The sequence below is a fragment of the Mesocricetus auratus genome, unplaced genomic scaffold, assembly GCF_017639785.1.
Source record: "Mesocricetus auratus isolate SY011 unplaced genomic scaffold, BCM_Maur_2.0 Super-Scaffold_100691, whole genome shotgun sequence".
NCBI lineage: Eukaryota > Metazoa > Chordata > Mammalia > Rodentia > Cricetidae > Mesocricetus > Mesocricetus auratus.
This window is the reverse complement of record NW_024429267.1, coordinates 30,463,068-30,607,246: the sequence shown is the minus strand read 5'-3', so window position 1 is coordinate 30,607,246 and position 144,179 is coordinate 30,463,068. Positions and strand designations below refer to the sequence as shown.

At 36.6% G+C, this 144,179-nt stretch overlaps 1 long non-coding RNA gene across 2 annotated transcripts; it reads right to left on the bottom strand.

The window, feature by feature from the left end:
• Nucleotides 1–26,771: 26,771 nt before the first annotated feature.
• Nucleotides 26,772–115,661, bottom strand: LOC121137569. Of its 2 annotated transcripts, XR_005874858.1 has the most exons (5): nucleotides 115,572–115,661; nucleotides 59,610–59,668; nucleotides 58,700–58,815; nucleotides 56,482–56,534; nucleotides 26,772–27,290 (listed from the first exon to the last, which is right to left on the bottom strand). It is a non-coding gene; the product is annotated as an uncharacterized LOC121137569 (long non-coding RNA). The 2 variants fall into 2 exon arrangements; XR_005874859.1 differs by lacking the exon at nucleotides 59,610–59,668.
• Between the last annotated feature and the right edge of the window lie 28,518 nt (nucleotides 115,662–144,179).

Sequence of the window (144,179 nt, the reverse complement as noted above, 5' to 3'; positions counted from 1 at the left end):
TAACACAGAATAAACATTACCAATCCAAAGTTCCAAAGTGAGGTAAGGGAGTATAGTGAGGAAATGAGGAAATATTAGAACAAAGCAAGCCTGAAAAGAGAAGCATTTAATAGTTTGATTTGTTCAAAAGAACTAAATCACATGTTTAAGATGCAAAATGTCCCCGAGACATTCCTACTGCATATGAAAACACAGTTAATCATATAAAGTATGAACAGATCTGTGGTAGCTGGGTTGGGAACATCTCAGAATTGTGTATGACCTGGAAAAAATCATTTAGTGGAGAAAAGAATAACTATTCTAAATATGCTTTAGGGGATACCAGCCATACTGTTTAAAGAAATTTCAACTTGTGTCCTTCTCTCTGCCTCCAAATTACAAACTACAGTTAGAAAATGATCCATAAAGAAGGGGGAAGGTTCTTAAAGGTAAACGGCACAAAAATCTTACAAAACCCCTAAAAATATTCATCAGAATGGGAAATAGTATTCTGAGAACAGGAAAACAAAGGAAACACTGATTCTTGTATGTTTTTTAAGTATTATAAAGCAAATTAAAAGGCAAAATGGCAAGTAGAATGTACAGGATGGTATATTAAATAAGTGCATATACAGAACATTTTAGAAATGAACAAAAAGTTTATACGTGCCACAGCAAGTGATAAGACCGGAGTGAGAAAAGCAAGAAGACTAGAAGCAATTCATTATTAAAAAATTGTACGTGTGTTTTAATTATCAGAAAATACATTTGAGCATGATAAAAAACAGTCTATGTTTGAGACTATGAAAGTATAAATGCTTACTCTTTCCCCAAGCTGTGAAGAATACACCCATGTCTCTCCAGCACAAATGCTGCCACAGGCATCATGCCTACAGGAAATGATTTTCCCAGATGTGAAAAATGTGATTGGTTGAATTTGAATGAAAATGGAATCAGTTTATATAATGTTTTTCCTAATTCTTCATGAGTAGGTAGATAAGTAGATAGATAATAGAGGGATATGTAGAGAGATGATTGTAGACAGATGATGGGTAGAGACTAGAATAAAATACACATAAATGTTAGTACTATTTCTTGATTATGATTGATTTTATATTTACTTCTAAGTATTGCAATTTACTTCATATTTTTCTAGACTTACAATCAATAAGAATTTGTTCATATTGTTATTTTCAATAAAAATACACCATTTTTTCACTTGCCTCTTTTTGCCTCTGTATTCCAAAAGAATGCTATAAAGCCCACCAATCCTGAATACGAAAACCTGGAGAAAATGCCTGATAGGAAAAGAGTTGGCTTTCTTTTCATAGACTGCACTCAGATCCCAGTTCCTGCTACTTATCTTGAATTCATTACTGTTAGAATTTGTGATATGACTTTAGAATGAGACCCCAGATACTTCAAGAATATGGCACATATTCTTATCTCAGATGAACCTAGTTTCCCCCATCTCCTTGTCATAGTCTAATCATTTCAGGAGCGAGACAGATCATCTTAAGACTTGGAGGCAGTATTCACTCTTCTCATTCATGCTCCACCCCATCATTGCCATCCTTTTCCTCTAAGCGTTTTTGCCCCCTTGGTATTTATCACAGTAATCTTTAGAGTATAGTTATACTTTGCACTGTTGTCAGAATATTCTCCCTAGAATATACTGTGATTCCTGTGGTTTTTATTTCTTTTATCCATTATTATCAACAGTATGCAGAATGGAATTGGTCTATTGTAAGGACTCAGTACAAGTTTGTTGGTGAAGTCAAAGTTTTAGCCACAGCTTCCAGCAAAGGGCCTAGTACACATAGTAGGTACTCAATAAATGATTTCAATCAAAAACTGCACTTTCTACAAAATGTTTCCTCTTCTCAGCTAACGGCTTGCTTTTTGCTTCTCCCTCACCTCCCCCTCATTGCTAAATTTGGTCTGTATGAGAAGATACATGATGCTCTACATTATATCACATCAGATCTTACGTACCTCATTTTAAGCAGAGAAGCTAAAATTGAGGTTAGACAAGTAATTTCTTTTACTTTTTAGCACTGAAGGAGAGAAAACTGGCAAAGGTATTTTGTTTCAGCATGGATTCTTAAACCCTGTGTCCTCTATTTTCATTCACAGAACAAATAATGTGAAACGTTTTCTCAGTAACTTATTTCCAAAGAGATAACATTGTCTCTACCAAGATACCATGTTTAATTAGAAAAACTGGGTGACACATGAGAATAGGAAAGTTAAAAGCTGATTTTCTAGTTAAGAAAAGGCATCTTATTAGGAAGAAAAGATCTATCCAGTTGTTTCTTAAGTCATTGTATTAATCACAGTAACCCAGAAACCGTGTTAATTCATATACTCATGTGTTTTCATTTTTAAGTTTTACTTTTTGCATTATATTTTTCTAGACTTATGATGAACATATTATAGTGGTGATTAATGAGAATTACAACCACAATGATATAAACAGAATGTTTAAATGGAAATGGGAATTTCCTAACACACTAGACCCTTGACCAGTAGTGGCCCAGACTCATGAAATGTATCTCATTCATCTTTCCAAATCTTAACTCTTGGTCACATTCTACAGGTAACCTTAACACATCAGTCATGTTTTCAATCATTTCTAAAGAATTTTGGGCTTAAAGTTTAGAGAGGTAGAAAACTGCACCTTATTTCCATTTAGTGGAGATAGACAGCTATCCTAAAAGCCAGCTAGCTAAGATGAACATCTTGACTATTATTGAGAATTCACTAAGAGATATTCCATAAGCATGTCAAGGGCAGAGCATCCTGACATACCCACAGTTATAGCATAGTTTCCCATTCTTAGTGCTTCTATTTGATAATAGGCTGCACCATGATCAAGTATAGAAGAAAATAACATTAGGAGGACAGCATGACAAGGAGGCTGACCTCTTTGAACTTGAGAAAATTCTCCAAACTCTTTGGGTTTATTGTTCTTTATAGAACAGAAAGGACAAGTTTTAAAATAGTTACATCTTGTCATATTATCCTGGCCAAGATTCACTGAAAAATATGTTGTCATTACTTGAAACAGACTATTGGGTGAAAAGAGTCTGCTGCCGAGTTGCATTTTTCCTGCCAAATAACAGAAAAACTCAACAGACTGTTTATCTTATGCTGTAGTATAATTGTGTAATTAATGTCAAATTGCATAAAACTGTTTCAACAATTCTCCTAATACACCATTACAGAAGGAAGAAGTTTAAAAAAATAATTAAAATACACACATGGAGTGAACTCCTAATTTAGCAGAGTCTGTATCAATAAATGTCTACTTACCTGTCAGCTATCCTCAGAAAGGCCATGTAGCATATTATTAAATCTAAAAGGGCTGTCTTCAAAATTTTTCATCCTTAATGTAAAACATGTAAAACTAGCCACTTCTGTGGGTTTGCCACAGGCAAACAATGTGACCTATTAGCACCAAAATGGGAATAAAAAGCATCACCTCCAAGACAATAGAAACAAAACATGGAGGAGATCCAGTACCCGCCGATGGATGGCAATGTGGGGCAACACGAAGAATGTCTCGGGTGGTTTTAATAAAAAGGGCAAACATCTTCAATTCAGGTTCCTCCCATGAATTCCTTTAATCATTAACATTCAAGTGATTGTTGAATATCCAAGAACATGCTTTTTGATCTAATTAAAGTATCACTGTGTACTATGTTTTGTTTTCTTATTCTAAAAAGAAAAAGTAAAAATAACCCATTATCAGTGTTCCTCTCTGAAACAACTGTCACAATATTGACAGATAAATGGATGAAAATCACCCAGTCTAAATTGAGAGCCATTGTTTCATATGAAGAGATGAAATTTTGTCTTAAATTTAATCTAATAAATGAAAATATGAAAAAGTATTGTGTTGGGGAAGTCCTGTTATTTGCCTGTGCATTTGTCAATAAAGTACTGTCTGGCCAATAGGGAATCTAGATAGGAGGGACTAGGAGTCCAGGAGGATTGTGGGGAGGAGAAAGACAAGAGTTCAAGATGTAACGCCATGGGTAGGATCCCGGAACTATTCTCCGGTAAGAGGAATACTTAGATTAACAATTATGGGGTAATTACTTAAAGCAGAGCTAGCCAGTAAGAGACAAGCAAGGCCAACAGCTTCATAATTAATATAGCCTCCTGTGTGTTTATTTGGGACTGATGTGGATCTAAAACCAGGTGGGCGGAAAGGCTTCTCTCAAAGAAAAAGCTTCTCATAACAAAATGGTGTCAGGAGTGGGATCATTATTTCCACGCAAAATAACAAAAGCTTTAAAGGAATTTTAGAAACAGAAGAACAGAGAGAAGCACAGATTTTGGTAGCAGCATTTTCTCAGGTGTGCTCTGTTTTGCTATCGACCTGCCAAGATTCACATGGCTTGCTTACCGGAGTATTCCTGACTCCGCATTAAAAAAAAAAACCAACAAGGTTGTTTTAAGAGACTCTGCTAACGATTTATAGGAGTGTACGTACAGCTGGAAGTGGCAGCTTTTTCTGGATGTCAGCATGGACTGAGGCGGTAAGCTGGAGTCACGCTTAGCCCGCCATCTTGAAACGGCAGTTTAAAACAGCCACGGTTTTACAGATAAGACACGTGGCCAGAAAAACATAAAGATTTACAGTAAAGTCAGACTTAAATGAAGAAAAACTTCTAAAGGTTTACAGTGTGTTTAAAACTATACGTGAGATTAAGAGAGAAAATAAAACAGCAAAGTGGTATATAAATACAAAAGCCGGCGTTGTGGTGGCACACGCCGGTAGGATTGCTCCAGAGGCAGAGGCAAGCAGGTTTCCAAAGAAACCCTGTCTCAGAGAAAAATAAATAAAAGTAAAATAAATAAAGTAATAATAAATAAATAAATAAGCCACGTAAAGATGGAAAATACACAGAGAGTCTGGATACTGTACGCTATTATATTTTTCAGTTTTTTGCTTGCTCAGGAAGGAACTGCTACTAAAGTACACTTGCTTATAAATGCTGCTAAATTAATCCAACTTCTATCTTTTGAAAATACCTTGACTTCAAAATTTAAGCACAAGGATATGTTACTCGGAAAAGGAGTTTTTACTTATGTTTCTACAGAAAATGAAAAGCTGAGAATTCCTTCCATGTTTCTGTGGTTTCACGAACCAAGACCCCCGGAAGCAGTGGACCAGGTGTTTCAACGACTGAGACAGCTAAGATGATACAGCCTTACAGACCCTGAAAATACGGACTTATAGAGGTTTCTGAGTTTTGTAATGATCCCCATGGTATAAACAGCGCCCCCTTCCAGCAGGAAGCAGTTTGGAATGAACGACGTCCCAATTCCCATCTTGTTTATAAATCTTTATTTTCATTTAAATGGGATTGTTTATAATTGGTTAATGATCACAACCAATCTCTTTTAATGGTAAAAAGGGGAATTATGGTATGGGTATTGTTTTTCATTTATTGATACAAATTCAAGGTCAATTTTTTGATGTGTATGCTTCTTCTCTTGATTAAGTATTGTGCTTATACAGATCTTTTGAAACCTAATGCATGATTGAATGCAGACTATAGATAGTTACTTATACTGGAATTTATAGTTAGGTAAGTTAGGTTTTCTAGATATACAGAAAAATATTTGAGATGGACAGTCTTCAAACCTCTCAAAGACCTTCAGAACATGGCATTTAAAATGGTTTAGGGTTTTTCTTGACAATGAGGAATGTCTGCTCCTGGCAGCACCAATTACATCTGAGAGGAAGATGGGCATCGAAGAAACTCCTTATAAAGCTTGCTTTCAACATGGCAAGATTAGCCATTTGGGCAAGAAACTGCTCTTGCCTAGATTGTTTGACTGTTGTTGTATAATCTGGACATGCAGAACCCACAGAAAAGTGACTGCTGAACTCAGTCTTACAGGGTTCCTACTTGATGAAGACTCTACAAGACTTTCTACAGGACAAAAAAAAAATGACTGACAGACTGCCAACGCAGATGGACAGTTTGAAATTTCCTGCTTTGCTGAGAAGTGTTCCAGACACATTGTGGCCTATGGGCTGAAGATGGATGCCCCAACGCTACAGAGGAACTTCGGGTGACTGTCCAGGTAGTAAGATATCTCTGTCAATCCTAGTGTTTATATATTATCCTTCTGTGGTCTTAGATGGCGTTGAAGACAGATAGTTATAATTATAGTTTTCCTTAGTTATGATAAAAGATAAGCTACATATAAGACTTTAGACTCACAAGGATGGGATGGATGATATTTTCTTTAAATCTTGCTAAAATATTGTAACTGTATTCTTACTTGATAACTGTTCTGTTGTATATAATTTGACTATGTTAAAGTTAAGACCTTTCTTTTTGTTTAAACAGAAAAGAGGAGATGTTGGGGAAGTCCTGTTATTTGCCTGTGCATTTGTCAATAATGTACTGTCTGGCCAATAGGGAATCTAGATAGGAGGGACTAGGAGTCCAGGAGGATTGTGGGGAGGAGAAAGACAAGAGTTCAAGATGTAATGCCATGGGTAGGATCCCGGAACTATTCTCCGGTAAGAGAAATACTTAGATTAACAATTATGGGGTAATTACTTAAAGCAGAGCTAGCCAGTAAGAGACAAGCAAGGCCAACAGCTTCATAATTAATATAGCCTCCTGTGTGTTTATTTGGGACTGATGTGGATCTAGAACCAGGTGGGCAGAAAGGCTTCTCTCAAAGAAAAAGCTTCTCATAACAGTATTGGAAAACTAAAGTGAAATCCTTGCCCCTATGGTAAATATCCATTTTATTTCATGTAAACATCATGAAATTTTAGTCCTTGGTTTTTCCATCTTTGAGGTAAAATAGATAATCTGGATTCTCCATATTTAAAAATGAGTTGGGCTTTAGAGTAGTCTTCTTTTAAAGGTGCCATCATCCATTTTTCTAGTCTTCACATGTTAAACAGAATGGTAAACCACATTAACAAGGGAACACAACTTATTAACAGCTAGATTAACACCATGAAGGATGGACATGGAATTTTAATTATATGCAATCAATGAAACATTGAAGTTAGTAAACCTCAAGTTAGCATCTAGGCAGAGTGGATGTTATACTTTTAGCATACATAAACCGATGTCTCTCGTTCAAATTAAACCCTGTGGCAAAGCCAATATTTCTGCCAAAATTTACCAATTTTTGTCTTAACACATCATGTGGAAATCTTAGTTAATTCATGAAATATGAAATTTTATTTTTAAATTTTTCATATTTTAATGTACATTTACAGGAATTCCAGTCTTTCAGCTACTTCTGTGAGAACACAAGATAAAAAGATGCATTATATCAAATAATTTAATTTTACATTGTAAAATGGTTCTCAATTTTACAATGTTTTTATATGTCTTCCTGGAGACCGTTAAATTGAGTAACCTAAATCATGTATACAGAGCAGCATCCATTACATGGGAGTAAAATTATTATTGTAGAGTCTTCCAGCTCTTAAAATTGTAACACCTTGTTCATTCTTTCTCCTTTTATCATCATTTGCTTATGTATTTTCCATTACTTCTGAAGCAAAAGGGGAGAAAGTAAGAGTTTCGTTTTTAAGGAGTTTAGAAACAGAAGCAAAGCAAAAATCATTTAAATAAACTTCAGTCAATATAGTGATAAAATAAGGTGAAAGAGAGCAGAAATATGCTGCCCCAGGAGTGCAGAATGGATGTTGCTGGGCCAGGTATTTGGACATTCCAGGAACTGAAAAAAATTAAGAGAGGGTTATACATGGACAAAGCTATCAGAATATTACACCTGTGAACCAAAACTCAGAAACACTGTAATTTCCAGTATTTCATCTCTGTAACTATGAATAGTATGTGACTATTTCCCATCAATAAGGTATTCACAAAAGATATGTGTTAATTCTGAGCCATGTCTTGCCCTTCCTTACCCTCTTGGCAACTGAACACCAAAAAAGTCAATGACCCAGGAAATTCCTGAGCCATGAGATGAGAAGTAGCTAAGTTCCTGGGGCACTTAGGTGGTCTGACAACCAGAATCCTTCTCTGGGGTCCTACTTAAATGAAATATGCATATCTGCTTTGTTTGAATCATTAAACACTTGGCCTAGTTAACCAACTGAGGAGTATGTAATGGGGTAGTGAGTTGTAGACCAGAATTATATCTTTCTCTAAAGCGTAATAAGAACCACTGAAGGACTTTGTACTAAGGCCAATATCATGACCATAGAACAAGTTATTTTCAGTTATCACCATCTTGCATAAAGGAACAAGTAATACTCTGGATAATGTAGGTGATATTTCTTAAATGCCTACTCTAATTATGTAAGAACTAATACATGTCTGCTTTACTCAAATCATTTTTGTAAATGCCAATGAACACTGATGCTGATAATAAATGTCTACAGAAAAAAAGAATAATAGAGCACTTTTTCCAAATTTTTTATTTCATAGAAAAGGAAAGCTAAAGAAATCAGTTCCTTAGCCAATGTCCTGCAATTCTAACAACAAAGTGTGATACCAGGGATCATGTCCAGGTCTGTTGATCGCAATCCAAGTTAAATTCCTTCAGTCTCAGTGCTGGAAACAAATTATGTTGCTCAAAGGAAATGAATTATAAGGATCAGCTAACGAAAATGTCTGGTTTTACATCTAAAACCAGTGAGCTATTAAACTATGCAAAGGTACCAAAAGACAGTAGAAATGTAAATATATAAGTAAAATGAGCAACTCTGAAAAAATAGTACATAATGACACTAACTCTGTTTCCTTCTGGAAAAGATAAAGCCATGGAGGGGAAAAGATCTGTTACTACTCAGACATAGAGTAGAAAGCAGTAGCTGGAAAGGGAAAAACTTTTAGGACAGATAGGCTATTTTCTATGATGCTATAACGTTGGATATATTTGTTCCCAACATAGAGAATGCACAGAACCACAAATAAACTTGAACTGAATTGGTCACTCTAAGGGATAATTCCGTGCTCTTGGGCTATCATCAATGAAAACAGTGATATTGGTGAAGGAAGAGGCTGTTTATATGTACCTGTGGACCAGATGTGGAAAATACCTTTCCCATCTTAATTTTGCCATGGACTTAAAAACTGTAAAAATAATTAAGCTTATTTTTAAAACTATATCTTTGTTAATAGCATTTTGTTTATGTTATTGGAAATATTTAAGACTATAGAATTCTTGTTTTTAAAATTATTTTTCTGAGACTTTAATAATGTTTTCTGATCATGTTTTATTTCTGTCCCCAATTCCTTCAATATTTATCTCTACTCCCTGACCACCAGCAAAGGATAGAAAGTGAGAGACTCTGGAATGCTCACCCCTGAGTAGAACAAGAATCTGATATGAGCACCCTTCTATGCTAAGGCCAAGTTGAATGCATTGGAAAACTGCATTTGTTGTTAGTGGGAAACTAGGAATTAATAGAAACCATATAAAAACTAGACAGCAGAATAGTTGTACTTATCTCTGTTTTCTTAATCCTATAAACATAAAACATAATTCAATAGCTATTTTATACAATTAATCTCTCTCTGATATGTTAATCAGTCATTGTTTTATATGGTTATAATGCATACATATTTTCAAAATAAACTTTAAACATTGAGCAACACAGTCTTTGAGCATAGATGATGTATCAAGAAGGAATACTGCATAACTCTTCAAACTGGGAAATCTTTTATAAATGAATACCTGATATACCAGGAATAGCAAATGAACATCAATAATGTGTATGGTAGCTAAGTTTCAGATAACAACAGCAAGTCAAGTAAGTGTATGGGTATAGTAACTGAGGAAAGATATAAACCATCTAATATAAAGATAACTTTGTGTAAGAAACAAAATATCTATGCCTCACTTTATCATATTTAAAGACATGAACAGAACTTTCACAGCAGTTTACTTGAGAGTTAGGTATTCCTCACCCAGGAATTCTTACAGAATCCAGCAATATGTCTGAAACGGAGTAGACAGATAAAGAACGATGGTTGAGCCCATCATGGTGGCAGTGCCTATCATCCTATCACTCAGGGAGCTGACACAGGAGGATTGTCTGGATTAGAAGCTAAACAACACATCACGAATCTATCTTAAGTCAACCAAATAAACAATATAGCATGATGACCAAATTACCATGATTACTATTTAACATCTCATTATTATTATTCATATCATTGCTACAGCAATAATTCTACAAGTCAGAGGTTCTGAGCATGGCATCTACCAATATATATTTTCGGAACAGTTCTATCGGTGAATGACAATATGAATATTTAACTGTAGATTCGCTACTCAAAGAAATATTTTCTAACTCTCCATTATTTATTATATAGAAGAACTAAAACCTTTTATTTTAGCAGAACTAAACTGTTTGACATTATGTTACACAATAATAATTACAAATTACTTGCTTATTTCATAAGAAAAAAATATTTGCAACATCTGCTTTCTGGTATTTGAGCACCTTTTGTTAAGACTGTGTAAAAGTTCTTTTCATTTTCTAACAATGAATGAAAGATAGCTAACTAAAGAAGGAAATGCTTCGAGCATATGATTTCATGGTGGCCCCAGAGAGCACTAGACTGACTGTGCAGGATAATCTGTAAAAAAAAAAAAAAGCAGAGGGGGTGGGTTGCTGGTGAAAGGAGCCAAGGGACTATAGGGCCATGTGAATCCATGTGGAAAAATGATCAGTGCTGGAGAAGGTTAAATTTTCTGTCCCTGAAGTCTTGCTGTTGTGGCTACAGCCCAAGAAAGTTAATGAAAGAAAGGGGTCCTGACAACTCCCGCTGCTTCCACAGGAGCTCACCACCTCATTACTGGCCAGATTCTTACAACCCAGAGAATAGAATACTTCTGCCAAGAAAAAGAGTAGGAGTTGGAATGAGAGTCATCCAAGCAAAGCATTGCTGATACTGGGTGAGGATCAAAGTGATATCAAACAAAGAGAACTGGACATGAAATAGCTGAGCCAAGAACTATGACCATAGACTAGACAACTTTCCAAAGCTGGGCTGGAGAGATGGAAAGGACAGTTAAAGCCCACAGTCGTCTCTGACATACAGGAAAAAGTAAATGAAGTGACACCATCTGCTCAATTTCCCAGAAGAGAATGTTTCGACGCCTCATGGTTAGCAAGGCAAACATTTCCAAATGCATTACTCTAATTACCAATGATTAGAAATGGTCCCTAGAAGTGAAAACCTAACTCACAGCAAGCCTGATTAACAAGCATTTTCTGCACATCCCACGTCATTTTGAGCTGACTTTGGAAGCACTGGCTAGAGACAGTTGGGGAGGTTTTCAAATGAGTATCTAAAGATAATAGGCTGCTAGACTTTTCCTCTCTGCTTCTCTAAGCACACAAAGCCATGATGTGTTTCTTCCTGAAACAAAACAGACAATCTCAAAAGTCCTTTGAGAACTAGCAAATACAGTTTGTGTGACTTCAGCTTCATTTGCATGTGTTTATGCCAAAGTGAGGGGATACAGGTCAACAGTAATTAAACATTAACTTTTAATTTATTATAGTAATTGTCATAGAGTTTCAGACTTACACACACACACACCCACACATACACACATATTAATCTGCTTCAGGACTAAGTCACCATGATGCCTAATTGAATACTAAGAGAAGTACAACAACCTAAACTACCATAGCATATACAGGTAGTAGGAAAGAATTCAGGAAGCTGTCCAGGAATATTAAACTCTCAGTAATTACAACCAGTGAAAATATAATTACATTATAACAGGGTAAATGCACAACAAAAATCCTTATATGTGAGAATCAGTATATTCCTAAAAATGCTTTTAATAGCACTAACCAAATGGGGGAGAAATACTAGTCATAGCACGGACAAGTATAATATGCACCATTCTCACATACAGTATTCTGTAACCTGGCAAACTATATAGCTCATGAAGTGTGACTTAAAGTCCAAAACCTACTATAATAGATAAGTTTTACTAGAATGAAGACATTCATTTACATTTTGTCTACAGTTTCATTCATATGTTAGCATAACAGACTCAGAGCTGAATAACAAAACAGAAATCATATAGTTCTAAACACTAATTATTTAACATATTTATCTTTCACAAAAATTGCCAAAGTCAAGGCTAGTGAGGTGACTGAGCCAGTAAAAGCACTTGCCATGAAAGCCAGACCGTCTGGTTTCAATCCCAGAACCCACATATAGGGGGATGTGAGAACTGACTCTATGAGGTGGTTTTGGGATGTTCATATGCATGCAATGACCATTCTACTTACATATCATATGAACATCAACAATAAGGTATAATAATAATAATAACAACAACAACAATAATAGCCAATCTTACTCTCCAGGAAAAAAAGAACTGTAACTCCAAACAACAACTTGAATAAATTCAAAAGCAAAATGTCCAGTCAAAGCAGTGTTCACTTGTTTGACTTCATTCATGTGAAGTTCAAAATCAGGCAGAATTAATGTATGGTAGTAGACACTAGTTTGTTAATTTTTTTCCAGATGACCTATATATCAGAGAAAGTGTAACACTGAAATTGCCTACTATTAGTAGGTTGCTATTAATCTGTGTCTTTAAATACACCTGAGTTTGGTGCATATATGTTTAAGATAGTAATGGCCTGTTGGTCAACAGTCTCCTTAATTAGGATGAACTGTCCTTCTGTAGCTTGCCAATTTAGTTCTTACTTGAAATCTATTTTATTTTTTATAAATTTTATTTAAATTAGAAACAATCTTATTTTATGTATCAATCCTAGTTCCATCTCTCTCTCCCATCCTCCCATGCCCTCTATTATCCCCCCATCCTACCCCCTATCCACTCCCCAGGGAAGGTGAGGCCTTTCATGAGCCTAGGCCCTCCCCTTTGTATATAGGCTAAGAGAGCATCTCTCCATGGGAAATGGGCTCCAGAAGTCAATTTGTGCACTAGGGATACATCCTGGTTTCACTGCCAGAGGCCCCATAGACTGCCAAGTGCTCCTAGCTGACACCCATGTTCAAGGAGCCTAGTATGGTCCTATGTTGGTTCCACAGGTGTCAGACTGGGATCCATGAGCTCCCACTTGCTCAGTTCAGCTGTTTCTATGGGTTTTCCCAGTGTGGTCTTGACCCCTTTGTTCATCACTCCTCTCTCTCTGAAACTGGATTCCTGGGGTTTGACTCACTACTTGGCTATGGATCTCTGCTTCTGCTTCCATCAGCTACTGTATGAAGGCTCTAGGATGGCATTTAAGGTAATCATCATTTTCATTATATGGGAAGGGCATTTAAGGTAGCCTCTTCACTATTGCTTAGGTTCCTAGTTGAGGTCATCCTTGTGAATGTACAATTTCCTAGTGCCAGATTTCTCTTTAAAACTATAGTGACTCCCTCTATTGATGTGTGTCTTTTCTTGCTCTCTTCTATATCTCTCTCCACACAATCTTCCTGATCCCTCATGTTCTCCTCCCCCTCCTCTTATCCGCTTCTCTTTCTCCTGCATTCCACCTCTCCCCCCATGTATCCTTGAAGGAACTGACACAATAAACCACCTCCTGAAAGTAACACCAGTAGCACAGACACTGAGATCAACAACTAATAAATGGGACCTCCTGAAACTGAGATGCTTCTGTAAGGCAAAAGACATAGTCAACAAGATAAAATGGAAGCCCACAGAATGGGAAAAGATATTCACCAACCCCACATGATAGAGGGCTGATTTCCACAATATACAAAGAACTCAAGAAGCTAGTCACCAAAACATCAAATAATTCAATTAAAAAGTGTAATACAGAACTAACCAGAGAATTCTCATTAGAGGAATCTAAAATGGCTGAAAGACACTTAAGAAAGTGCTCAAATTTCTTAGCTATCAGGGAAATGCAAATCCAAACAACTCTGAGATACCATCTTACACCACTCAGAATGGGTAAAGTCAAAAACACCAATGACAGTTTATGCTAGAGAGGATGTAGAGAAAAAAGAACACTGCTCCATTGCTGGTAGGAGTGCAAACTTGTACAGTCACTTTGGAAATCAGTATGGCAGTTTCTCCAGAAGATGGGAACCAGTCTACCTCAAGATCTAGCAATTCTACTCTTAGGCATATACCCAAAGGATGTGCATTCATACAACAAGGACATCTGTTCATAGCAGCATTCTTTGTAACAGTCAGAACCTGGAAGCAACCTAGATGCCTCTCAACTGAAGACTGGATAGAGAAAATGTGGTACATTTATATAATGGAGTACTACTCAGCAGAAAAAGAAAAACAAAGGAATCTTGAAATTCCCAGACAAATGGATGGATCTAGAAGAAACCATCCTAGGGGAGGTAACCCAGTCACAGAAAAACAAACATGGTATGTACTCACTAATATATGGATTCTAGACATACTGAAAAGGATTACCAGCCTACAATCCATACCTCAAGAGAAGCTAGGAAACAAGGAGGACTATAAGAGAGACATGTGGTCCCCCAGTGATTCAGGAAGGGACATGAGCCCCTGAACAAATGGGAAGTTTTGGGGGAGGAAGAAGGGAGGTAGGAGAAAAAGAAGAGAAGAGGAAGGGGGAGAACATGAGGTATCAGGAAGATTGAGTGGGTGAAGAACAGAGAAGAGCAAGAAAAGAGACATCAATAGAAGGCGCCACTATAGGTTTAAAGAGAAATCTTTCACTTCAACCAGTAGCTGATGGAAGCAGAAGCAGAGATCCACAGCCAAGCCCTGAGCCAAAATCTTGGAATCCAGTTTCACAGAGGGAGGAGTGATGAACAAAGGGGTCAAGTCCACACGGGTGGAAAACGCACAGAAAAGCCAGACCTGAGCAAGTGGGAACTCATGGGCCCCAATCTGACAGCTGGGAAACCAAAATACAACCAAATCAGGACCCCTAAACATGGATGTCAGTCAGGAGTACTGGGCAGTTTATGGGGCCTCTGGCAGTGGAGCCAGGATGTATCCCTAGTGCATGAACGATCATTGGGAGCTAATTTCCCGTGGAGGGATACTTTCTTAGCCTAGATACACAGGGGAGGGCCTAGGCCCTTCCCTAAATTACTTGACTGATGTTAATGAACCCTCATGGAAGAAGACCTCATGCTCCCTAGGGAGTGGATGAGGATGGGATGGGGAGAATCATTGCGGGGTATGGGAGGATGGGAGAGGGAAATGGGATTTATATTTGAAATAAGATTGTTTCTAATTTAAATATAAATATATATATATATATAAAGCAAGCAAAGAAACAAACAAAGTAGTGTCAAGAAAATTGGCTGTACATGAATGAAAACTCAAAAGCAAACATGGCTGCATAAACAAGACCTAAAGAAGGACAACATCAATACACAAACTAATGGGGATGATGAAAGTGGGGTGATGGTGGGTAAGCTCAAGGGGCCTTAACCCTATACACAGTAATGGAAGCAACTAAGGAATTCCTATAGAGGAAACAGTACTCTACAGGAAAGAGCTCAGTGGTTATCCAATACCAAATGGTCAGCCCTGAAAACATATATGTACAAATAACTTTGTACAGATTGGTCAGTTGAACAGGTTGTCTGTATATATATATATGTGTGTGTGTGTGTGTGTGTGTGTGTGTGTGTGTGTGTAGTTCATGTATAATCACATATGAACAATCTAAAAATGAATTTGAAATTGATTATGGGGTTGTTTGGAGGGAGTAAAGGGGAGAAATAATATAATTTCATAAAAATTTAAAGAAGAAAACAAAATATATATTAAAATTTATTTTAAAATAACAAAATGTAGACATCAAAATGAATAGCTTCTGTATTTTTAAAATATGTGACATGAACTAGAAACATCTGGAAAATAGTAATCATTTAGAGAAATAAAGAATTTTGGAAATCATTATTTTAAATGTTCTTTCCTCTTTATCATTGAAATGTGGGTATTAAAAATGAAGAAATATTGATCCTACCAATCCAAGAGCATGAGAGATCTTTCCATTTTCTGGTATCCTCTTTGATTTCTTTCTTTAAAGACACAAAGTTCTTGATATACAGGTCTTTCACTTCCTTGGTTAACATTATCCCCAGATATTTGATGCTGTTTTTGGCTATTGTAAAGGGTGATGTTTCTCTGATTTCTTTCTCAGTCACTTCATCATCTGTATATAATAGGGCCACTGATTTTTTTGAGTTTACCTTGTATCCTGCCACATTGCTGAAGGTGTTTATCAGCTCTAGGAGTAACCTTGTGGAGTTTTTCGGGTCACTTATGTAAACTATCATATCATCTGCAAATAGTGAAAGTTTGACTTCTTTTCCTATTTGTATCCCTTTTATCTCCTTTTGTTGTCTTATTGCTGTAGCTAGAACTTCAAGTACAATATTGAAGAGATATGGAGAGAGTGGACAGCCTTGTCTTGTTCCTGATTTTAGAGGAATTGCTTTGAGTTTCTCTCCATTTAGTTTGATGTTAGCTGTTGGTTTACTGTATATTGCTTTTATTATATTCAGGTACGTTCCTGTTATCCCTGATCTCTCTAGTACCTTTATCATGAAGGAGTGCTGGATTTTGTCAAAGGCTTTTTCAGCATCTAGTGAGATGATCATGTGGTTTTTCTTTCGCAAATTGGCAAAGAATGGGCTGGCAAAACCAGCAGAGACAGCTGATCTGAACAGGGGAGAGCTCTTGGACCCCAGAGCGACAGTGGGGAGGCCAGAATGGGACTGATCTGGACCCCCCAAATGTGAGTGTCAGCGAGAAGGCCTGGGCAACCTATGGGGCCCTGAGCTGTGGATCAGTGTCTATCCCTGGAATACAAACAGTCATCGTGTGCCTATAGTACAAAGAGGGATGCTCTCTCAGCCTGGACTCTTAGGGGAGTGCCTGGACCCTACCCAGAGTGAAATGACAGACTCTAGATATCCCCTATGTGGAAGGATTTGGCAATAGAGTGGGAGGGTGGGGGGAAAGGGGAGTGCGGGAGGAGGGGAGGGAGAGGGAACTGGGATTGACATGTAAAACAAGCTATTTAAAATTAAAATAAAAAATGATAAAAAATGAAGAAATATCACATAAATGTAATGGGTAATAAATCAAATGATAAATGACTCTTTCCTTAATTCCATTGTTGAAAATGTTGTCAGTTATAGATGTGACTCTGATAGGACAAATTTAATGGTTTTTGGGTTATTTTTATTTTTTAATGTATTTTATTTTTAAATGTATTGACTATGACGGGAAACTTTATATAAAAATTTTTTGAATAGAAAGAATATTTCCCACCCTTGAAATTATATGAGTTCTAAAAAATACGTATTTTCACATTAGGTAGTATAGATTAGTCAATGGATAAATACAGAAATGGCTGCCCAGTTTGGAAGAAAGAGTGGCCAAACTTTTGGTTAGAAGAATTCAGACAGAAAGAATGTCCCAAGTACTTCTTTGACATGACCTGACACGTCAAATAATTCAAAGCATCTGTATGTGACAATATATAAATGCTACATGAATTACAAATTTTATACATTAGCCAAATCGCTTAATATTAACACCACTTACTTACTTTTTCAACTACAATTATGCATGTTAGAGAACACAACCTAATGAATAAACTACCAATTACTTTTTAGGTGGTAGTTATCTCCCATGAAGCTGGAATGGAAATGAAGTGTAGAAAATACTTGTAGGTAGACAAGGGTGTTTCTTGCTTCTTGTTTTTATTTTTTAGGAAACACCAATATGAATTGGGTTGCTTCCTGTATTTTCAAAAAAAGATAATTTTGTTCTTAGTGATTTCTTCCCTGGCACAACAATCTAGTGATACAGTGTGACAGAATAAGTAAGTCAAACAACCAATCAAACAAACCAACAAAATCTTTAAAATGAGAGCAAGGACATGTCTATATAACTGACCTAGTTGTATACGTGGATTATTTTACATCCTGCAAATATTAGATCAGTTATTAAATAAGAGTATTTATTTCCTTTTAATTTTCTGTAGGCTTTGAAATCAGTAGACATTTCACATGTACACACACACACACACAAAGAAAGAGAGAGCGAACTGTTTGTCAAAAGATTGAAAAACATATGCCTGCCTCTGAAGCCAAACCAATCACCATTTCAATGACTTGAATGAAATATGAATATTTAAAAGATATTAGTTCTGATGAGCATTTAACTGACTAATGAATTGGTTGACTGCATTTTAGACTCTGAAATAATGGAGCATTTGTTTAAAGAGACATTTTTGTATATAGATTTATGTGTGTTTTGTAGCTTGTATATAGATAAGAGAGAACAAGAAGCTTTCCTTATTGCTCAATTGATTAAAATATCCATTATAATTATTTATTTTTACAAAATCCCTTTCTATATATTACATAAAATCCACATAGCCAAGTAGCCAGAAGGAACAGTTATTGAAATGTATTGTTTTTAACTACCTAAACATCTCGAAAGTTCATAGTTTAATATAGTGTAAATGACCTTTGGAAGGATATTTTTTAGAGGTTTCCTTGAAAGGTACTTGATGTCACTCTAACCATCTATACTACTCAGATAGGAGAAATTCAAAACAAAACAAAAACCAAGTCACAGATGGAGTTTTTCATGGAGCACACCAGTCTCATACCTGGTGATGCTTATCTAAAGGATATGTCGTCCCATTTAGTCCTGGCTTCCTAGCATAACCAAGGTGCTTTCTAAGTAAGGATGATGATTTTATATTGTTCATATTCATGGTGACCTCAGTTGTACTTGATAGCAATCATATTATTGGTATTAATGCAACTGAGAGTAAAAAGCTGCAATACGATGTCATTGAAACTTGAAATCAATTGTATCTGGCTCTCTAGTACTGATAAGACTATGTTGGTAGATATATTAAATAATTTTTTGTATCTTTACCATCCTAGGCCAGAAAGAATCATGGATAATGTAAGAAAAGAAACTTAAAGGATTATAAATTCCATCATTATGTACTCATTTTACTAAACTTAAAATAGACTAAAGAATTAATGTATGTATAACAGACTCTATGCAACATAAGGGAGAAGTGTAATAGGTTTAGGGCTCTGTTTCCAAATTCAAGTATAAATGAATTGGACCTGTAAAGTAAGTGCTAGCATCATTCTTACTGTGACTTTGTGTCCCACTAAAGAATGTTTTACAGTGCCGGGCAGTGGTGGCGGACGCCTTTAATCCTAGCACTCAGGAGGCAGAGGCAGGCGGATCTCTGTGAGTTCAAGGCCGGGCTGGACCGATAGCCTCCTAAACAATACAGAGAAACCCTGTCTCGTAAAAACCAAAAAAAAATGTTTTACAGTAACCTCCCACAAGGAGATATTATTGGGAATGCATTATGTAGTTGGGATCTCTAGGCTACCGATCTCCAGAATCGAACTGCTTTTGCTATATAATACGCTTATTTTCCTAGTCTCTTCCTCCTAATCCAGAAAGGATGAACAAGAGGCTTGGATATAATGCCTGTGTTCTAAACTGCATTGTAGATACTGAGTAAGTTAAGTTTGAAAATATCTGCTATGTCTTCTCAGAATGCATTGGAAAAAATCAAATTTTAATAAGACTTAAACTAGGAGATGTATAACAGAGTCTTAAGATCTATGCAAGAATTGTGGTTCCTTTTAAAGAGAAAATGAATTGGTTGTAATACACCAGATATATGAACATAAGGCAAATTACTCTACAGACTGTGAGCAAGTCCTGAGGGAAGGACCTCTCTCACCCTACCCCATATATCAGAGGAATCTGCTGCTCACCTCTGCACTCAGCAGGGACTTGCTCATCTTTCCTCTAGACTTCATCATTTCTCAGAATACCACAGGAAGGAATTATAAAGTCTGGTCATTTATTAGCTGTCCCACATTCTTAGTTGTTGGATGTTTTATCTTGCATGCATAATGTTAATGTTATGTAGTTTAGAAATTTTAAAATGTCAGCTACAAGGTAACTTTACCAGTGCTGATCCAAACAGTAGTTATAATCACAGCTTCTTGGTGTAAAACATTTGATCCAGTCTCAACATCTTACTAACCTTACATTTCACTATTGTTCACTTGATGTGTTCCAAGGAAGGGAATGAAGTAGTAAAAACATACATGCCTTTATCATGGGCTTTAAAACTGACACATAGAGACAGAAAATAAGGAAATGGAAAAGTAGGTATCTGCTGATGACAGAACCTATGACAACACGAAACAGGAGACTGTTCAACACCCAGGGTACTTGGGATGGAAAGAAGGAAGTGTGACTTTATCTACAACTTCCAAATGCCATACCTGAAGTGCAGAGGTGAGCTGTTTTATAATAAGGAGAGCATCATGGGAAAAATTGGCTAAAGTGGTTTCACGATCCAGTGGAGAGCACATAGGGAGAAACCAAATCAGTTCTATGCCTAGTCTAGACAATGGATACAGAGCAAACCTACCAGTGTGAAAACATAGAAGAGCTTAGACACACACACACACACACACACACACACACACACACACACAGAGAGAGAGAGAGAGAGAGAGAGAGAGAGAGAGAGATAAAAGAAGCAAACATAAACACACAATTCAAACCTAGAAACAGGTATCATGTAAGTTTAAATTTATGATCACATATGTTTGAAAATGTAAACACTATCTCTTAGATTGTAAAATATAAAATAGTATTTTAGAGGTATTGGTATTTAAAATATTTGCTCTTTCCATTTCTAACAATATTTCCAAAGATAATATTTTATCATATTTGAATTAACACAAATATTTAAGAAAATTCTACGAGGGGCTGGAGAAAACACTCACTAGTCAAGAGCACTGACTTCTCTTCCAGAGGACCTGGGTTCAATTCCCAGAACTCACATGGTGGCTCACAACCATCTGTAACTCTAGTTCCAGTGTATTAAATGTCCTCTTCTGGCTTCCCTGGACATTAGGTACATATGTGGTACGCCGGCAACATGCATCAAAATGCCTACACACAAAAAGTAACATGAAAAGAAACTTGAAAACTGAAAGAAATTTTTGGAAAAGAATCAGTATCAAATATTCTAGACCCTAAATATTACAGAAGTAAAAACAGTATTGTCATTCCAAAGTTAAATTCATTTGTCTTAGCTCTTTCCCTGTCTTTTGCCAGCTGAATAAAGGAATGGCACTTTTACCAGTATTTGCAGCAACCATATTCTTATACTTTCAAGGAGCCAAGTATGACACTACATGGAAGCATACCAAAGCACCATGATGATAAAATAATTTGGCGAAATAAAAAACTACATTATTTGGGGAGAGCTAGAATAAGAGACAAAAGGTTCTTTTGCTCTGTTTTATGTAAAGGCATGCAAGATTAATAAAATGCCTCCTGGCTTCTGCAAATTAAAATCAAGAGAGCAAATCATTTATACTCAAAAGACAAAGGTAAGTACTTGCTCTAACACAGAAACAAACTCAACCATAAAAACCTTATTTTATCTGTTGTTTTGTATCAGACTGTTATCACCTGTCTTGTTTATGGTCTTACTATATTCTGATTCTGAAGTAAGAGAATGTTTAGCTATAGACAAAGCCCTAGAAAATTTGAAAAGTTTAATTTAAAAAGAAGTTTCCAGACAGGGTGATGTCTTGTAAGCTCGTCTTGGGAGAAAAGGTACTCTTCAGAAGAAGTTTAACCCCCACTGGAGTTCTATCATCACTGGTGGTAAAGCTTACTGGGATTTCTCTGAAGAAACACAGCTGGGACTTGTTCCTAGCAAAATGCAGTATGCTCTTGGAAAGGTGGGGTCCCTCCAATGGTTATTATTTCCTGCCAAAAAGCTCATTTGTATGAGCTTCCCCCCTCCCATGCTCCCCAGCAACTCACCCCTTGGCTTGGCACCATACAGCAGCATCACATGACTTTTTGGACTGACTGACTGAGTTTACTGAACATACAGCCTTGGCAGTGGCAATTATCCTGGCAGTGGCAGAAGCCAGGAAACATATACCAGTAAATGGATCTCAATTTGATCACTGCACACAGAGTTTGCTTGATTTATCCCATACTATACCAAACTTGATGTAGCAGCCAGATTCTGATCTCAGAAGCTACATTCAACAGAAGGACTAACATTGAACTTTGCTTATATTGCCAACATGTATTCTTCTAGGGGATTCCTTTCCTGTTGTGGCATTTTCTGTTACTTTTATTCCCACCTTAGGGATCAGTGGTAAGTGTATAAGATTGTAACTGTTCAATTATCAACAACTATAGAACAATAGGGATGCTTCTCTTACAATCACAAACTCTTTAACAGAACTGTAAATGTAAACTTTCTTAAAAAAATCATCATTCGGCAAGACACTACCAGCGTTTCTTGATCTATTAACATTTCATATAATGATTCTTTTGTGTCCTTGCTTGCCATCCTTTTAAAACAACACTTCATATTATTTATTTAATTGGACTAATATTCTGTATGAAATTTTCTGAGGGCATACTACATACTCTAGAGCTGTAAACTCTTGGCACTATTTTGGCTCCACATATGTTCATTTGTTAAATATTTGTCTCACTCTCCAACTCTGCTGTACTTGTGATCATAGATACCCTGTGGATTTTCACTCCTAAAAGATGGCAAGAATGTTGTTATGAATATTTCTTAATTTATGGAAAATTGTAACTATAATGAATAGTAATTATTCTCAGTGATGATCCTGTTATGAAAAATGATAAAGTAACACTGCAATGACATGATGCCTCAAAGAAAACATGAACAAACCAATAAACCAATTTCCAAGCATTAGAGCAAACTTGCTAAGAGTGAACCAGAAATGGGGAAGGTAAAGATAAGTAACTTGAGAAAGTCATGACATTGCATCCTAACAAGAGAGAGAGAGAGCTGTGAATAAATAATTGTAATATAGTATTCTATTTTGCATTTAAATATCTGTAAAACAATTTTCAATTTGTTCTGGGAATATTTTGCAAAGTTTTACACATCCTGTTTTCTACTTGAGTGAATATTTCTAAGCATTAACCTTACTAAGCACCTACTACATGTCCCAAGTATCCATGGTGTTAACCCTAACACCACAAAGGATACAATTGTCCTTGTAAGTTTTGATTAACCTCCTGTTGTTCTGGCTTTAAATTCTTAAACACAGATTAAAACAAGAAAGTTCATATTGACACCTACCACACGGTTGTGCACTTTTGGATGTCTGCATGTATCTAAAATTCCAATCATTTATAAGACATCATTCAATATGTTTTTACTAAGGTGTTTTATAAGCCTGATTAAAGACAATAGACAGATAACTTTAAAGTCACATTAGATGCTATGAGTGCACCTGATTCAATATGTTGAAAGATCTTAAACCAGTACCAATGCTTATCTGAAGTGGAAGAAATTATATCCATTGCCAACAGTTGACATTTACATCAATAGTTCCTAACATGCCATTAGTAAGGGCCTCTTATATGAATATCAGACTTGCTTGCATGAAACCCAGAATCACACTATAAAGTCCCGTATTCTTTTTTGTTGTTGTTGTTAGTTTGTTTACTTGGTGCGATTATCATTTTGTTTTGTTTTTCTTGAGGTAGATTTCCCTATAGACCTTTGGCTGGCCTGGAATCCACTGTGAAGAACAGACTGGTCTTAAACGAACAGTTTATTTCCTGCTTCTGTCTCCTAAATGCTAGGATGTTGTAATACCCACCCACATGAATACAATCTCCTGTAATAGATTTCTATATCTGTATGATTTTTATGGTTGTACTCTGATATGCATAGGATATGGTATGAAAGAGGTATGAACAGGCACATAACAATGTGCTCTGTGGTGTGAGGATTTGGCAGTAAGAACACACCAGAGGAATATTTCTGATCATAATCCTTTTGAAAATATCTGTATTTCCTTGCACATATTTCTAGTAAAAACATGGGTGTTGATAACTGTTACTAATTTTTCAAAGGAAATGAGAAATATGGAAAAGAGCACCTCGCTCATTTTAGGGAATAATTAAAATTTCATGAACAGACTCTAAGTACATATACACACACTAAGATGCTCCTAGTGAGTCTCAGAGGAAATGAGGAGCAAACTCTTAGAAGCTGGAGGAAAAGGCAAAAAAAAAACCTTAGAGGGCCTATTTCCCAAAGTTAAGGGGAAATAAGGCTGGAAGCCATGAAATCAGACATTCTGCTAATAGGACTAAGAAGCAAAGTGTTGGTGCCTTGGCATAACTTCTCATTATTTATAGTAGGCTCTGTGAGAGGCTATTAAGAAAGAACACAGTTTTGATATAGGTGTCAGACTTTTGACATACAGAACAATAATATAATTAAGATGTTAAATGTGGCAGGGGTTTATAATAATTCATAATTGATGGTCAAAGATTTTGCTTATTCAAGTACTTAGAAAGTATTATGATTTTCAATTTCATGACTATGAGGTGTTGTAGAGATAAAAATTCAAGATATTTATTTCCTATAGAAATGATTAGCAAGGGTAGCCTGGATAGAAAAGATATTAATAGTCAATTGAAACAGATAGTCTCCATGGGTACCAATCTAGGCTCCCTCTCCTCTTAGTCAATCATGACTGAAAAGGTAGACTTGGGCATGAGTTCAGCAACACAGGTTTAGATGTATCAAAGCTTGCCTACTGCAGCCAATTTTACTTTGTCAGGCAATGTACAAAACAAAATTGGAGTATCCACTATGGAACCACTTTCTTGAATGGTCATCCAGAAAACTGAGTCTACTGGATCCCTCCTAGAAGAGGTTCAATAGAGGAGGCAAAGTTTTGTGCTTGCTCAGACATTTGTTCTGGGTGGAAATTTGCTGGAATCTGTCACTTGCTTCTATCAAACTGTGATCCATTAATATACAGACCACTATACTACTGCTCTCTTATTCACATATTACTGATTCATATCAAATAACTTGCTTCACAGAGAGCAAAGTGTAATAGTGGGACCAGTTCAGGACTGTGCTATGACAGGTGGCTTGACATATAACGTTAGTGTAGTCTTGGAAACTTCACTCACAGCAGAGTTTTATGGCCCTGCTGCTTTATTATTTAATATAAAATGCGTCAACAATTGTTAACCTTTTCTCACAATATCTGAGTTTCAAGATATCAATGCAATAAAATGAACTTAATTCAAAGACTGCATCCTCATTTACAGGAAAGGTCAATTTTTCTTGTTATTCCTGGCATAGTTTTATCATATCAGTACTACACATGATTTTCCTTTTACTTTTGTTGTATATGTGTATATTTGAGTATTGTTCATGTAGATGACAGTGGACAACCTTTGGTGATTTTCCTCAGCAGCTGACTACTTTTTTGTTTGTTTGTGACATGGTCTCTCGCTGTTATAAAGTTTGATCTAGGAGTCCACCTGTCTCTGTCTCCCCAATGCTGGAATTACAACTAGATTTTTATGTGATTTCTGGGGTTCAAACTTGGTTTTTCATGCTGGGGAACAAGCACTTTACCATCTGAATTATTTACCCAGCCTCAAATTTACATTGTTTGCATTTGCAGATTAAGCAGGGGTAACTGAGATGCATTAGAGGACATGGATGTAGAATTGAAAAGAAATGGGCAATTACTATGTCTTTGAAGTGATTACTTGACTGATTTACTGTCCCTCTTCTGTCTGTATATGATGTATTAAAAGTTATGTATAAATCAATTGTATCAACAATATGGAAATGAGAACCGCTAAAGATAACATATGATTTATTTCTGCACAAATGGCTCAACATTGTAGTCTAGAGTATGTTATTTTATTGTGACAAAAATATAACTGGTTTAATTTTGTAGTGTTAATAATTTAACAACCAAGACTCAGAGCAGGCATCATTGTTAGTGTCATGAGGTCAGTCAAGTTGGCCCATTTACTTTTTATTCAATGTCAGTTGGCTAAAATTCTACTTTGGTCTTTCATACTTTGTCATGGTGATTAGTATCATTGGTCCAGATAAGACAAAATTATTTCAAACTCTAAATCTACTGTAAATTTTGTGACCTCAGTGGTACATTGGCTTCCTTATCTTAAAAATGGTAATAGAAATCTGTCTCTATCTTGAAGATACTTTTAATCACTTAATACATGAACTATTTACTTCATTTAAAATTTAGTTCACCCAATTAGTTTAATTTATTAGTTCATTTATTTATTAAGCCCTACCAGACATAAGAGTAAAAAATAGATGTTAGCATACATGAATCATTCTTGGAATTATAAGAGATTATTTTTGTTTTTCAGTTACTAAAGAACATGGAACACTGAACAGTAAAGGGGGAGAATATAGATAGCCCTAATATCTGTGCAGGTAACCTGAAGAAAGAAGAAAGGGAGACAATTATGAAGTCTGTCTTGCTTGTAACTAGAGTAAAGGCGGTATTCCTCACATACTTAGAAAGAGGAAGTGTATGTATTTAATTGTCTAATAAGGTGATACTTCAAAAGGCTCCCAAACAAAACAACATCCAGCAGTAGATGTTGTTTTCAATTCTTAAAGCTTTGTCTTCAATGACAGTTGGGTTGATAAAGTGCAAATTATATCTCATGACTTCTTTCCACAGCAGCACTTTGAGAAGACTGGAAACACAAACCCTGCATAAATGTACAAATGGGAGAGGAGCAAGCACTTCTTCCTTAAGTGCCTGGATCTAGGGATGACACGCTGATAGATGGAAGTAGCCACTGTTTCAGACTCTCCATGTGGAAAGTGGCAGTGAATATGAGCCACAGCATAACATTCAACCACTCAAAAGAATGTCTGATGAAAAGAGAGACAAGTGCTCTTAGAACCCAGATGAAACCTTTCAACAGTTTGAGCAACTTTTTGAGAACAACCAAAAGTTAAATGTATTTAAGATGCTAAGCCCTGTGACAGAACCTTTCTCTATATGCATTGCCATTAGAATGCTTTTGGAGTGGGTCGGGAAATGGCAAGCCGTATCTTTTGAAGGCTCCATATGGTTTTGGTGTAGGAGTTGCATCAGTGAACCACAAAATGAAGTTAAGGAATTAACTGTTTATAGGGCTGAGTACTAAAATTTTTTGTTTGGCTACATAACATATTTCCTTTCCACAGGAGGTAGTTATGACAAATTAGAAGTCTGAAAATTTTCTGATGGTGTAAAGGCCCAGCTGTCACTGGGGAGAAGGTGATCAGATTTCATAGCCGCGTGGTCCCGTGGCGCCTCAGAGAGCTCCATATGGTCCCCCAAATGCTCCAACTAAATCCACAAAAAATTTTCCAGCCGGAGTTTCACTTGTAAAAGATAACACTCTGCTTAGATGAATACATCATTTTGTGCCTACAAAGAGACAAAGTCTTGTTAACTGGTTATGTTTTTAAAAACTAATCTGTTTAAGAACAAATTTCTGCAGCTTGTAATGCCAGCTACATGATAAAGAGATAATTGTGACTTTGGCAACAACCAAGAGCTTATGCCATTTATCAAAAGGTGGACCTCTAAATGGATATACAGTGAATAAATAGGATCTTCGGGAATAGCTATTTCTTAATGCACAGTTGTATTAACCACTGTTACCATCCCACAAGTAACACGTTTATCAAATGGTTAAGTACTGTATGCAGAAATACTCTGCATTCATATCAAAGACGTAATTCTGGGTCTTACCTGGTAACAAACGACAAATGCAGATTGAATTGATTCATAAATGGTTATGTCCTTAGATATATATCCATTATAAACAATTTGCTTAGAAATATATGAGGCCCCTGAAGACAACAACTGTCTCAAATAAATCATCAGCCGCATTTCTTAAAGCTGATGAAAGGTACAGTAATATTTTATTTGTTTTATTTATATTTTGAATTAAAAACTTCAAATATTTAAAATATCATTTTACATTTCATGTTAACAACAGCACAAAATTATTTCCATGAAAATTCTAAGTATTGAAAATTTAACCAAGGATTCAAATATTCATGAAAAATTGTTTCATTCTTAATAAAGCTCCTAGATTTGTAATGTTTATGTTACTCATCAGAATTAACTAGCTTAGATTTTTATTAAAATCCAAATAAACATATTTTACATTTGTTGTTGAAAATATAAAACTGAATTTGTAATAATTTAGGTGCTTCAAAAATTTCATATTTTAATAATTAAAGAGTTTTATTATTAATTTTGAAACATGATATACCATACATAGCTACTTTTGTTCATTGTATCATTAAATGAGCATGACATATAAGAGTGTTATATTTTATTAATATCTTAGTGTTTATCTTTTTCTGAGAGAAAATTTTTAGTTTTCTGGTATGCCACAAAGATGGGAATATCTGTTTTGTTTTGCAATGAAATATTTGCTGTAAAGAAAAGAATTTTTTAAACCCTGTGATGAATCACAGAGCACCTTTAACTTTACATTTCACCTTGCAATATACACAAAATGTTTAATTACTGGAGGATTAATGGAGGTGGTTTATAATTAAGCTGAAGTATGAACTGATGTCATCATCTCAGTGTGATGACATACATTTTCTGCCAAAGCACCTGTTGTTTTGGAAGGAAGCAGCTGATATCATTATCTGCGCAGCTAGATAGCCTGTTTCCTGCTGCTTAAAAAATTATCCAAAGGGTTACCTAAGTTGGATTAATTCAGCGTTTATGTTTCCATACCCAGAAAAGGACAGAACAGAGAAAAATAGCACCATCGCAATCAAAGAAAAAGTGAAAGGCATGCTGGGAACAGAACAGAGGAAAGAAACACAATGAACCACACCCTCGGTGACTGTAGAACTCCGGACAGCATCCATGATTTTCTAAGAGTATGCATACGTTGCAAAGCAACAAAACAATAGATGCTCCTGTTTTACTTTATTAACATGAATGAGTAAATGTAATGTTACAATATGAGGAGGGAACAAGATGGGCAGTTTTATACTATCACTCGGGATATTGTACTTTTCCCATAAATACTAATAAAAATCTTCCACTTAAATATTCAATGTGCACAGAATAATTAAACTATTGCCCTAAGACAAGTGACAAAAGTTGTATTTTTTCTCACATGTATTAGACATTCATATTTCTTCCCTTCCCTAATTCTCTCTTGTCATGATTTACCAGTGGGCTGTTGTGTGTCTTTTGCTATATGGTGCTTAGAAACTAAGGTGATGGTCTATGCCTAGGAGGTATAAACAAATACTCCGAGTGAATATACTGATTATTTACTTGATCTATCACTAGTGTCATTTAAAACTTTTGAAGAGCCGGGCGGTGGTGGCTCATGCCTTTAATCCCAGCACTCGGGAGGCAGAAGCAGGCGGTTCTCTGCGAGTTCGAGTCCGGACTGGACTGACAGCCTCCAAAACAATACAGAGAAACCCTGTCTTGTAAAGCCAAAAAAAACTTTTGAAGAAAGTCCCCAAATTTTCCAGCATAGGACAATTCTTCAGTGTAGTGCACATGGAGCATGCACAATTCTCAACGTGTGCTAGACAGATGCATTGCTTTCTTTGCTGCTGTCTGCTTGGTGCTACCTGAATTTAGTTTCTATAAACTTAGCTGTTGTTTCTTTCCCATTGTAACTTGCTGTCCTAAGGAATACTGACAATTCACTCCAATTTAGTCTGTATTTCCCCACCATAATGTTCACCAACCCTTGTCTTTCTCTTCCTCCCTCAGAGAATATTGCTATTGTTTGTTGAGCTATATTCCATTCCTAACAAAGGACTCATGGCACGGTGTTATTTTGCTATGACTGAATAGAAATGATGAATTTAGGGTCTATGAACTTAAATTAACTTTTCTGTTGTCACGTGACTAGCTAATGTTGCAGCTGATAACCAACCGTCATCTACCATATTTATGCCCAGTATCTTAATCACCTTGTATTTTCTCAGGTGTTCTTTGCATTCCATTTCCTTTTCTGAAAACTAAATTTTCCAAGGATGACATTTCCTTACAGAACATTCACTGCTCTCAGTTTTCTATATTGTTTTCTCCTCCTCTAGCATTCTTAATCCATAGAGAGCCCTGACTATAACCCCTCAATACATTTTAGGCCCATGACTTATACTGTACTTTATTTCAATCATAATGTGGGCTTTATCATCATAGTTAGCACATAGTGTATAGAATTCTGAAATGCCCTTTGATAATGAAATGTTCTTCCAGAATATGCTTTGTTCCCCTACTCTATTTACATTATTCTCATCTTCTCCTGGTTTGTAGTCAATCAACTTATCATAATGATTTATTATCATTCCATATTTTAGATCACTTCCCTCTCAGAGTGAATCTCATGCCATAAAACTTGAATATTTTGTTCTTGACACTTCAGAGTTCCTTGTTCTTATGATCTATATCATGATATATCCCATCTTATTTTTCACTTGGGGTCCTTCCATTGAGACAAAAACAAGTCCCTTGAACCTCTCAAAAGTTAGTATACTATCTAGTCACACTTGCAGCATAATTCAAAGTAATCTTCTGTAGGTGATTAACAAACAGCACCATTGAAAGACATGTTACACATATCACTGATGTCACAATGCATGTAGAATGTTGGATCTTCAGTTCCCGAAAGATGGAGAAGCATATGTGGGGAATTCTTCTCCGAGTGATAACTGAAAGACACTTCCCATTCCTATTTGATGATGAAAGTGTAACTAAGCATCTCTTGTCCTCTGAGATAACTAAGATCACAGCCCATGGTCATGAACAAAGCATGATACATCACAAGGAACAACTAACTTCTGATGGCTTTTCATTGGCCTTATTAATATGTGTTAAATATTAATAAAAATAAAACTAGGGATACGAGCTGTTGTGAATTCTATAAAAAGTAATAAAATGCATACAACATTTGGGAAATCAAGTATGTTTTTAGGAAAATACTCTTGCACATGTGCAGAAATAATCTACATCTCACTAGCAAAAGCACAATATTGTGATTAATCTAAATCCATCAACTGTTGGAGCAATTGAATATAAGACTTCTTTGAGGAACAAGACCTGAGAATAGCATGAGCAGCTCTCCTTGTGGCAAGAACCTGGAGATCTTAACCCCTTGGCAAACCTGTGGACAATTCACTTCATAATTCCAGGCATGACCTCAGAAGCTTTTGTGCTATGTGCTCTCCTTGTTTTCACTGTGTTAGCCATACTGTTTGCCTGAGTGAGTAATAATAGCTCATGAAGTTTAATCATACGTATTTGCATAACTGTTATGGAAAGAATAATTTTAACCATAAGAGTTTTAAAGAAATGCTATTAATCAGACAATAGCAGGAGTTAATGGGTAGATTCTATGAACAGGGAATGAAGTAGAATCATGGAAACTCATAGTTCCCTCATTTCTAATAACTGTGCCAATACCCCCAAGAACTTAAGAGAGACAGACATAAGGACAAGGGATGAACAGTGCCAGCTGAAAGAATAAGTTTCTATGTTGTTTTGCTTATAGGATAAATGAGAAAACCTGATATATTGCCAGAGGAGATAAGGTAATACAAAACGTAGAATGGATTTATCTAGCTTTGGCTGGTGAATTGATTATGAGAACCCAAACTCTACCAGATGGAAATATTAACCACAAGAGACAAAACTATATCTCACCCTGGGTGGTTTTGTAACCACATATGCTGCCAACTGGGCACACTGTTCTACCTGTAGGTGTGCCTAGTTTAAAAAGTTTCCTTGTAGCTTGCAAGACTGCTTATGCTTCTAACAGTACAGATTTAGATCAAAATGGTAGTGGCAACCAGTGGGAGAGTTGGCAGAGGCAGGGGAAAGAGATGAGGAACAAACTAATAATTATTGTAACCATTTTTCAAACTTAGGAAATAAAACTGATTGCAAAACAGTTCATGCAAACCATTGAAACTGTATAAAGACAGCCCTGGCTAGCTTGAGCCGCTTGTTTGAAAAACAGGTAGTCACAGTCTCTTTTTGAAGCTGACTTCACACATCTGTCCCAGGTCATCAAACCAGTCTGGAGCAAGGCCTCAGCAACTTTTAATGTAACTAATGTAATGTTAGACAAATACAATATATTATAAGAGAAAACAGCAAGGTCTAGAATAACAGCTGCCTTAAACTGCTGTTCGCTTGTGTGTGTGTGTGTGTGTGTGTGTGTGTGTGTGTGCGTGTTTACATATTTTCAGATCAAATAAACAAATCTAGTAGCAATCTGCTCCCACTAGAGTAAATTGACACATAGAAAACATGGTTATTTTGACTATTTATTCTCATTTGGTATATGAATTGCATATCATATGAATGTAATATCAATGTTTTTTAAAATGTTAACTGAAAATGTTGTATATACTGAAGCTGCCAGAGAGCATGTATCTCACCAGAAAAATATTGCCTTCACTTAAAAAAAAGATTTCTTTACCAACACCATAGGAAACATCAAAGCACTTCTTTACCAGTACTCTTATGGCAACACCTATCAGCTATATCTACTCTTCCAGAGGATGCCAAGCCCTACTGTGGTCCCTATAGGTACTGCATGCATGTGGTACACAAACATATATGCAGGAAAACCACACATGAAATAAAATAAGACACCTAACAGGTAGCAGTCAATTTCTTCAGAGATGGTTGACAGCTTGACACCATTTCCAATTCCAGAAAGAAGAGAGACAGGAGAATGACATGTCCCTAGGACTCAATACCAGGATTTACAATATAGCTGATGAAACAGACTGTGGGAGCTAACTTTGATACTCCTGGAAATGAAGGTCTGAGTTATAGAAACATCCCTGCTTACCCACTGTGTGTCTCCTGCTGACTGACTCCAACAGGAAATCAGTATACCTACATGCTTTGGGGACAAAACATTCAGGTGTAATTTTAACTGATATACAAAATGGAAAGGGGTATGAAGAATGGACTCAGGGGCTCCCATCTCATTGTTTTATTTACTCAGCAGTAAGTCTCATTTTTTCTGCCCACAGATAAAGTACACAGAAATGTATTGATTTGTTAGGCAATTAGAAACCTCTGTTTGGATGGGGAGCAGCCTGCAGTGGCAACAGGATCTACCCCAGGTGCATGAACTGACTTTTTGGAGCCCATTTCCTATGGTCTTGATACTGAGATGAAGGGCTTTGTTCTGCCTCAACTTGGTATGCTAGACTTTGTTGACTCCCCAAGAAGGCCTTATCCCCTCTGAAGAATAAATGGGGGTGGCAATGGGAAAGTGGGAGGGACAGGAGGGGAAACTGTGGTTGGTATATGAAATGAAAGGAAAGAAGGAAGGAAAATTAAAGTGTTTGCTAAAACCAAAAGAAAAAAAATGAAACATCTGAATGTGAGAATACTGCCTTTGTTTTTTCTAATACAAGGCCACTATTTGTCATTAAAATTACCTGAGAAGTGGAAAGACTGCCAGAAATAATAAAGATACTAAATTAAAATCTCAGGTAAAGGAGTGGAATACATTCCTACTGGTTAGTGACCAGAGAGGTCCCTAAAGCATCCTCTAGACAACACAGACATTACCACTGCTGTCATTTGCCCAACTAAATGGTAAGGTCTTTTGATAAAAGAAAAATGTTGTGTAGTTTGATTTCACAACAAGGAGAAATGAAGCAAGAACTGAGATAGAAGCTTCCTCTCTGCTACTAGCTGTCACAATGATAAAATGTGTTTTGCAAGCTGCTTAGAATTTTCCCCAATGATCCTTCTTGGCTGCACACCTGTAGTTTATATAGTCAACACACTAGACAAGATGTAGCATAGCTACTACAGATGCTAGAATCAACTTCTTTCTGATTGGATTTAAGGCGGACTCTCTAGTATCTGGTACTGTACGTCCTGTCAAAAGCCTATACTTGGCATGTGCATTAGGCAATAGTGGAGAATCTACTGCTATTATTTTACTAAATGGATATGACGCGCCAACTACATTTCTTTCTAAATGTGAATAGTAATGCCACATGTTATTACTGATGTTACCTTTGGTTAAGGTACTGTAGGGACTTAAAAATGATCATAGTGCTAAGAAGTGACTGTTGGAAACTCACACTTAGTAAGATTGAGGAATCTTGAAGATGTGAAACATAGGTATGGAACCCTGTAACCACTTTTCCCTCTCAGTACTGGAACCACATCTAGCTTGAACAATTGTCAGCTTCATATGAAAATAAAAATAACCCAAGATAGCTAAAACAACTCTGAACAATAAAAAATACTGCAGAAAGTATCACCATTCCTTACCTCAAATTTTACTATAGAGCTATATTAATAAGATAGCATAGTATTGGCATAAAAAACAGACATATGGGCCAATGAAATAAAATTGAAGACACAGATATAAGTCCAGACACCTTCTTTTTATTTTTTATAAAAAAAGCCAGATATCATACTGGGGAAAAAGACAGCATCTTCAACAAATGGTGATGGTCAAACTGATGTGAAATGAGATCAAATATCAATATGTGTCAATAGCTCATTGGTGAATTTATGAACAATTAGCTTTAATTATTTAACATAATGACAACACTTAGGGCATTTTATTAATTAGCTTTTCATTATAAACAACTTAAAAACAGGAAGGATATATTTGGTTTGCAGATTAATAGGGTTTTGTTCATGGTCCACTGGTTTCACTGCTTTCCGGCCTTTGGCAAGCTAGAGACACCATGGTATATTCACATAGTGAAAGGAAGTTGGTTGTCTCACAGTAGTCAGCAAGTACAGAGAAAAGCAAGAAGAGATATAATACATCCTTCAAAGAAAACACCCAATGGACTACTTCCACCAATCATACATCAATCAATATGAAATTATCAGTGAATGAGTCAGTATATTGATGTTAATACCCTCATGATTTAGCCAATTCTCAATAGTACCACTAGATGGGAGGCTTGCTCGCAACACAGGTGCCTTTTGGAAGGACAGTCCACATACAAATCACAATAGTAATCTTTCCTAAAGATCTATGCTATTTTTATTTTTTCTTCATGAGTGTGGGACCGAATGTGTATATGTGTATGTGTGTGCTGATGTCCACAGTGGACAGAGAGGGCATCAGGAGCCCAAATCTACAGTTACATGAGGTCATAAGTGGCATATGTGACTACTAAGAACTGAACAGAGGGCCTTCTTTTTGTTTAGACAAGAAAGATGAGATGACTGGGGATGTCCTTCTGTATACATGTTTATCTTCTTGGTCAGTGAATAAAACACTAATTGGCCAGTAGCCAGATAGGAAGCATAAGCAGGGCTACCAGACCAGGAAAATTTCGGGAGGAAGAAGGCAACGAGGAGCCACCAGGGAGACAAAAGGCATTACCAGGTAAGCCAAGAGCAAGTGAAAATGCTTAGATAAATAAAAATGGGTAAATTATTAAGAGAGAGCTAACCAGTAATAATCTATAACCATCATCCAAATAGTTTATAATTAACATAAATCTATAGGGTGATGGACAGAAAAGTTCTATCATGTTTGGAGGGAATTTCTCAAATAAGCAAACAAACGAAACCTAAATTTAAATAGTTGTTGAGTCACTGCAGTTACAAATTAAACTAATCAATTTTAACATTGCTGTTTGTTTGGTTTTTAAAAAGGAGATGAGGTAAGTAGGAAAAGATTTATTTTATGTAAACAAGTATGTCATCAGAACTAAGGTACATAGAAAAAAATCTTGTAGAGCATGATTAAGTTCTTCCTCAAATGAACTACTACTCCTATTATTATTATGTAAATAAAAGATCAGGATATATTTTGTTAAGTTTATATATCACAATATGTCAAACAATTTCTATTTGCAACTTAATTAGTGTTCTTTGGAGGACTTATGAGGCTCATACATATTTATTTTCTAAGAGTTCATTCTGGAATCATGAATTTCTTTTCATTTGTTAAATAAGTTCCATCACCAGTTGCAGATAATATCTTTCTACACTTCTTATAATAATAACATGTGTTTCCTAGACATTTTTTACAATTTCTTAAGTGTCTCTCAGCCATTTTAGATTCCAGTATTGAAAATTCTCTATTTAGTTCTGTACCCCACTTTCTAATTGGATTATTTGGTGTTTTGATGACTAGTTTCTTGAGTTCTTTGTATATTTGGGAAATAAGACCTCTGTCTGATGTGGAGTTGGTGAAGATCTTTTCCCATCCTGTGGGACCCCATTTTGTCTCGTTGACTGTGTCCTTTGACTTTCAGAAGCTTCTCAGTTTCAGGAGGTAGCGTTTATTAATTGTCAATCTCAGGGTCTGTACTACTGACATTATGTTCAGGAAGTGGTCTCCTGTACCAATTCCTTCAAGGGTACTTTCCCTTTCTCTTATAGGAGGTTTACTGTGGCTGGATTTATGTTGAGATCCATTTGTACTGAAACTTTGTGTGTGACAATAGATATGGATCTATCTGCAATCTTCTACAAGTCAGCATCCAGTTATGACAGCACCATTTGTGGAAGATGCTTTTTTTTTGCTTCCAAAGTTGCAAGTAAAAATATAGCAAAATGTTTATTTATATATATATATAATTTTGTATATAAAAACATTGGGAAAATACATATAATAGAACTTCACGTAAATTATTAGGCCAAGGTAACATGAAACAAAATCAATATTCATAACCATCATGCTTTTAATTTGAATGCAATACATAAAACAAGTCTGGATGCAACATTCCTATTGTTAAAAAAACCTTACTGCCTCTTTAATCTGTGAAATATAATGAAGAGTTATGTGTTACATTTAAAAAAAGAAAAATTATAACTAATATGTGGTCATTATTTGGACAATCCAAAGCATAAGTTACTGTACCATAAATTTTAAGAAATATAACATATTTAAAACATAAAATCTCTGCAAAATAAAAGAGAATTCTAATTTTAGCTTTACTTTTTATTTCCTACTCTCTGAAATGAGGATGGGAGAAAGTTCTGGAAATTCTGTATCTGAGATGGTATAATTATTGCTTGACTATGTGGACTAGATCTATTAATACAAAGAATCACCCACCAGGTTTTGTGTGACAAATTACTTGTTAATCAACACAGTGAACTTTGTGATTTATTTTTGTTCTTATTTCTTGTTGTTGTTAATATGTTTCCTCTTCTACTTAGAAAATAATTTGCTGAAAGGCTATTTCTTTTCTCTGGTATTATGCTTACAGCTGTACCGAATAGAATTTCTTCATATTCCACATATGAAGAATTTCACACATAATAACATCAAAAGGTTTTTTATCAAATAGTTCTTGTTGGTGTCCAAGAGGAGTGGTAAAAACCTGTATTATTTTGAGAAATTCTGGGACTCTTAACCAACAACTCACAAGAAGATATCCTACAACTGGGACTGGGATTGTCGTCTAATGACCCATCCTATGGCATCTCTATTCAGCAGTGCAGATAATCACCCTTTTCTATTCCTCATCTTTTAAGTTGCCTTACAAAATATTGGTTTCCATGTTGCCTTTTCCTATGTCCTTGACTTGGTATCTTATACTCACCCCCCCCTTTGTCTTCTTCATCTACCTGCAACCATTAGTGCTTAAATCATTCCCTGCAGTATTTGTCCCTCTGTTTTTCCCTATCACCTACATTCTACCATCTTCCCTTCTGAGGCATCCCTCACCCTTTCCAGGTCTGGTGTTGCTGAGTCTGATGACCTAACTGATTATGGGGAGATTAAGAAAGACAAACAAGCTCAATCATTGTGTAAAGGGGGAGGCAGAAGACTGAAAGAGCCAGAAAAATAGGAAGTTTGCTATGAGAATGGTTTTTGGTCATTTCAGGAGCTACACCCTTAAAGTCTCACTAACAAAACTGCCTAAATATGAACTGAATAAGGACAACACTAATAAGTGTGCCAAAGTGAATGGGAGAAAGATCATAAGACCTCAACCCTATATAAACAACTAAAGGAGACTAAAGAATGCTAAAAGTGGGAGGAATACCCTTCTCTGAAGAACATCATACCAATTGGTTGTCCAATGCCAAATAATTAACACTGAAAACATACATAAAGTAACATTATACAGACTGAGCAGGTTATATTTAGGAACATATATGCATACACATATATGCATGTACCCACAATGAAAAAAGAAATCATGGGTTTGTGAACAAGGAGGGATATGTGAGAGAGTCTGAAGGGAGGAATAGGAAGTGGGAAATGATGTAATTATAATCCCAGAAATAAAAGAAATTATTTTTAAAAAGAAAGACAAACACAAAGTTGAAGTAAAGCTGGGAACCAGTGGACAACGTGCTTGGTTGGAGACATGGAAGCCCCATGAGTACTCAGTGTTTATAATGGACAAGGGAAAATAAGGGAGTGGTCAACTAAACTTAGTAGGTGATCTCATCATGTGGGTGTGTGATCACCCAGTCTTCTGAATAAAGGAAACAGCAATCTAGACCTGTTTGCCTGTATTGCTCCCTTGTTAAAGGTCAGCTGTCTGATAAACGTCCTGCTTAAGCAAAGATCCAAGTTTTCTGCAAGGAGTCTCACTGAGGAAACAAACTACGCTTAAGGGTTGGCTGCCCAGCAGTAGATGGTCAACAGAAAGCAAAATTCAATGGCATTTTTAGAGCTTCCTTATCTAATAATGTCTTCCTGGGGCTTTTTCAAGTAATTTAATATTTGAAATAAGTGGAATTTCATATCAGTGGTGATAGTGAATGGCCAGGATAAAAGATGTGAAAAAAGAAATTATGTCTTTTTTATCTATGATTATTGAATATGTCTAAGAAATTAGTCTACAGATATTCTCAAGAATTGAACAAAAGTTTTAAAACCATGAGTTTTAACGTTGAAATAATTTAAATCTAGATGAAACAGAATATAGAATTGTATTAATAAATTATACTACATGTATTTGATGTAATATGTCATAAGCTTTCACAGAAGTGAGGAAGAGCCTAACATAGAGGTAAGATGTGATTTCCCAACATGGTACTAAATGAACCAAACATGCTACAGGATAATTACAATTAAACACTATTGTCTTTTTTAACTCATTGGTAATATTTGTGAATAATTAATGCCAGAAATAAGAATTTTGATATTATGCAATGATATGTACAGAAAATACTTGTGCTTTTTATTTTAATATGATCAATGAGTAACCTAAAATTTAAATGGAGCTTAAATTTGCAAATAAATATACATTCATCCACTATTTCTATCATACTTGATGACATAGGCTTTACAGATGGCTTTTACAAATCAAGGGGTAGCACGGAGTCAGAAATGTGTTCGGTATAACCATGTAATTACTTTTCAGAATGCTTGGGACATGGTAGAGGTATAATACTTAACAGATCTTGTCAAAGTTATAGAAACTGTTTTCTATTCTTATTGATAAATTTGGGGATTATTTAAAATAATATGTTAACAACAGAACATGAAATTCAGGCATATAAAAATTAATAGAAAGTTATATGAAATTTAGAGGAAATTATAACAGATAGAGGATGAAATTCATACCATATTCCTATGATCAGTGAGAAAATAAACTTTGTTTGTACATCGTAGGACTGTCAGGAAAATCCTCTCTGTTCAACCATTTGACCAGAGAAGTCATAAGAAGTTTTCTTCCTCCCTGTATTGAAAGTAGATTTTTTTCCCCTTAAAATTTCCCCTTTCTCAGCCGGGCGTTGGTGGCACACGCCTTTAATCCCAGCACTCAGGAGGCAGAGGCAGGCGGATCTCTGTGAGTTCGAGGCCAGCCTGGTCTACAAAGTGAGTTCCAGGACAGCCTGCAAAGCCACAGAGAAACCCTGTCTCGAAAAACCAATATATATACATATATATATATATATATATATATATATATATATATATATATGTAATGCAATAAATATAAGATAAAACAAAAGCTAACATCAAAATTGAAAAAAACAACAAGAAAAAGAGTCCAAAAGAAGACTTAAGATCAACTTGTTCACATATTCAAAACTCACATAAAAACACTAAACTGGAAGCCAAAAAATATGTATGCAAACAACCTGTAGGGTAAAAAGAGAGTACACACACACACACACACACACACACACACACACACACACACACACAAATAATAATAATAAAAATAATAGCAATAATAACAATATCATTTTTAAAAATCAGAAAGAGCCTTGTTATGACATCATAAGACAAGGAACCTCCAAAGATGCCATTGAGGTTGCTTTCTGATGGCAACCTACTGCTGTGCATGGAGCTTACCCTTCAGAATAATGTGTTTCCTCAGTGAGACTCCTTTGGAGGAAACTAAACTTTCATTTGCAAGTAGTTATCAGTTGGAGGTTAAAGAAACCATAATGTGCCCAAAAGGGATGGTCCTGATGTCTTACACATTTCCATTATACCATTCTGATTTCTCTACATTTATTCACTGAACTTGTACCCTTAATGGCCTCAGGATCTGGATCTGAATTATTGGCATTTCATCCCTGGATTAAGGTGTGTCTAGTAAATCTCTAACTTTCCTTTTATTCGTGTAATTAGGAGGGCACAATGGAATTCCTGGTTCCATGGTGGTGGACATTTTTCTCCCAAGAATTATTTGCTCAGAGAGGGTGTCATTGTACACATTTTTATCCTTTATCAAAGCTCCCACAACATTTCCCAAAGGGGAAGACATTAATATTGGTAATCTTTAAAAATTAAAGTTAAAATGTTCCTAGAGAAATGTGGTCTACAATGTTGAAATGGTAGAACTTTGTCAAGCAACAATGGTCACAGTGTGGTCCACGCCAATAGAGAATTCTCAAAAGAGTAATATCAAATGGCCAAGAAACACCTAAAGAAAATTTCAATATCCTTAGCTATCAGAAAAATGCAAATCAAAACTACTTTGAAATCCCTTCTTACACCTGTCAGAATGGCTAAGATCAACATCACCAATGACAGCTAATACTGTTGAAGATGTGGATCAAGGAGAATACCCCTCCATTGCTGGTGTATACAAACTTTTACAACCACTGTGGAAATAAATATGGCAGTTCCTCAGGAAGTTGGGAATTGATATATCTCAAGATCCAGTTATACTACTCTAAGATCTCTGAGGAGACTTTGGTGACTGTCTCTGGCCACTTCTCAGGTCTGTGAAAGCCAATCACAGTGCTCAAGGTCCAGTCAGAGGTAGGTGACCAAGGACTGCATCCAACCTGGGAATCACCTAGGAAGAGGGTGCCTGTCTGCTCTCTCAATACATTTTTCCATATTGTACTTAAAGTTCTAGCCAGAGCCATACAACAACAAAAGGAGATCAAGGGGATACAAATTGGAAAGGAAGAGGTCAAACTTTCACTATTTGCAGATGATATAATAGTTTACCTAAATGACCCAAAGAACTCTACCAGGGAACTCTTACAGCTGATTAACACTTTCAGCAAAGTGGCAGGCTACAAGATCAACTCAAGAAAATCAGTAGCCCTACTATATACAGATGAAAAAAAGGCTGAGAAAGAAATCAGAGAAACATCACCCTTTACAATTGTCTCAAACAACATAAAATACCTTGGGGTAACACTAACCAAACAACTGAAAGCCCTGTATCACAAGAACTTTGAGTCTTTAAAGACAGAAATTAAAGAAGCCCACAGAAAATGGAAAGAGCCCCCATGCTCTTGAATAGGTAGTATCAATGTAGTAAAAATGGCAATCCTTCCAAAAGCAATCTACAGATTCAATGCAATCCCCATTAAAATACTAGAACAATTCTTCACAGACCTTGAAAAAACAATAATCAATTTTGTATGGAAAAACAAAAGACCCAGGATAGGCAAAACAACCTTACTCATCAATGCAACATCTGGAGGCATCACCATCCCCGACCTCAATCTCTATTATAGAGCTGTAGTCCTGAAAACAGTTTGGTATTGAAACAAAAATAGACAGGTAGACAAATGGAATCGAATTGAACACACTGATATTAACCCATACATGTATGAACATCTGATCTTCAACAAAGAAGCTAAAAATATACAATGGAAAAAAGAAAGCTTCTTCAACAAATGGTGCTCGCATAACTGGATGCTGGCATGTAGAAGAATGTGGATAGATCCATGTCTATCACCATGCACAAAACTTAAGTCCAAATGGATCAAAGACCTCAACATAAATCCAGCCATACTGAACCTCTTAGAAGAGAAAGTGGGTGGTACCCTTGAACGAATTGGTATAGGAGAGAGCTTCCTGAACATGACACCAGTAGCACAGACAGTGAGCTCAATAATTAATAAATGGTACCTCCGGAAACTGAGAAGCTTCTGTAAGGCAAAGGAAAAAGTCAGAAAAACAAAAAGGCACCCCACAGAATGGGAAAAGATATTCACTAACCCCACATCTGACAGAGGGCTGATCTCTAAAATTTACAAAGAACTCAAGAAACAAGTCTCCAAAACACCAAAGGATCCAATTAAAAAGTGGGCTACAGAACTAAATAGAAAATTCTCAATAGAGGAGTCTAAAATGGCTGAGAGGCACTTGAGACAGTGCTCAACATCCTTAGCCATCCGGGAAATGCAAATCAAAACAACTCTGAGATACCATGTTACTCCTATCAGAATGGCTAAAATCAAAAACACCAATGACAGCTTATGCTGGAGAGGATATGGAAAAAGGGGAACATTCTTTCATTGCTGATGGGAGTGTCAACTTGTGCAACTACTTTGGAAATCAGTATGGAGATTCCTCAGAAAAATGGGAATAAACCTACCACAAGACCCAGCAATTCCACTATTAGGCATATATCCAAAAGATAACCATTCATACAACAAGGATGTCTGTTCCACTATGTTCATAGCAGCATTATTTGTAATAGCCAGAACTTGGAAGCAACCTAAATGTCCCTCAACCGAAGAGTGGATAGAGAAAATGTGGTACATTTACACAATGGAGTACTATTCAGCAGAAAAAAAAAAAACAATGGAATCCTGAAATTTGCAGGCAAATGGATGGCACTAGAAGAAACCATTCTGAGTGAGGTAACCCAGTCACAAAAAGAGAAACATGGCATGTACTCTCTCATATATGGATTTTAGACATAGATCTGGGGAGTGCCAGCCTACAATCCCATGACCAGAGAGTCTGAGAAACAGAACCTTCATTTAGCGGCTGATGGAAGCAGAGAGGCAGACTCCCACTGCTAAGCACTGAGCTGAACGCAAGAATTCCAGTGAGAGAAAGGGAGGACTGATGACCAAAGGGGTTAAGACTAGGCTGGTTTAACCCCCCCAGTAACAGCTATCCTGACAAAGGTTAGCTCTTGAATCCCAGACTGATGCCTGGGAATTCAGAATGGGACTGATCAAGACCCCCTGAATGCAGGTGTCAGTGAGGAGGCCTAGGTAATCTATTGAGCCTTGGGTAGTAGATCAGTATTTATCCCAGATATACAAATGGATATTGGGCTCCCATCCAACAATGAGAGATGCACTCTCACCCTGGACTCTTGGGGGAGGGTCTAGGCCCTGTCCTGGATGAAATGATAGACTATGGACACTCCCATGGAGGGCCTCACCCTCCCTGGGGAATTGATGGGATATTGGGGGGTTTGGTGGGAGGGTGCGGGAGGAGGGGAGGGAAAGGGAGAGGGACCTGGAATTGACATGTGAAGCAACCTTGTTTCTAATTTAAATTTAAAAATAAAAAATAAAATATAAAAAACAAAAAAAGTTATATAACATTTATCCATCATACTCATATCTAGAGAGATATGAGTATATATGTTATACATCAGTAAATATATTATTATTTGTGTTTTTATAGCTCTATTATGTTTTTATTGTCAATTTGAGTGTTTTATTCAAATCTTTTAATTAAAAATTTCACACCACACACACACACACACACACACACACGGGTATCATTTCTCCATTTACACTACTCCAAATCTTCCCCATATCCCCCTGTTCCCGCTTAGATTTATGGCCTCTTTTTCTTTAAGTATTACATTATTCAATTTTCACATATTATAAACATTAATAGTATTTAAATACAACCTAATGAATCAATTCAGAGTCAGTTGTATGTTTTTATAGCACTGATCACTGTGTATTGGATGTCCAAGTAAGGCGTTCACCCATAGGGAAGGCTGATTCTCTTTCAGTAATCATTAGTTGCTTGGTAGCTCTTCTTCTAGGGATGGGGTTTTGTAAGAATTCCCACAACCATGGTGGCTTGTAAGCTGGTAATAATTGGGTCTTGTTAAGACAGCCATATTGTTTAGATTATGTGGTGCAGCTTCCCTGTCTAATAGAGAAAACATAATCTTGCAGCAGATGTCCTGGTTATAGAGCTCTTAGAATCTTTCCCTACCCTCTTTGAAATGTTCACTGATCCTTAGGTGGAGAAGTTATGTTGTAGATATATCAATTTGAGCTTGACATTCTCATTGTCCATTGTTCTCTGCATTTGGAGCAGTTGTGGCTTGCTGTAAGGATATGTTTGCTGCAAAAATAAGTTCCTTTAATGGGAAGTGGGAGATACGCTTATCTGTATATGGAAAGTCTATGAATATGTGAATGTAGTTAGAGAGAATGCCTGTTTGGAAAAGTTGCAACACTAGTTCTTCTCAAAGATCCATGGCCTCACCAGCCAAAATTACCTGGCTAGGTTACAGTCACAGACATGAGAACCCACTTATTCAATGGGGTTCAAATCCAATTATTTAGCTGTTGACTATTCCCAAGATATAAATGGTATTACTGCACTTAGAGGGCATTGTGCCACAATGGTTACTGGTTTGGTACCCTGGCATTACAGCTGGGTAGATTATTTATTGCTTTTCTCTCTTGGCACACTGCACAGTATCTTCAGGTACTCAGAAATAAGCTTTCTGGGGTCAGATCCAGATTGATACCTGCAAGTCTTGTGTATGATGTGTGATGCAGTAGGGACGTTGGGGTGTGGAGGAAGCTCTGAATGTATGAAGACCTGAGTGCATGTGTTGCTGTTGTCATGAGGCAGCCATCAAAAAGGCCCTAGCCTCAGAACCACGGGAAAATATCAGAGCCTTGCCCTGAAAGGGTGAGGCTCAGAGACATGGCAAAGTCTTCCTGTAGTTCATGTGTGAATATTGATAGTTGATAGTGGGTTCAGAAAATGTCTACCACAGCTTTCCCCACTGGATATTTACAACCAGAAGGCTACTCCCTTATGTAGATTGTCCATAAAAGATGTTAGTCAAATCTCCCTCCTTGTTCAACTATATGCAGTAATTCTGCCTCCCACTTCAAGTGTATATGATAAACACGCTGAATTTCCTCAACAGAAAGTCAGTCCTTCCAACCCCAGCCTTTCCTGCAGCTCTCAGTGGGAGACCATCCACGAAAGAATTTTAGTTGATTCCCCAGTGCTGGATTCCTGATGACTTTTCTTTTCTCCTTCTCTCCCTTTGCTAGTTAAAGATGTCCCACTGGCCTCAGGCTATAGAGTTCTTTTAGAAATATCTATGGATCTTGCAAAACTATTGTTACTGGATCATGACATGTAGCCTATCTCCAGAGTTCTGATATCCTTAAGGTTCCAGCAGGCTGCTTCAGAGTATAGGCAAGGCCTCCAAAGGGAAGCAACCTGTGTAGGTGAACACAGCTTTCAACAAGCTATCACCTGGGATAAGCTGATGATCCCAGAAATTTGGGTTCTGAACATGAGAGACCATATCTCATCTGTGCAAAACTGTGTTAAAAGGCTTCCTTGCCCCTTCCTTGAGTGTCCATTTCTTTTGGTAAGTTTGGCCAAGAGCTTTTCAGTGTTTATCTTTTTTTAAATATCAACTTTTTGTTTCATTGAATATTTTATTATTTAGTTTCTATTTCATTAATTTCTTCCTTGATTGTGATTATTTTTTGAATCTATTGACTTAGGGCTTGGTTTGCACCATTAAGTTTTATACTTGAGATTTCTCAGTCTAGGCATTTATGGCTAGAAATTTCTCTTAGAAATGAGGTCTGCATGTTGTGTGCATTTCCATTTCAGTCTCTGAAAATTTTAATTTCCTCCTAATTTCTCCAATGGCTCCCTCATGATTCAATAGGATGTTGTTCAAACTTCATGACTTGTATGTTTTTCATAGTTTTTTCTCTTTTAATTTCTTCTTATTGATTTCTCTTCTAGATTTATTGCATTAACATCAGGTAGAATAAAAAAATCTATCTTCCAAATGATGGCAGTCTGCCAACCATGCTTACCACGACGTCTCTTAACTTATTGTACCTATAGTTCTGTTATTTTATAATATTTTAGTTGATTGAATTGCTCCTTCATATCTTATATTAATTTATTTATTTAATTCAGCTGTTTATTTGTACTTTTGACAGTGAGAACAATTCATAAAAGTAGTTTATAATCTAATAAGTTATTTTAGAGCAAGATCACACTTGATAGTTTTTCCAGTGTATGGTTACATAATATGCCTAGAAATTACCTAGTTTTTAATTCTTGGTTATCCAAGCAGTGTCTAGCATGGGCCATTCTTTTAGAGTGGACCTTATGTTAAATTATACCTTGATTGACTACTCCCACAAGTTTTGTACAACCATTGCCATAGGTAGAACATTTTTTGGAAGGTAGGACATACTGTAGGTCAAAGGTTTTGGGGCTGAGTTGGTGTCCACATATGTCTTTCAGTAGCCCACAGGGTACCTTTCTATACCAAAGAGACTAGAACATAGGAACAAAGGCTCGATATAGGCAACAGCTCAACTAGTATATGTTAAATGAGTTGTGTGGGTGTTAGTCTTGGCAAAGGGCTCCTGCTGTCAGTCTGGGTGGTTTAATAATGTTCATAGGACCTCCTTGGCCAAAACCTCAATTAAATTCAACACAGTACCATCCCCAGAAACTTTGCCTGGCTATAAGAGATGACCAATAGCTAAGCTGGAGAGATAGGCAGGACTTCTGGACAGAAAGAAAAAACTTAGATGAGATGCCAACCAGATGCAAAATGACTCAGACACACAGAATGGGATAGAGGTAAAAAGCACATGATAAAACATAGATTAATAAAAATATCAATTAATTTAAGTTACAGGAGCTAGTTGAAAACAAGTCTAAGCATTAGTCCAAGCTTTTATAATTAATACTAAGTCTCTGTGTCATTATTTTGGAGCTGGCTGGTGGGACAGAGAAAGAATCAATATAGATAGTGTTCAAAGTGAGGTCCTGAAAAAGCTTTTTAAAAAGTTCCAAACACAACAACACAGAACCAGACATTGCTTCCTAATCACACAGTCTCTCAGGCAGGCTGCTGTGTACAGAGACACAACTCCCAGACTCTGCCTGCAGGTTTTAGCCTGCCAGTGTCATGTGTGGAGCCTCAATGGTGGGCTTAAGGCTTGGCTTAAACAGTCAGAGAAGACTGCAGGCATGTAGAAATGTGGTTTAGACAAAGAAAACATTTAAACAGATACAGTAAAAATGGATACAAACAATCATAGAAAAAATAGTTGAAAATAATAGTTAAAGTCTTTAAAGAAAGTTAGGTAAGGATGGGAAGTATCTAAAGGGCATCTGGATCCTGCATGGTTCTTTGTTGACAATGAATTTTTTAATTCTTATGAGTAAACAACAGTTGCTGAGAGATACTGAATTATGTGTCGGGGTCTGCTCCAATTAGTCAGCCATGGTACCTGAAGCAGAGTGCAATAACACTGAGAAATGGCAGATAAAAGAAACAGAGACAGAATCACAGGTTAGAGTGGGGAGGTCTGCCCAGTCAATGTCGAACATCCCTGAGCTTAATTTAGAGCATGCTTATATACACACTAGAGGCAAGGCAGAACAAAGAACAGTATAATCAGTAAACCAGCTCCCTGCACTGTCCTTCAGTTGAGAAGCAGGCAGTCTTGCTACCTATCACAGGGGTCCTGCTAACAAGCAGCAAGCAGCATGTTAGTTAGATAATATGTTCTTCACCATGGGCTTAAACAGAATTTTTCATAGTTCTCAAGGAGACTGAAACAAGAAAGCTTGAACTCTAATGATTTATAAATTAGGATACACTCCAGATGGAAAGTGAGTACTTGTGGGCTCCCACAATTATGAAAATGGCTAAGTTAAACCAACTTATATATTTTAAGAATGTCCTGACTTCAAAATGGAAGTCATAAAATATGCTGCGTTGGGGGAGAGTTTATAACTTTGCTTCCACAAGAAACAAAAAGTTATGGTTCTCTTCAAAATTAATAAAGATCAGATTTGATTGGGGGAGACCTCCTGAGGATCTTGACTACAGACATGAAGAAAAAGAAACCAAGAAAGTCTACTGGACAGGTGATGTATATGCTGATATTTGGATGTGAACAGCTCTGAATCTGGAGAAGATATGATAATTCCTGCTGTAAACACAACTTATTATTACATGTTATCCTTTCATATGGTATGGAAAAAGATTTATATTATAGTTTGGTTATGCAGTACAAACAGACCAATAAAGTTGACAGATGCGTTTTACCTACTCAAACATAGGACAGAAAATTATTTTTAGTGAATTTGTGTATACCACGTATTCCATATTTGTATTAATGTAGATATGTATGCTACCTTTAAAGGTTTGTGTTTTCAGGGAAAAAAGGACCTGACACCAATAAAATCAAGTAGCTCAGGTGGTCCAGCCTCTCAGAATGTCTCTGTTACAGTTTCTTCAAAAATCTGTATATAGAGCAACTTCAAAGCTGCTGGCTGAGATGGTCCAAACTCCTCCATTCAAGACATCAGATAAGCTCTACACTTTTGCATCAGAAACTAAACAAAAAGTATTACAGCTAGTTCTCCCAGGACTTGACCATTGTCTCAAGTTTCTCAGGAGTTCCTAGAGATGCTGTCATCCCCACAGAGCAAGAAGCAGTCTAGGGAACATGATGCCCACATTACCAAGAGGTGGGTGTATGACTTTTGGTCCTTCAGTGGATTATGGATATTTATTACCATTTAGGGGGATTGGTTAAAAGTTGTTGTTGTTGGTCATGACCAGAGAGAGATCTGAGCAAAGGAGATTAGATTCAGATATCTCCTTCTGAAAAGAAAAAAAGGGGGATATAGGAATGACAGGATAAAAGGGCAGATTATTGAATCTGCTTTAAACTAAAAAGCAACTATTAATCTCAACTGTCTTATTTTGGCATAGACTTTTGCATAGTTATAGAATTTTAAGATTATTTTTATTAGATCATACTCTATACACATTTCTATGTTGTGAAATATTAGTTTGAGATGTGTTACATTTGTTTAGGCTGTGAAACATTTGTTTAATAATGCAAATATGCGCTGCATTCTTTTATGTTGCATTTGTTTAACTCTGTAAAGCTGTGTTACTTTGCATGTCTAAAACACCTGATTAGTTTAATAAAGAGCTGAATGGACAATAGCTAGGCAGGAAAGAGTAAAAAAAGAAGGTTATTTTTCCTAGACTCTCTGGCAGTGGGATTATATGCTGGCACTCTCCTGATTTATATCTAAAAACCATAAATGAGTAAGTAAATGCCATGTTACTCTTTTTGTGACTGGGTTACCTCACTCAGTATGGTTTCTTCTAGTGCCATCCATTTGCCTGCAAATTTCAAGATTCCATTGTTTTTTCCGCTGAATAATACTCCATTGTGTAAATGTACTACGTTTTCTCTATCCACTCTTCAGTTGAGGGGCATCTAGGTTGCTTCTGGGCAGATACCCACAGACAAACACTGAACTGAACACCTGGAATCCAGTGTCAGAAAGAGAGAACTGATAGGCAAAGGAGTTAAGAGTGGAATGGTTTAACCAACAGAAACAGTTGACCTGAACAAGGGGGAGCTCTTGGACTTCAGATTGATTGCTGTGTGGAAACCATGGGACTGAACCAGATCCCCTGAATATGGGTGTCAGTGAGGAGGCCTAGGTAATCTATGGGTAGTATTTATCCCTGGCGTACAAAAGAAATAGATTTTGAGTGCGGATGCCACAATATGGGATGCTCTCTCAGCCAGGAATCCTAGAGGAGGGCCTATGCACTGCCCTGGATGAAATGAAAGTTACTGGAGATCCACCATGGAGGGCCTCACCCTCCCTGGGCATCAGAGTGGAACCTAATGGAGAGGAGGGAAGAAAGAGTGAGCTGGGATTGACATGTGAAACAAGCTTGTTTCTAACTTAAATAAAAGAAAAGAAAAACAGCAAAAACATAAAAAAACATCAAATCACATATAAAACCTCACACACATTTAGTGGGAGACTTCAACACCCCATTCTCACCACTAGATAGAACTACCAGACAGAAACTTAACAAAGAAACAAAGGTGGTGATAGAAGTTGGATCTAACAGACTATTATAGAACATTTCCATCCAAACACAAAAGAATATACCTTCTTCTCAGCGCCACATGGAACCTTCTCAAAAATTGACCATGTACTTGGCAACAGGTACAAAAAAAATGGAATAACTCAATGTATCTTATCAGGCCACCATTCTCTAAAGTTAGAATTCAATAACAACAGAAATTGCAGAAATCCTACAATCTTGTGAAATACGCATTTTCACCATTCCTGCATCAAAGAAAAAATAAAAAATAAATTAAAGACTTCCATGAATTCAATGAAAATGAAGAAACAACATACCCAAACTCCTGAGACATTTTGAAAGCAATGCTAAGAGGAAAGTTGATAACTCTAAGTGCCCATATGAAAAAACTAGAGAAGAGTCACACTAGACAACAGTGCAACTGAAAGCTCTAGAAATAAACGAAGCAAATTCACCATGGAGGAGTAGATGCCAAGAAATTATCAAATTGAGAGCTGAAATCAATGAGGTAGAAACTAGGAAATCAATACAAAGAATCAATGTAACAAAGAGTTGGTTCTTTGAGAAAATCAACAAAACAGCAGAGTGTGAACATGCAAATTAACAGAATCAGAAAAAAAGGGGGACACTGAGGAAATCGAGAAAATCATGAGGTCATATTTTGAAAACCTATACTCCACAAAATTTGAAAATGTAAAGGAAACATACAATTTTCTGGATAGATATCTCTTACCAAAATTAAATCAACAACAGATAAGCAATTTAAACAGACCTATAACCCCTAAGGAAATAGAATCAGTCATCAAAAGTCTCCCAACCAAAAAAAGCCCTGGTCCAGATGGCCTCCGTGCAGAATTCTAGCAGAAAATCAAAGAACAAATTATATCAATTCTCTTCAAAGAATTCCATGCAATAGAAACAGAAGGTTCTTTGCCAAACTCTTTTTATATTGATATCCATGCCATCCAAAGACACAACTAAGAAAGAGAACTTCAGACCAATATCCCTCATGAACATTGATGCAAAAATAATCAATAAAATGCTGGCAAATCAGATCCAAGAACACATCAGAAAAATCATCCACCACAATCAAGTATTTTCATCCCAGGGATGTAGGGGATGGTTCAACATATGAAAATCCATCAGTGTAATCCACCATATAAACAAGCTGAAATACGAAAATCACATGATCATTTCACTAGATGCTGAAAAAGCCTTTGACAAAATCCAACACCGCTTCATGATAAAGGTCTTGGAGAGATCTGGGATAACAGGAACATACATAAAAAGAATAAAACTGTATACAGCAAACCAGTAGCCAACATCAAACAAAATGGAGAGAAACTCTGGCAATTCCCCTAAAATCAGGAACAAGACAAGGCTGTCCACTCTCTTCATACCTTCATACTAACCTTGACACATTGAGTTGAGGCAGGACCAAGCCCCTACCCACTGCATCAAGACTGAGCTAACCATAGGGAATAGGTTCTAAAAAGTCAGCTCATGCACCAGGGATAGATCCTCATCCCACTGCCAGGGGCCCCTCAAACAGAGCAAGATAGACAATTGCCATCCATATGCAGAAGCCCAGAAAGGCTCAGTAACAAGGAAGGCACTGGGTGGGATGCATGGATTACCCTGGTAAGGGGAAATAGAATCATTTTTTACTTTTAAATGGAATAAAAATTGATAAAAGTATATTAGAGTTTTACAAATCTAGTCTTTGGCATCAAAGAAAAGCAAACTGATATGAAAAGAATGATTAAAGCTCATGGAAAAGTTTTCAAATATAATAGAAATAGTTTCATTTTTTATAATGAATATGTGTGATTCAGACAAATAGTCATCCCAGTTATTTACACCTTCACTTTTTCTGAGTGTTACATGAAAGCTTTCAGTCTAACATTACAGGCTTTCCTAACAGCAGGGCAAAACTTTGAGAAATGTGGAAGCATGATTAGAAAACAATGTTTTTCTCAAATGTCAGATAACAATTGATTAAATTATCTTCATGAATATGAGATTATGCATACAAAATAAACAAATTTGAATGTAGATAAAATTACCCATAATGTGGAAGTGAAATCTATGTTGTTCATGAACTCTAATTATTTAATCTCACACATGGAGACTTTTGTGGAGTAACTTTGATGACTCTTATTAAAAACAGCTCACGAACTATTACTATCCAAACTTGCCAGTTTTTATTGTAACTTAAAAAACCCTTCAAATCTATGAAATTGATTTTCTCTCACTGCAAGCTATTGAAACTTGATTTTATGTTGAATTAAGAGAAATTGTACTCAGTTATGGAAATTATATTAAATTAGCAAGCATGATGTGTTCTTCATGATTCTCTGTCATTCTTTACCTCTCTAATAATAAAGTCTTCCAGTCAACCAATAATGGATTCCTTTTTATACTAACATTTAACATTTTGTCTTTTCTTAGAAATTTTTCTAAGGATAACATCACTTAAAATGTAATCATTGCAACAAATATTTATTTTATTTCCTTGAACTATTAATTTTTCAAGAGCAGTTCACAGACTATTGCTTCATGGGCCATAAATAAGTTCCTAATCTGCCACTTCAGCACATCTCTAATTGTAATGCACTGTGTAATGTTACAGGCCATTATACAGATGTTTCTGTTATTGAAAGGTGGCCCACAGTGACATTGAAATGTGTGCTTGCATTAGAAGACTGCGAACTCAATCACTAGTCTTAATGTGATAGTTGTTTTCCTGACCAAAGAAACCCTAATTTGTTTAGCTTTGTTTGTCCTTTAAGTACACTGTTACATTTTAGTCCTTGAGTATAGCAAGTGAAAGAAAGTCATGGTATGGTATTTCATAATGGTTTAATACCTTGGTATTTACCTTTTCTTAGGATATTTTATAACTTATGTCTTGCACATTGTTTAAGTGCTACTCATTACATTACATTACACTACATTATGGTGAAAATATGTCCCTCTGTTTGTTAATGTCGTCAAGCTAGAATTGGATTCTGTTGGTTTATACAGTCAGTGTATATCATGATCCTCTTAATGAGAATTTCTGTTTAAATAAGGGCCACCAACTGAAAGTTACAAGAAGTTTCTCATATTCTTTACATTTTAGCCTTTTTGTTTTTTAAAACCAGGGGCAAAGTGTATCTATTTGTCTATTAATAGGGTCAATTATGTTATAAAGCATAATCTAATCATAGGAGTAACACCCTGGACAGAAGTATGCCTAAAGAAATTAAGAGGCCTGCCTATCACAATGTGAAAGTCCATGGGGATCTATTGTACAGCAGTTTCCTTTTAGAGAAAACCTCTTCAAAGAAGTTCTTCAAAGAACAGGATGTCCTAAAGCAATATTTCTCAACCTTTCTAATGCAGCTACCTTTTAATATAGTCCCTTATGTCGCTGTGCCCTCCAACCATAAAATTATTTCATTGCTACTTAGTAACAGTAATTTTGCTACTATTATGAATCATAATGTAAATATCTGTGTTTCCTAATGGTTTTAACCAACCCCTGTGAAACGCTTATTGGACCTCCAAACGAATCTCAACACAGGTTGAGAACCACTGTTCTAAAGGGAGTTGAAACATTTCATTCAGTGGGAAAATTTGCTAAGCTTAGGAAGGGTCTGCTCTGATGTCTTAGGCTCCTGTTGACATTGAAGGTTGTATCATTGCACTAGATCTGGGCCACCCCTTGGGGCCATGTGGGTGTCTAAGGATCATATTGCCACTGGTCCAATCCAACCTGAGTGACCCACACTGCCCACTAGAGCCATGATGACATCTGGGCACAGGTTGTTGCAAAGGACCATGTCTGGGTCCATAGACTAACCACAACTGAGGTCAAAGTTGACATCCATGGCCTATAAAGTCATCAAGGGTTGATGCCAGGAGTCTGAGCCATAACCTAGGGCCACAATACTGTGATCTGTGTTGATGTACAGGGCTCCTGTTAGCACAAAAATCAGTGAGGACAGGGCTGCACAGATTTGGCCCTGCCCCTTATTAGCTGCAACACTAGGAAGAACTGGCCTATCCTTTTACCAACTGCAACATCGAGGTCATCGAGGTGCAGAGAGAGTAGACGCTGCACCACACCTGGGCAGCACAGTAGAGCTGTCCCTGTTGGTAGTGGTGCAGGTGAGTTGGCCCTGAAGACATGAAAGTGGGAGACCTAACCCCACTGTCTGTTATGTGGTAGCATGGGCAAGGGAAAAATACCCTGCCTTGCCCCTCACCCCTAGCTCTTCACCCCTCAACCTTTGTTTCTCACCCCTTGACACCTACTGCAGACAAGAAAAGCTGGACCCCAGGTTACATGAGTTGCAGAGATGATCTGGCCCCTCACTGGCTACAGCACTCAGGAGAGTTGGTCCTGCACCTCACCAGGACAGCACAGTAGACCTGACTCTGTTGACAAGAGGTGCAGGTGATTAGACCCTCGAACATACATGGGAGATCTGGCCCTACCCATAATTTGCTATACAGTGGAATGAATGAGGAAGAGATGGCCTTCCCTTTTCCCTGTTCCTTGTTGCTTATGGCAGGTGGGGAAAGCTGTTCCTGAGGTCATGAGAGGCCAGAACTGCCCCTGCCCCTCACTGGCAGCAGCACTTGAGAGAACAGGCCCTGTACCTCACCCAGGCCACAGGATAGAGCAAACCCGTTTGGCAGGGGCATAGGTGAGCTGGCCCTGTGGGCATGAGAGCAGGAGAGCAGCCCTTGCTCCCTCCCTTGTATGTCCTGCAGTGGTATGGGGAAGGGAAATATGTCCTGCCTCTACCCCTTGCCAGCTGTAGCAGGACATGAGAATGAAAGACCCTGTCCCTGCCCCTCAACAACTGCAGAAATTTAGAGAACAAATCCTACACCTTAACTGGGCAAAACATTAGAGCTGGGTCTGATGGTATGAGGACAGATGAGCTGGGCCCCAGAGCATGAGAGCAGGAAAGCCTGGCCCTGTTCCTTGCTGCCTACTGCACTGGGTGAGATAGCCAGGGCAGTAATGGGAGAGCTCACTCAGATGGTGATAATGAGGGAAAGATGGCCGCTTAGCAATTCAGCTATCACCTAGGACCAGAACCAGGGCTATGATTTGGCCCACCTCAACATCCAACTGGTCTATGAACTGCTAGAGCATATGAAGGGGCTAGACCTGCAGATGCAAACCTACAGGATCTTCATGATACAAAGCAACAATAGGATATCCAAGAAGACCCCAGTGAGGAAACATTATCTATAGTGTAGCAGCAGCCGGAGACCTTGAATAAGACCAATGACTCATTGCAATGAACTCTTACAAACAAAGATATATGAACTAAAGAGTATACTGTGTCACTAACTGGGCCCTACTCTATAGCTTCCATGCTGAGATTTGTTGCTTGTGTTTGGTTGGTTGCATTTGTTTTTTGTTTGTGATTTGCTTTTTGGTTTTACTTTTAAATTTTGTTTTGTTTAGGGGAGTAGGTTGCAAAGGTGAAGGGCAAACGCAAGGGGATAGGGAGATGAGTAAGATGGGATGTATGGTGTGAAATTCACAAAGAATCAATAAAAAGCTTTTTAAAAAGAAATAAAAGAATACAGGTGACTATTTTTATATGAAAAAATGTTTCAAATATTTTCCTACCAGGAAAATGTAAATCAAGACTGTAGTGGGTATCATCTTACCCTAGTAAGAATTGCCATTGCTGAAAGATTAAGTACAGCAAGTGTTAGCAAACATATATATAAAATGTATGTGTAGGTCCATAGGCAATGAAATCAGTATATTGTGGGCATATTTGTATCACCATGTTCATTGTAGCACTGTTTACAATAGCCAAAAATGGAAATGATCTTCCCACTGGCAAATTTGTTTCATCTGATTACATTTTATTTTGCCAAAAGAAAGAAAGACATTAAGGGAAGAAAGACAGATAGAAAGAAAGAAAGAGGGAGAGAGAGAGAAAGAAGGAGGGAGGGAGGAAAGGAGGGAGAGAGAAAGGGAGGGAAGTAGGAAGGAAGGTTGACCTTAGAAGTTCCAGAAATAAAATCAACCAAATTATTTTTTACTATGATCAGATAATCTCAAAAGACATTAACATGTCCCAATAGAACAAAAAATTCTGAAAGAAATAAGGAAATCAATATAATATGTGAAAACAGAATTCAATAAAGTGATAAAATTGTTGAGAAAAAATGAACTGATAAGATGTTGGAAATGAACAACTCATAAGCCTAATAAAAACAGCAGTGAAATTAGGTGGAAATGCACATACCTAGGGAAATAATCTGTCCATCCAATTACAGAAGTCTATATAACTCCAAGTATCTGTGATGAGAAAATAAAATGCTCATGAGCATATAAAGTATTTACAACACAGAATTAAAGAAGTGTAAATAAAACTGTAAGTGAGAAAGACAAGGCACTAATGGAAGCAGACCAATCAGAACAACACCCAATTACTCAACAAAAAGTTTTAAAGTCAGAAGCACTATGAAAGGTATATCCTAAGACCTAAAAGTTTTCATAAAATATATGTATATGTAAGGCATTCTAAACAAAATAGCCAATTAACAGGGGAGACAGAGCAACAGATGGACATCTCTTGTCACCACATGAAGCTGTCAGTACTGTCAGTGGGTTACAGATAACAAAGTGGTTGCTCAAAGGGGTCCAATAGGAACCCCCCCTTGAAAAACTCAGGTTATTGATAGACCTTTGATGCTCTCCATAAAATGACAGTAAAGCTCTATTGTAGTGAGATATCCACTCTGCCCACACCTGCAGTGCTGACCATGCCCAAACGGGCATAGTCACAGGAGAGGACTTGACTGGGAGTGAATTTAGGTCTGGGGTCAGGGCAGGTGGCCATCTCTTGCATTGGGTCGGGTCACAGAGAGCAGCCAGTGCAGTCCTTAGAGCGGGAACCTGCAGCAGCCCTCTGTGTCTTATGTAAGAGACTTCTGTTGAGAGAAGCCTTCCCGCCAGCCTGGTTCCAGAGCTGCATCAGTCCCAAATGAACACACAGAAGGCTATATTAATTATGAAGCTGTTGGCCTTTTTTGTTTCTTACTGGCTATCTCTAACTTAAGTATTTACTCCATAATTGTTAATCTAAGTATTTCTCTTACCGGAGAAAAGGGTCCTGACGTCTTACCCCTATGGCAGCTACATGATGACTCCCTGTGTTTCTCCTTCCCAGAGCCCTCCTCGACTCCTAGTCACACCTATCTTGCTTCCGCATTGGCCAACAGTGCTTTATTGACATATAAACAGCACTTGCCCATCAGACTGCTCCCTGAAATAAATTATATTTTACCTATATTTGAACCTAGTCCCGTGTATCATTTATCCAGGCCTCAGCACTCTTTCTGAAGATAGCAATGACACAACTCATTGGACGCACAGAAAACAAGCCAGTGCCTATTGAAAGCCTTGGGATACAGTCTATGGGATACAATAATGACATTCTTAAGAGGAATGTTTGTGGTGGTAAATGACTACACAAAAAACAGAAATAAATAAATGAGATTTCAGATGATGCACATTAAGTCACTGGAAGAACAAAAAGTAAACCAAACCCTGAACCAATAGATGGGAAGAAATAATCAAAATAGGGCTATAATTAATGAAATACAAACAATCAGTGAAATGAAGAGTTGGTCCTTTGAAAAAATAAACAAGATTGAGAAGTTTTAATCAAATTAATCAAAAGATAAACAAATGAAAAGGGAGAAACTAACACACACTAATGGAATTCCAAAAACCATAAGAACCTACTTTAAAACCACTATTCCACTAAATTCAAAATTTAAAGAAATAAATTTATTTCTATGTGTAAACAACATACAAAAATTAAGGAAATACTTTAAGTAGATCCATAACCATCACTGGAATTCAGTAAGAGAAATGTTCCTTGCCTTAAAAAATATAATCCCAGGAACAGATAAATTCACAAGCATAATTCTATCAGAACTTTCAAGAACTAACCCTGTTATGACTTTAATTATTCCATAAAATAGGAAATAAATTAAGATTTTTTTCAACTATTTTTACTTTCAGTTTTACCCTGGTATCAAAATCAAATAAGGACACAACAAGAAGGAAAAAAATTACAAACCAGTCTCTTTGGTGAATATAAATGCCAGCACTGTCAATAAAATAGCATCAGGAAGAATTCAAGAGTCCTTAAAAAAGATTACTTATCACAGCTAAATTGGCTCATACATTTTAAATCAATAAATGTTATTTATTTATCCATTTGCCTCTGCCAAAATCTCACATTACTTATTCATAAAAGTCATGGAAAATTTCTTGTTGAGCAACCATCACCATAATAAATGCTGTGTCCAACAAACACATGTAAAATGAAGAAACTCTGAAAGTTCCCATGGACAAGAGAGGAGATGATGCTGACATCATCAGGGTCCTCAATGACAGCAATAGCCAGAGTCTGAAAGCAACAGCTTATCCCATGTCCTCTTCAGACTTACAATGTAGATATCATCACTTTTCCTTTTGCAGATGTACTGTTCTATCTGAAAGTCAAGGTTGGTGCCATCTAAATGGGTTCCTCAGGCAGGAGTTTGAGAACATCCTTCTCCTTCGTCTGCAGGACATCAAGGGTTCCAGACATTGTGTAAGTTTCCCTTTAAGTTATGACAGGAATCAAGAACAACAACCTATGGACCCATCCCAGGGCAGTCCGGAAAGCATATCATAATATTCTTAACTCATTTTTTAAGAGAGCTAAATTAGCTAACATGGCAAAGGCCAAACTGCTAAATTATCTATGCCCACCTCAAACTTCTGTGAAACAAAAGAAAATCAGAAACATAGTCAAACAATTGCCACTTGAAATTCATTTCTAATGTGATTATGCCCCTGTAATCTGTTACCAGGAAGAATTTACCAATAGTGGGGTAAATTATTTCTAATACATTCACAAGACTAAATATTTGTCATTTTCTCTTTTACTATTGTTCTTTAGTGGGGCAAACAAGCACTCTCCAGGCAATCACAGAAATAGTGTGGATAGTGTAAAGAGGACAGCAAACAAATTAATGTCATCTCAACCTTGTTCTTCAAAACAAATACTGGTATGGAATGGAGAGATAAGTAGCTTAGAAACAAAAGAGAATTTATATATTTAAAAAATTTTTAATCCATATATGATATATTTTGAAATATATAATACATATGAACATATCTATGTAATACAAATATGTGCAACATATATGTTATATATATATATATATATATATATTACAAGTCACTCACCTGATAAAATCTTTATATAGCAATCTTATATGATACTTGCTCACACTTTAACTGTCCCTAAACCATGTTTTCCTATCATGCCTATGATCCTTTACTTAAGCACTTTCATCTATCACAACATACCTACAAGAAGTAACTGGATCACACCTTCCCATCTCTTGGGGGTCATCATCCTGCCACTCCTTGCAAAGAAAGAGATGTTTGTTCATTCATTGATAGTGTGGTCACATGACCTCTAACACCCAATAATCACTCCAGCTTCACACAATCAGTACAAGAATTATTTTCTCATTGATGATGCAATATAAAGTACCTGAGACTTGGGGAAAATTCCTTTTAAACATGATTTTAAAGGTTCTATTTCTTAAATGATTTAATATTAGAATATGCCCATCTTCAGACTAATCTTTGACCTAAATTAAGAGTATCACTACTTGAACGTTACAGATAAGAAAGAGTAAACTGGATTGTTTTTTATCATTATTACACTATGAACACAAGAAGTAGAATCTCATGTTTTACTTTTCCTAACTTAAAATATATCTACTTCAACATTAATTGTAACCTTGTAGGTGGACTTTCTATCTTCAATCTTTGGCTCTTTATTGATTTCTTCCTGTCATTATAGAACTTCTCTCACCAAAAGCAGCATTAAACTACCCTCCAAACAGATTGCGTCCTAGCCACCTGCCATCTCCCTTCAGTATATGGTTCTTTGAAAGTTTTTTATAGTCATTTCTTGGCCTCCTGGTTGTTGAATCTATTACACTTCATCAACCACGTTACCAAGATAATTGGCCAATAAAATACAGTTTTCTCCATCATTTCTATGTCATTTGGTATTGTTTTTCTCTATCATATTAGGCCTAAGCATCTGTATCCCCTTGGCCACCATTCTTTGTTAGCTGAAATTTCTTCACAGTGGCCACTTCTCCCTTTAACTATGCATTAATGTTACTTGAGGATCTGTCACAAGTTCTAAGGGCATGGATTATTCACTTGTTTCCAAGTGTTGGTGCTGTTTGAGAGGCCCAAGAAACTAGAATGTTGAACCTAGCTAGAGACAACAGGACAACGGGGGCAGATCTTGGGGGCATCTTGTTCCTGCCTTATGCTCATTTTCTCTCTGCTTCCTGTCTGTCTTTATGTTTCTGACACTTACATCTACTGCCATGATATTCTATCTAACAGTGGCTCAGATACATGGAGCCAAATGACAATGGACCTTCTAAAACTGAGAACCAAAATAAATTCTTCCCCCCGAAGTTGTTTTTGTGAGGTAGTTTGTCAAAACAATGTGAAAATTAGCTAATAAGATACAAATAACTATACTTCTGTGAATGGTTGGTGACTAGCACTGGGTTGTAGTCAGAGTTTCTGTTCAGCCTGATTCCACCGCACTTCAGCCCCAAATAAACACATAGAGACTTATATTAATTATAAACAGTTTGGTCAATGACTCAGGTTTCTTACTGGCTATCTCTCTCTTAATTATTAACCCATAACTATTAATCTATGTATTTCTACATGACCTTATCTTACCAGAGAACACATGGCACATCCTGTCTTCCTGCTAGCTACATAGTGTCTCCCTGTGGCTTTTTTCTGCTCTGTTATTCCCAGAATTCTCCTTTTCTGGTAGCCCTGCCTATACTTCCTTCCTGGCTACTGGCCTCTCAGTATTTTATTCATGAACCAATAAGAGGAACATATATACAGCAGGACATCCCCCATCACTATACCAGTTGTCACCAGGAGACATTCCTGAATTTGGTTAGTGATCGTCCCAGAAATGAAGCAGAGAGTGATTGGAGTGGACCCAGCGGCAGTAATACCCTTCAGCATTGCCTACCAACAGTAGCTTTTCTGGGGTGCGTATTCTTCAGATTTATGGTGTAGATTTTATCACTTTCTATATTGCTATTCTGGAAATCAGAGTTGATACCACTTCAGTGGGTGTCTGCTGCAAGGGACTGATATTCTCTTCCTTAATCTGAAGGACATCAAAACCTCTAACCATCATGTGAAAGTTTCCTCATAAACTATGGGAATAATGAATGACACCATATGGATCCATCTTGTGTGGGGTGGGAAAGCTAACTTTTAAAACAAATGTATTGTTACTTGTGTTCTCTCAATATATATTTATAGATCATGCACTTTGTCTAGCAACAAAAAATTTCCAAGTATTATATTCAAATTGGCTTTACTTGTAGCAGAGGCAAAACTGAATTTTCATGGAGAAATAATGATAATATTAGTAACAAATGTGACACTCAAATCATATTAGCTGAAATAAGTTGATATACTTATATATACTGTAAGAAAGACTTAAAAGGTAATGATTTAAAATTAATTAGTACTCAAATTTTTAGTTATAGAAAACCAGTGTGACTGCAGTGCATTTTAGATATTTTGTAAGAAGAGCTTGTGTTTTCACTACTTTCTTCAGAAAGCTGATATTTCTATCATTATTAATGTCTTTGATAGACATATCATGATCAGCAGTTTTTATTTGTAATACTACAAAATTGAAAAGAGAAAATGGTATCTGAATTGCTTGTGATATCTTTATGTATGCATGTACGAATCATTAAGTAGTTGCCACTCTCTCTTCCCAGTGCTGATTTATTTACTATTCATTTATTTATTCTTCTCTGCATAATGAGCCCCTAGAGTATGTTTCATTATAGGAGAAAGCTCACATTCCTCACTTGCGGTCAGTGGTATGTGGTTAATTTGAAATCACTTAAACTATTAAATCTGTCAAGTGCAGTGATTTTATTTTCAATTCACATCAGTGTTTTAGTATGCATTTTCACTACTGGGTCAAACTGACAAATTAATTTAGGAGCATTCTCTGGGAATACTCTTCATTGCTGTCATTATTTGCAGGCCACTGTTTGAAATTAATACCTACCTATTAAAGTTGACTGCCAAAGATATCACACTTAACATATACAATAATGTATAGATTAAAATTGGTGCTATTTTCACAACTCCTATATTTTGAGAACAGTCAGTTACACAAAATGCTTTTGAAAATTCGACTCTAAAAGTAGCAAGATGCTGAAAGAGACCCTTAGCATCTTGTAGCAACAAGCCTGAAAATAGCCTGGTGAGGTTTTGTTTTTGTTTTGTTTTTGTTTCTTTTTGTATTGTTTAGTTCTGTTCTTATTCATACCCTGTGTTTCAAGGTGTGTGTGTGTGTGTGTGTGTGTGTGTGTGTGTGTGTGAATCATGGGAGAGCAGAATGAAGGTAAGAGACTCAGAACCTAGGTACTTCATGGCATAGTTATTTAAATGTAAATATTGGATTCTAAAAAAAATATTCTAGATTAAGCTTAAGAAATGCAAGAACAATGTGAAAACACTAACAGTTTAGTCTATCCCTTTAACTAATTTATAGCCATGATAATAAAAACTAAATACAATCTAAATAAGCATCTAGTAAAAGGACTGCCATAATAGTACATTATTGCTAAATAGTATTTTGCAGGTTATAGTCATGCCTTCATTATTGAATAAGACTGCCAGCTGCTAAGCTTTCAGCAGTCAACTAACTACATTCCTGAGACGTGTGAAAATGTGACAAAATACTGTTTAATAATACCTTGGTAGCAAAGATAGAGAATTTCAACAACAGGAAACATTGGTCATGCAACAAACTTTTCATTTACTTGGAACGTAAGAATTATACAATCTAAAAATAATTCTTTGACATGATCCCTCTTTTAGTTAAAATGAGTACATAAAATAATGAATTATTTCTATTCATGAACAACCAGGAAATTTCATATTTTAAGTACCTGTACAAGATCTGATAGCCAGAAACAAATCAAAGTTAGAAAGGATTCAGACTTGAACTGTAAACACAAACTGCTGTTTTTCTACCAGTAGAGTTAGTGCAATAAGACAATGTGTGTATGGAGGGTCAATACCCATTTCAGCCAGGAAGAACAAGGATGAGATATGGACTGATGCTAAGATATTTTAGTTTAATTTTATAATTTCTACATTATTTTCCTTATTTCCATTCCCCCATTCTCTTATTTCTTCATTATGGGTCCTATAGCGTTACTAATCAGAAAGTGCTAGTTATTCTAACAATGTCCTAACTCCTTTGTTTCCTAACATTAGAGGAGATACACCTGAGAAATCAAATGTAAAGATTCAAACAAGACAAAATGCCAGCTCTGAAGCAAAGGACCACCCCCACCAAGAAGCTATTAAAGACAGACACCAGAAAAAAAAGGACAAATCAGTTTTCTTCAGTGGAGTGCTTTTTGCTTCATGTTGGTATTTTTTGTCTTATTGATATTCTTTATTTTAGTTTGTCTGTTTTTATTTTTATTTTGGATTTTTGTTGTTTTACTTTTTTTCAAAGAGTGACAGAAAGAGATAAAATACTAAGTTGGGTTAAAAGAAAATCAAAACATATTCTATGAAAAATAAATTTAATAAATTTTTAAAGAGCAGAATAATATACAAATAGTTCCATCAAAGTTATTTTATAAGAATAAGTTTCTTAGAGCTCATCATAGCGTATTTTATTTACTCTACTAAAATTTCCATTATCTTTAAGCATGTGTAACTCTATTAGGAGAAGTTTTGAAGAGCAGTTTCTAAGCCACTTGAGAAAAGCATGTTTATTACCTTTTACCATACCACATATGTTCTATAACCTTTTTCAGCACATTGAGCTTCAAATGACTACTGGTTAATCCTCATTGTCCTACATATTCATTTAGTCTAGTCAACATTCAACAACAAACCACTTAACATCAGGCAGTTCCAAATAAAGTATTTTTCCAAGCCATGTAAACTCATCTAGAAAATGCTTTAAGAATTACATCCTCAGCCAGGCAGTGGTGGCGAATTCCTTTAATCCCAGCACTCGGGAGGCAGAGGCAGGCAGATCTCTGTGAGTTCGAGGCCAGGCTGGACCGACAGCCTCCAAAACAATACAGAGAAACCCTGTCTCATAAATACCAAAAAAAAAAAAAAAAAGAAAAAAGAAAAAAGAAAAAAAAGAAATACAACCCCAGAACAAATGGATAACCTCCCAGAGGAACAGAGATTCAGGAAAAAGATTCTGTGATTTCAAAGTGTGTGTGTGTGTGTGTGTGTGTGTGTGTGTGTGTGTGTGTGTATGGAATGAGCTGTGCAATCACATTCTAGACCAACAGTCAAATGAGTATGTTAGATGCAATTGCTTCTCAGTCACCCTTATTATTTACATTAATAAATTTAACAAGAAAAATAGCTCTATAGGTAAAATAAACGTTATATTAAAAGAAATGACTCAGCAGGTTAAAATATTTGCCACCAACGTTGAAGACTTGAACTTCTTTTCTGGGCCCTACAAGGTAGAAGTAGAAAATCAACTCCCACATGGTGTCCTCTAACATCCACATATGTGCCATGCATGCACACACACACACATACACACACAGAAAGAGAGAGAGAGACATATATGCACACACAAGAAAATAAGCACATAATAAATATAACTTTGGTAAAATAAAATTAAAGGATCATATTAAACATGAGGTGAAAAAATGAACTTGTCAAAGGCTAAATATGTTTATGGAGTCAAATAAGCAATTTTTTAAACATGCAAATGTCCTATTACCGACATTTGTTAAATCTTACATTTTAAAGACATTTTAAGCCATGGTTACATTCACCTTACATCCTTCCAATGCAAAGCTCTTTAGCTGAGAAGCAGAACAATTTTAGAATCACAACTTTCAGTGAACCCAATCAACTGATAGAGTGGCAGGTCCTTGCCTCTGCTGAGATTACTATGCTGATGAAGCCAAGTGGGCCAATTTACACTGCTAAAGGAAGTTCCTCAGACCTTGGCCTGACATCTTGCAAATGGGAGCCATCAGTCACAGGGAAAGGCTGGGGGAAGTGTCAGCGGAGTACAGCCAATTTATCCCCATTGCAGAAAGACAGCTTCAAGTCCAACCCAGATGATGGCTATGCTACAGCATTTCTCTTGTTAATAAAAGAGGGAACAAGCGTCCAAACAAGACTGAACTGGCATAGCCCACTGTATAAATCCTATCTGCAAAAATGAACTTTTGAGACCAAGTGTGTCCACAATTACTTAGGTAGTCATCAATTCTTGGTTTGATGAGGACTGAAGCAGGAACAATGGGAGGTATAGAAAGAATTGAAAACAATGTACAAATTTAATTATACTGCACTCTTGGCCAACGTTCGAAAATGATTGGCAGCTACTCAAAAAGAAAATGTAACTTCTAGCTGAAAATTACAGTCATTAATTACATAAAATAGAAAAACCATCAAAACATTGTGAGTCCAAGTTTTGTTTCACCTATTAATGAGGGAACTAGCAGTATGCCAAAGATAGTTGCAAGGAAAATTTGGAAAACTGAAGGCTTTCAGTAGGAAACAAAAAAAGGCTGAGGTAAAAGTTCCAAAACAGGCATAAGATTGGTAAGGCACCACAACACAACTCTCACATCTAAATACTTTTTTACAGAATTGTAAGATGGCCCTAATCAGTTGTATAAACAAAGCCAAATTCTCTTAAAGCACATTTGAATCATCCAGAAGTTTCAAAACACACTGTTGCTACATCTTACTTTCAATGTTCTGATTACATTTGAGTGACAGCTGAGATGCAGTTTCTCAACATTTGCAGCTGATGCTTGTGTGCAGAGAGCTTGAGAGTCATAGCCAAAGACAACAGCAGTGATTTCGCATGGGTTCTTAGAGTTTTGCACCAGTGCCACACTGCTCCGTGTGCAAGTTTATATATACAAACAGACAAAATCAGCAGTTTATATATACATACAGACAAAATCAGCAGTTCTCTGCCAATAGCAAGGTCACAGGGCTTGCCTTTTTCAGGGTCATAAGAACAGACTAAGAATCCAACAACCTGGAAGAGCCACCCAAGTCTTGAAGGTCCTGAATGTGATCCATATGAAGGGCTCCTTTCCTAACTAAATGTCCTTCCAAATAGAAGATCATTGCAGAGAGCTGGCTTCTAAATTCATCTCAGGAAACTAAGTGGAGATTAGACTGTGGAAACCACGTTTATTGACTGCATGACTAAATTTCTCGCTGGAGGTCCCACAGAGTGGGGGAAAGTGACCCAGTATAGTAGTACATGGGAAAAATTGTTCCCAATAATCCATACACTGCTGAATCTTGCACCAAAAGAGAGTTCTTATGGATTCACAAGATATTTACTGGAGGGCCCAGAGTTTTGCAACTGGATTTATGTCCATCAGAAGTCATTCATTCTGGTGGGTCAAACTTCTGCTTTATCAGCTGAAATCTCACTTCATAATTCCTGCAGACCACAGCAGTAAACAATTAACAAGAGATTCAGGTAGCCATCAAATTTCAAAAGCATTTCGCTAGTGTGATATTTAAATAATTATTATGAGACTACAATCATTTTTTGTCATGTTACAAGGCTGAGAAATTTTTATCTATATTACCACCAGAAATAACCTAATACTGTTCTAAAACTCTGGAATCAAATAAACTGGCAAATATCACTCCCCAAAAATAAATGGATCAAAAATATCACATTCAGATAAGAATGTTTTTGTTGAGGAATCAACTGTGTTCTGGCAAACCTGCACTGAAACTCACTCCCTACCCTTGGTCTTTAATGCCAGATGGGCAGGGTGAATGGACTTGGGAGTATTCAATATCAGCAACTGGATGCTGCTGAGGTTGTATACATCCTGATTTACGTGTCATTGATTTACTTTTACTGAGAGGTGCTAAAGACTTGCGGTATGGCTTCCACATTTATCACTCTCTTTTAGACACTACCAGAGGGTAAGGTAAGCAATCAGTAGAAAATGTTGTCTTTGAATGATTATTAGGAAAGGACACAGAGACGTGAATGAGGATGTCGTAAACTTAGTATGAAATTGTTAACGCCTTTTGGATTGATGTGCCAAGCTAGACTTGGCGTTAACTACATCTTATGAAGGGCTGATAAGAAACTGTCTTCCTGCTGACTATTAAAATGAAGAGCACAGTAGTCAGAGAGGAGACAGTCTCTACAGACACATCAGAAAAGTGGAAAATGTTCTAAAATGGAAATCCTCACAAGAGTGAAAGAACACTAACTTTGAAATAATATGAGAGTGACCTGTCCCAGATTTTCAAAGTTACACCTGTTTTCAATTCATATGCTTTCAAGTTGTAATATGATTGTATCATGTCTTTGGTTCCTTTGCCTCCCTCCAACCTCTCCAATGCAAACCTTCTTGCTCTTTCTCAAATTCATACTAATTGTGTAAATGCAATTGGTTCAGTCTATAAAATGTTAACAGTATGTATATAATCTCAGGGCTGACCACTTGGTATTAGATAACCAACTGAGGTAAGGGGAGGACTCTTGGGGGGAAGCCAATTTCTCCTTAGTTGGTTGTGGTTCTTTATCTAGGGTTGAACCACTGTGAGGTGAGCTTTTCCTTTTCCATGTTAGCATGCCCAACGGTGTCACCATTGACAGGACATGTTAATTAGACTTCATGGTGTAGTCACTTTGACATTTCTAGGGGACACAATTTCGCAGAAAATTTCCTGTTTCCCTGCCTCTCAGAATATTTCTGCTTCCTCTTCTATAATGATCCCTGTTGGTAGGATCAGTTGGGACTATGCATCATATAATCTCTTGTTTCTGCATTTTGATTAGTTGTGGTTTTCTGAAATTGTCTGATCTCCTGCAAAGAGAAGTTTCTTTGATGAGAAGTGAGAATTGCACCTCTTTGTAGATATAACGATATGTATTTAGAATATAGTTAGGAGTTATGCTATTTTTTGTTTCTTTTTTTAAGAGTAGTATTTTTGCAAGTACATTTACAGTGAGATAAAAAAAACCAAGCAAAACGTCACCTCTGCTTTTATGGAGCAACAGGGAATTGGAGGGCACTGTTTTGTTTTATATTTTGTTTGAGATAGGGTCTCCCTGTGTCCACCTAGCTCACCTAGAACTCACTGTATAGACAAATTTGTCTTGAATTCATGGTAGTTTCCTCTCAGGTTCCTATGTCATAGAATTGAAGAAGTGTTCCAGCACAACTGGATAAAAGTTATCAAATAAATTAATAAGATGAAAAATGTTATTATTATAACAGAAATTGGAAAGATGAAATCAAATGATAAATTAAAAAATTTGCTGTTTAAACATTATATATTATCCACAACTATATCTTTTTGAAAAGATCATAATTAATTTTTCTATTTTTAATTTAAATTAGAAACAAGATTGTTTTGCATGTCAATCCCAGTTCCCTCTCCCTCCCCTCCTCCCATGCCCCCCACTAACTCTCTATCTCATTCCCTATCTGCTCCCCAGGGAGGGTGAGGCATTCTATAGATAATCTTCAAAGTCTGTCATATCCTTTGGAGCAGGGCCTAGGCCCTCAACGATGTGTTCCTTCTGTGTGGAATGAGCTCCAAAAGTCCATTCATATGCTAGGGATAAATACTGATCTACTACCAGAGGCCCCATAAATGGCCAAGGCTTCCTAAGTGACACCCAGGCTTAGGGAGTCTGGATCAGTCCTATACTAGTTTCCTAGCTATCAATCTGGGGTCCAAGATCTCCCCCTTTTTCAGGTCAGCTGTTTCCTCCCTCTCTGCAACTGGATTCCAGGAGTTCAGTTCAGTGTTTAGCTGTGGGTGTCTGCTTCTGCTTTCATCAGCTACTGGATAAAGGCTCTAGAATGGCATATCAGGTAGCTATCAATTTCATTATCAGAGAAGGGCATTTAAGGTACCCACTCTACTATTGCTTAGATTGTTAGTTGGTGTCATCTGTGTAGATTTCTAAACATTACCGTAGTGCCAGATTTCTTTTTAAAAATATAATGGCTCCTTCTATCATGGTATTGCTTATCTTGCTCTCCTATATTCTTCCCCTGACTCAACCTTCCTTCTCCCTCATGTCCTCCTCTCCCCTCCTCTTCTCCCCTTCTCTTTCTCCAAGCTCCCTCTCCCCTACCCCCATGCTCCTAATATATCAGGCAATCTGGTTCTGTTCCTCTTCTCCAGAGGACCACGTATGTCACTCTTAGGGAACTCCTTGTTTCCTAGCTTCTCTGACAGTGTGGACTATAGGCTGTTAATCCTTTATACTATATCTAAAATTCATATATGAGTGAGTATATTCCATGTTTGTCTTTTTGTGACTGGGTTACCTCTCTCAGGATGGTTTCTTCTAGTTCCATCCATTTACCTGCAAACATCAAGATATCATTGTTTTTTTTTCTGCTAAGTAAATGCATTGTGTAAATGTACCACATTTTCTCTATACATTCTTCAGTTGAGGGCATCTAGGTTGCTTCCAGGTTCTGGCTATTACAAATAATGCTGCAATGAACATAGTTGAACAGCTGTCCTTATTTTATGAATGTACATCCTTTGGGTATATGCCTAAGACTGAAATTGCTGGGTCTTGTGGTAGACTAATTCCCATTTTCCTGAGGAATCTCCATAGAGATTTCTAAAGTGGCTGTATGAATTGGCACTCCCACCAGCAGTGGAGGAGTGTTTCCCTTTCTCTACATCCTCTCCTGGATGAACTGTGACTGGTATTTTTTTATTTATTTTTCAGTTTGAATTTAGATTAGAAACAAGGTTGCTTCACAAGTCAGTCCCAGGTCCCTCTCCCTTTCCCTCCCCTCCTCCTGTGCCCTCGCCCCAACCCCCCCAATAACCCCTCATTTCCCCAGGGAGGGTGAGGCCTTCCATGGGGGTGTCCATAGTCTGTCATTTCATCCAGGGCAGGGACTAGACCTTCCCTCAAGAGTTCAGGGTGAGAGTGCATCTCACATTGTTGGATGGGAGTCCAAAGTCCTTGTGTATACTCGGGATGAGTACTGATCTACTGCCCAGGCCTTCTCACTGACTCCCACATTCAGGGGGTCTTGATCAGTCCCATGCTGGATTCCCAGGCTAATGCCTGGGATTCAAGAGTTAACCTTTGTCAGGTCAGCTGGTACACCATCCCAGTCTTAATCCCTTTGGTCATCAGTCCTCCCTCTCTGTTCCTGGCTTTCTTGAGTTCAGCTCAGTACTTAACCGTGGGAGTCTGCCTCTTCTTCCATCAGCCACTGAATGAAGGTTCTGTTTCCCAGACTCTCTGGCCAAGGGATTGTAGCCTGGCACTCCCCAGATCTATGTCTAAAATCCACATATGAGAGAGTACATGCCGTGTTTCTCTTTTTATTACTGCGTTACCTCACTCAGAATGGTTTCTTCTAGTGTCATCCATTTGCATGCAAATCTCAGGATTCCATTGTTTTTTTCTGCTGAATAGTACTCCATTGTGTAAATATACCACATTTTCTCTATCCACTCTTCGGTTGAGGGGCATCTAGGTTGCTTCCAGGTTCTGGTTATTACAAATAATGCTGCTATGAATATAGTGGAACAGACATCCTTGTTGTATGAATGGGAATCTTTTGGATATATGCCTACGAGTGGAGTTGCTGGGTCTTGTGGTAGGTTTATTCCCATTTTCTGAGGAATCTCCATAATGATTTCCAAAGTGGCTGAACAAGTTGGCACTCTCACCAGCAATAGAGGAGTGTTCCCCTTTCACCACATCCTCTGAAGCATGAGTTGTCGCTGGTGTTTTTGATTTTAGCCATTCTGACAGGAGTGAAGCCATCTGGCCCTGAACTTTTCTTTTGGTTGGTAAATTTTGATTGATGGCTTCTATTTCACTAGGGGTTATAGGCCTATTCAAATTGCTTATCTGTTCTTCATTTAATATTGGTAAATGATATCTATTCAGAAAATTGTCCATTGTCTTTAAATATTCGAATTTTGTGGAATAAAGGTTTTCAAAGCATGACCTGAAGATTCTCTGGATTTCCTCAGTGTCCATTGTTATATCCCCCTTTTCATTCTGATTTTGTTAATCTTCATTTTCTTTCTCTGCCATTTGGTTAGTTTGGATAAAGATTTTCTCTATCTTGTTGATTTTCTCAAAGAACCAACGCTTTGTTTGTTACATTGATTCTTTGTATTGTTTTCTTTGTTTCGACTTTATTGATTTAAGTGAATGGGACCAAAAGAAAAACAGTAAAATTTTCTCAAGAAAAATTTTCTTTTTGATAATAACAAAAAGATGATTCTCCATTGTTGAAAAATGGATGTTATAGTGGAATTTAAAAAATTAGGAATGATTACCTCACTCATATAATGCAAATGTGTGCATGTATTGATTATAATAGAGGGACTCAAAGTAGTGGGTATTCGTTATTATATTATTATATACATGTTGTATTTGATATCATAAATATTAGAAGGCACTGATGGACAAATAATCAGTAGAGCAACAACAGAAAAAATATAGTTATGGGTTTCACAGTTGCCAAAATGCTAGGGAAGAAAACGAAAACATGTCATGACTAAGAGCAAAGCAAATTGGTATGGGATAGTGTTCTTGTTTTCTGTAAAGATTTTTCACTCATATGGCTTAATAAAATGCTGATGTGCCAGTAGCCAGGAAGGAAGTATAAGTGGGAATAGCAAACTAGAATATTTCTGAAAAGAGGAAAGGCAGACACAATTCTCCAGTCAGATGCAGAAAAAGCAAGATGAGAATGCCTTACTGAGAAAAAGCCACGTGGCTAAACATAGATAATAATTATGGGTTAATTTAAGTTCTAAGAGCTTGCTAGTAATAAGCCTGAGCAATAGGTCAAACAGTTTATAACTAATATAAGCCACTATATGTTTATTTGGTACTGAAATACTGCAGGACATGGTGGGACAGAAACCTCTGTCTACAAGATTTAAAGGATAAACAGGGCACACTTAAAAGCATCTCCCATTTAAATTAAGAACACATACTTTTGGCAAAGAAAAAATGAATACAGAAATATGCTCATTTCTCACATTCATTTTACACTTGGCACTTCCTCAGAGAAACATCACTTCTAAGACACTAAAACCAAAGTATATTTCACCATTCCTGTCAGAGCCCATTTTTTGTTTTGTTTTATTACCTATTTAAACTCGGATGTCTGACTCCAACTTGGAATGTGTGTCTTGTGTAAGATTCTAAATTAATTGACAAAACTTGATTAAAATAAGTTATGTTCTTCTAATGTGCAAACGTTTGGCTTCTCTTTGAGCATTCAAGCCTACTCTCTTCCTATCCACTCAAATTATTTTACATGTGATTTCTCAGTGGAATACTATTATCTTTGGGGGCCAGCAAATTGTTTGGACAGTCTTGCACATTTTAGGATAGCAGCAGCCTTCATGATCTTCCCCCACTGGCTTCCAGTAGCAATTGCCACCTCTACATATACACAAAACAAGTTGTAGCAGCCACAATAATATTTCTAAATATCCCCTGAGGAGGGAAGCAGATCCTCTTCTCCATCTCTGTCAAGAAATATTGAAGTAAACTTTCTACTCTGTTGGCAGAGTAGCAATGCCATCTAAATTACAGATGTAAACTATATAGAACAACTTAATTCCCTGAGTTTTATTTATAGTGCAGGATTTTAGACATTATGAAAACTAATACTCAATAATTTGCTGTTTATCCAAACTGTAACCCCGTTGATCATTGGTGCTTAAATGCTGAAAAACCAAGCTCTACCAGACAATTGGAACAGTATTAAAGTAAATGTGGATGCATGTCCCTCCCTGCTTACATGCTACACCACTGCAGAGTATGTGCTTGAGGTCAAATGTCCATACGTGGACTGTCCTACTTCTTTTACTTGCTACAACCTGTGCCAATTCATGAAGACAGTGCTGAATCTGTACTAGTCACCTCACCAGCCATTCTTCTGAAAATTCTACTTCATAAGCTCCAAAATGTCTACACATTTGATCTCCTGCAGTTGATGTCTGAAGAAAAAGAAAAAGTGAAAAGGGTGAGCTATAAGATGGATACAGTTTAATAAACCCTAGACTCAGAGCTACACTGTTGTGGATGCAACTGAGAACACATTGGCTATTGATATCTTCTAGGAATGAGAGAATTACATTTTTGAGGATGTATGTTTCTCATGTTCTACTGGATAGCTCCATGCATATGAACATATGTTGGGACTAATTGGACTTAATGGGTTAAAAAATAAAGTAAAATAAATCCACAGGACAAAAGTATGAAGTTGCAGGGTTTTGGGAAAGAAATGAAATTACAAAAAGGGGGAAATGAAGAATGGATATGATATTTAGTAGTATACATGCATGGAGTTCTTTGAGTTGTTTTGATGACTCACCTTACCAAGTAAAGACACTTGCAACCAAGATTGAGGTCCTGAGTTTGATCCCAAGGAAGCACACTATGAAAAGAGAACAAGTTCCTGCAAGTTGTCCTCAAGATATCCAGACCCATCCCCCAAACAAAAATAACATAAACAACCAAAGCATGTTTCCAACTGAAATTTGCATACTAATTATAACCCTCACTGAAAAAAAACAACTAATATGCAAGACAATGGCTTCAAATTAACAATTCTAAATATGTTCAAGGAGCTCAAAAAAGATATATGTAAATGCCTGAAGATTTAGAAAATGCAGTTGAATGAAATAATGAAAGGAATTCAAGAAGAAATTCATGAAAGGAATTTCATGAAGAGAATCTACAAAGGAAAACAAAACTTAAGTAACACCTGAGAGAAATAAATAATAATGTCAAGCAAAAGATCACAGAAAAGTCTTGCCAATAGATTGAATCAAGTAAATGAGAGACTATCAGGTCTTGAAGACGAAGTAGAAGAAATAGATCACTCAGACAAAGAAAACATTAATTATTTTAAAACCCAGTAGCAAAACATCAGTTAAATATAAAACACCATGAAAAAACAAAATCTATGAGATCCAAGGCAATGACACAGAAAATATTTTCAGCAAAATCATAGAAGAAAACTTTTAAAATCTAAAGTAAGATACACCTCTTGAAGAACAGCAAATAAACTAAACTTGAAAAGAGACTTCCGCTGCAACACATATTCAAAACACTAAAAGAAAAGGTACTGAATAGAGCAAGAGAGGAAGACTATGATACATTGTAGCATAAATAATAAAAACTCAGAAACAGATACTGGGCTTCAACCTGAAGATCAGAGAAACAAAGCAACAAGCCACTAGAGAGCTCTTACCTCTACCAAGGCTGGGACTATCCTGTACTCACAATGACTGCAGACTAAATATACTGCCTTATTTATATTCCTCTCCAGTTCTGGAATTAAAGGCATGTAACACGGTTACACTGCCCAGCTCCTATGGCTAATTAGTGTGGTGGCTAGGATTAAAGGCATGTGTCACTACTGCTTGACCTGTATGGCTGATTAGTATGGCTAGATTTGTACTCTGAATTTCAGGCAAGCTTTATTTGTTAGGTCATAAACAAAATATCACCACAATCGATACTAAAGGCAATGCCTGGGTTTTCAGTGGAGACTTTGAAAACCAGAAGGGCAAGGACTAGTATTCTATATGTTCTGAAAGGTCACAAATGTCAGCCCTGTTCCCCAACAAAACTATCAATCATAATCAAAGTACAAAGAAAAATATTTTGTAAAATAGATTGAAGAAATTGATGGCCTTTAAGCCAGCTCTACAAAGAGTGCTAGAAGTAATACTTGATCTTTCCTTGGAGGTAAGGAGGTAAATAGAGAAGAAAGTAGAAGATGGTAAAAGGGACCAACAGGATCCAAGTGATCTGATGGGAGAGAAAGAGAGAGTGGGGCCTATCTAGAAAAGGTAGACTAAAATAAGTACAGGAGAGAGAGGGGGGAGTAAAATAAAAATAAAGATCTTTGAAAACCCTACAAGAAGCCACACCATTAACTATTTACCAAAATAAAATCCTATAATACATGTAATTTTCCTTATGAATATACATATCCAGTTTTAATGACCTTTTCTCATTTGGGCAGACAATGGTCTCTCTAAGAGCCAAAGGCTACCTAACAAAACCCCTAATACTGGACATGAGAAGCCATCTTGAGTTCTTGGACACAGCTGCCCACAAGACTCCCAAAACCTAATGTTGCCCTTAGTTACTCCCTCCTTGAGAGATAGAAAGTAAATCCTTATTACTTAAGACACTTCAGAAACGGGTCCCAGAGACGACTTAGTTATAAGTGTCTTTAAGTGTCCCCTCACTGAAGACTACCTTTCATGCTACCAGAAAGTGTCATGAAAGTTTCCAAAGGCAACGGTCCTACCCAGCTATGATGCCTATGAACTACATCAACAATCAACATGTCACTATAATGCTGTGGGTACAGAGGTAGCACACATACCTTCACAGCAACCATCAGCTCTCTTACAGACTCAAGACACACTCACCAAGAGGGATACCATGTTTGGTACAGATAACCTAGCTACTTGTCAGTGAAATTATGGTTATTAAAGGAGAATCTATAACCACAAATTTACTAAAACATAATCCCTATTCTTAGTTGTTTTTAGCAAAATGAAGACAATTGTCAAAAAGGCTTAAATAATAAATCTACTTCAGCTTTGTGTCTGTCTATAACAAAGCAACTGGGGCTTCCACCTCAGAGTTTAGATGACTCCTCTCCTCCAGCTTTGCTACCTACAAATATATCTCTCTTACCCTGGCTCCACTCCCTGTAAATAACATTATTAGCAGACATACCACTAATCTGACATCTCTAAACTAATATCTTTGAGTTTTTGTCACAATCCAGGAAATGCTTTCACAGATTTACATAATAGCCTATTAGGGTCTCCTTATTGGGACTCCAACTTTGTCACACATTCCTTTACTCAGTGATTCTTTGAAATTGCAGAAGGTGTATCTATGGCTTCCTCAATCTTAGGACTTTTATGCTCCCCAAACATTACCACATGGACTACACTGTCAAATTCAGCTGTCATCTTCGGATGAACTTGGCCCCCTTGAACCACAATTGCAACAGCTCATGTACACTGAAGCTTGAGTAAAATTTTACTAGGCAATTCTTTCAAGGAACAGGAAACTCCCTTAGACTCTTTCCTTTCACAAATTAGAGTCTGACCTGGGCAGAGTCTTGATCTTTCTCATTGCATCTTTTCTATTGTTCTAAGTGCAGAGTGAAAAGCTTAACTTTGGTGCTTCTAATGACTCTCACAACTACAGCCTCTTTTTCAGCAAATGACTCACTATAATTCTTAGTGATTTCTCCTTGCCTCTTCAAGTTACACATTTTTTTCTTTCTGCCTGACATGTCCCTCTATTACACTGTAGACTTCCTATATAAAAGTGATCAATAGTAACCATTCCACAGGCTCAATATTATGCTACCTTAAATTTTTCTTTGCCAAAGAAATTAGTTCATTACTTATTTATTTGAGCCTCATGAAAGTTCTCAGGATACAGGTATAATTAATTGTCATACTCTTTATCAAAACTTCATAAAAATAGCTTCTATCTCTGTTATTAATATAGACCTCTTTCCTCTATGAAACTTCATGAGGCAGACTTGCCCTGCCAGTATTATTCTCAGTATCTAGTCTTCTAAGCTCCCACAAGGTTAAATAGCTCACTAAATTCTTCTAGATCAAAGTTCCAAAGTCTTCCATATTTGTATTGATATTTTATTTATGTCCTAATTATCACTGTTAATTCAAGGCCACCCTGAACTACACAGAATTGATCCAGTCTGGAAGAGAAACAGAGCTCATACAAAGGTGATCTCAGCACTTGGGATGCCACACCTTTAATCCCAGCACTAGAGACTAATATAAGTTGGGAGGAGACAGGAGTTCAGGGAAGTCTGAAGACAGGATCACCCCTTTGGACTGAGCATTGGTAGAGGTGAAAATGCTCTACTGGCTGGCCATTTTTTTTTATCAGATCTTCAGCTTTAACCCCAATACCTGTCTCTGGGTGTTTATTATTAAGGAAAATTAGAATTCTTGCTACACACATTTCTCCAAAAACCAACATCACCAGTTTCATCAGACAACAGCCCAAATTCTCTACTACCAATTTCTGTGTTAGTTATATTTCTGTTGCTATGATAAGAATACCCAGGTAAAAAAACAACACTGATTGAAAAAGAGTTTATTTTGTTTACAGTCTTAGAGAGAATATGTCTAGAATGAATGACAACAGAAACAATAAACTGGCCTGTCAATCAGGAAAAATAATGATCTCATTTCATCTTCACACAGGAAGCATGAAATAAGCTCTATGGATAGTAGGAAAGAAGAAAAGTCATGTTTTCCAACCAGAGATGAGCAGTGGCAGACACAGGAGTCATGAGTCCTGATAGAGCTATAGCTACAGCTTAAGATGCAGCATGTCCAAGATGGGAACATAAAACCTTGAGTTAAGGAAACAGGCTGAAGTGTTAAATCCTATAAAGTCTTTTAAGGTCCAGGTAAAAAATTTGAGTTAGAAAAATCACTGTATGCTGATGATGTTTAAGAGGAGGGAGGCTTCACCACAGCTTATGTAGGTTGGTAATTATAAAGTATCATAAAGATTGCCTGAATTAGACCAGTAACCAAACTATAATTAAGTGATAAAAGCAGACAAAGTCATATTTTAAAAGTATAAATCAAATTGTGTCCCTTCTCTTTAAAAAATCTTAAAGGTTTTCATGAATTCCTGGGCATTTTGAATCAAGGTGAAAATTCTTATCTGTTTTTAGATGTCTGCTCTAGGACCCATTCCTGGGCATTTTGAATCAAGGTGAAAATTCTTATCTGTTTTTAGATGTCTGCTCTAGGACCCATTCCTGGGCATTTTGAATCAAGGTGAAAATTCTTATCTGTTTTTAGATGTCTGCTCTAGGACCCATGACTATCATCAATACACTACAGCTAACTGATCCCATCATGTTCACAATACTTCAGTCACTGGGGAATCTTCTGCCAGCTATGTCAATATCAGTCATTTTTTAGGGACTTCTGGGCATGGACAGCATTATGGACTCACTCGTAAGCTCACCTTGCTCAGAAATTTTATTACCTTACCATTTTTATCAAGGCTTCTACTTATGGTTCAGTTTTCAGCTCAGCTGGCCTCCAGTTACAATTATTTCAATTATTTGTGTTTTTATTCATCACCTGCCTCTTATTCTAGAACACAAATTCTTTGAGAAAGGAGACCCTAATTTCTTTATTGCCTTAATTTTACTATGCAGAAAAATGATACATTATATATACTCATTAAATATGTATTGATTGACTGAAAGAGAAGTTGGGTTTTCATTTGTAAAACATATATGTATATTTATATACTTATATAAATAAGTAAAATATAAATAATATGTATAATGGAAAGATAATGTATAAATTAAATATATGTAAATATGTAACACAGAAGCTAAAGCAACTGTTCCCTATGTTGCTTTACATATATTCATATCATATACATGTTCATATATATACATATATATATTCTTTCTATTGATGAGCAAACAGAGTTGGAAAAATAAGTAAATATTACAATGATTTACTATGTCAAATGTAAAAGAAACAAATTAGGAAAATAAGGGTGCCCATGAGAAGAATACATTTAATGTGTGAGGCTTGCCTCTTCCTGCTTTTGCAAATCAAGTACTTACATAGAGAATTAAAATGAGGAGCAGAGAGAGTTCATTCTTGATCACATCTGGGGAGCTGGTACAAAGAGAGACTTAGAAGAAAGGGGTTGGAAATATGCTGGGGTCACAGAAGGAAACGGAGTTGAAAGGAGGGGGAAAATATGCATTCCAACTCATTTGGAGGAGAGAAGGAAAGGCTACATTATTTGAAGACCATGCTCACCAGGGCAAACAGGCTGAAAAAGAAACTGACAGCTGTGAAAGTCTCAAGTGCCCCAGATCTGAGGGGCAGATGACGATTGTTTACACAGCACAAGAAGGTGTTAGGAGAAGGAAGGACTAGTATCACATGTAAACATATGCCTCCCAAAGCGTCTTCAAAAAAAAAGTGGAGAGAGAGAAACATCTGTGTTGCACACAGGCAGACCACCAATAGAGCAGCAGACTGGAGGTGTAAGGGAAAAACATACACAAACAAGATTAGACATTCTGTCTTGCCAAAATGACAAGTAAAGGCATTGAGTTTGCATTTTGTCCTAGGATAAGTTATTGAGAACTTGGCCATCTGGCCACATTGACTATGAGTAACCTAGCCACATTGCTGTTTTCATGGTTTAACAGAAATGACAAAATGTTCACAAGTTCTTTGAGGGAAAAGAAATACATACCAACAACAAAGCCAATGACTTTTAGAATAACATATATATATACATATATGTGTGTGTATATGTAGACATATATAAAATCAATACATATGTGTGCACATGAATACATAATATATAAGTTAAAGAAATTGTCTCAATGCCAAAACCAGATACTAGCACAATAAGGAAAAGATAATCTCCTTGGTGAATGTGAATGAAAAATTCTCAATAAGAAACTTGAAAACTGAATTCAAGTACACATCAAGAAGATCATTCACTATGATTAAATTGACTTCATTCCTGGAATAAGAGTATGGCTCAATACACAGAAGTCATAAATGTAATACATCACATAAGTGGACTTAAAATAGAAATCAACTGATGATCATCTCATTAGAAGTGGAAAAAAAAGTCCAATAGAACTTTATAATAAAAATTTTGAAACAACAAAGAATAAAAGAAAAATATGTCAACATAATGAAGACTATATGGAACAGATGTATAGTCAATATTGTGTTATTGGGGAAAATTAAAGCATTTCCATTAAAATCAAGAACATGATAAAAGTGTACAAATTCCCCATTATAATTCAGCACAGAACTTAAAGTGAAGGTAGAGCTATACGACCTAAAATGAAATGAATAAAAGAAATGAAAGAGATAAATATAGGAAAGGAAGAAGTTAAAATTACCTCTATCTGTAGATGATGTGGTCTTATACAAAAATGCCCTGAAGAGTCTACAGGAAACACTTAGAGATGATAGACTCTTTCAGAGAAGCAGATAGATACAAAGCCAACATATAGTACAGAAATCAGTAGCTTTTCTGTATAGTGATAATAAACTGACTGAGAAAAAAATTGGGCAAACCACCTGAGTGATAGTTGCTTCAAAAATGAATGAAATATCAATGAATAATTGTAACAGATGAACAGAAAGAATCTCTATTAGAAAATTTTAAAACAATGAAGAAGAAATTTAAGAAAATGATATTCTGTAGTTTTCAAGCATCCTAATGATGAGACCCTTTAATACAGTTCCTCATGTTGTGGTGATCCCAACCATTAAATTATTTCAATGCTTCATAACTATAATTTGCTACTCTTATAAATTACAATGTAAATATCTAATATATAGGACATCTGAACACTACTCCAAGCAGGTTGGGACGTACAGATTGATAATCACTAGAATAGATTATAGAAACAATTCATGTATCCGAGGAATCTGATATACATGTACAGATAGATGGGTGGAAATGGATGGATGGGTAGACAGACAGACAGAGAGAGAGAGACAGATGGACTACCAAAAATGATCAACAGCTTCAGTTCAAGGTCCATCAAAGTTTCAATGTCATTCTTCACCAAAATTACAAAATGAACCACTCATTCTGAAAGAAACAAAAAACCCTGTCTAGCCAAAGCACTCCTGAGCAACAAGAATATAACTGGTGATATAAAAAGTAGTGATTTTATTTAATTCTACAAAGCCATGATAAAAAATGGGATTGCATAGATACAAAGCAGTCACACAGATCAATGGAATAGAACAGAAGGCCCATACATAAATCCACATAAATTAAGACAGCTGGTTTTTGACAACAATCTCAAAATTACATTGGAGAAAAAAATACTCTCTTTTACAGATCATGCTATAAAATAGATAAAATCATGTAGAAAAATAAAATTAGGTCCTTATCATTCAATTTACAATACATCAAAGATGTGAAACTCTGACACAATGAGAAGAAAACATAGGAAAATAAATACTTAAAAATACATACATTAGGGACTGGAGAGATGGCTCAGTAGTTAAGAGCACTGACTATTCTTCCAGAGGAGCCTGGTTCGATTCCCAGCACACACAGGGCAGCTATCAACTGTGTGTAACTCCAGTTCCAGGGAATCTGATATCTTCATCCAATTGCATAGAATAAAGTTAAATTATATACAAAAATACATACATTATAAAAAACTTTCTGAAAAGATCTTTCATAATTAAGAAAATAATTTCCCAAACTAAAATCAGTAATATATATGACTGAAAACTTTCTACACATATAATGAAAGAACAGAGTGAATACAGCCTACATAATGTCAGAAATGTTTGCTAGCTGTACATCTAATGGGCTTAATATCTAGAATTCATTGAAAATCCCCCAAAATAAAATTACTAAAATAAATTGATGAAAATCACCAAATGTATATAAGAGCTAAACAGAAATTCTTTAACAAATACAAATCATGTAAAACATGTGGAGAAACATTGAGAATCTTTAGCCTTCAGAGAAATGCAAATTAAACCCATTTTGTGCTTCAATCTCACATCAGGCAGAATGGCCATCATGAAGACAGCAAACAACGAGGGCTGGTGATACTCAAAAGAAAAGAAATCCATATGCTCTGCTAAAGGAAATAGTGCAGCTATTTTGGAAATTGCTATGGAAGTTCCTCAAAAGCTGAATATTGAACTCCCATATGATCCAACTACACCACCCTTAGTTGCATATATAGAGTACTCTGTCAACCTATCACAGAGATATTTACATATTTATGTTTACAACAGCACTTTTCATAATAGTCAAACTATGAAATAAGCCAAGTCATCCATTGACAGATAATTGGTATAAGAAATATATATGCATAGTACAGCTTTATTCACCCATAAATTAGAGTGCCATTATGCTATTTAATAAAAACTGTATGCAACTTCAGATTACCATTGAGCAAAATAACCCAGACTCAAAAGATTAATGTTCTATATTTTCCTTATATTTGAGAAATCTAGATTATATATATATATATATATATATATGTGTGTGTGTGTGTGTTGTATACATGTAATGAACGGATAGATGATGATAGGTAGATGGTAAGTAGATAAAAATAAAAGGAGATGCAAGACTGTCGGATGAGAGGCAATAGCAGGTGAAAATTCTATTTCTTTGTATTCCAATATATATGTTTTGTGTTATTGATTGTTTAACCATACTTCTAATCTGATATAAAAATACAAATATTTCACTGTATAACTTATTTAGGTAAACTAAAATTAAAATTTGGTGTATATATATATATATAATCTATATATATGTTAAGAGAATTGAAGTAAGAAGTAACAATGTTCTCAAACCCAAATTGTCAAGTATGTATCTAATTTTTTGCCTTTTATTCTCTTTCTCATAGAAGCAATTTAAGAATGGCTTAGAGGAAAATGTATTTTAGGAGCTGCAACACTAAGTTTCTGCTAGAGTTTATCACTGCAAAAATCACTTCCATAATTGTGCAGCCTTGCTTGCATTACTTGTTAATTATCTTTAATTATACTTTCAGTCAATTACTCAAAATTTGACCTTTTCTAACAAAAGTCATGCAAGAAGAATATAGACAAGGTACAGGAACTATATACACACAAATTCATGATAGCAATTTTTGCCTACTGATTCAACACTCAAGTAACCCACTACTAATGACATTTTCTCTCCTCTGTTTGTGTGAAATGAATTACTTCTGTACCAAACTCCCTAACAAGCTAGAATATAGAAATGTTACTTAACCTTTATAGAGAAGGTAGCTCTAATGGACTTTTGATCATCAGGATTATTGATGGCTGTCCTGTCATCTTCACGTGCTGTACTCTGAGAAATTGTACTATAAGTAGAATTTTTAGTTCTCTGAATGGATGAGTATTCTTTACTTTGTTTTGATGCCAATGGTATACTTCTCAGAAAGAATTTCCAGCTGCATTACATTTCTAAGGTACATAAATCTGTGAGGCACTTAATTAGTTACAGTGAGCCATAAGAGACCATTGCATCTCGTTGTTCCTTTGCAGTAAGTGAAGCATTACTGGGACCGTGAACTTCATCCCTGCCAAGGTCTGAGAGCAATGAAAACTTTCACCTGTAAACTGTGTGGAAGACCAAAAGCACCCTCATATATTAAATGATAAATGAGAAAACTGAAGGGCACTTCTTTAAAATAGCTTCTCATGAGGCCATATCTACTTAGGAAAGGGTGATGGTGGTGGTGTCCCAGGCTTTATTCCTTCCTGCCTTAAGCAGAACTCCTTTGAAACCTCACCTAATAGAAAATGGACAGCACAGGACAGACACCTCATCTGTGCACTCAATTGGCATTGTGCTATAGGCTTGACCATTGGGAGTTCTAAAAATTTTGTTCTTGCTGCTCACCAGAGAGCAATTAAACATCAATAACCATTTTATGAGTATGTCGTCTCACCCAACTCATAAAAACTGATAACTACTGCATGGTGGACCTAGACAGTGGCCAGAATGTATTAAGCAAAAATATTGGTAATTGTAAATCCCCAATGTGTAAGAAATCTTCTCAACATGGTATTATGTACCAAAGTGCCCCAACTCAGGGTTGTCATAAAAATATTAAGTTAGTGTGCCAACTGCTAGAATAGGGTACTTTGGAACTTCTTTGTATAGTAGCTTAATTTACATATATGCATCTTTCACAGGTTCCACAAACACTAAATGATTTTAGTTTCTGTCAAAAGATGCAATTAGTATGGATGTTAGTAGTGAGATTAATTTTTTGTGCATTTAAACCCTGCCAAATATAACAAAAGTAGCATAATTTATTTTCTCTCTTCAGCTCTATGGTTTGTAAAATACTGCAAACCTCTAGAAGTCTGACTCTTACTTTTTGAAGCAGTGACAATCTGACACAGTCATAGCATATGAAAAGCAGTTATGTGAGCAGAACTTGGACTTAGCTCAGAAATTACAGCTGTTGTGCCCTTTTACCAATGACTTTAGACTGAAGCTTTCCATATATCTTATGCTGAGTACTAGCCGCTAAAACACGCTACTTTCAGTGTTCTGTAAAGTTCAAGCAAACAGCATTGTGTATAAGAGTAATGTCTGATTTCCCTTTCTTCTACCTTTCTGATTCTTCTTTCCTCTTCTTTTATTTAATTGAATCTTTAATTGTTATGTTATGAAAATTTTCATTGTCTTTTGAAATTATGGTTTAATTGTACAATGGAAACTGTGTATGCTTTATCCAATGATTACTGTTTTTCAGGTAAAATTCACTAAAACACACAGTCTAGGTAAACATATTTCTCAATATCTCTTATCTTAATTACATCAAACATAAGTTAGAAGATTTATCCATAACTTCAGATAATTTAATTTTTAAAAGTCAGATAACTGTAATAAAAATGACATATGGTCTATTCTGTTGGTAACAATATGATTATAAATATTTATTATTTTGTTTTCAGTGTTATTTCCACAATATGAAAAGTAATATGACAGTACCTCGCTGTTGCTCATTTGCTTAGTGTTCCATGATTTGAGAAGATTTTTAATTAATGGACAGGCACAGAAACTGTTACTGGTATCATATTATTTGAAGAAACAAAATTTAATACAAAATCCTTGCCTTGCTTCAAGATAACTTACATTGCATCATTTTGGGAACTTATTATCAACTATGAATGAATAAGAAGTTTTTAGTGGCATTTCTTTTTATGTACCATTAACGTAATGATTTACTGGGAGAGCAGTCATTCATATTCACATTTCTAATGAAATGTATGTTATCAGCACATATTATAAAGAATAGTTTTAATCAAAGGAAAGAGCTCTGTAAGTGTAGTCTATTTAATGTAACAATTTGATTTTGCAAACCATATTAAGGAAATAACAGCTGAGGTAGACAAGAATTCATTTAAAATTGTGTTTGCGGTAGTTATTCAAATAAAATTCTAAGTGAACCTCATAGTTTGAAGGGACACTCCAGCTAAAATCACTTTATACAAATGAAATCTTTTAAAATGGTATTTAATGAAGACCTTGATCATTTTCCCTAAACTTTCTGTGACATGATACTGAGGATATTTAAGGTGAAACACCCTTAGGAAAATAAAAGTATCTTAGTTACACAGTCTAACAATGAAATGGAAACAGTGATGGCTCTTTGCTCTTCTCTCATAATATTCTATAGTTCCTCCAGTGAGTATATTGAGAACGATTACAATTGTGATTTAAAGAAAAAAATATATCCCATGAAAATGACTCCAAACACCCATGTGTATGAATGTTAACCCATGACTTATGTATCTCTCAACACAATGCCATGTGGGACAAAATCATGAGCTAGGCTAAAATTTCTCATGGCATTCATTAAAATGGCCACCTTGCTCACCTGTGCTGCTCTGGCTTTTCAGATTGGTCTTTCGTTTGTCTCTCATCCATCCCTTATCAGAACTGTTTCCTTCTACCTTTCTTTTAAATGACTGATAGCCTCCAGATTTTCCTCACACTTTCTATTTGCACAGTGCTTTGTATACTGGTGCTCATGAGGTAGTACAAAGAAGAAACATCTGGGTTTCTATATAAAGCAATATTATAAGAACAAAGGTATAAGAGATCATTTATACTTTAGTTCTCATTTTTGTCACATAAACATACCTACAAACAAAATATGCTTAGTCATTTTCTGTTTCTCTCTCTCCCTATCTCTCTCTACATCTCTCTCTGTCTCTGTCTCTCTATGGGTGTTTCTCTGTCTGTTTCTATGTTTGTATCACTGTATGACCTCCCTCTTTCTGTCACAGAAGTGTGTATGTAACAAGAAAAGAAAAATAAAGCTTAAAATATCACCTGAGAACTTCCAGTACTACATAAGCTGCTTAAACAAAAACTGGTAGAAGAGCATGCATTGTTAGGGATAATGCCTACTCTAGCACAGGAAAGGTGGCTTTGCCATTTCAAGTGTTTAGTGTTTTCCCAGAGAATGGGAGCTTGGTTTCCTGCACCCATGTTGGGAGACTAGTAACCACCTCTAATGTAAGCTCAAAATGTGAGTTAATTTGATTTATGCAACCACCATCTTCTTGCCTCCACAATATCAGCACCAACTTGGAATACACATACTTAAGTAAAAGGTAAAATGAGTCCAAAGAAGAAGATTGCATATTTTATTATCCATCAAACCTTTTTGTAATGGAAATGCTGTCCAATATCAAACCACTAGTCCCTAGTGTCTTCTTGCTTGGCACTTAAAACTTAATTGACATGGTTTCAGAAAAGGATTTTTATTTTAATTATTTTAAATAACTAGTCACACATGATTGCTAGCAACCATATTGGACAGTGAATGTCTATTCAACCTTAGTCTGCTAATAAGAATTTTGATTTTCAGAAAAGTAAAAGAAATAAACATATTATTATTGCCAAATTTAGTTATAATTAGAGAATCCAAGAGCTGGAGAGCCAGCTTAGCAATTAAAAAGCACTTTCTGCTTTTTAGAGAACCCAAATTTGTTTCCTAGCATCTACATGGTGGCTCAGAGTTGTCTGCAACTAGAGTTTGGGATTCAATACCCTCTTATGACCTCTGTTAGCACCAGGCATGCACTTGGTAAACATGTGCATGTACAGGCAAAACACCTATGCACATAAAATAAATTGCAAAAGAAAGAAAAAAATCCCAGTTTTATCTTACAAGATGTAAGATAGTGGGGCTGGGTAGATGACTCATTGGTTAAAGTGATTACTGTATAAGCAAGATAACTGGATATTGGATATCCAGAATCCATATTAAATATCCAGGCAGTATTGCATACAGGAGTGTGGTGGAAAAATAGGTAGATCCCTAAAACTTGCTGGGCAGCCAGTATGGCCAATCAGTGATAACTGGATTAAATTAGGGTCTCTACCTCAAAAGAAAAAGTGGAGAGCAAAGAAGCAAGACACTCTACCCTGACCTCTTCCCTACACACACACACACACACACACACACACACACACACACACACACACACTGCATATACACAGAAAAGAACATACATGCACATGTATACATACTATACATGCATTATCCCTTACACTAAACAAAATACACACACTACAAACACCAAATGCATAAGCATGCACATGAGCACAAATACGCTAAACACATACACTGCAGAGATGCATGTACATGTGCACTCACACTACAAACATATACTACACATACATGTATTCATATATGAATATTTATATACTATATGCACATTCACATGTGCACACATTGAACACAAACATGCATACACATGATCACAAACTATGCACATACACTACACACACATAATGTACATGCACATAGTGCAATGAAGTCACTTATAACACTGCTCTGTGTGTTTTACAAAATATTTTATAGAAGGCAAAACTCTAAAAATTAACATTATCCAACTGAAAAAAATCCAAAGAAAAAGATAAGTTGTAGAAAACCCATTATATATTCATATATGTGTGTGCATATGAATATTGTGTATATATGTATATGTGGTTATGTGCATATATGAATACACATGTATATATCTAAATAAATATATGAGTGTAAGTATATATTCAGGCTAAATAAAAGATCTAGATGATATTTAATTTTTTTCATAAAGCATATAAACTAATAAATTTTAGGTATGTAAGCATACTATATTCATATAATAGATATGTATATGTATATATATATTTGGGTTAAATAAAGGATCTAGATGATATTTAGTTTATGCTCATAAAGTACATTAAACACCTAAAAATTTTATGTAAGTGTGCATAGATCATTGTACACAATATATATATGTGTGTGTGTGTGTGTATGAATATATATACAAACTAAATCAAGGATCTAGATGATACTTAGTTTGTGTTCACAAATATACATAAAAAAGCCATTAAATTTCTATTGTGTAAGCATACTATAATGCATATAATAGATAAATATGTATATGAATATAAATTTATGTTAAATTAGTATCTAGATGATATTTAGTTTATGTTAGTGATGTACATGAAACAACTAACAAATTTTATGTTTGTAAGCATATTACTACATTGCATATAATAGATTTACATTCTTTATAAGATCTGCCATTGCTTTCTGGATACTTTTAATATTTGAAAATGTAGACGAATCTCATGTTCTAATGAACTCAAACCAGAACCTATTATCATAGGTTCTCATTATCACTTTAACTATATGTTATTTATTTATGCAATTATATAATATAATTATTTTAAATAGTTGTGTAGTACTACATTGAGAGGCTACAAAACATTCATTTATCCACCCCCATTAAAATATGAAATATTTTCCAGTATGTCATGTAAAAGCTAGGATAGTCAATAGTTTTTAATTGTGGTGTGTTATCTTCAACAGCTTACGTCATTCTTGCCCTCAGAAAATTTATCATGACTGTATTTTAGGAGAAGTCTAGTAAGAATACAATATAATAGTTGACGCAGAGCTTCACATCCCAGCGGGAGCCAACCACCCCAGATCCCAGGTCTTCTCTTCCACCAAAGGGACCAGGGAACCCGGTGGGAGATTGCACACCCAAGATTCCTGTGGTTTTTCTCCACCCACGGGGCCAGAACTAGGACAAGGAATAGAAGAACTACCACAGTATTGGACTTGCTTGCACCCATCCAAAGGTAACTCTGGTCCTGTAACCACCAGACCAGTAAGAGGCTCTTTCTGCACCCACTAGAAAAAGAGATGGGAAAGAGACAATACACAAACACACTCAGCAACAGAAAAAAAATTACACCACCAGATTATAGAGACTTCAAACCAGCAAGACTCCAACATTCCAATGTAAATGAAGCAGAAGAGAATGACCTTAAAAACAACTTCATGAAAATGATAGAGGCCCTAAAAGAGGATATAGGAAAATCCTTCAAAGAAATGGAAGAAAAAACAAACCAAAAAATGCAAGAAATGGAAGAAAAAACAAACCAAAATATTCAGAAAATTCAACAAATACACAAAAAGATAAACCGAAAACTGCAAGAAACAATTCAAACAGTGCAAGGGTTGAAAACTGAAACTTTACCAACAGCCAAAAAAAGGGGGGGTGGAATTCCACACTTAATTCCACCACCACCAACCACTCCAACTCAAAGGAGATTGAGCAATCAATGGTCATTAATATCCTTCAATATTAATAAGCTTAACACACCCATAAAAAGACACAGGCCAACACAATGGATTTGAAGACAGAACCCATCCTTCTGCTGCATACAAGAAACATACCTCACCTTCAAAGACAGACATTACCTGAGAGTTAAAGGTTGGGAAAAGACTTTCCAATCAAATGGACCCAAGAAACAAGCAGGGGTAGCAATCCTAATATCTAACATATTAGACTTTAAATATAATCAATCAAAAGAGATGAAGGAGGTAATTACATACTCATCACAGGCAAAATTCACCAAGATGAACTTTCAATTCTGAACATCTATGCCCCAAATACAAAGGCATCCATGTTCATAAGAGAAATATTACTAAAATTTAAATCACACATATATATTCCCACACACTTATAGTGGGAGACTGCAACACACCACTCTCACCACTAGACAGGAATACCAGACAAAAACTCAACAAAAAAGCAAAGGGTGTAATAGAAGTAATGACACAATTTGGATTAACAGACATCTATACAACATTCCATCCACATGAAAAAGAATATGCCTTCTTCTCACCACCACATGGAACCTTCTCAAAATTTGACCACATAGTTGTCAACATATCAAACCTCATCAGTTACGAAAAAATTGGAATAACTCTATGCATCTTATCAGACCACTGATGCTACAATAATAAATGGCACACTTACTGAAAGTAAAAGTAAGTATTTATTGTAGAAATTACTCACAAGAGACAAACAAGTAACCCAGATGAGCCGAGTAGTTTTCCACCACCAAACTGGAAGCTGGAAAAGAGAGTGAGACTTCAGCTGTTCAGTCTTTTATACCTTCCTCCGTAACGCCCCAGCCATGCCCAAAACTGGGACTGGCTAGTAATGTAGTTCACCGCCTAGGCCGATATATGTCTTTAGTCATGCCTAAAGTGGGTGTGGTTAGCGATGTGGTAAACTGCCCTTTTATTACCTCATCTATATGCGCCTCTAATAAGTCACATGGCTATTGGCAGAGTACTGTTTTCCTCCTACAGACTACCACATGTTAAAATTAGAATTCAACAACAACACAAATTACAGAAACCCTACAAACTCATAGAAATTGTATAATGCACAACTGCACCATTCCTGGGTCAAACAAGAAATAAAAAAAAGAAATTAAAGACTTCCTAGAATTCAGTGAAAATGAAGACACAACATACCCAAACCTATGGGACACTTTGAAAGCAGTACTATGGGGGAAGTTCATAGAACTAAGTGCCCACTTGAAGTAACTGGAGAATAGTTACAATAGAAAAATTAACAGCACAGCTGAAAGTTCTAGAACACAAAGAAGCAAACTCCCCCAGGAGGAGTAGACACCAGGTAATAATCAAACTGAGGGCTGAAATCAATAAAGTAGAAACTAGGAAAACAATACAAAGAATCAATGCAACGAGGAGTTTGTTCTTTGAGAAAACCAACAAGACAGACAAAACTTTGTCCAAACTTACCAAACAGCAGAGTGTGAACATGTAAATTAACAAAATCAGAAATGAAAAGGGGGACATAACAATGGACTCTAAGGAAATTCAGAGGATCATCAGGTCATATTTTGAAAACTTGTACTCCACAAAATTCGAAAATTTAAAGGAAATGGATGACTTCCTGGATAGCTATCACTTGCCAAAATTAAATCAAGAACAGATAAGCAATTTAAATAGACCTATAACAACTATGGAAATAGAAGCAGTCATGAACAGCCTCCCAACCAAAAGAAGCCCAGGTCCAGATGGCCTCAGTGCAGAATTCTACCAGAAACTCAAAGAACAGCTTATACCAATTCTTCTCAAAGTATTCCACACAATAGAAACAGAAGCGTCTTTGCCAAACACTTCCTACCAGGTTTCAATAACCTTGACTCCCCAACCCACACAAAGACACAACTAAGAAAGCGAACTTCAGACCAATATCCCTCATGAACATTGATGCAAAATTACTCAATAAAATACTGGCAAATCAGATCCAAGAACACATCAAAACAATCATTCACCACGATCAAGTAGGTTTCATCCCAGGGATGCAGCAATGGTTCAACATACGAAAATCCATCAATGTAATCCACCATATAAACAAGCTGAAAAGCAAAAATCACATGATCATCCCACTAGATGCAGAAAAAGCCTTTGACAATATCCAACACCACTTCATGATAAAGGTCTTGTAGAGATCCGGGATAACAGGAACATACCTAAACATAATAAAAGCTATATACAGCAAACCAAAAGCCAACGTCAAACTAAATGGAGAGAAACTCAATGCAATTCCTCTATAATCAGGAACAAGACAAGACTGTCAGCTCTCCCCATACCTTTTCAATATTGTACTTGACGTTCCAGTGAGAGCCATACAAAAACAAAAGGAGATCAAGGGGATACAAATTGGAAAGGAAGAGGTCAAACTTTCACTATTTGCAGATGATATGATAGTTTACATAAATGACCCAAAGAACTCTACCAGGGAACTCTTACAGCTGATTAACACCTTCAGCAAAGTAGCAGGTTACAAGATCAACTCAAGAAAATCAGTAGCCCTACTATATACAGACCATAAAAGGGCTGAGAAAGAAATCAGTGAAACATCACCCTTTATAATTGCCACAAACAACATAAAATACCTTGGGGTAATGCTAACCAAACAAGTGAAAGCCCTGTATCATAAGAACTTTGAGTCTTTAAAGAAATAAATTAAAGAAGCCCTCAAGAAGTGGAAAGACCTCCCATGCTCTTGGATAGATAGGATCAATGTAGTATAAATGGTAATTCTGCCAAAAGTAATCTACAGATTCAATGCAGTCCCCATTAAAATACCAGAACAATTCTTTACAGACCTTGAAAGAACAATAATCAATTTTGTATGGAAAAACAAAAGACCCAGGATAGGCAAAACAGCCTTACTCAACAAAGCAACATCTGGAGGCATCACCATCCCCGACCTCAAGCTCTATTATAGAGCTGTAGTCCTGAAAACAGTTTGGTATTGGCACAAAAATAGACAGGTATACCAATGGAATCGATTGAGCACTCTGATATTAACCCATACATGTATGAACATCTGATCTTTGACAAAGAAGCTAAAAATATAAAATGGAAAAAATAAAGCATGTTTAACAAATGGTGCTGGCATAACTGGATGCTGGCATGTAGAAGAATGTGGATAGATCCATGTCTATCGCCATACACAATATTAAGTTCAAATGGATCAAAGACCTCAACATAAATCCATCCACACTGAACCTCTTAGAAGAGAAAGTGGGTGGTACCCTTGAACGAATTGGTACAGGAGACAGCTTCCTGAACATAACACCAGTAGCACAGACAGTGAGATCAACAATTAATAAATGGGACCCCCTGAAACTGAGAAACTTCTGTAAGGCAAAGGACACAGTCAGAAAGACAAAAAGGCACCCCACAGAATGGCAAAATATATTCACTAACCCCACCTCTGACAGAGGGCTGATCTCCAAATTTTTCAACGAATTCAAGAAGCTAGTCTCCCAAACACCAAAGGATCCAATTGAAAAGTGGCTACAGAACTAAATAGAGAATTCTCAATAGTGGTGTCTAAAATGGCTGAGAGGCACTTAGCCATCCGGGAAATGCAAATCAAAACAACTCTGAGACACCATCTTACTCCTGTCAGAGTGGCTAAAATCAAAAACATCAATGACAATTTATGCTGGAGAGGTTGTGGTGAAAGGGGAATACTCCTGCACTGCTGGTGGGAATGCCAACTTGTGCAACCACTTTGGAAATCAGTATGGAGATTCCTCAGAAAAATGGGAATAAACCTCCCACAAGACCCAGCAACTCCACTCTTAGGCATATATCCAAAAGATACCCATTCATACAAAAAGGATGTCTGTTCCACTATGTTCATAGCAGCATTATTTGTAATAGCCAGAACTTGGAAACAACCTAGATGCCCCTCAACCGAAGAGTGGATAGAGAAAATGTGGTATATTTACACAATGGAGTACTACTCAACAGAAAAAAAAACAATGGAATCCTGAAATTTGCAGGCAAATGGATGGCATTAGAAGAAACCATTCTGAGTGAGGCAACTCAGTCACAAAAAGAGAAACATAGTATGTACTCTCTCATATATGGATTTTAGACATAGAGCTGGGGAGTGCCAGCCTACAATACCATGATCAGAGAGTCTGGGAAACAGAACCTTCATTCAGTGGCTGATGGAAGAAGAGACAGAATCCCATGGCTAAGTACTGAGCTGAACTCAAGAAATCCAGTGAGAGAAAGGGAGGACTGATGACCAAAGGGGTTAAGACATGGCTGGTTTAGCCCCAGAAACAGCTGACCTGACAAGGGTTAGCTCTTGAATCCCAGAGTGATGGCTGGGAATCCAGCATGGGACTGATCAAGACCCCCTGAATGTGGGTGTCAGTGAGGAGGCCTAGGTAATCTATTGAGCCTTGGGTTGTAGATCAGTATTTATCCCAGGTATATAAATGGACTTTGGGCTCCTATCCAACAATGAGAGATGCAATCTCACCCTGGACTCTTGGGGGAGGGTCTAGGCCCTGCCCTGGATGAAATGACAGACTAGGGACACCCCCTTGGAGGGCCTCAACCTCCCTGGGGAAAGAGGGATGGAGGGTTGGTGGGAGGGCGCGGAAAGAGGGGAGGGAAAGGAAGAGGGACCTGGAATTGACATGTGAAGCAACCTTGTTTCTAATTTAAATTTAAATTTAAAAATAAAAAATTAAATTAATAAAAAGAAACAAAAAAAGAATTCAATATAATAGCAGTTTACAGAGGGTAAAAAATAGATGATATTCACATAAATTTTTCGGTAGCTATTATTGAGGCTCATGTTATTAGCAGTATACCAAAGTGTGCTTACGAGCGTTTTTGTGTAAATTGAAGTTGTATTGAAACTAGAAATGGGAATTTTTTTTTGCTTCTAGTAAGTAGCTGTTTATTTCAAGCCTGGTTTTTAGGAAAACCTCATTCACATAGTCAGATCCTGTCTTCATATTCCTTCATAATAAATGTTTCTTATCAATGGAGAAAGCATAGAAGAGAATCTGCAGCACCTTTTGGTGTTACATAAGTCATGAGAAGGAGAAATTTACCCAGGTGCTTTCCTATGGTCACTAGTAATGAACCCAAATCTTCATTTCTTTTAGATTTTGAAACTATTCTTCATGTCTGTTAATAGCCTGGAACTGATTAAGCTACTTCAAATATAGAAAGCCAATAAGCAGAATTTTGGAGACTTGGGGTTTTCTGTTAATGAAATCGAAGATAAGCTGGTCCATTACTGGTCCTGCCTGGAAGGATTAGGTTAGTCCTGCTAAGGGAAAGCACGCACTTCACAAAAACAAAGCAGGCATAATGAATGCAGACGGGTTGAGGATGAGCCCAATAGACATTCAGAAAGGAGCATTCTGGTGTCATTAAAGAGAACAAGATGAAACACAAGAGGCTGCTGTGTTTGCATTTCAGTTGTACTATGCTGTTTACCAGCTATCATGCAAGCCTAATATTAAATTAACCCCAATACAGCTGCATGTTGTTTATTCAGATCTTTCTTCCAGTTAATGATAAACACGCTTCTGTTTATTTATACTCAGCTACAATTTCTGATAATGTAGGAGGTGCTGAAATTCAATGTAAAGGCTAAGACAAAAGCCGAAATGGCGTGCTCTATTTTGTGAATTGCAGACGCTGCCTTGCTGATACAACACCCAAGATTCTAAGCTGACATCAAAGCAAAAAAAAAAAAAATCATCTGAAATGACAGCAGCAGCTGCAGCATCCGCCTCTAAATTAGGTTGTGTTTCAAAGTCTGGACTCAACTGCTAAGCAGTATAAAGACCCAGGAGGAAGGCTGCCCAGCAAAGAGGGAGCCTTCGACCCAACACATCAAAGTAACACCGCTAGGAGAGCAATAAACGCATGTGGCCCCCATTCACGCACCACCGAATTGTGCTGGGCTCAGGAAAGCAAGATGAGCCTTCAGCTGAATCCTGGGTTAAGAGAGGATTGGAGATTTTCTTCTAAGCCTAAAGCTGGCACAAATTGGTTGCAGATTAGAGTCTGACTTTGCAATGAAGCATTCCTGTTTCAAAAGATGACCATTTGGGCATCATACGGTATCTTCAGAACACTGGCTCCTTAATGCAATGACATATAAGTGAAACATTAGGCATGAATAGCAGTTAAAACAATACTTCATAAATGAAGCAAACCTTGGTTTGTATATTTAATGACAGATGCTTTGAGAAAGATTTTTTCAATTCTTTTGCATATAAATTTCCAATTTTGAGGGAATTTAGCTTCTAAAATAAGCTATTTTTAGAAGAACTTAGAATAGTAAGATTTCTTATCCACAATAATTAGTAATAGGTAAGAATGGCAGGAAAATGCATACCTGTCCTAAAATTTTAAATTTTAGGACAATAAAAATGACTACATAAATATGGTTTCATGGCCTTGAATATCTAAACCTCTTTAGCACTCAAATGACAGTAATCCTTTGAGAATATTCTCTGCATCATGGCCAATTCCTAGAACTATGATGAAGTTCAAATTTCATTGACATTCATTGGCTCTGAATTTATGTCTAGGTTATTCAATAGAGTCATAACATCTCATTTCCTTGAAAAATAAAAACGCTAAATATTTTGCACAGGACCACCATGTAATGAATCATTTTTCATTACAATAGAGGGACTCAGACATAAAACATAGTAGTCATTTTAAACAATTCATTAATATCTCTGTTACCAATGTCTGGAGCTTAGAGTGCACGCAAAAGTAAAATTAAAAGAATATTTTCTGACTCTGTGACATTTTTTGGTTGCCCTGTATCTCAGGACATTTTTACATTCTTTGGTGGGAAGATGTAGTCTCATTATATGAATGAAATTACCTAGAAGGGTGCATTTTCTCAGAGCTAGAAGATGAGGGTATGGTGAAATCATAAAGACCATAATTCATGTTTGAAAAGTTTACAATGAATTCATCTCTTGAACAACCTCCATACTGTATATCCACCACAAGGCACTGCGGACCAATAATAAATGGACCCTCATGCAAGAGATCTGCTAAGGAAGGTGTGGCGAGAACGCAGGCCAACAACAACTTTGATTTGCATCAGTTGTTACTCAGACCCTCTATTTGGCACATGCATACCATCCTAATAGTGAATTCTGTCCTTTTTCGAGTTGGCTACTGGGTACCTCTCCTATCCAGTACTCTAACCATCTACCTAATAGATATTATCATACGCTGATTTTACATCTGCTCCATGCTGTAAGGAGGGAAGACAGTGGCAGAATGTGAAAGTGTCTTGACCTGGAGGCACACAGCATGCATGTTGCCACCATGTAGAGAACTGTCTTCTGCTTCCTCTTCAGTTTCCACATCACGCACTACCACCTTCACACAGGCAATGCACTAGAAGGGAAAACCTCATACATAAGCTGAGAGGGAAGCAACAACTCTCCCACCTTGTCTTCCTCAGAGATACCCTGAATATCATGTGTGTTGTTTTTTAAAGACTCATCTATGGAAAGAATAGATTGAAATGAATAAAAATTATTTGTTTACTATAAACCTATTAAAACACAGGTTTTTCTTCTTTGCTTTGTAGCATGGTAAATATTATGATTGAATGTATTCTTAAATTAGGCACTATTGTGTCAAAAACACCATTGTGTATTATTAGGGGTGATGGCGTTCATTACTATCGAGGAAACAAGAATGGAAGCAGGTGACCAGTAGAAAGCAATGGTATAAACTCAAATGAAAGTGATAATTACGCAAGAAAAACTGGGCTAGAGATGGAGGAAAGTGACACATTAAAAATACAGTGTGGGCTTGAAAGCCTGAGTTCAGTCCCGGGCACATGCATGCTGTGGCACACAAGTCTGTAGGGAAATAAATAAATGCGATTTTTAAAATCAATATACTTACTTAAGATCTTATGATGCAAATATCAGTTAGAAAAATACTCTACTAATAGTATTTGGACCAACAGATTTTTAAAAATGTATTCTTTCATTTATAATAAATACAGCACTGATAAAGAAAGCAACTTTAAACAATAGACTAAAAATAAATCTTAATATGCTTCCTTTCAGCTTGTTTTAATATTTTCTGTCAGGATAGAGTAGATTGACTCATGTTGCTCTTAAAGCTCCCTGCCTAAAAAGATTCTGTCATCATGTCATAGCTATTAATCTGAAGCACACACTGGAGTTCATGCGCAGCTCCAACTACATCCATTTTAGTATCACCTTCATCAAAGAGAAATGTCTCTATTGGTACTATTTAATGAAATACAGTCTTGTGATATGGGATAAAATCCTACCAACAGAAACAGGCTATAAGGCCTTGAATCCTGAAAGGAATGATACACTTGGATGCTATCTGTTGTTCTTATAAACAAAGTACTACAAGGCAACATTGTGTTAGTAACTTCTCTCATTTCTGTGATCTGGCAAAAAAAAACCCAGCTTAATGGAAATTGGTTCATTTTGACTGACAGTTTAAGAAGGAGTACATGGTGAGGAAGGCATGGCAGCCAAGAACCTTGAGGAGCCTGGTCACTTGTGTCTGCAGTCAGAAAGGAGAGTGTAGAGAAAAACTGGATTAACTGGATCCAGAATATCAAGTCTGAAATTCCTTTCCAAGTGATTCACTTCTACCATCTCCCAATATTTCAACTTCTAAAGATTTCACAAATTTTAAAAATGGTACCTCTCACTGGGAGGGAGGCGTACAGAACACATAAGCATGAAGAACATTTCACATTCAAACTGCAAGCATGAAATTCAACTTTGTCTATTTTTATCAGAAACATTCTGAATCAAAATAGCCCTTTCATTGCTTCAATGAAGAATACCAATTTATTCTGTCAAGATACAGTTGAAGTACCTACTTCACGTCAAAATATTTCCACCTCCTATCAGCTGATGAAACTATAATAAAGAAAAATTTGGTAAAATTCCAATTTTCTTATAAAAACTTTTGTGGCTTAATCCTTTTATAATGATTCCCAAGATCATTTCTTTCCTTTTTTTTCATTTGATGTTTCTTGCCAAGAATATATACCCAAATGAAAAACGCAAATCTCACTGTAAGAGTAAACCTTGATATCTTAAGATGCTTTCATAATCATAGTGGTTCTCACAATCCAGGTGGTTAACATGATAATGGAAGCATGTTTGTAAATCCTTCGCAGTGTCATGGAAAATAGAGCAGAGGTGTAGTCAAGGGGAGCAGGCACACCTTGATATTTTTACGTTGTGTTCTAGTGGCCAAAGCCAGAGTTGGTTTCTGCACTTGCAGAAATTCCTCCAAGATTTAGGTCACAAGACTATAAATTTAGGGATGTGAGTGACTTTGAAAAGTTTTGTGGCACTTCCAGGAGTTGAATGCTTTTAAGGAGAACAAAAATTGCCACCAACTATAGAGCTGCTAATGGTGATAAGCTTGATTTAACCCATAGGAGAAATACAAAGTGTCTTTCAAAGACCCAGTCAGACTCTCTGTGAATTCTTACATTTGTGAAATGTACAACAGAGTCTGGCTATGGGCTACAACAGACTCTAAGGTTCATTTAGTCATATCACCTCTAAAGTTTATCAAGGATTTCAGTGTTGGTAGAGTTAGACTGATGTTCTCTCTAGATGTTACTTCTTAGTCCACAATTGCATCCATTAGCTTCCAAAGAACGTAGCACTCAGTACAAAGACAGAGTTGGCTTCCTTACAGAGAACATTAGTAATTTTCATTCATATGAAAGCCAAAGGATAACTTGTGGGGGTTAATTATCTCCTTATACTGTGTGTCTCATGAGTTGAACTTGTCAGCAAGTGCATTTACCCACTGAGACATATCTTCATCTCAAAATAAGGACCATTATGAGAAAAATTTAAAAAAAGATTTAGATGTACAATATCACTTAACCTCACAATATTTGAAAGGTAAATATTAAATGATGGAAACAAGCTTGGGGTTAGGCTATAGCCTTCAAGAAATTATGGAGAATCATGGGGCAGTGGTTTGATTACTACATTCTTTAAGGATTTAAATTGTGTCATATCATTAAAACTGACAAGTACTGTATGTTTAACATAATAATAAAATATACTACAAGGCTTTAAGTCCTTTGCCCACACATAATCTTGTATAATTATATGAATATATGGCTCATTAATATCCTCATCAATGGAGTTTTAGTTTATGGAATCCCTTTGACTTGGCTGATGCATCACTTCTGTGAAATGCTAAGTCTTTCTAAAACACCCCTAAATTTAACATTTCCCTACTCTTGTTGATGACAGATTCTTTCTGTTTACCGATTAAAAAGGATACAAAACAGCTCTGTACTTCTTTCTCTCAAACTATGCTCTTTAGGGAATACAAAACAAATATAGGGGGAACCCAAAAGCTTATTTTACTTCTTTCAACCACAACCTGATGCTAAGTCCCAACCATTCCTTACTACAGGGGACACTTTTCTTTAAAACAAGGTAGTTCCATGGAACCACCTCTCTCCTGGAGATGAAGGAAACAACCCAACTAATAATATACCTTGAAGGAGGATGAAACACATGGGAAAACTTTGGGTTTGCCCGAATAGTTTTCTTGATTATTTTTCGTCTTTTTTCTGCCTTGTTTCAATTGTTTTCTATCTTTAAAATGAAATATAGTGTTCCAGAGTCATGTGACCTATTCATAAACATTTATTTAGAAAATTTACATTATATATCTTTTGCTTATTTTCATAGCTAATATCAGGGCATTTACTTTCATGTTCTTAAAGATAAATAATGCAGAGAGTATAGTAATATATTCATTGACCAATTTTAACTTTCTGTTTAAAAATAACTATTTAGGTATTGGCTTTTTTAACATGCTTATTTGTTTTCTTATCATTGTAATGTTGAACTTCCTTACATATTTTAGACATTAGCATCTAATCAGATATGAGTTAAAGAAAGCTTTCAATTTATAAATTGTATTTAATCTTTTTATTTACTGGATAGAGGCTTTCTGGTTTTATATAACCCCTTTTATTTTGGTTTTCTTGCCTATGTTCTATAGCTCATTATAAAATGTCTTTTCAAAACAAATGTCATAGAATATTTCCCTTTAAGTTTTCTTTACATAGTTTCATATATTAAAGTATTTCATCTAACCTGATGCACTCACTAAGAATTGATTTTGCATCTACTGTGAGATGAACAACTAGTTTCAGTCTTTTTCCTGTAGCAGTTAAGTTCACCAAACATCATCTGCTTGAGAAAAATTTCTTTCTGTTGTGTGTCCTGGATATCTTTGTTGAAAAATCAAAACACTGTAAGTTTGTATATTTATTGAATTTTACAGTAGCTTTTACTATTAATGTGTAGAATATCATGAACATTTGAAAAGAATTTTTACTGAATCTCTAAATTGCTTGGGGTAAAATGGTCATTTTCACAATATTATTTGGAACAATTCATGAGCTTGAGAGCTCTTTCTCTTTTTTGCTATCTTCCTTGATCTTTTTCTTCAGAGATTTAAATTTTGCACTATAGGGAGTGTTTCACCTCTTTGGTTAGGTGGAGTTCTAGATATTTTTTGATACTATTTTGAATGGAAGTTTCTGTGAGTTCTCTCTCAGCCTGTTTGTCCTTGGTATGTAGTAAGGCCACTAATTTTTTATAAATTGATTTTGTACTCTATCACTTTGCTGAAATGGTGAGTCATTTGTAATTTTCTAGTGTCATTTTTGAAATCTGTTGTGCATATATTTGCAAACTAGGATATGTTGGGTGTCTATTTATGTCATTTTTTTCCTGTCTTGCCTTATTGCTCAAACTATCTGGACAAGGAAAATGAATGGTGGACAGACTGTCTCATTACTGATTCTAATGAGGTTGCTTCAAGTTTGTCTCCATTTAGGTTGATGTTGTAATCAGATTTATTATCTAAAACCTTTATTGTATAGGGGATGGGTAATGTATCATGACAATCTGCAGGATTTTTTTCAAAGGCTATTTATGCATCTATTGAGTAAATCATGAGATTTTATTCTTTCATTCCATTTTATATAACTTATTTTATTTAGTGACTTACATGTTATTAGCCATTTCTAAACCTCAAAGATAAAATCAATTTTGACAGATGATCTTTTTTATATAGGCAAATATGCAGTTTACAAGTGTTTTATTGCGTAATTTTGTATCTATGCTCATCAGGGATAATGACTTGTAGCTTTTTGTTGTTTCTATTATGTATTTTCTTTTAGTATTAGAGTATCACTGGCTTTTTTGAATGTGTATGGAAGTGCTTCTTCTGTTTTTATTATTACTATTATTATTATTGCTGTTGCTGTTATTAAACAAGTATAGCTTTGGTTCTTTGAAAGTCTACTAGAATTTTATTGTGGATACTACTGGTATCTATACATATACTTATTCTAGTCAGAGGACTTTCTATTGTTGCTTATTGTGTGTTTAAGTTGTTCATGTGCTCTTTGTTTAACTTCAGTTGTTTGGATAGATTTAGAAAACAAATCAAGAAGCTAGCCACCAAAACATCTAATAGTTCAATTAAAAAGTGGGTACAGAACTAAACAGAGAATTCTAAAAGAGGAATATAAAATGGCTGAAAGACACATAAGAAATTGGTCAACATCCTTAGCCATCAGGGAAATGAAAATCAAAACAACTCTGATATACCATCTTACACCCATCAGAATGGCTAAAATCAAAAACACTAATGACAGTTTATGCAACAGAGGATGTGGAGAAAGTGAAACACTTCTCTATTGCTGGTGGGAATGTAAACTTGTACAGCCACTTTGGAAATCAGTATGATGGTTCCTCAGGAAACTGGGAATCAGTCTATCTCAAGATCCAGCAATTCCACTCTTAAGCATATACCCTAAAGATACACATTCATTCAACAAGGACATCTGTTCAACTATGTTCATAGCAGAATTACTTGTAATAGCCAGAACCTGGAAGGAGCCAAATGCCCCTCAGTTGAAGAATAGATAAAGAAAATATGATACATTCACACAATGGAGTACTATGAGTGGGAAGGGGAGCAATGAAATCTTGAAATTTGAAAGTAAATGGATGGAACTAGAAGAAACCATCCTAAGTGAGGTAACCCAGTCACAGAAAGACAAATATGGAATGTACTCACTCATATATGGATATTAGACATAGAGTAAAGAATTAGCAGCCTACAATCCACACCTCCAGAGAAGCTAGGAAACAATGAGGAACGTATGAGAGACATACGTGTTCCCCCAGTGAAGGGAAGAGGGACAAAAGTCCCTGAACAAATTGAGAGCATGGAGAGAGTGGGGATGGAGGTAGAAGAAAGAGGAGGAGAGAAGAGGAGGACGGAGGAGAATATGAGGGATCAAAAAGATTGAGTTGGGAGATGAATAGATGAGAATAAGAAAAGAGACACACCAATAGAGGGAGCCATTATAGGATTAAGAGAAATAAGGCACTAGGGAATTGTACAGAGATCCATAAGGATAACCCCAACTAGGAATCTAAGCAATAATGGAGAGGCTACCTTAAATGCCATTCCCCTATAATGAGAATGATGACTACCTTTAATGCCATCCTAGAGCCTTCATCCAGTAGCTGTTGGAAGCAGAAGCAGAGATCCACAGCTTAGCATTGAGCCAAACTCCTGGAAATCCAGTTGTAGAGAGGAAGAATAAACAAAGGGGTCAAGATCATGCTGGGAAAACCCACAGAAACACCTGACCTGAGCAAGTGGGAACTCATGGATCCCAGTCTGACAACTAGAGAGCCAACATAGGACCAAACCAGGCCCCCTAAATATTGTTGTAAGCTATGAGGTCTGTGCAGTCTTTGGGTCCTCTGGCAGCTGAACAAATGGACTTCGGGAGTCCATTGCCCATGAAGGGATAATCTCATAGCCTAGATACACAGGAGATCACCTAGGCCCTGCCCCAGATGACTTGACAGATTTTGATGATCTCTCATGGAAGACCTCACCTCCCTGAGATGGGAGGGTCAGTGAGGGTCATAGGAGGATGGTAGGAAGAGAGAACTGGGATTGTTATGTATAATGAGATTGTTTTTAATTTAAATAAAATTTATTTTTAGAAAGAAAATCATTTACTTCTTTTAGGCTATCAAACTTAAAAGAGTATAACATTTTAAAATAATTTTCTTATATATTTATGAATTTTTGTTGTCTGGTGTAATGTTTTCCTGTTCATTTCTGGTTCTCTTAATTTGTATCCTCTCTTTTTTCCTTTTGAATAGTTGTAATAAGGGTCTGTTGATGTTGTCTTCCCAAAAAAACCAGTTCTTAGATCAGTTGATTATACTATTTCCATTTTGTCAATTTCATTGATTTCTGCTCTAGTATTTTTTTATTTATTTAAATTTGAAACAAGCTTGCTTTACATGTCAATACCAACGCCCTCTCCCTCTGCTCCTCTCCCTCCCCCCACCAATACTCCCAACCCCCCCATCCAATCACCACTCCACTCTCCAGGGAGGTTGAGGCCCTCCATGGGGGATATAGTACCTCAGGCCCCAAAGATTGCCAAAGCCTTCTCAATGGCACCCACCGTTCAGGGGATTTGGATCAGTCCCATGCTGGCCTCTCAGCCATCAGTCTGGGGTCTATGAGCTCCACCTTGTTCAGGTCAGCAGTTTCTGTGTGTTTCACCCACAGGGTCATGACCCCTTTGCTCATCACTCCTCCCTATTTGCAACTGATTTCCAGGAGTTCAGTTCAGTGGCTGTGGGTGGTGTCTGCTCTAGTTTTTATTAATTCTTCTAATTGACTGGATTTGCCTTTGGTTTGCTTTCTTGTTTTTTCCAAATTTTTGAGTTACATCATAAGTCATTTATTTGTTATCTTTTGTGTTTTTAATGTAAGCAATTAGAGACATAAATTTCACTCTTAGGACCGCCTTCACTATGTCCCAGTTTTTTGGTTGTTTTCATTTTCATTTAGTACCAGAATTTTTTTTAATTTCTTTCTTAATTTCTTCTTGAAATTCACTCAGTAGGCTATCTAATCTCCATTACTTCATGTAATTTCTAAAGATCTAAAGATGTAACTTCTTTTGCTGTTGCTTTTAAACTTCATTGCATTGTGGTTAGATGGGATATACAAAGTTTTCAATTTTTCCAGATTTGTTGTGAGTAGTTTAGTATCACATGCAGCATGTAGTCTATTTAGATAAACTTCCATGAATTCCCAAATAGAATGAATATTGTTTCATATTTAGGTGAAATAATATATATGTATATTATGTCTATGATATGATTTAATTCATATGTGTCTCTGTTAATTTTTTGTGCATATAATCTGTCTATTGGAGAACATGGGGCAATATAAACATTTACTTTTACTGAGCTGAGATTAATTCATGTCTTCACAATCAGTAATGTAATTTCTATAAAATTGGTTGTGCCAGAGTGTGGTGCATCAAAGTTTAGAACTGTAACATCTTTTAAGTTGTTTTTTTTTTTCACCACAATAAAATATCACATTTTATCTCTTTTGCTTCGTTTTAGTTTGAACTTTATTTTGTCATATAAGAGGATAGCAATGCCTCTTTGTTTTCTGGTCCCATTTTCTTTAGATTTTTCTTCATCCTTGCACTCTAAGGTGGTGCCTGTCCTTGAAGGTAAGACTTTTCTTGCCTTAAATGCAAGAATTTCTTCCGGAGAACAGAAATGCACATGTTGCTACCTGGATCCATTCAACTACTCTATGCTGTTTGACTGGGGAGTTGAGGCCAGTAACATTTAAAGTTAGAATTGGCAAGTGTGTATTGATTGATGTCATTCTATTACTGGTGTTTGTGTGTGTGTGTGTGTTTTAGTACTACTATTTTTTGTTGTTTCTGTAATTAAACCTTAATTTGTTTTCCTTCTGTAGCCTCTTGGTGATGCTTATTCACTTTTCAGTCTGAAGCATTCTTTCCATTATTCACCAAGATTCAAGTGTAATGAACTTGAATTCTTTTTACATAACCTTTGTATATCAGTGAAGGATTTTCTTTCTCTTTCAACTATAACAGGTCTTTTTTTTTGACTAAACTAATCTTGGTTGGCATTCTGGTCATTTAAAACTTTGAATATTATTTGTTGTGGGTATTTCTGATTTTTAAGGTTTCCATTGAGAAAGTCAGATCTTATTCTGATGAGTCTTACAGTATACAATGTTGGTTTTTCAATAACCCTTTTTTATCCATATACAATACTTCAGTGTACTATATGTTTCAATGCCCTTTTTATCTGTATCCTATACATCTGTATACTACACTTTTCAATGCCCTTTTTTTCATCTGTTTTAATATAATATGGCTTGGGAAGTTTCTTTTCTGGTTTTTTTATTTAGTGTTTTGTGTGCACCTTTTATCTTCATGGATAAGTTTCATTTAATTTGGAAATATTTTTATGATCCAGTTGAAGACAATTTCTGTGCCACAGACCCTAAAGTTCTTCTCCATCAATTTATACTTATAAGTCAAAGATTTTTGTCTCTTTTGTCCCAAAGTTCCTTACATATTCCTTTCAAGTGTGTTTTTCTTTATTTTCTTGTATTCTTTGATTGAGGGGTCTAAATCTACTTCTCCTCATCTTCACATCTTCAAAGTCTACCTTCTACTTGATGTACTAGTAGAAATTTCCTCTGGATTTTTATAATTAGATCATAAGATTTTCAATTCTATATTAATCTCTGCTTCAGTTCTCCTTGATATTTCTATGTCGTTACTGATTTCAGTTTTCAAATCCTGAATTGTCTTCATTGTATCATTAACATGTAAATTTGCTTCCTTTTGTTTCAGTTAGGAGCTTATTTCTATCCTCCTTAATTTTATTAAGGCGTTTAATATCTTCTTTAAACTTCCTAAATTCTTCTGTAATGCTATAATCACTCTTTTAAATTCTGTGTTCTGGGCTTCAGCTAGGTAACTCTCATTAGAGAACGGCTATGAAAGACTTTTGTAAGACTTTTGGTGGGTGGACATATTTCATTTGTCTTTCATAGTGTTTGTGCTTTCACAGCATGACTGCAGCATGTGTAATTCTTTAATTATTTGTTTGATATGAGATTCCAGCCTGCCTCTGTAGAGTGGAAGTTTGGCTCTACTTTTACTGTTTCCCAATACTGATTGATTTCAGAACAAGTATGATGACTTGGTGGTGTTGATCTTTTGATTGCTGGAACATGACATGGGTTAATTCAATTAGTAGTAACAAAGAAAGGGATAGATTTTTACTCCTATTTGGTCCATCCCAAGTTGGTGTGAAAGCTGGATTGCTTCAGAATATGAGGAATGGAGATCTGAGAAAATCATCAGGCTGAATTGGATCATGAGTTGTGTGGACCCAGCCAGGCCAGGGAATATAAAGGAGCACAATTGGTAAGGATCCTGTGCCCCTAATATTTTTATAATGAAGTCTGAAGAAGAATGATTTGATAAAATTATAATATTTAGAGGTAAATGATATAAATTTGGTCATCATATCTTAGATGTGTTTGCCCTTTCATTGGTTTTGTGCTATACTGATCTATGCCTTGAATCTTTTCTTAATGTTCTGACTTGTCAGTTTCATTTTATACTTCAAAAGTTTAAAGCTGGTACCATAACTATTGTTCTTATTATTTATATTCAGTTGTCTACTAAAATAGAAAAAATGGTAAGTTCGAGTCTATATCCAAAAGAATTGCAAGAAAGAATTCTATAAAACTTTGGTTGGTTACATTGGAGAGAAATACATCAGAAGCAACTATTTACATGTTTATAAAGATATTCTTTTATCAATGAACAAGCAATGGGCATGAGTAATGTTTCTAAATTCCTACATAAAACAATGGAAGTATCACATCACCATTGTCTTCTATCAACTAAAGGACATATGAATTATCTATTATATTCTTATATTTTTGAGCAAATATACGAATAGTTGTAAGAGTGTGTTTTCAGAAATATGTTCAGTATTTAGTTTCATTTGCTATGAGGTTATCGCATTTTATAATATCCCTGAACTGACAAGTAACATTTTAAACAATTTTTATTATATATTTAAATTAGAAACATGCTTGCCTTCCATGTCAGTCCCAGCTCCCTCTCCCTCCCACACCTGCTCCCCCAACCAGCACCCTCAATTCCCCCCATCCCCACTCCATTCCCCAGGAAGGATAAGGCCCTCCATGAGGGATCTCTAGAGTCTGTCATTTCATTCCAGGGAGGTCCTAGGCCCTCCCTCAAGTGTCCAGATTGAGAGAGCATCCCTCATTGTGGGATGGGCACCCAAAGTCCATTTGTGTGCCAGGGTTAAATACTGAGCTACTACCCAAAGCCTCATAGATTTCCTAGGTCTCCTCACTGACACCCACATTCAGGGGGTCTGGATCAGTCACATGTTGGCCTCTCAGCCATCAGTCTGGGGTCTAAGAACTCCCCCTTGTTCAGGTCAACTGGAATCGGATTGAAAACCCTGATATTAACCCACACATGTATGAACACTTAGTTTTTGACAAAGAAGCTAAAATTATACAATTGGAAAATAGAAGGCATTTTGACAAGTAACAATTTTAAAAAACATATTTCATCTTTAGTAAATTATAGTTAGGTATGATACAGTTGACCAGCTTCACTTAGCAATTCTAAATAGTCACTTATAAGGCTCAAGTTGTTTAAGTAAAGGACTAACAAACCTAAATGGCCTCTTAATTATAGTAACCATAATTAAAAGTTGGTATATTATGAATCAATAAAGCAATCACTACTAAAAAGACCAGTGCCTTATCTATTAGGCTACCGGGGTCTATGCAAATTGTTTCCAAAACAATCCATACAGCAGGGTAAAATATCTCTGCATTTGTATATTCAGTGCCCTATTATCCAAAACAGTTTAAAGGTCTTCATCATTATTTGTAAGCACATAGTCATTCTGATGTGAAAACACTAAAATCATTAAAAATAAATATAGAGTCTGCTCACTTCTTCCATCTCCCCCACGACCTCTGGGGGAAAAAACTCACATCATTGGAAAGCAATTCTATTTGGAGTAGTTTGTACTAAGGAAATATTACAAAGTAAAGAAAAGCTCTGTACTTCCCAAGGCTCTCTTAAGGAAAATAGGAAACAACCTAAATATCCAGCAATGTGAGAAGAGATAATTAAGCTATTTTTCTACTTAAGAAAATCTTAAGTAAGGTCTGTGCTTTTCATTTGACAATCATAATAAATGCTAGTATGTAATGGGCACCCAAAATATATCTGTTGAGCACATGAATTATTTACCCATTAGCCTCATAATTTAAAATACTGTGTAATTAAATAACAAACATGAATCTGAAGCAAACCTCAAACTTTAGCAGAAAATTATAAGAACTTATCTCAAATTTTGTTGTAATAAAAATACACAGGAATGTGGCAAAGTATCAACTATAGATATATGTCTCAAGACTATATTTGTGTTTACCATTTTTTTATTTTTCTTCTATAAAATAAACTAAACACCAGGTAAGAACATGATTTACTATTCTTAGTGCCTCTGACACCTTGTTGATTAACATAGCAGCCAGTTTATTAGCTCTTTCACTCCAAATACTCAGCACTGACGACCCTGTTCATCTAACCCTACCTCAGTTTGTCTGCTGATTCCCACAGCTGCAAGAATAAGAGTGAGTCATCTGAACTATGTTAGGTACAGGGGCTCTGGCTACAAATGGTATGAAACACATTCTATGACTGTAAATCTCCAAGAGTATAAAAATACAATCATGTCTAAATCATAAGAAGACATAATTAGACTTCCACCCCCGCCCAGGGCATAGAACAGAGGTCAACTCGCCCCCGGACAGTCGACCAAACAACCAGGAGTCTGCAGAGAGATCTGGTCCACATCCATCCACTCTAAGGGCAGAGGACAGAGATGCCCAAGCAACAAGGAGCCTGCAGAAAGAGCTGGTCCACTTCTGCCCACACCCAGGGCAGAGGGCAAAAACAGGTCAGCTCCTGCTTGGATGGACGACCTAGCCACAAGGAGCCTGAGAGGGAGCTGGTCTACTTCCATCTACTCTCAGGGCAGAGGACAGAGAGTACTGGATTTACTTGCACCCACCAAAAGGGAACCTTGGTCGCCTACGCACCAGGAGAGGAAGAGACTTTTACTACACCCACTGGAAGAAGTGATGGAAAAGAGGCAATATAAGAACACACTCAGCAACAGAAAAACAAATATGACACCACGAGAGCCTAGAGATTCTACACCAGTAAGACCTGAACACCCCAATGTAGAGGAAGCAAAAGGGAATGAACTTAAAAACACCTTCATGAAAATGACAGAGGCCCTCAAAGAGGATGTGAGAAAATCCCTTAAAGAAATAGAAGAAAAAACAAACCAAAAAATGCAAGAAATAGAAGAAAAAACAAACCAAAAATCCAACAAATGAAAGAAAGGGAGGAAAACATGAAGCAAAAATTACAAGAAAAAATTCAAACAGTACAAGGGTTAAAGCTGACATGCAGACAATAAAAAACACAGTCTGAAGGAATGCTGGAAATAGAAAAAAACTGGGGAAACAGTCAGGTACTACAGATGCAAGCATAACCAACAGAATACAAGAGATGGAAGAGAAAATCTCAGGTGTTGAAGACACACTAGGGGAAATAGATTCATCAATCAAAGAAAATCTCAAGTCCAACAAATCCCTAACACAAAATATCCAGGAAATATGGGACATCATGAAAAGACCAAACTTAAGAATAATAGGTATAGAAGAAGGTGAAGAAACCCAACTCAAAGGGACAGAAGACATATTCAACAAAATCATAGGAGAAACTTTCCCAACCTGAAGACAGACTTGCCAATGAAGTTACAAGAAGCTTACCGAACACCAAATAGAGTGGACCACAAAAAAGTTCACTTGCCACATAATAATCAAAACCACAAGCATGCAGAAAAAATAAAGAACGCTTACAGCACTTAAGGATAAAGATCAAATAACATATAAGGGCAAACCTATAAGAATTACTCCTGACTTCTCCATGAAAACTCTGAAAGCCAGAAGGTCCTGGAGAGATATTCTATTAACACTAAGAGACCATGGATGCCAGCCCAGACTACTATACCTGGCAAAGCTTTCAATCATTATAGATGGAGAAAATAAGATATACAATGACAAAACCAGATTTAAACAATACATATCCACTAACCTAGCCCTACAGAAAATTCTGGTAGGGAAACTCCAGTTCAAGGAAGTTAATTACAACCAGAAAAAACATAGGAAATAGATAATCCCACTTTACCAACACCCAAAAGATAAAAGGGTTAGAAATCCACATACAATTCAACCAAGAAAAACAATTCTAAAACAAAAGAGAACAAGCAATCAAAGGTGATTAATATCCCTCAATAGTAATGGTCTTAACTTGGCCATAAAAAGGCACAGAATAACACAATAGAGTTGAAGACATAACCCATCCTTCTGCTGCAGACAAGAAACACACCTCGGCCTCAAAGACATACATTAATTATCTCAGAGTTCAGGATTGGGAAAAGATTTTCAAATCAAATGGTTCCAAGAAACAATCAGCGGTACTCAATCCTAATATCTGAAAAACTAGACTATAAACTGAAAGAAATCAAATGAGATGAAGAAAGGCATTTCATATCCATCACAGGAAAAATCCACCAAGATGAACTCTTGATTCTGAACAACTATGCACCAAATTCAAAGGCATCCATATTCGTAAAAAAATTACTAAAACTCAAACCACACATAAAACCTCACATACTTATAGACTTCAACACCCCACTGTCACCACCAGACAGGACTACCAGACAGAAACTTAACAAAGAAACAAAGGAATTTATAGAAGTTATGACCCAATTGGGTTTGAAAGACATCTATAGGACATTCCATCCAAAAAAAAAAAAAGAATATATCTTCTTCTCAGTGCCACATGGAACCTTCTCAAAAAATGACCACATACTTGGCAACATAGCAAACCTCAACAGGTAAAAAAATTGGAATAACTCCATGTATCTTATCAGACCACCATGCTTTAAAGTTAGAGTTCAACAACAACACAAATTGCAGAAACCATACAAACTCATGGAAATTGAATAATATGAAATTGCACCGCTCCTGGGTCAAAGAAGAAATAAAAAACATATTAAAGACTTCCGTGAATACAATGAGAAAGAAGATACAATATACCCAAACTTATGGGACACTTTGAAAGCAATACTAAGAGGAAAGTTCATAACACTAAGTGCCCAAATGAAGAAACTGGAGAATAGTTACACTAGAGAATTATCAGCACAACGGAAAGTTCTAGAACAAAAAGAAGCAAACAAACCCAGGAGGAATACACGCCAGGAAATAATCAAATTGAAGGCTGATATCAAAAAAGCAGAAACTAGGAAAACAATACAAAGAATCAATGTAACAAAGAGTTGGTTCTTTGAGAAAAATCAACAAGATAGACACACGTTTATCCAAACTGACAAAACAGCAGAATGTGAACATGCAGATTAATAAAATCAGAAATGAAAATGGAGTCATAACAACGGACACTGAGGAAATTCAGAGAATCATCAGTTCATAATTTGAAAACCTGTACTCCACAAAATTCGAAAATAATGGAAATGGACAACTTCCTGGATAGATATCAGCTGCAAAAGTTAAATCAAGAACGGATAAGCAATTTAAATAGACCTATAACCCCTAAGGAAATAGAAGTAGTCATCAAAAGTCTCCCAACCAAAAAAAGCACAGGGCCAGATAGCTTCAGTGCAGTATTTTACTAGAAATTCAAAGAACAGATTATACCAATTTTCCTCACAGTATTCCACGCAATAGAAGCAGAAGGGTCTTTGCCAAACTCTTTTAACAAGGCTTCGATAACCTTGATAACCAAGCCACACAAAAACACAACTAAGAAAGAGATCTTCAGACCAATTTCCCTCATGAACATTGATACAAAAATACTCAATAAAATACTGGCAAATGGGATCCAAGAACAAATCAGAAAACTCATCCACCATGATCAAGTAAGCTTCATTCCAGGGATGCAGGGATGGTTCAACATACGAAAAATCTATCAATGTAATCCACCATATAAACAAGCAGAGAAACAAAAAATCACATGATCATCTCACTAGCTGCTGAAAAAGCCTTTGACAATATCCAACACCCCTTCATGATAAAGGACTTAGAGAGACCTTGGATAACAGGAACATACCTAAACATAATAAAAGCTATATACAGCAAACCAAAAGCCAACATCAAACTAAATGGAGAGAAACTCAATGCAATTCCTCTATAATCAGGAACAAGACAAGACTGTCAGCTCTCCCCATACCTTTTCAATATTGTACTTGACGTTCCAGTGAGAGCCATACAAAAACAAAAGGAGATCAAGGGGATACAAATTGGAAAGGAAGAGGTCAAACTTTTACTATTTGCAGATGATATGATAGTTTACATAAATGACCCAAAGAACTCTACCAGGGAACTCTTACAGCTGATTAACACCTTCAGCAAAGTAGCAGGTTACAAGATCAACTCAAGAAAATCAGTAGCCCTACTATATACAGACCATAAAAGGGCTGAGAAAGAAATCAGTGAAACATCACCCTTTATAATTGCCACAAACAACATAAAATACCTTGGGGTATTACAGAGCTATAGTCCTGAAAACAGCTTGGTATTGGCACAAAAATAGACAGATAGACCAATAGAATCAAATTGAACACTCTGAGACTAATCCACAAACCTATGAACTGCTGATTTTCGACAAAGAAGCTAAAATTATACAATGGAAAAAGATTGCATCTTTAAGAAATGGAGCTGGAATAACTGGACATTGGCATGTAGAAGACTGCAGATAGATCCATGTCTATCACAATGCACAAAATGTAAGTCCAAATGGATCAAGGACCTCAGTATAAATCCAGTCACACTGAACATGTAAGAAGAGAAAGTGGGAGGTACCCTTGAAGGAATGGGTAGAGGAGACCTCTTCCTGAACATAACACCAGTAGCACAAACAGTGAGATCGACAATCAATAAATGGGACCATTTGAAACTGAGTAGCTTCTGTAAGGCAAAGGACACAGTCAGCAAGACAAAAAGGCAACCAACAGATTGGGAAAAGATATTCACTAACCACACATCTGACAGAGGGCTGATCTCCAAAATTTATAAAGAACTCAAGAAGCAAGTCTCCAAAACACCAAAGGACCCAATTAAAAAGTGAACTAAATTGTGAATTCTCAATACAGGAGTCTAAAATGGCTGAAAGACACTAAAGAAAGTGCTCAACATCCTAAGCAATTAGGGAAATGCAATTCAAAACAACCCTGAGATATCATCTTACTCCTGTCAGAATGGCTAAAATAAAACACACCAATGACAGCTTATGCTGGAGAGGATATGGAAAAAGGGGAACATTCTTTCATTGCTGGTGGGAGTGCAAACTTGTACATCCACTTTGGAAATCAGTATGGAGATTCCTCAGGAAAATAGGAATCAGTCTACCTCAAGACCCAGCATTTGCACTCTTAGGCATATACCCAAAAGATGCCCATTCATACAACAATGATGACTATTCCACTATGTTCATAGCAGCATTATTTGTAATACCTTGATCCTGGAAAACACCTAGATGCGCTACAACTGAAAAGTAGATAGAAAAATGTGATACATTTACACAATGGCATAGTACTCAGCGGAAAAAAACAATGGAAACGTGAAATTTGCAGGTAAATGGATGGCTCTAGAAGTAACCATTCTGAGTGAGGTAACCCAGTAACAAAAAGACAAATATGGTATGTACTCACTCATATATGTATTTTAGACATGGATTAGGGGAGTGTCAGCCTACAATCCCAGGCCAGTGAGTCTGGGAAACAGGGAGGTTCACAAGAGATATGCATTATACCCCAGAGAAGTAGAAAGAGGCAAGATCTCTTGAGCAGATGGGGGGGGGGAAGAGATGGAGCCAGGGAATAAGAGGAGGTTAGAAGAAGACATGGGAAGCAGGAATGTTGAGTCAGGGTAAGAATAGAGGAGACAAGGATAAGAGATACCATAATAGTTGGAGTCATTATAGCTTTGAGGAGAGAGCTGACACTAGTGAGATTTCCAGAGATCTACAAGGACAACACCAACTGGAAAACTAAGTAATAGCGGAGAAACTACATTAATAGCCCCAACCAGATGATAAGGTTGATGACTACCTTATATGCCATCCTAGAACCTTCATCCAGTGACTGTTGGAAGCAGAGACAGATACTCACAGCTAAACACTGAACTGACCCTCTGGAGCCCAGTGACAGAAATGGAGGAGTGATTAGCAAAGGGTTCAAGCCCTGCTGGTGAAACCCACAAAGACAACTGATTGGACTAGGGGGAGCTCTTGAACCCCAGACTAACGTCTAAGAGACCAACAGGGGACTTATCCAGACTCCATGAATGTAGTGTCACTGAGGAGGCCTCAGTAATCTCCGGGGCCTTGGATAGTAGATTAGTGATCACCATGGCATACAAATGGACTGTGGGAGCCCATTCCACATGGAGGGATGCTCTCTCAACCTGGACACATGGGGAAGAGCCTAGGTCCTGCCCTGGATGAAATGACAGATACTGCAGATCCCCCCAAGGAGGGCCTCACCCTCCCTGGGGAATGATGTGGGGATTGGACTGGGGGATGGGAGGGGCTGGTGGAGGGACAAGGGGGAGGCAGCTGGGATTGACATTTGAAGCATGCATGTTTCTAATTTAAATTTAAAAAGTTGAAAAAATGTGTGCCATTACACCTCATACCATCCAAATTTATTACTTATCCAAATTACCTAAAAGGGTTGAGCAGTCTCAAAGTGTTTACCTGTTATGTACCATTTCATGGGAAGTATGTCAAGGATATGTCCTTAGTGAATAAGTGGAGAAAGGACATTGGGTTCAGGAATGGGTGACTCAATCGAACATGAGGAATGGAGAGAACAATGCTTAGAATTATTAGGATGAACCTAGAACCAAGTTCAGATTGGAACCAGAATACAGAGGTTCAGGAAAACAACACCAAGGAGATGATCTAGGCAGAAAACCCCTGAGGTATCTGTATATGTCAAAAGGAAACTGATGTTCCTTGTAGAATTTAGACATCAATTCCTAATAGGCTCACAGAAAGTCAATCAATGGCTAGAAATGGTATCTTTCTTTCAGAAGAAAAGATAGAAGAGAGAAATAATAATTTACTACGTAATATTTGTGTCGATACAACCTGAACAACCAAATATTTATAACACATGGTGACTGGGATGTATGTGCCTGTGACGGTGACTGTGATTAAAAAAAAGAAGACACAATTAACTTCTGAAAACTCATCAATACAGTTACATTTCTAAACTCAACGCAATCCTTTTAAAGTGCAGAGAAGCTACATAGTTACACTGTCACCTCTCAATGGAATCAAAGTTATGAAAAAACTAGAAGAAAGAAGAGGAAGATGGTGAAAAGGGGACAAACAGCATCCCCTATGTTCCTAGGAATCTGGAGAAATCATATAGGTGACTTCAAAATGAGGTGACAAGCAAGAAATGATAAAAGAGGAATGTAATACAGTTCAGAATGTTAGAGACTAGATAAAATTAGTAAAATTGAATTGCATGTAATAAGGAAAGAATAGACTTCAACCTAAAACTGGGGTAATGAACAAAAATAGGGATGAAAAAGAATGTCTTCAACATCCATCCACACATACATACACAAACACAAACATACACACATGTGCACATAGAGACACATGCACATGATGAGAGAAACATGTACACACATGCAAGCACATACACATGTGTATGCACACATGGTCTATAAACAGAAAAAGAAACTCTCTAAAAGCAAAGATCAGCAAAAAATAGAAAAAATAGAAAATCTTGGTGATAAAACTACAGGTATATGAATCCACTGCTTGGAAACCATTCTGGACTTCCTTCTCACTAGACAATAAGAGCAAACATCCCAAAATTGTTTTCAGGAGTACTGCTCTGCTGTAAATTGTAGAAAAGTATACAACTATATGTCTTTCAATGTTAAAGCTCTCCCTCTATCCAGTAAGATCATGACAAACAGAGAATCATATAATCACTTGAACACTTCATGGACTTGTCAAAAACTGAAACCCAATAAAGTAAACATACTCAACTTAAGACCCAACGTACTAGAAGAAAGGAAAGCTGAGTACTGAAAATATGAACACCTCCAAGTGAAAATACAATAATGGGTAGGAAGTCTGGAGAGATGGTTCCACTGTTAAAGGCACTTACTACTCTTCAAGAGGCCCCAGGTTACATTTCCAGTACCAACATATTAGTTCACACTGTCTTTAGTTCCAATTAGGGAAATCCTACCTCATCTTCTGGCAGACATACATACAGTCAAAACATTCATACAAATAAAATAAAGTACTAAAATAAAATAAAGAATGGGAAAGGGCCATACTATATTCTAAAACATTGAAATCCATGTGAGAATGGAGTCTCCCCAGGCATTAAGAGGAACTAGTCATTTTTTAGATACTAACTAGCTTTCAGCATGGGAATATGCAAATGGAGGTTTCTCTCATTCCCACTAGCCCCTGAATAAACATTAGAGACTTAATATTAATTATAATTGTTAGTCGATAGCTCAGGCACATTACTGACCATTTCACAAGTAAACTAACTCATTTTTGCTAAATTGTGTATCACCATGTGACTGTGGTTTATTGGTAATGTTGTGATGTCTTACTCCTATGCCAGCTACATTGTGTCTTCCTGGTTTCTCCTTCTTTCTTTCCATATCTCTGTTTGGATTTCCCTCATAGCTATATTCCACCATGCTACAGGCCAAAAAAGCCTGTTATTGATCAACCAATGACAGAAACACAGCAAGCAAGAATTGCAGTTACAATATTTAGTCTATTTGTATTTGGAAAAAATTCAAGAAAATAATCTATCATCTATCCTAACTTCATGAGTCTAAAGTTTTATATTAATTTATCTTTTACATAACTGAGAAAAACTATAAGTATCTAGTGTTCAATTCCATCAAAGATGCCAGAAGTGCATTGTAAGTAACCTCCAAAACTCTAGAAAGGACAGAGACATCTCACTGCCTGGACAGTTAACCAAAGCTCTTCTGTAATATTGGGGCATTAATCTTCAGCCTACAGACTCATAGAATCTGGCAGATGTCTCAATGAAGCAGGAAATTTGAAAATCTGTTCTACCTTGTACTAGAAAAGTTCATCAGTTGCTTTCTTCTGTGTCCTACAGAATGTCTGGCAGTTTCTTCTGTGAAGCAGGAACCTTGAAGAACCATCCCATCTTGTGTTGGCAAGTTCAGCAGTCACTTTCCTGTGGGTCCTGCATGTCCAGTTTGTAAACCATACATTCAAGCATTTCGGATAAGAGAAGGGCCCAAATGGCTAGTCTTGCCATAGTTGAAAACAAACTCCATAAGAACTTGGTGCTGCTAGGGTAAGACATATCTCACTGTCAGGAAAAGTTTAAGTTCTTAAAACATTTTAAATGCCATATTCTGCAGGTCTTTGAAGTATTTGAAGATTACCTATGCATCTGAAATACATCTGGAAAATCCAACATGACTATAGGTTTGACATTTATAGATGACTATTAATTTGTATTTCACTATACATTACATTTTAAATGAGCTGCATAAATACAATACCTTAAACAAGAGTAAAAATATACATGTAATATAACAAAATAGACCTTAAATTTGTGTCATATACCAAAACCCATATCAATGTAAAGTACTCATTTCTATGTCATATCTCCTTTTATTTTCTTTAGAAAGAGATTGACTGTGACCATTAACCATTTATAAGCAACACATTTTAAATGAAAACAAACATTTATAAATAATACTTTGGAAATTTGGACATAGTTTTCTATACTACTTCCTGCTATTTGGGGGCTCGGGAAATCCTAAGAAAATTCATAAATATGATTAAATCTTGGCTGTATTAGTCTGTGAGGCTGCATGTCTGAGTCAGTTGTCTTAAAGCTGTTCTGGATGTTGGATGGCCTAGGCCATCATTCTCTTAGGAGACCTCTCAGGGGTCTTATTCTATCAAACCATACCAGCCTAGAAGGAATCCTCACCAATGTTTTCACCTAGCCATCTCCTACTATCAGAATTTTTCTGCATGAGATTCACTGTTGCACTATCACCTTGTGGCAGAATATTTTTTGATATCACATTAGGAATCCAACAGTGTTTCTATTTATGTTAAGTATTGCTTTGGAAATGCAGCACTGTTCATGTGAATTTAAATATTTTGTATTTCTGTGAATAACTTCATTAAAATAGTGATAGGGATTGTGTGGAATTCTTACATGCCTTTAAGGATTCTAGAAATTTTCACAATACTAATTTGGCTGAGCCAAATTAGTTTTCCACCTGAGAATTAATTCACCTGCTGGTTAGGTCTGTTGCTAGTTTGATATTATTTTTATTTCATTTTCAATATGTCCGTTAGCGATTTATAAATCTTACAGGAATTTTAAAATATAGTTTTTTATCTTGTTACTACTTAAAGTAGTTATCACATGTATGAGCTACTGGATGCAGTTATTAAGGTTTTTAATACTTTAATACTTCAATTTATTCTTTCCTAACAGCATTCCTTTCATTGTCTCTTTTCCACTCTTCTTTCTTTCTTTCTTTCTTTGCATCATTGCTTTTGCTAAGACATTGTAACAATCCTCAGTTTGAAGGAAATTCTTTCAGCTATCTCCCTTCTTTAATGTAAGATTGACTTTATGTTTCTTTTATGTAGCCTTTATTATATTGTTATGTGTTCTTTCTTTTGCTAATTCCCTCAGGTTTTTTTTATCATGAATGCATGTTGAATTTTGGCAGATATTTTCTGAATATACTGGCATAATTATGTGAATTCGTTGCTCATCTATTTATGTCACAAGGCATTTATAGACTACTGTATTATTAGTTATCCTTGCATCTCTAAGATAGGACTCACTTGAGTTCTGATCAGCTTAACATATCTTGTATTTAGGTTGCAAGTATTTTATTGAGAACTTTGTATTTATGTTCATCACTGAGTCTTTAAAACCAATGCTGGTTAAGTTTTTTGTTAACTTGACACAGGTAGGGTATCTAAGAACATGAAACCTCAATTAGAGAAATGCCTTGGTAAGATTAAGCTGTAGGCAAATTTATGGGCCATTTTCTTGATTGGTGATTGATGTGGGAGCATCCAGCCCTCTATGCATAGTGCTAACACTGAATAAGTGGTCCTAAGTTGTATAAGAAAGTAAACTGAGCCAACCAGTACACAATATTCTTCCACAATTTCTGCTTTGGTTCCTGCCTGCAGGTTCCTGCATTGAGTTCTTTCCTTGGTTTCCTTTGCTGATAGACTTTAGCCTGTAAGTCAAACAGACCCTTTCCAATTCCAAATTGATTTTGATCAATGTTTATCACACCAAGAGAGAAGCAAACTAGAACAGTGTTCCTTCCCTTGCTATTTAATAAAACAGGTTTATAAACATTGATATTAGCTTTTATTTTAAAACTTGGTAAAAGGTCAGTGGTTAGCAAGGCTTACTGCTCTTGCAGAGCACCTGAGTTTCTCTCATAGCACCCACACTGAGTTATTAACAACCACCTGTACCTCCAGCTCCAAAGGGATCTGACGTCTCTATCCTACATGGGTGCCTATACTCATGTGCACATGCCTGCGAGCATGCACACACATGCGCACGCACACACACACACATACACACACACACAGAGAAAGAGACACACACACACACACACGGAGAGAGAGACACACACACAGAGACAGAGAGAGAGAGAGAGAGAGAGAGAGAGAAAGAGAGAGAGAGAGAAAATCAAAATAAAATAAACCTTTAAAAACACACTTGATAGAATTTGATGACTTACCCTGGTCCTGAGAATTTCTATGTGGGTAGACATCGATTCCTATTACAATTTCATTACTTATTATGGGTCTGTTTAGGTTTTTCATATCTTCTTGATTTGTTTCTTGCATGTCATAAAGTTGCATATATTTTTTAGTTTTTCTGAAATATGTTTTCAATGTGTTGCTTTATTTCTAAAGAATTCTTTGGATTCCATTGCAACATCCCCATTTCCTATGTAGTTTTATTAATTCATGTCATTCTTTCTTTTTGTTAGTTTGGCTAAAGGTTGTCAATAATGACAATTCTTTTAATCACTGAAGAGTCATGAAGGCCAGTATGCATCGTGGACGCTTACTTGTCCCATACACATTTAGTTTCTTGAGTTATGTGCATCTGCTGGGATCAATGCACTCCAGTCTTCTTCCTCTTCCTCTTCCTCTTCCTCTTCCTCTTCCTCTTCTTCTTCTTCTTCTTCTTCTTCTTCTTCTTCTTCTCCTTCTTCTCCTCCTTCTCCTCCTTCTCCTTCTCCTCCTTCTCCTTCTCATCCTCCTCCTCCTCCTTCTTATTCTTCTTCACACTCTTTTTGCTTTTTTGACTTATCATTTGTGAATCTTCTTTTTACACAGTCTTTACTTGATCTTATGGTTCCACACTGGTTAAAGAGGTACAACAGTAGTGACAGAAAAAAATGCATTGAAAATAATTATATTTGTAGCTTTTTATTTTAGAAACACTCTTACTTACACATCTGTCCCCCATTCCTCGTCCTTCCATCCTCCCATGCTATCCACCCACCCCCCAAACCATCCACCACCCACTCCCCAGGGATAGTGAGACCCTCCACGGGATCATCAAAGTCCATCACATCATTTGGGGGAGGGCCCAGGTCCCCCTTTCTGTATCTGGGCTACAATAGTATTCTTCCATTGGAAATGGGCTCCCAAAGTCCATTTGTGACCTAGGAAAAAACCACTGTTAGAGGATCCATAGACTGCCTTAGCCAACTAGCTGGTATCCACACTCAGAGGGCTTGGTTTGGTCCAATGTTGGCTCCCCTGCTTTACGACTAGGGTCTACGTGCTCTCATTAGGTCAGGTCAACTGTTTCTGTGGGTATCTCCAATTCTGTCTTGGTTCATTTGGTCATCTCTCGTCCCTCTCCGCAAATGGATTCCGGGTGTGTGGCTCAGTGTTTGACTGTGGGTGCCTGTTTCTGCTTTGATCAGCTACTGGCTCAAGGTTCTAGGAATGGTAACCAAGATAGTCATCAATCTCATTATAGGGGAAGGGCATCAAATGCAGCCGCTCCATCACTGCCTAGATTCTTAGCTGCGGTTATCCTTGTGGATCCCTTATTATTTCCTCTGCACCAGACCTCTTTGCAAACCCGTACTAGCTTCCCTTTATCAAGGCATCTCCTTTCTTGCCCTCACCTATTCCTCCGCTGTCTCAGTCCTCGTGTTTTCCTCTCCCTTCTCCCCCTCTCCCCATTCCATCTCCCTCTTCTCTCCCCCCTGTGCTCCCAATTTGCTCAGGGGTTATTGTCCCCCTCCCCTTATTCGGGGGACCATGTGTTCTTCTCTTGGGGCCCTCCTTGTTTCCTAGATCTTCTGGCAGTGTGGATTGTAGGTTGGTAATCCTTTGCTCTATGTCTGACAACCATGTTTGTCTTTTTGTGGTTGGGTCACCTCACTCAGGATGGTATCTTCTAGTTCCATCCATTTGCCTTCGCTGAATTTCAAGATTCCATTATTTTTTCTGCTGAGTAGTACTTCATTGTGTAAATGTACCACATTTTCTCTATCCATTCTTCAGTTGATGGGCATCTAGTTTGCTACTAGGTTTTGGCATTTTATTAAAATGAATTTTTATTTGGCTGTACCCCTAATGAGGTTCAGAAACAAATGGCATAGAATAGTGCTAGGATAAATGTAAGCATGTTTGAAGCAACAGTTATTAGTAATTAAGAAGTCAAAAAAGAAGAAATGTGTAAAGGGGAAAAGGGGGAGTAAATTAGGGATGCGAGGGAATGTACATGAATTAGTTATAAGTAGTAGGGAAAAGAGAATGCATTCGGGGGTGGGGAATCCATCATGAAAGTCTATTAAGGCAAGATGAAATCTAAAGCAAAATAATAATGGTGGAAAGGTAACAGTAAAATATAAATAAAATAGAATGATATGCTAGATCATCAGTTGGCATTTCTCCTTCACTGGCATGGGCATCTTCTTCCACGTCTAAGCTGTGTTTTGCAGCTGACTCTGCAGGTGGAAAGACAGCTGCCAGTTTCTACGTAAAATAAACTAGTTGCATTCAAGTCCTCCTCCATTGGAGTTTTCTTGTCTTTAGTTATGCTAAATTTAGCATTTTGTCCCATCATCGATCCCCAGCACGTATAGCCTTATTTCTGGTGTACTTGACGATCACAATTCTAAACAGATTTCCACTTTCTAAGACTTTGAGGGGAGCATGGTCATGAACCACCACAGAACCAGGGTTGGATTCACTTTTTTGGGGTGTTCTCCTCCTACCCAATCATAGGCTGTTTTTCTGATCCACCCACCACTGGCCTTAATTGCGCATATGTAAGTTCAGCAAATGTTGTCGAGTTCAGCTCATTCTGATAGTCACAACTGTATCTTTCCTAATAGGTGGAGGAGAAAGCTAGAGTCCCCGAGTTTTGAAGATTAGTGTGGTGAGTGTTCAGCCTCTCCTGGTGAATTGCCCACAGCAGTTCTCTCAGGTGAAACTGTGTTCCTCCTAACCTGGAAGAAAGCAGTCACAGTAAATGGCAATGTCCTTATGAGCTCCATGTCACTCTTCACAGACCTATTTGCAAAGGTTTCATCTGGAGTTTTCCTTTCTTTCCTTACTTTGTGGATCCAGACTCGGAGGGGAGGGGTTATTGCCCCCTTCCTTCGTACATTGTCAGTTCTTCCTGTTGGAATTTATGATGTCATTGTAAAACTAACTTTCAGTTTCCTGGATTGTATACACTTCTCATTTGCTGTTTCCTGGGCCCTCTCCTGCCCTTCCACAGTTCTAACCTTACTCTTCAGTCAGATGTTTTCTTTCCTACTCATGGGTACACAGGAGTGTTGTTAACCTCTATTCTGTCATCATCATTCTTATCGTTGTTTTAAAAGTAGTTACATATATAAGTAGAAGCTTTATAAAAATATCAACCAAGTAACCTCTGTGTATAACCTGCTGCCAAACATATTTTGAAATTGTCAAACAAAAGCCTCACAGAAAATGAACCAAATCTTTCTTTATTGAACTACTTTAAAAATACTTTCAAAGCTTGAGTTCTAGAATTCCAGTTCATATAAGCCTAATCAATATCTCATAAATACAAACATGTAGAGGAAACTTTTGTGTTAGAATTGTACCAAGGCATCGAAAATTTCTTACATAGACACTAAATGAACTACACATCAAAAACGTCTTTAGTACTTGCCATAGCTTTTTTTGCTTTGATCTGTTTAGAAGGTAATAGCAATGATAAGTAATAGAATATTCTCCAACTCTTTAAAAAAAACCACTAGAATTATTGAAGACCAGAGTTAAATGTCAGAGGAAGTCAAACTCTTATGCAATAAAATAGAAGATTAAGGCTCATAGAGGTAGATGACTTGTTTAAGGATCAGTTCTGTGGTATCATATAACAATCATAAAAGGTCTATGACTAAAGCACATTTGAATTGATTTTTGCTATAGTATCTGGCATAAATGCATTAAAGTGATACTTCATGTCAGGCATTAATGATAACAACAAGCTCTAATACTCTATTAAATGACAGTAGTGTGCTTTCTTAAAGCCAGTGATTTGTCTACCATCCTATTTAACTATCATTTGTCACCTTCTCCTCAGACACAGAATTTATAAAAATCCCTCTAGTATAAGAGATATGAGATAAATTGCTACTATTCAAACGGTAAGGATAGGGAAACATTTTTTAAAAGACTGTATTTCTTGCTGTTGCATTCTAAATATTCATTAACTAAGCATCATCATACTTAAATATTCTGCTTATTTTTAAAAATAAATATTTAAACGGACTGTACTCATTTATAGTAACTACATCGTAATAGGCTCATATTAATGTTTACTTCTACTGATGGGATTGGCCATAGATATAATCAGAGCAGATGTGTACACTAAACTGTTTTCAGTGACATAAACATTTTGCCATGAGGATTTTCTTATAGCTAAAACCACAGATTCCAATAAGATGAGTCTTTAGCCTCTGGGTTTGATTTACAGTACTGTATTCATAGTTACAAAAGAAATGCCATACTATCAAGAAGTCTAGCTTTGCTTAAGCCTTTCAGGATTTATCTTGCTCCATCTGTGGTTAATTCTACCTAAGAGAAGAGTTTACATAAAATACCACTTCAACAATATTATAGGCTTCATGGAATGTCATTTCATGGTGGCGTAATATTTTCACCAAAATGAAAGTGAATATCAAGAGATGACCAAGAGGAGATGTGACAAGCAGATCAATTTGGAACCTGGGTATCATGGACAATGGTAGAAGTGTTAAGCGGTGACACTGCTTTCTTCGTTTTCTTTCCCTTCCCTGTACCCTGAGACAATGTAAGGTTTGAGGTATCCAGACTCATCCATGAATGTGAATAGCTCTGGATATTTTTTTCATTAATAAACTAAGTAGCAACTTGACAGCTGTCTTAGTGAACTTCCCTCAACATCTTTAAGAAAAAGTGCATGTGAATCCCGGCCACTGGGCTTGCACTGCCAGTCTTCTCAAATCCTCGTGGATCCTCCCACTTTCCCTCTTCCTCCCTCCAACCTCCTTACTAAACCTTACACCGTCTGTGTCTCTCTGTCTCTGACTCTGTCTTTGTCTTTCTATCTGTCTCTCTCTCTCTGTCTCTCTCTGTCTCTCTGTCTCTCTCTCTCTCTGTCTCTCTCTCTCTCTCTCTCTCACACACACACACACACACACAGAGAGAGAGAGAGAGAGAGAGAGAGAGAGAGAGAGAGAGAGAGAGACTTTCAACAATCAATAAGAAATATACAACTTTTTAAAAGGCATGGGTCCAGGATTCTCTTTAATACTTTCGAAGCACAGGAATATATAAACAAAACATTCTCCTAAATTAATCACATTTCACATTTGGCTTTCCCCAATTCCATAAAGAAATCTATTGCTAGGGCTTCAGAGGTGACACAGTAGGTAAGGTGTTTTCTGCATAAACTTGAAAGCCTGAGTTGGGATCCCCTGAACTATGTAAAAGGTTGGTGCTGAATCACATCTGTAATCCTACCATGAGATGGGATACAGTGACAGGAGAATTCTGGAAGCTTGAGGGCCAGGAATCCTGACATATGCTGTGATAAAGAACAAAAGTGCTGTCTCTCAAAAAACTGACACCCAAGGTTGTCCTCTTAACTCCACGTATGCACCATAGCATGCACACATAGTTGCACACACACCACACACACACATAGATGCACACATGCATGCACACACATCCACATGCATATATACACACAATAAAATACTGTTATTTTAATGATACTATGTAAAAACCTATCCATAAATGATTTACTATTTTTCAATAATTCACTTGTTTATATGTCTTAATTTCAGCTGCATTTTTATCATGGAAATTAAAGAGTTACTGGACAGATTGCTCTCTGGGTGAGCTGTCCTTTTTACTCTAACTTGAAATATCTGTCACATGAACACACATTTTCATATGCATCACCCTCAGGGAATGTCTTTCTGCCTCAACCTTATATACATTATTAAAGCTACAATACTCATTCAAAATAATGCATATTTTTTCTTCTCAGCTGAATCATCTATGTCATGAAGTTATTTTAGCTAATATATACTGTTCATCTCACCATAAATAAGTCCATTAGTTATCCAATGTTACTTCATTTAGTTGCTAAGGATCTGCTTTACACCTCACAATTCAATGGGTAATAGGTATAAAATTAAATATTAAATTGATAATAAATCCATATATTTAATAGTTTATAGTGGATCTGATTAAATGTTTAAAATACAAAGGCCTTTCATTAGTGTTTGTAACTATACAGATTAATGGATTTCATTGTGAAAATTCTATACATGCTTTTAACACATTTTGTGATGTCATACCCTCCCTTGTCCTTAGTGTCTCACTTCCAGAATCCCCTTTCTCTTTTCAGAGTCCCCTTTGTACTTTTATATCTCTCTGTCTCTGCCTGCCTGCCTGCCTGTCTGTCTGTCTCCATCTTTCTCGTTTTCTCTGTCTCTGTCTGTCTCTCTTTCTGTCTCTGAATTGCATTTGATAGGAAATATGCAATGCAAGAATTGTCTTTCTGAATCTGGGCTATTTCAAGTGGCAACATATCAGCTCATCCCATCCATTTTCCTGAAAACAGCATGGTTTCATTCCTTTTAGGTATAACTAAGGCTTTATATGTACTTTCCACATTTTCTTTATCTATCCGTCCGTGAATTGTTATTGTGAATAATGTAAAATATCCTTTTTGAAGGCAATATTGCCTGGATTTGAACAGATGAATTGAATGCTTTTACATACATACATGTACACACACACTCAGGATCTAGTGTCTTTGCCTACATGTACACATAAATCCTGCTATCAAGGGATAAAATACTATACCTTAGAAAGATAACCATGCTTTCCTGAAATGTGCTAAAAGAATGGCTCTCTCTCTAAAACACCTGCACACAAATCCTTGGTGTGTGTTGGGAGGGGTGTGTTTTAATGGTACAAGGAAAATGCAGTGGGATTAAGCTAGAGATTACAGGACAGGTAGATGATCCTGGGCTATCTGAATGGCCCCACTGTAATCAATCACAAAGGTTTTTGTAGAATGGAGGCATGAAAGTTATGAGACAGAAAAGGCAGAGGAAGAGATGGAAATGTGGTGCCAGAAATGAGGGTTAGAATGATGCAAGGAAAGGGCTGGGAGCCAATAAATGTGAGTGGGCCCTAGGAGCTTCCAAAGGCAGTAAACACATTCTCTCCTGGAGACGCCAGTGGGAACACAACTGTCTCAACTCAATTTGGTTTTCAGACTTCAAAACTGTAAGACTGTAAATTTTCATTGCTTTGAGTCACAAAATGTATGAAAATGCAGTTTAGAGGCAATGGAGAATTGCTTAACTGTACCATTTATTAACAGCTTTCCCTCCAGTAATCTCCGTAAATCTCAGTGTTAGCTCTCAAGGCATCCTGACTCGGGCCTTCCAAGGCAGCACACCAGCAGAGCCATGCATCTCCTTGTTTCTATGCCTTCCCTGACCCAATAGCCATTCTGTCCATGGACCAGATCCCTTTCTGCTCAACTCATGTCCGTGGCCTGAGTTCATTCTGCGCTACCAGTTTTTATTTTAACCATTAACATGGCATCCAAACAACACTCCAGCTTTTGCAGACTCATTACTGGGCTTTGTAATTGCTTTTAAGTGGTTTGAAGTATTTTGTCTACTGTTCCACTAAATTATCAACTTCAAGGGGGGAGGAAATATAAGTGCTTTTGGTTTTTATTCATCCTGGCAGGGATTTCTAATTCCAGGTGCAGACAGAAAGTAGGAACATTGACATTGTATGTAGTTATTCCTGGGTGGGTTTCCAGCTGCCACCCATCCTGCCCCCCAAAAACCTTGATGCCTACTGGAAAGTAGAAAACTGAGAAACTTTTGGTGTTTAGTGCTGTTATACTCATGCTCAATCCACTTGCTTCCTTTCTAAACCCGAAAATATGTGACCATAAGAAAAAGAACACTGGTACTTTATAATTCCATAAGGTTGTTATTTACAAAGCATAAAAACTTCATTGGAGGGCATGAGAATCTTATGAGATAAGAAGACAGATATTGTTGTTGCCATTTTATAATCAATGAAATGAGTTTAGAGAGGCAAGGAACTTTTTAAAAGTTTCAAAATAGAAAGCACTGAATGGAAAAAATGCTTGTAATTCCATGTTTATGGTGTATTGGTTGTGTGATTGTTGTTTCCCATGATTGCTTAAGGCTTGTAAAGCTAATTGTAACTATTCTGGAATCCTGATTAAAATACAAGTGAACTCATTCTTTTAGATTTACACAGAAACCTAAAATCTTATATTCTAAAATCTAGGCTGTTTATTTGTAAGTTTGATTCTTCTGTTCTAAAAACACATTAGTTTGTTCCATAAATTGCAAAGTGATACATTATGTCACATCTTTTAACACTTAGGAGGAAAGCCCAAGTGGACTCACAGTACTAAATATAAAAGTTTTAAGTTTGTAGTTAACTTGCTGAAGCAGCAAACTGCAGCCTCATTGGGGAATTGCTCCAAGGAATTTAAAGATAAGGGAATGAAAATGTCTCAAATAGAAAAACCATATGCATTATGAAAAATGCTTGGAAGTCTGTTTGGCTGAAGGAAAAAGCAAAGTATGTCTCTGCCCTGGTGAAACATGAACAGCTAAATTCTTTTATTCCTATATCACCGATTGAAGTCAGTAAGTTCCTCCAGGAGACATCAGTAAGACAGCTGCATACGTGAAATGGCTCCCAAGATGTTGGTTAAACCCTGTTACTGGCATAGAATGGGGGGAAAACGTAACATCAAAATTAGAAAAAGATAACATGGCAATCTACCATAGCAATATGTAAGCTACTCAAATTAAGAGCCATGTCATGCAGATGCCCTCAGGATTCCCACAGTACAAAAGAAAATACTGCACCATGCTTTTTGTTATTCTCTGTCACTAACTGATTAGTAATCTAACAAGACTAGCTATTGATATGAATTCTGTTAAGGGGGGTGTCGAAGGAAGCCAGTAGTATAAATATTGGAGAGTTGTATCCAGAGTTGTTCTTCTGTTTACTCCAAAGAGCCTGGTTAAAACATTTGCATTTTTTCTAACTCACCTCTATTTCCTGTCACTTTTTTGTGAATAGTTTGTTGCTGTAGTTGTCATTGTTAAAAGAATGTGACTTAAAAGAACAATGAGAAGAACAAAGGAAAATCAAGCTGGGCTTGTTTAGGCAAATATTTGTCTGTGCCTCTTTCAAACTGAATGATACCAGCAGGTTATTGATAAGTAGCTATAGTAAATTTTCACCAGTGAAATGAGTAATTTAAAACATATACCTCAACTTCCTCAGTTAGTTTATTGCATAAGTTATTTTCAAAAACATTTAGACTTTCTTTTACAAGTTTCATCCAATATGATACCGCAGAACCTGTAAATTTCTCTATATGCCCAGACGTTGAGTTGAATTAAATTACTTAGTTATAGTATGACTTACTTGAACCTCTCAGAAAATAATAACATTTTCAGTTGAAAGGTGAAAGGCATGATACAAAACAAGAATTCAGGGTTTAGTTTCCCACAACTAAACAAAAAAATTTTGTATTTTCACTATTCAACAGTGAAATACAAGATGTTACTTTTGGCAATATGTGAAGCAACTAAGAGATGTCTATCTAAACATTTTCTAACATGGTATGTGTTTTAATTCCCTGTGATTTTTGACATTTCACCTTTAAGATAAAACATCGGGATTCAAAAGTCATAGAAATAATTACCATTAATTGTAAAAAGAATTTTTCATGAACCAGATAGTGCATTTGATACTCACAGCACTTTTATGAAACAGTTCATATTACCACTCTTTCTCTGCATAGCAGAAAAAAAATTACTTAACTCATTGGACAGTTTGCATAATGATAAGTAGAACATGAGTTCAAATACAAGTCCAAGTGCAAAATGGTAATTCGTTTAACTGTAAAGCTTATACTGTCCATTAGCTCAAATATAAATACAAATGTGAAGCTTCATAATAGAGGAAACTGAAAAGTGAATTCTTACTGACCTTTCCCATAATCTAGTCACTAAAGCAACAATTGACTCAGACTGGCTCACCTCTAACTCTTACTAACACTGTGATCATATGCAAGTCACTCCACCTCTTGAACATCCATATTCCCATGAACCTGATGACCAATTACCTCTTTTACAGAACTGAGATAGATACCAGAGATGAGCTGCATAGAACCTAGCTCACTGTGAATGTTCAATAACCAGACGCTATTAAAAATATCATGACATCCCTGGGCTCAAAATGCTGTTTTCAGCCTGCTTTGTGACTATACATAATCCTAGTTGACATGTACTGATATTTTGTTTATAATCCAACAAACAAAGCTTGCTTGAAGATCAGAGTGCAGAGCTAAGCCACTAGTTAGTCACATACCTAGTTAAGTGCTAAGCTAAAAGCTAGGCACATATCTAAGCCACTAGCTAGCCAAAGAGGACAAACAATGGTGGCCACACCTTTAATCCCAGCACTCAGGATGACATGCCTTTAATCCCAGCATTAGAGAAAAGTATAAGGCAGGAGCTCAGTGCAATCTCAGGGCAGTGCAAGGTTTTGTGGAGAGCTTTGCAGTCTGTAATCACTTTGAGGACAGGATTGACAACCCTCCCCCCCACTTTGGTCTGAGCCTTGGTAGAGAGAACTTTTTAATGACCTGACTGTTGCTTTTCTGATCTTCGTCTTGAACCTTCAATATATGTCTCTGGATTTTTATTATTCATGCTACAGTGACACTCATTCAGCCAGTGATATATTATGTGCAAATACTTGTATGTATGTATGTGTGTATATGTTTTTGTGTATGTATGTGTGTATATATATGTGTACATGTATACATGTATGTATTCTGTGTGTGTGTGTGTGTGTGTGTGTGTGTGTGTGTGTGATGTCTTAGGAACCCAGAAGAAGCTATCAGCTGCTGTGGAGTTGGAGTTATAGGCAGTTGTAATTCACCCAGTGTGGGTTATAGTAATTAAACTCTGGTCTTCCGCAAGATCAGAAAGTGCTATAAATCCCTTAGCCACCTGCCAAGTCCACTTAAGACATTTTAATAAGGACAAAAACAGATAAATATATTTTCTTGTAATGCTTTCTTTTTTATTTAAATTAGAAACAAACTTGCTTCACCTATCAATCCCAGCTCCCTCCCTCCTCCACCGCCCCCCTTCAGCTCCCTCCACCCCCCACCCAATCCCCACTCCACTCTTCAAGGAGTGTGAGGCCCTTCATGGGGATCTCCAAAATCTGTTATATCATCCAGGCTGAGAAAGCATCCCTCCACATGGAATGGACTCCCAAAGCCCATCTGGATGCCAGGGATAAATGCTGAGGCCTTCTCACTGACATGCACATTCAGGGGTTCTGGATTGGTCCCATGCTGGCCTCTCAGCTATCAGTCTGGGGTCCGTAAGCTCCCACTTGTTCAGGTCAGCTGTTTCTGTGGGTTTCACCGGCCCAGTCTTAACCCCTTTGCTCATCACTCCTCTCTCTCTGCAACTGGCTTCCAGGAGTTCAGTTCAGTGTTTGGCTGTAGGTAGGTGTCTGCCTCTGCTTCCTTCAGCTACTTACTGGATGAAGGCTCCAGGATGTCACACAAGGAGGTCGTCAATCACATTATCAGGGAAGGACATTTAAGGTAGCCTCTCCACTATTGGTTACATTGCCAGTTGGTGTCATTCTTGTAGGTCTCTGGACATGTAATTCATGCCATATCTCTCTTCAAATCTATAATGGCTCCTTCTATTATGGTCTCTTATCCTGCTTTCCTCCATTCTTTCCCCAACTCAACATTCCTGATCCCCTATTTATCGTACTTTTTTAATGGTATCTAGATGCTGACAAACTTATATGTATTATTGTACTTACACATAATAGCTAGTAAAGTTTTGTCAGCATAATTTGAAAAGAATAGTTTGGGGGAGGGCAAATGACAGAAGTTTTTGAGGCAAGACACAGAAAGGATATCTCAGATTGCTTTCTACCAGGATCAAGGGTTCAGGCCAACACTGAAGTTATCAAATAGCTAAAACTGGAGAGAAGGCAGCAGTCTAGAGTTGGGGGGGAAGCAGAATGGAGAGAATGGGAACAATAAGCAACAACAAAGAAAAACACAAAACCTTAAAAAAAACACCTGTTTGTTATGAGTAGCTGGAGCTAGCAAGATGTGGTGAGATTTTTCTTGAAGGTCTTTTAAACCTGAAAATGAACTTCCTGTACAAAGGTATAATATTTGAGACCTCAGCCAATTTTTCTAGTTTTTCTTTAGGCATACAGAGCTACACTGGGAATGGCGTTTTAGCAGCATAGTCTAGGTAAATCCTCTAAAGAAATAAGCTTGAGCCTTCACTCTCCTTTCAACACCTACCTTGCGGTAACAGCACAAACCTGATGTATAAAGATGGCATACCCATTCGTGTATCAGTGTAGCACACATGCATATTTACGAATTCCAAAAGAAGGGGACACTTTTGGAAAAAATGCTTATCTCTTAGGGAAAAATCACTGGGCTTTAAAAACAACTACAAATAGAATTCAAAAAATAAAACAATTCCTTAAAACCTATGCTAAGGCAACCAATAATCTATCCTTAGAAGCTCAATCCATGAGCATATGGTCTTTTCCCACAGCAGTAATCCCAGTCATGTGAACATCCTTTCCATTAAATACTCTAAGTGATCTCTTTCCTTTGAAAGCTTATTTTCTTGAACTTGCTTCTGTTAAGAGTTTCCTTGGACTGCCATTAGAGGGCATGAAAGAATAATGTGCAGGCCAAAGTCACATTTACCAAAACTCACCAAGAAAGACAGGAATGACTGCCAGTTCTGCCTCACTTTGAAAGAAGAGTTCACTCCCCATCTGTCTCAAAAAGTAGTACTGGAAACAATTTATATGCAAGAACCTGTGATTATAGCAGTCTTCTATGAAGAAATTAAGGTCCTGATGACTATTTCATGTCGTTAACAGAAGCAAATGATTAAAGTTTGAAGAAGCACGTTTACATCATTTGAAAGTTAGATCTTATCTAATAGGAGACACTAGGGCAGATGTCTAAATGTAAGAAAGAAAGAGAGAGAGAGAGAGAGAGAGAGAGAGAGAGAGAGAGAGAGAGAGAGAGAGAGAGAGAAAGAAAGAAAGAAAGAAAGAAAGAAGAAAGAAAGAGGGAGAGAGAGGGAGGGAGGGAGAATAAAGGAAGGAATTAAGGAAGAAAGAGAGAGGGGGAGAAAGAAAGAAAGAAAGAAAGAAAGAAAGAAAGAAAGAAAGAGAAAGAAACTATATACAGCTGGTAAGCAGTGAAATATCAAACTTTAGTTCATGGCCGTAAAAAAGATATAAAAGAAAAATAATATAGAGACTTCTTTGAGAAGTTTGGGATCAATTTTGTGGCTTCAAGATCTACCCCATCATACCTCTGGTGTCCCTATAAAGCTCCTTTTTAATTTAGGAACAACAACAAAAGCCCATTCAAAAGAGGACTGTGTTGCAAAAATGGACAAAAGACCCAAATCTTCTTAGGCTATAAATCATTTGGCATTTGAAGGAACTTTAAATGCATTCTCCCTTCTTAAATGCCCATATTCAAAACTTATGAAATTAAGATGACCCATATGCAAATAAGGACACAATTCTTTCATAGAGTAAATGTAAGAGAAGTCATCATTAATCCAGTCATCCCATTCTTTTAACTTGTGGAGGGGAAAATGTATAGTTTATGTTTCATAATAATATAAAAGTTGTCTTATACAAGATACAGTTTGGATAAAAGTTATGGAATTCCAGAATAAATTTATGATATCTGCCCATTGCTTTAATTTATAAAACAGTAAAATCCCAAAATCCCCTCCAAAGCAGCCACAATATGTTTCTATCGCACTAGCAAGACTGTTAAGACTCCTCCCTATAGGGCACTTGGACTTAAAAACTATAAATTTCCTGCTTAAATTTTCTAACAGGAGAAACTGGGGATACATATGAGAACATAAACCGCCTTTCAGCGATAAATCTGTGTAAGTCTGTATTGCTGAAGGGTATAACAGAAGCCATCAAGGACAGGAGTTACAGTAGACGTGACTCAGACTTCATGATCTGTTTGTAAACACGGAACTCCAGAAAAAACAGAGACAGATGGGAAAAATGCCTTCAAATACCTGAGATGAGAAGAGGTCTCTTAACACAAGCTGTTTTCCCCACAGATCCATTCTGACTAACAACAAATGTTCAACAGATAAAAATGGAAGAAGTGGTAAACAAATACTTGTTCTATGTATTTCATTTTTATTAAGGCACTTTGTTTTAGAATTTCATCTACTATTTTAATTTTAAACAATATCAAGATATTTTGTGACTTTCAATATTTAGTAAATGTAGAAAACATGGATAATCTGCTAAGAGAATTTGAGTGCCCTTTATCTAGACTGAAAAAAATAACCATTGGCAAGTGATGTAATCCTAGAACAGTCGCTATCACAGCAGCTTCTTTGATAGACATTTGCTATGTTAATCCTCTCTAAAGCTGTAAATACATCTGCGACTAATAAGCAGCTCTCAATCTCATCTGTCCAGTGTCGGTGTAGTGTGTTCTGTCATCTCTTCTGGTAGGATAGATTCCCTATCAACAAAATAAAAGTGAGGCATCAAGCAAAGCATTTTACATTTGCAGCCATAATCAAAACAAAGAAAGGAAGATGCAGTATGGACACAGAAATCCTGGGGCAAATCTTGAGACCTCTCATAAGTCACACAGCTTTCTAAATCAACAAAATAAGGGAGGTCCTCATCCGTACCTACAATTTACTTTGCATGAAATGATTGGAAAATTCCTAGGCACATAGCAGAAACAGGAGGCCTAATCAAGCCTGTCTTTTCCTACGCAGTGGCATTAGTGATTAATAAAACATCACAAAGCCATCTTCAGCATCTTCATCACTTCCTTTGGTTACAGCTTTGTCTGCAATCACACTTTCTTCTTTCACAAATTTCTCCCCCAACCCCACCTAAAGCCTCCCCAGCTTCTGACAGTTGGAGAGTTCTTTCTTTTGTTTTTATTTACATTTTCACACATTTTTATAATGAAACTTACTTTTTCCATCCCTCATTCCCTTCTCCCATCCTTCTCCCTCTCTCTGTAGAACACTTCTTAGCAACAAGACTATCATTCTATACCTGATTTTATTCTGGTATGAGTAGACAATTATCTGCCCACACACAGGGATAAGGGTCTCTAGGAGCATTTCTAAGAGACCTAGATAAGAAAGTGACATGCTTCAGGTATTTCTTAGGCCTCTGCTCAATGAAAAGGTCATCTCATTTTTCTGTACCTCAGTAATGTCACCAATGAAATAAGAGGTTGGGGTCTTTGCTGTCTCTACCTCTAATCATATTAATGAGATGAGATTCTAATATTTTGTTTATGATAGAATTTGCTTATCACCAAAAAAGAAAACATTAACTAAATATTTAATTATCACATACATTTCATTTTTCCTTCTCTTTGAAAATGGCTGCATGCTACAAAGAGTTGTTGGCAGATCTTGTAATAATTTTAGCATAATTCATTTAAATATATCAATAAATTTTTAAAATAGTTCTGACATTTAAAAATTCTTGTCAAAACATAAAAATCATTATTCTCCATTAATATAAAATAAAGGTAATCATTTTCAAAAATAAAATAAATAAAAATAAAATCCTATCTTATAGCACAGTCTTTTATTATTTGTGAGAATGTTTGCTGTGGGTTTCCCCAGCACGGTCTTGACCCCTTTGCTCATCACTCTGCCCTCTCTACAACTAGATTCTAGGAGTTCGGCTCAGTGCTTAGCTGTGGATCTCTGCTTCTGCTTCCATCAGCTACTATTATAAGTTTGTGCATTTTCCTTTGTAGTCTTCCTTCTGTGCATCAGATTTGTACTGTTTAGGCTAATCCTGTTTATATAATTGTATAGCACATATTTCCCTTTAAAAATAAAACATTTTTCAGTTACGAACAAACTTTTATAAACATAAAAAATGTTTTCTTATAATAGTCACACTACTAGATTTTTTAAAAGAAAAATGTATATATTATGCCATGTTTTAAAATTATAGGAGAGTTTCTTTATTAACATAGTAAAGTCATTCTAACTTCCATTGCACACATTTTAAGGCACTATCTTATTCATTACAATTCTTTAGGCAAATTGTTTAAATTATTTTGAGCTTTCAACAATTTTTCAGAGAGCAGGTCATAGATGCCTGGTAATCTTGGCATGTCTGTGAGACCTGACTCTCCAGCTAGTGCTTAGTGAACATTAAGTATCAGGACCCAATACATTCCAGGAAAAATGGCTGATGAATCAATGGGAAGGAATGACTTAGGAATCATTATCAAAGACTTGCTTAAGACCCTTTACCACACTGTTTCATGGGCATTCTCTCTTTTCCTGAAGCAAGCCTACAGTAGTTTCAAGTCCACTACAATTTCAATCACTCAACTCAATAAATGCTTTAAATTTTAATAAAGGCTAAAATAAAACTAAAAATAAAATGACTTATTAATTACTTAGTAATTTTTTGAATAAGTCATTTTATCACCAATTTAAAATCTTATCCAGTGCTCTAAAAAGAACATCCAGATATGCTCAAGTCAAAATGGGTAGTCTTCTTACTGCTTCAGAAACTAATTTTAATCCAAAATGGACTCTCCAGAATAAACAATACTAAAGAAACAGTAACAGTCAGTCTGGAGCTTATAAAACTAGAGAATTAGCTTTTTATTGTGAAAAATAATACATTAGAAAATAGACAAAAAGTGCTTACTATCATAGAACAACAAAACAGCATTGTGGAATTTTTTGGTGGGTAAACTTCTATACAGTCATAATACAAAATAAAAAGAGTTATTTCTTGTCTTTAATTTCTACCTCATTTTATGAATAAAGGTATCTATATGAAACAAAGCCATATCAGTTAAGCAGAAAATAAAAGGAAGTGAACATAATTAGGAAAGCCTGCCATCACAGAAAGGAAAAAATATCACCCAAATGTTTTCCATTAACAATTGTACTACATATCTACACAAATAGTTCTTCACTAAATAAAAGCAACTATTTGTGCTATAAGAAAGAACTTTATGCTCTCTCAGATCCCCTGGCCTGGGGACTACAGCCAAGTGGACTCCCCCATGGATGGATGATCCATCGACCTGAAACCTGCAGAAAGAGCTGATCAACACTCAGGACAGAGGGCACAGGTGAGCACCAGGTCCCCATCTTAGAACCGAATTCCTCCTGCTCACAGTCTCTCAGATCCCTTGGCCTGGGAAGCTCAGCCAGGCCAACTCGCTCCATGGCAGACGACCAAGCAACCAGGAGACTGCAGAGAGAGCTGGTCCACTTCTGCCCATACACAGGACAGAGGGCAGAGGACAGAGGGCATAAGACAGAGAGTATTGGATTTGCTTGCACCCACCGAAAGGGAACACTGGTCTCCTACCCACCAGGAGAGGAAGAGACACTTTCTATACCCATTGGAAGACATGACTGGGAAGAGGCACTATAAGAAGAACACACTCAGGAACAGAAAAACAAATATGAAAACACAAGAGACTAGAGCTTCTACACCAGTAAAAGCTGAACCCCCCCAATGCAGAGGAAGCAGAAGGGAATGAATTTAAAAACATCTTCATGAAAATGATAGAGGCCCTCAAAGAGGATGTGAGAAAATCCCTTAAAGAAATGGAAGAAAAAACAAACCAAAAAATGCAAAAAATATAGAGGAAAAAACAAACCAAAAAATCCAACAAATGCAAGAAAGGGAAGAAAATATGAAGCAAAAATTACAAGAAACAATTCAAACAGTGCAAGGTTTGAAAGCTGACATGGAGACAATAACAACAAAAAAAACCACAGTCTAAAGGAATGGTGGAAATAGAAAAACCAGGGAAATGCAAGCATAACTAACAGAATACAAGTGATGGAAAAGAGAATCTCAGGTGTTGAAGATACACTAGGAGAAATGGATTCATCAATCAAAGAAAAGCTTAAATCCAACAAATCCCTAACACAAAATATCCAGGAAATATGGGACACCATGAAAAGACCAAACCTAAGAAAAGTAGGAATAGAAGAAGGTGAAGAAACCCACCTCAAAGGGACAGAAAACATATTCAACAAAATCATAGAAGAAAACTTTCCAAAAATAAGAAAGACATGCCAATGAATGTACAAGAAGCTTACAGAACAACAAATAGAGTGGAAAACAAAAATAAGTCTATTCACTACATAACAATCAAGACCCAAAGTATAGAAAATAAAGAAAGAATACTTAGAGCAGCTAAGGAAAAAAGGTCAAATAGGATATAAAGGCAAACCTATAAGAATGACACCTGACTTCTCCATGGAAACTCTGAAAGCCAGAAGGTCCTAGATAGATATTCTATCAACACTAAGAGACTATGGATGCCAGCACAGACTACTATACCCAGCAAAGCTTTTAAGCACTATAGATGGAGAAAACAAGATATTACATGACAAAACCAGATTTAAACAATACATATCCACTAACCAAGCCCTACAGAAAGTTCTGGAAGGAAAACTCCAGCCCAAGGAAGTTAGCTACAACCAGAAAAACATAGGCAATAGATAATCCCAATTTACCAACAGCCAAACAAGAAAAGGGGTGGAAATACACGCACAATTCCACCAAGAAAAACTATTGCAAAACAAAGGAGAATGAGCAATCAAAGGTCATTAATATCCCTCAATACTAATAGTCTTAAATGGCCCATAAAAAGGCACAAGCTAACAGAATGGATTCGAAGACAGAACTCATACTTCTGCTGCATACAAGAAACACACCTCAGCTTCAAAGACAGATGTCACCTCAGAGTTAAGGGTTGGGAAAAGATTTTCCAATCAAATGATCCAAGAAACAAGCAGGCATAGCAACCTAACATCTAGCAAACTAGACTTTAAACTTAAAGCAATCAAAAGAGATGAAGGAGGTCATTTCATATTCATCACCAAATTTACCAAAATGAAGTCTCAATTCTGAACATCTATGCCCCAAATACAATGGTATCCACATTCATAAAAGAAACATTACTAAAAATCAAACCACACATAAAAGCTGACACACTATAGTGGGAGACTTCAACACCCCACTGTCACCACTAGACAGAACTACCAGACAGAAACTTATCAAAGAAACAAAGGAATTGCCTTCCAGACTCCACCCTCCATGGTCCCCAGCTTCAGGTGAGCTTGAGTCCCCCTGGGACCACTCTTCTTCCCACCACCCACTCCCTCAATCTTCCAGGTTACCACTCTTGACATCCAGAGGATCCGCCATACAGGAAAGGCATCAGTCCTTCCAGACCCCACCTTCCAGTATCCCCAGCTTCAGCTTCAGGAAAGATGGAGACCAGTGGAGACATAAAGACCCCACCTGCACCCACTGGAAGAAGAGATGGGAAGAAGACAGCAATAGAAAGACCAACATGACTCCACCAGAATCTAGAGATCCAACACCAGCAAGACCTGAAAAGAACAACACAGATGAAGCAGAAGAGACAGACCTTAAACATTGTTTTGTGAAAGTGATAGAGACTCTCAAAGAGGAAATCCCTTAAAGAAATAGAAGAAAAAAACAAATAAAAAATACATGAAATGGAGGAAAAGACTAACCCAAAAATTCAGGAAATAAACAAATCTCTTAGAGAATCTAAAGAGTACCAAGAAAAAACCACTAAACAAATGAAGGAAATAGCTCACACAGTTGAAGGATTGAAAGCTGAAATGGAAACAATAAAGATAACACAGAATGAGGGGATGCTGGAAATAGAAAAGCTGAGCAAACGATCAGGAACTACAATGCATATTAGAGGATATATAGTCATCAACCAAAGAAAATCTCAAATCCAACAAATGCCCAACACAAAATATCCAGGAAATAAGGGACACCGTGAAGAAGCCAAACCTGAGAATAATAGGTATAGAGGAAGGTGAAGAAATACAGCTCAAAGGTACAGAAAGCATATTCAACAAAATCACAGAAGAAAACTTCCCTAACCTAAAGAAGGATATACCTATGAAAATACAAGAATCTTACAGAACACCAAATAGTCTGGACCAGAAAAAGAAGTCACCTCACCATATAATAATCAAAACATCAACCTACAGAATAAAAAGAAAATATTAAGAGCAGATAAATAAAAAGGCCAAGTAACATATAAGGGCAGACCTATCCGAATTACGCCCAATTTCTCAATGGAAACTATGAAAGCCAGATGTCCTAGAAATGCTAAGGGAAGAAGGATGCCAGCTTAGACTACTATATACAGCAAAACTTTCAATTACCATAGATGGAGAAAACAAAATATTCCATGACAAAGCCAGATTTAAACAATACGTATCCATGAATCCAGCTCTACAGAAAGTGCTGGGAGGAAAACCTAGACACAATGAAGATAACTACACTCACAAAGGCAATAGATAATCCCACATTCCAAACACCAAAAGAAAAGTGGAGGAGTACCTACACACAATAACACCACTACCAATAAACCAAGCACAAACAAGAATCATCAATCAGTGGTCATTAATATCCCTCAACGTCACTGGTCTTAACTTGCCTATAAAAAGACACAGACAAGCAGAATGGATATGAAGACAGAACCAACCCTTCGGCTGCATACAAGAAACACATCTCAACGTCAAAGAAAGACATTACCTCAGAGTAAAGGGTAGGGAAACAATTTTCCAATAAAACAGACCCAAGAAACAATCTGGTGTAGCCATCCTAATATATAACAAATTAGACTTCAAATTAAAATCAATCAAAAGAGATGAAGAAGGACATTCCATATTTATCAAAGGAAAAGTTCATCAAGATGAAGTCTCAATTTTGAACATTCATGCCCCAAATACAAAGGAACCCACATTCGTGAAAGAAACATTACTAAAGTTTAAATCGCACATAACATCTTACACACTAATAGTAGGAGATTTCAATACTCTTCCCTCACCATTAGACAAGATCTCCAGACAGAAAATAAACAAAAGAAAAGAACTAAAAGAAATTATGACCCAACTGGGTTTAACAGACATCTATAGAACATTCCACCCAAGCACAAAGGGATATACCTTCTTCTTGGCGCCACATGAAACCTTTCTAAAATTGACCACATAATAGGAAACATAGCAAATCTCCACAGATACAAAAAATGGAATAACCCTCTGTATCTTATTGGACACCATGCATTAAAATTATAATTCAACAATAACACAATTGGTAGAAAACCTACAAACTCTTGGAATTTGAACAAAGCACATCCCTGGGTAAAGGAAGAAATAAAAAAAGAAATGAAAGACTTCCTGGAATTCATGGCCATTTTAGGCTCCTCTCTTGAGAATTCTCTATTTAGTTCTGTACCCCACCTTTTAATTGGATACTTTGGTGTTTTGGAGACTTGCTTCTTGAGTTCTTTGTAAATTTTGGAGATTAGCCCTCTGTCAGATGTGGAGTTAGTGAATATCTTTTCCCATTCTGTGGACTGCCTTTTTGTCTTGTTGACTGTGCCCCTTGCCTTACAGAAGCTTCTTAGTTTCAGGAGGTCCCATTTGTTAATTGTCAATCTCAGTGTTTGTGCCACTGGTGTTATGTTCAGGAAGTGGTCTCCTGTACCAACTCATTGAAGAGTATCTCCCATTTTCTCTTTTAGGAGTTTCAGTGTGGTTGGATTTATGTTGAGGTCTTTGATCCATTTGGACTTAAGTTTTGTGCAAGCTGATAGACATGGATCTATCTGCAGTCTTCTGCATGCCAATACCCAGTTATGCCAGCACCATTTGTTGAAGATGCTTTCTTTTCTCCATTGTATAATTTTAGCTTGTTTGTCAAAAATCAATTGTTCATAGGTGTGTGGGTTAAAATCATGGTTTTCAATTCGGTTCCATTGGTCTACCTGTCTATTTTTGTGCCAATACCAATCTCAATGAAGACACACCATATCCAAACTTATGGCACACTCAGAAAGCAGTGCTGAGAGGAAAGTTCATAGCACTAAGTGCCCACATGAAGAAATTTGGAGAAGTGTCAAACTAGAGAATTCATAGCACAACTGAATGCTCTGGAACAAAAAGAAGCAAATTCACCCAGGAGAAGTAGACACCAGGAAATAATCAAATTGAGCGCTGAAATCAATCAAGTAGAAACTAGGAAAACATTGCAAAGAATCAAGGAAACAAAGAGTTGGTTCTTTGAGAAAGTCAACAAGATAGAAAAACCTTTGTCCAAACTAACCAAAAGACAAAGAGAGAGAGCATGATAAATTACAAAATCAGAAATGAAAGGGGGGAAATAACAACGGACACTAAGGAAATTCAGAGAATCATCAGGGCATACTTTGAAAACCTGTACTCCACAAAATTCGAAATTTTAAAGGAAATGGACAATTTCCTGGATAGATATCACTTGCCAAAACTAAATCAAGAACAGATAAACAATCTAAACAGACCTATAACCCTTAATGAAATAGAAGCAGTCATCAAAAGTCTCCCAACCCAAAACGCCCAAGCCCAGATGGCTTCAGTGCAGAATTTTACCAGAAATTCAAAGAATAGCTAATTTCAATACTCCTCAAAGTTTTCAACACAATAGAAAAGGGAGGCTCACTGCCAAACTCTTTTTATGAGGCTACAACTACCTTGGTACCCAAGCCACACAAAGACACAACTAAGAAAGAAAAGTATAGACCAATTTCACTCATGAACATCGATACAAAAATACTCAATAAAATACTAGCAAATTGGATTCAAGAACACATCACAAAAATCATCCACCATGATCAAGTAGGCATTATCCCAGGAATGCAGGGATGGTTCAACATTAGAAAATCTATCAATGCAATCAACTACATAAACAAACTGCAAAAGAAAAACCACATGATCATCTCACTAGATGCTGAAAAAGCCTTTGACAAAAACCAGCACCCCTTCATGCTAGAGGTCTTAGAGAGTTCAGGGATAACAGGAACATACCTGAACATAATAAAAGCAATATATGGTAAACCAACAGCTAACATCAAACTAAATGGAGAGAAACTCAATGCAATTCCTCTAAAATCTGGAACATGACAAGGCTGTCCACTCACTCTCTCCATATCTCTTCAGTATTGTACTTGAAGTTCTAGCTAGAGCAATAAGACAACAAAAGGAGATCAAGAGGATCCAAATAGTAAAAGAAGAAGTCAAGTTTTCACTATTTGCAGATGATATGATAGTCTACATAACTGACCTGAAAAACTCCTAGAGCTGACAAACACCTTCAGCAAAGTGGCAAGATACAAGGCTAACTCAAAAATATCAGTAGACCTATTATAAACAGATGATAAAGTGGCTGAGAAAGAAATCAGAGAAACATCCCCCTTTACAATAGTCATAAACAGCATGAAATATCTGGGGATACCGTTAACCAAAAAAGTGAAAGATCTGTATATCAAGAATTTTGAGTCTCTAAAGAAAGAAATCAAAGAGGATACCAGAAAATGGAAAGATCTCTCATGCTCTTGGATTGGTAGGATCAACATAATAAAAATGGCAATCTTGCCAAAAGCAGTCTACAGATTCAGTGCTGTCCCTATCAAAATTCCGGCACAATTATTCACAGACGTTGAAAGAACAATAATCAACTTTATGTGGAAAA